Consider the following 144,179-nt stretch of genomic DNA (forward strand, 5'->3'; position numbering starts at 1 on the left):
TAGCCTCTCTGAAGAAAGTTGCATTTAAAAGTATGCCCACTAGCATCTCTGAGGAAAGTTGCATTTAGACGTGTGCCCACTGGCCTCTCTGAGGAATGTTGCATTTAGAAGTGTGCCCAATTAGCCTCCCTGAGAAAAGTTGCATTTAGAAGTGTGCCCAATTAGCCTCCCTGAGAAAAGTTGCATTTAGAAGTGTGCCCACTAGCCTCTCTGAGAAAAGCTGCATCTAGAGGTGTATCCAATAGCCTATGTGTGTATTTAGAAGTTGTGCCCAATAGCCTCTCTGAGGAAAAGTCGAATTTAGAACTGTGCCCAATAGCATCTCTGAAAAAAGTTGCATTTAGAAGTGTGCCCAATAGCCTATCTGAGGACAGTTGCATTTAGAAGTGTGGCCACTAGCCTCTCCATGAATTTAGAAGTGTACCCAATAGCCTTTGTGTGTATTTAAAAGTTGTACCCAATAGTCTCTCTGAGAAAAATTCAAATTTAGAAGTGTGCCCAGTAGCCTCTCTGTAGAGAGTTGCATTTAGAAGTGTGCCCACTAGCCTCTCTGAGAAAAGTTGCATTTAGAAGTGTGCCCAATAGCCTCCATGAGAAAAGTTGCATCTAGAAGTGTATCCAATAGCCTATGTGTGTATTTAGAAGTTGTGCCCAATAGCCTCTCTGGGAAAAGTTGCAGATAGAAGCGTGCCCAATAGCCTCTCTGAGAAAAGTCGAATTTAGAAGTGTGCCCAATAGCCTCTCTGAGAAAAGTTGCCTTTAGAAGTTGTGCCCAATATCCTCTGTGAGAAAAGTCGCATTTAGAAGTGTACCCAATAGCCTACATGTGTATTTAGAAGTTGTGCCCAATAGCCTCTCTCAGAAAAGTTGCATTTAGAAGTGTACCCAATAGCCTACATATGTATTTAGAAGTTGTGCCCAATAGCCTCTCTGAGAAAAAGTTGCATTTAGAAGTTGTGCCCAACAGCCTCTCTGAGAAAAGTTTGCATTTAGAAGTGTACCCAATAGCCTACATGTGTATTTAGAAGTTGTGCCTAATAGCCTCTCTGAGAAAAGTTGCATTTAGAAGTTGTACCCAATAGCCTCTCTGAGAAAAGTTGCATTTAGAAGAGTACCCAATAGCCTACGTGTGTATTTAGAAGTTGTGCTCAATAGCCTCTCTGGGAAAAGTTGCATTTAGAAGTTGTGCCCAATAGCCTCTCTGAGAACAATTGCATTTAGAAGTGTACCCAATAGCCTACATGTGTATTTAGAAGTTGTGCCCAATAGCCTCTCTGAGAAAAGTTGCATTTAGAAGAGTACCCAATAGCCTACGTGTGTATTTAGAAGTTGTGCTCAATAGCCTCTCTAGGAAAAGTTGCATTTAGAAGTTGTGCCCGGTAGTCTCTCTGAGAAAAGTTGCATTTCGAAGTTGTGCCCAATAGCCTCTCTGAGAACAAATGCATTTAGAAGTGTACCCAGTAGCCTACATGTGTATTTAGAAGCTGTGCCCAATAGCCTCTCTGAGTAAAAGTTGCATTTAGAAGCTGTGCCCAATAGCCTCTCTGAGAAAAGTCGAATTTAGAAGTGTGCCCAGTAGCCTCTCTGAGAATAGTTGCATTTAGAAGTGTACCCAATAGCCTACATCTGTATTTAGAAGTTGTGCTCAATAGCCTCTCTGAGAAAAGTTGCATTTAGAAGTTGTGCCCAATAGCCTCTCTGAGAAAAGTTGCATTTAGAAGTTGTGCCCAATAGCCTCTCTGAGAAAAGTTGCATTTAGAAGTTGTGCCCAATAGCCTCTCTGAGAAAAGTTGCATTTAGAAGTGTACCCAATAGCCTACATGTGTATTTAGAAGTTGTGCCCAATGGCCTCTCTGAGAAATAGTTGCATTTAGAAGTTGTGCCCAATAGCCTCTCTGAGAAAAGTTTGCATTTAGAAGTGTACCCAATAGCCTACAAGTGTATTTAGAAGTTGTGCCCAATAGCCTTTCTGAGAAAAGTTGAATTTAGAAGTGTACCCAATAGCCTCTCTGAGAAAAGTTGAATTTAGAAGTGTACCCGATAAACGTTGTGTGTATTTAGAAGTTGTACCCAATAGCCTCTCTGAGAAAAATTCAAACTTAGAAGTGTGCCCAATAGCCTCTCTGAAGAAAGTTGCATTTAAAAGTATGCCCACTAGCATCTCTGAGGAAAGTTGCATTTAGACGTGTGCCCACTGGCCTCTCTGAGGAAAGTTGCATTTAGAAGTGTGCCCAATTAGCCTCCCTGAGAAAAGTTGCATTTAGAAGTGTGCCCAATTAGCCTCCCTGAGAAAAGTTGCATTTAGAAGTGTGCCCACTAGCCTCTCTAAGAAAAGCTGCATATAAAGGTGTTTTCAATAGCCTATGTGTGTATTTAGAAGTTGTGCCCAATAGCCTCTCTGAGGAAAAGTCGAATTTAGAACTGTGCCCAATAGCATCTCTGAAAAAAGTTGCATTTAGAAGTGTGCCCAATAGCCTATCTGAGGAAAGTTACATTTAGAAGTGTGCCCACTAGCCTCTCCATGAATTTAGAAGTGTACCCGATAGCCTATGTGTGTATTTAGAAGTTGTGCCCAAAAGCCTCTCTGGGAAAAGTTGCAGATAGAAGCGTGCCCAATAGCCTCTCTGAGAAAAGTTGCCTTTAGAAGTTGTGCCCAATATTCTCTCTGAGAAAAGTCGCATTTAGAAGTGTACCCAATAGCCTACATGTGTATTTAGAAGTTGTGCCCAATAGCCTCTCTCAGAAAAGTTGCATTTAGAAGTGTACCCAATAGCCTACATATGTATTTAGAAGTTGTGCCCAATAGCCTCTCTGAGAAAAAGTTGCATTTAGAAGTTGTGCCCAACAACCTCTCTGAGAAAGGTTTGCATTTAGAAGTGTACCCAATAGCCTACATGTGTATTTAGAAGTTGTGCCTAATAGCCTCTCTGAGAAAAGTTGCATTTAGAAGTTGTGCCCAATAGCCTCTCTGGGAAAAGTTGCATTTAGAAGAGTACCCAATAGCCTACGTGTGTATTTAGAAGTTGTGCTCAATAGCCTCTCTGGGAAAAGTTGCATTTAGAAGTTGTGCCCGGTAGCCTCTCTGAGAAAAGTTGCATTTAGAAGTTGTGCCCAATAGCCTCTCTGAGAACAATTGCATTTAGAAGTGTACCCAATAGCCTACATGTGTATTTAGAAGTTGTGCCCAATAGCCTCTCTGAGAAAAGTTGCATTTAGAAGAGTACCCAATAGCCTACGTGTGTATTTAGAAGTTGTGCTCAATAGCCTCTCTGGGAAAAGTTGCATTTAGAAGTTGTGCCCGGTAGTCTCTCTGAGAAAAGTTGCATTTCGAAGTTGTGCCCAATAGCCTCTCTGAGAACAATTGCATTTAGAAGTGTACCCAATAGCCTACATGTGTATTTAGAAGCTGTGCCCAATAGCCTCTCTGAGTAAAAGTTGCATTTAGAAGCTGTGCCCAATAGCCTCTCTGAGAAAAGTCGAATTTAGAAGTGTGCCCAGTAGCCTCTCTGAGAATAGTTGCATTTAGAAGTGTACCCAATAGCCTACATCTGTATTTAGAAGTTGTGCTCAATAGCCTCTCTGAGAAAAGTTGCATTTTTAAGTTGTGCTCAATAGCCTCTCTGAGAAAAGTTGCATTTAGAAGTTGTGCCCAATAGCCTCTCTGAGAAAAGTTGCATTTAGAAGTGTACCCAATAGCCTACATGTGTATTTAGAAGCTGTGCCCAATAGCCTCTCTGAGTAAAAGTTGCATTTAGAAGCTGTGCCCAATAGCCTCTCTGAGAAAAGCCGAATTTAGAAGTGTGCCCAGTAGCCTCTCTGAGAATAGTTGCATTTAGAAGTGTACACAATAGCCTACATCTGTATTTAGAAGTTGTGCTCAATAGCCTCTCTGAGAAAAGTTGCATTTAGAAGTTGTGCCCAATAGCCTCTCTGAGAAAAGTTGCATTTAGAAGTTGTGCCCAATAGCCTCTCTGAGAAAAGTTGCATTTAGAAGTTGTGCCCAATAGCCTCTCTGAGAAAAGTTGCATTTAGAAGTGTACTCAATAGCCTACATGTGTATTTAGAAGTTGTGCCCAATGGCCTCTCTGAGAAATAGTTGCATTTAGAAGTTGTGCCCAATAGCCTCTCTGAGAAAAGTTTGCATTTAGGAGTGTACCCAATAGCCTACAAGTGTATTTAGAAGTTGTGCCCAATAGCCTTTCTGAGAAAAGTTGAATTTAGAAGTGTACCCAATAGCCTCTCTGAGAAAAGTTGAATTTAGAAGTGTACCCGATAAACTATGTGTGTATTTAGAAGTTGTACCCAATAGCCTCTCTGAGAAAAATTCAAACTTAGAAGTGTGCCCAATAGCCTCTCTGAAGAAAGTTGCATTTAAAAGTATGCCCACTAGCATCTCTGAGGAAAGTTGCATTTAGACGTGTGCCCACTGGCCTCTCTGAGGAAAGTTGCATTTAGAAGTGTGCCCAATTAGCCTCCCTGAGAAAAGTTGCATTTAGAAGTGTGCCCAATTAGCCTCCCTGAGAAAAGTTGCATTTAGAAGTGTGCCCACTAGCCTCTCTAAGAAAAGCTGCATATAGAGGTGTATCCAATAGCCTATGTGTGTATTTAGAAGTTGTGCCCAATAGCCTCTCTGAGGAAAAGTCGAATTTAGAACTGTGCCCAATAGCATCTCTGAAAAAAGTTGCATTTAGAAGTGTGCCCAATAGCCTATCTGAGGAAAGTTGCATTTAGAAGTGTGCCCACTAGCCTCTCCATGAATTTAGAAGTGTACCCGATAGCCTATGTGTGTATTTAAAAGTTGTACCCAATAGTCTCTCTGAGAAAAATTCAAATTTAGAAGTGTGCCCAGTAGCCTCTCTGTAGAGAGTTGCATTTAGAAGTGTGCCCACTAGCCTCTCTGGAGAAAGTTGCATTTCGAAGTGTGCCCACCAGCCTCTCTGAGAAAAGTTGCATTTAGAAGTGTGCCCAATAGCCTCCATGAGAAAAGTTGCATCTAGAAGTGTATCCAATAGCCTATGTGTGTATTTAGAAGTTGTCCCTAATAGCCTCTCTGAGGAAAAGTCGAATTTAAAAGTGTGCCCAATAGTCCCTCTGAGAAAAGTTGCATTTGAAGTCTATCCAATAGCCTATGTGTGTATTTAGAAGTTGTGCCCAATAGCCTCTCTGGGAAAAGTTGCATTTAGAAGCGTGCCCAATAGCCTCTCTGAGAAAAGTCGAATTTAGAAGTGTGCCCAATAGCCTCTCTGAGAAAAGTTGCTTTTAGATGTGTGCCCAATAGCCTCCCTGCGAAAGTCGAATTAGAAGTGTGCCCTATATCCTAATAGTCTAATATCATCTGTATAATGTAGAATCTAGAACTGTGCCTAATAGTCTAAAATCCCTTTTATACAAAACTGAATTTAGAATTAGACCTAGGACCACCTCCTGTGTACAGTCAAATCTAGAAGTGTACGTAATAGTACCTAATACCCTAATATCATCTCTGTGTACAGTTGAAGCCAGAAGTGCACCTACTAGTCTAATATCATCTCTGTGCAAATTGAACTTGGAAGTGTGCCTAATAGTGTGCTCCCACTGAATTTAGAACTACAATTAGAAAGCCCTCCTAAACTGCACCTAAAGTCCAACTAAAACCATACCTGGGGTGGTGCGACATTCAACTTCTCCTTAAATAGCGTATCGCATTTTCCTGCTTACCAGAAGGATGCTAGCTTACTAGAAGAAAGTCTACCAACAGCGTAACTGTGCTGTAGCTACAACTAAATAGACTACCTAACTTGCATATCCTAGGGTCTAGATACACCTCAAAATGGCCTAATATCTGCAAACTAGTACAACCCTGAAATCAAGACTACTCACAGCCAGGGATATAGCCAAACATATAAAGTCCAATAAACTTAAAGTTTCAATTGAGAACACACCTTATACCTCGTACTAAGCATGAGTTCACCCACTCCAACATAATCTGGTAGAAACGACCACCGTGGACCGCCCTCACTATCCACACCCTAGGAATTTGTGGAACCGCATTTAAATGTATAGCTTCATTCCTCAAAGATAGGTACCAAATAAAGATACTCTCCATCTATACCTCCCAAGCCCGACCAGTCGACACGGGAGTCCCACAAGGAGCATGCCTATCTGCCCTCCTGTTCAATCTCTACTTGATCACCATCCCGCCAATAATTCGTTCACACAACATCCTGTGTTACAACTATGCCGACGACACTCAACTAATCCTAAAACTAATGAACTCAAATCCCAACTCCCGACCTGACCTGGCCTCCTGCCTCCTTGACATAGAACTCTGGATGACCCAAAGCCACCTCTTGTTAAACCCCTCCAAAATGGAAATCATGGTATGTGGCAACTCCAAGCTTCTTCCGCAACCACTACCCTGGCCATCCGCCATGGGCGCTCACCGACCCCCTGCAACTCAGTGAAGAATCTTGGATGCATCCTTGACTATGACCTAACACTCTCGCGGCAAGTCAACGTCTCAAAATCCTGCCACTACCACCTTAAAACCCTTTGGCACATCTTTCCATAGCTTTCCTTTCCTAACAGACTCTCCGCGGTCCAATCAATTGTTATGTCAAGACTGGACTATGCAAACCCCCTATACCTCGGAATCCACGCGTACCAACTGAATAAACTCCAAAGGGCACAAAACGCGGCAGCCAAATTGCTACTTGCACTCGGCCCAAGAGACCACATCTCCCCAGCCCTTAAGACACTGCACTGGTTTCCAGTAGCCTGAAGGGTGACTTTCAAAACCTTATGCATCTCCCATCGAGCACTGCATAAAACCAGACCTCAATATCTTCAAGACAAACTAAAACCCTATCACCCCCCTCGCACCCTAAGATCAAGCTCAGCCGGCCTCCTAGTCACACCTAAGACAAACTCAGTCAGATTAGGCGGATCATTATTCTCTGCCTTGGCCCCCACCCTGTGGAATTCACTCCCACCCCACATCCGCCAAACTGAGGATTTAACATCTTTCCGCACACTGCTGAAAACCTGGCTCTTCCCCTAAAACCAACCGGTAACCCAATTAATCCAAACAGACAAACAGCATCTCAACGACACCAACCCAACAAACTATCTGAGGCGAGAAATTGACAGCTAATAACCCCGAATATAAACTACAAAGATAAACAGAATTAAACAAGTAAAATAGATCGAAACAGTGAAGTGGATAATAAGAAGAAATCATAGGGAAACAGTAAGGAGATGTAAACTGCTGAAATGAACATAATGCATGAGGAGGGAACGAAGTGAATGGCATCGATGAAATTGTTCGAATGGATGAAGCGTGTAGAACAGATAAATGCACTGAGTGAAAGAATGCTGAGTGGACGAACAGATGACTATATTGTAACGCTCACCTGGTTCCCACGGGGGCGCTGATCTAGTCTGGATTACTGCGGCCTCTTCTAGCGTGATACGCAGGACCCGGAACACCGATCAGACAGGACCTACAAATCATGCTTCCTTGGCCCGTAGGAATATCCTTCTGCAGATGAGAAAGGGGATTAACAGTCTGCAGAATGGTGTGCTAGCTCCCCCTTTCCCCCCCTCCGTTCCTCTCTATTCCTCCAAACCCGGTTTAAGCTCACCTTATGGTTTGGAAGGTTGAACTCTCCATCCTGCTTCTGGTTCAGGGGTGCGCGTTTGTCCAGTTACTTCACTGGTTTTCAGAATGGCGCTGGCAAAATCCACTTGACTTTCCTGAGCGATGCGCCGTAAGTATGAAAGTTCAAAGTTCAAGTGAGGCCCGGCGCCGACCCGAAATGTGGAAGAAAAGCCGGTAAGTATTATGGATGTTAATCAGGCTTTCCTTCTGTGTGTCCTTCTGCTAGCCTTTTGTTTCTTCCTCTCTCCCCTAGGTGCAGAGATGTGGCGTCCGATGCTGACAGCCGCGATGGAGCCGGGAGATGTCTCGAGGACAGGACAGGTGAGTGAAGCGTGGCGCTGCAGCGAGCAACACGATGCTTTTAAATTGAAGTCTTCCTTCAGGGATGCTGGCGAGAAGATTCCGGATGCAGGTAAGAAGCTTGAAATAATCCTTGGTTTTCACCTTTCTCTTCTCTTCCTTCCTTGCAGGTCTTCCAGGTTCAAGACGGGCGTGGCTGTAGTCCAGGAGCAGGAGCAGACACGGTGAGCGTTAAGCTGCAGGAAGCAGAACAACGCGAAGCATGAGCTGCTGTCTGGGCGTGGCTTAAATAGCCTCCAAAGAAGTCCCAGGTATGTATCCTTCCCCAACTAGGTATGTATCCTACCCTGGCCACGCCCGAGTGAAAAAATAGTCCCTATGAAAAAATAGTCCCTTTCAGGTCTCAGGGAGGCCTGAAGCGTGCAGCATGGTCTGCATCAGGTAAGTGCACAAAACACCTCCCTTTATGAGCTTGGCATCTATGGCGCCAGGACTGATGTCCAACATGAGCCTGGCGCCTAAGGCGCCAGGACTGAGTCCAAAGAGTCCCTATAAGGGGCCGCTGGGCTTTTACCCGAGGGCATGATGCCTGCTTCCGGGGGTGCTGGGCCTGGCCTGGTGCTCCGGGGTAGGCATCATGACATATATAGATTGAATAAGTGTGTAAATCGAATGAGTATGTAGATCGGATAAGTGTATAGAATGGATGAACATGTTAAGCGGTTGAGTGTGTAGAGTGGTTGAGGGTAAACAGTTGAATGCACTGAGTGGAAGAATGCACGAGCGGAACAACAGATGACTACATAGATTGAATGAGTATGTAAATCGAATTAGTATGTTGATCGGATGAAAGTATAGAATGGAGGAACATGTTAAGCCGATGAGCATGTAGAGTGGTTGGGTGTGTAGAGCGGACGAGCGTGTATGGTGGATGAGTGCATAAATACAGAGAAGCGAATTTAGAACTGATGAATGTACAGAACGTATGAGCATGTAGAGTGGAGGAGGGTGTAGAGTGGAGGAGTGTGTAGAGTGGAGGAGCGTGTAGAGTGGAGGAGTATGTAGAGTGGAGGAGTGTGTAGAGCGGATGAGTATGTAGAGCAGATGAGTATGTAGAGCGGATGAGTATGTAGAACGGATGAGTATGTGGAGCGGATGAGCGTGTAGAGCAGATAGGCGTTTAGAGCGGATGAGCGTGTAGAGCGTGTAGAGCGGATGAGCGTATAGAGCGAATGAGTGTATAGACGGATGAATGTGTAGAGCAGATGTGTGTTTAGAGCGGACGAGTGTATAGAGCGGACGAGTGTATAGACCCGACGAGTGTACAGAGCCGACGAGTGCACTGAGCGGATGAGATTATATAGCGGCTGAGGGTATAGAGCAGATGAGGTTATAGCGCGGATGAGGCTATAGAGCGGATGAGGTTAAGGAACGGCTGAGGTTATAGAGCGGGTGAGCTTATAGAACGGATGAGGTTATAGAGTGGATGAGGCTATAGAGCGGATGAGGTTATAGTGCGGATGAGGTTATAGAGCGGATGAGGTTATAAGAGTGGATGAGGTTATAGAGCGGATGATGTTATAGAGCAGATGAGGTTATAGAACGGATGAGTGTAGAGAAAAAATGAATTTATAGAACAGGATTACTGCATATTAGCGAATGACTCTAAGGGGCTGATGAGTGCATATTAATGTGGAATGCGGGGAAAGCATGAGTGCATAGAGTGGATGATTGCATAGAGCGGATGAGTGTGCGGAGCAGATGAGTGCGGGGAGCGGATGAGTTGAATGCTTGGAAAGCACACGTGCATTGGGCGGATGAGTATGGGGAGCGGATGAGTACTGGGAGCGGATGAGTACCGGGAGCTGATGAGTACGGGGAGCGGATGAGTTCGGGGAACTGATGAGCATGGGGAGCGGTTGAGTGAAGCGAGTGAATGAGTGCGGGGAGTGGATGAGTTGAATGCGTGGAAAGCACGAGTGCATAGAACCGATTAGTACATAGAGCGGATGAGGGCATAGAGTGGAGAAATGAGGAGAACTGATGAGTGCGGGGAGCGGGTGAGTGCAGGGAGCGGGTGAGTGCGGGGAGCGGGTGAGTGTGGGGAGCAGGTGAGTGCGGGGAGCTGATGAGTGCGGGGAGCTGGTGAGTGCGGGGAGCAGGTGCATGCGGGGAGCAGGTGCATGCGGGGCGGGTGATTGCGTAGGGTGGGTGAATGCGAAATACAGGGGCAGTCACGAGTCCATGCGTGGGGCAGACAGGAGTGTATGCGTGGGGCAGACAGGAGCATGTGGGGCAGTCTTGAGTGCGCGGGGTGGACTGGAGTGCATGAGTGCGTCGAGCAGACCAGAGTGTGTAGCGCAGACGGGGACGCATGGAATGAATAAAAGTCCATAGAACGTACTGGAGCGCATAGAACTGTGCGACGTACATAGTATGGTCTGGAATGCAGGGAACACTCGAAAGAGCATATAACCCATCATATCACACCCCACGCTTACTCTTTTCTTTACACCACCACTCAACTAGAACACAGAGATACTTTGACACCATTCGGTATAACTGTTCTCATACCAACATCTCCTGCTCACTCCCCATCACTCTAAGTAAACACTGCTGGTTACACACCACCCAGCCAGGCATTCTCCTAAGGCCTAATACAGCCACAGTTGGTCTGGATAAATCCTGCCAGAGCGAAAACATACCCCTGATCTCAACTACTACACCTACCACTAAGAAGCAGCTATTTCATGAATACCGCACCAGCTGCACACATACCCGGTGCGCACACGCGCCGTTGACTCTCCCTACCCTCTCTACTGACCTGAACTTAGGTTCCCAAGGGAGTTCAACCTACCAGCGCCTTCAGACCATACCAATGGTATATAAGGCGCTATATAAATGCAAAATGATATATGATATGATATGGCATTTGTAACGCGCCTATACACAAGTGTTTCACATAACATAACATAAACTGATTCACATAATCCACACCCTGTTTTGCTCACACATCAAAAGCTCAATGATGACACAGGGCAAGTCCTATATGGCCATACATAACACCCTGATAATTCTTGTCTTGGACTGTGTGCACTGTGATGAATTGGGTTCAGCTCTGCATGAGTACAAGGATCAGTAGGGGTATAATGGCCCACTCAGACCTCACACTTCTGCAAACCAAAACACTATCATAAAGGTAAAACAGGAACAGTTAAGAGCTATACATCCTTTGCCTTTTGTGGTAATGTGGACTGAGGGAAGGCTATGCTCTTAAGCGGAGTGTGAAAGTGAACCAGTAGTGACCCAAACAACAAAGCATCACAGTCCAACATAAAAGGAGTGTTCAATCAAAGTTCTATAAAACATATACACTTTCATCAAACAAACCATCTGCATGTAGCATGAATAAAGCATACTCTACAAAAGCCCACCCCATAGAAAGAACAGAAAAGATGCAACAGACTGGAGAATGTAGCGCTCTGAGCGTAGTTCCAGGGATAGTAAGTAATTCACCATCCACAAAAAGAATATATTGGCTGAAAACAGGAGCTATCATGACCTAACCAGTCTCGAGGGTCCAGGTGGATCAAGCGAAGCAGGACAGTTTGGCGCGGCCGGTTCGGCGCAGGATGATTTGGCACGGCCGGTTCGGCGCAGGAGCGAGTTTGGCGCAGCTGGTTCGGCGCAGGAGCCGGTTCACTGCGGCAGCCCGTGCCGAACTGGCTGCACATAAATGTCCTGCGAGTTCTTCATGCAGGCACCACAGCCACGCAGACTACACAGCTGGGCCTGCAAAGGTGGGGGCTGTGCTGCTCGCACACAGATTTAATCTGCCCTGTGCGCCGCACACCAGTGCACATCGCCTGCTGTTTAGGGAAACATTCAGTGCAGTGCACTGAAAGTGTGAGTTTCAACTTCATCCCACAATATTTTAAAATGAAACCGCTCTAGAACAGTTTCATTTTAAAATAGTGTGGAATGAGGTTGAAACTCGCACTTTCAGTGCACTGCACTGAATGTTTCCCTAAACAGCAGGCGATGTGCACTGGTGTGCGGTGCGCCAAAACATTCCAGCGCCGAAACATCCTGTCGCCGAACTGGCTGCGGCGAATGGGCCCGCGCCGAACCGGCAGCGCCGAAACGGGGTGTACGGGGACCAAGGGGGCATTTCAGAGTCAACAGTCCCTGAATTAAGTTCTTGGTGGGCTTATGCAGTCAGACCTGGTGACAAACGATGATGCAAGTGGATTAAGCTAATTTCTGGCACGTTGGATCATGTGGGCCCAAGCAGCAAGCAGGTGTTGAGTAGGGGCAAAGGTGGGTGCTCTGTGCATTCAAAGGGCAGCTCTCAAGGAAGCAGGTTGGGGGAGGAGAGGACCCATGAATGCTTCACAGATAGCCCAGACTAGTCGGGCTTATGCCGCCCTGAGGGGACAATAATTAACACTCTGGCAATTCGAGTCTGTGTGAGACGGACATTGAAGTAGTGATTTTAGGTATGTTGATGTGTGATCAATGAGGCAGCAGTCAAAGAGCTAGCTGGCTCAAGCCATGGCTGTAACCCCTGGTTAGAGTTGGTGTGTGACTCTCAAGTGATTTGGTTTGTGTCTCTGCATTGAGCAGTCACTTGGGCCTAACAAGTAATGAGCTTTAGCAAGGACAGAATGCAGTTTCAAGCTGGTTCAAATTGCAAGTATGTCCAAAGTGGTGGAGGAGTGCAGCAACCAATGCCGGCATATTCCCTCTTTTTCCAGGTACAGTGAACACAGAGCGACCACACTGGTGATTTAGAACAGGGTGTTTGGCTGATCTGGTCCTCCGGTTTCTGTGAGGCCATCACAGAGGGACTCTGGGATATCATGGTTCAATTCAGAATCTGCTCACCCAGCTCAGGAGATTCTGGTGCCAAGTGGTAGGCCCTTATCCACAGCACAGGTCACTCCCAATATGCCTTGGGAGTGGGAAGGGAACAGATCTTTCTTCTATCTTGGAAGATTCCTTCTTCACCTCAGGCTGAGGGCTTTGGAAGGTACAACTTTTTGAAAGAAAATGCAGTGATATCATCAACGTGAATCTGTGGCCTTTAATGATCTGAGAGGGTCTAAGTGAAGCTACAGAAGAGGTGGGAGACCCGCTCATTTAAAGGCAGAAGTCCTCAAGTGATTGTGTACTAGAGGGTGGAGCAACCTCTCAACGGGCTCATGAGATTCAGACTTCGCCCTCTGGAACCTTAAGTCGAGATAGCTGCACCTTGAGGAGGATGGGTTGCAGGTTTCTCTTACTCCAACACCAATCAATAAGGACAAGTCAATGGTTTGGCAAAGGGAAGTCCATTTAATGACAAGTAGAAAAAACGGGGAAACAAATGGAAATCATCAGAGCTGCGATCAACTGTCTCGCTTCAACGTCCAAATTCTTCATGCAAACAGTCATCATCATTATTGTGTAAAATCCATAAATTTGACATGCACTTCTATTGGTTAGAAAAAGGTAACTTAAGTATAGGTACTATATCTGTATATAGTAACAGAGTGTGGGGATTGGATAACTCTTATCGGGTGGGCATCTATGCCCATCCCTCTACATCACTTGTGATAGACGTCACTAAAAGTACGACGTCTCATTGGTTCTACTAGCTATAGGACCCTAGATTATTTGGTCCATTGTGATTGGGTGGGTTACACGCCATGGCATAAATCTTCACTTTAATTAGCAGCATGCAGAATGGTCGCTCAGGTGCGGGATGGCCCAAGATTCACCCTGCCTCACTTCCATCAATCGCTACCCTCAGGTCCTCCTGTCAATTAGTTGGCTATGGATGGCCTCGAAACTGTAGCTTCTTATTGGGGAAAGTTATGGCATCCTCTGGTTTTGGGTGACATCAGATGTTGGTACCTCTTCGCTCTTGGCTGGTCACGTGTCAGTACACTGCAAAGCTTCTTAATATTACATCTATTTGCGTATTTGATTCTTTGTTCGGCCTCGCCACCTGCCTGGGCCTCCTTATCTCAACCTTCACGAGGCAGGCTTCTATGCTCCTAGGTTTCAAATCTTTCGGAGTTGCTGCTCTCCTCCCTTCCTTGGGTTGACCTCGAATTCCTAGCCATGAGCTGCTTCTTGCTAAGTTTCGATTCCGCTCTTTCGTCCGACTTTGTGCTGGTACATGAATCCTGGCCTGTTAGGCCCCTACCATCCTGGGCTTACTTCTGCTTTCGTAAAAAGGAGTTGCACTGTTATAATGTGCTTCTTGAGGTAGACATATAGTTGGCGCTTGTCGTCCTATCCTCCTACTAAGCATTGCAAGTAGTACAGTTTCCTTCGCTTCTTGCATTCCAAGCCTATTTACAAGCATTTGGCCAGTTACACATTTCCATCCTGCTTTCAATGGTTACATTTCTTTAAAGTTCAGCATTGTTTCTTCTTCTGTGTCCATTATATTATGGTTTGCAACATTTTGTCTTTGTTTTATCTCCTTTTTGGTTGTCATTTCTTTCATCTGACCGTCTGTCCGGGCCATTGTGTCATCGCCATTCGTCTCCAATAAGAGCCCTTTGGGTCTCTTCAGGGACAGTTTGTAAGTGGTCTTCATTTCGCGTCAGCTGCTGGTATGGTTGTCTTAATGGGTACCTTACAGTCCATGGTTGTCTGGTTATTGGCACTTCAATAGGTATACAAGTCCTTCTTATGGGGACTGGACTGAGCCCCAGCGTGGCTCTCTGTTGGTTCATTTGCTCCTTATACGTCACATATCTTGGTGAGTATGCTTCTGGTATCTCGAAATGGATGGCTGGAGTGCAGGCCATATTTGGGACATCCTCTACACACCCCCCTCTGGTCGGTTTATCGACCACTTCTTCTTCCTCCTTTAGATTACTCTTACGTGGTTCTTCTATATCTAATTCTTCATCTTCTGGGTTTGTACATAATGGTGTGAACGTGTGTTTCTTTGGAGTCCATATTTTTATCACTCCTTTCAGGCTTCCTGCTGTTTTTACATGTTCGTCTTTGTTCCAGGTCATAAGCTGACATTGTCCATTTGCACTGCAATAGATCAATTTTCCTTCATAATATCTATGTCTTCTGGGATACACAAATTTTGTTCCTTCTGGCGCAAATTTGCTGGCCTTCACAAAGTTTCTTATTTCTTCATCAGTCAGGTCTCTGGGCTTCCATCCTGGTTTGACATTGATCATGATCTTCATCCCAATGGCTTTCTTCACACTTTACTGGCATTGTGTGATGATTATCCTGATAACACAAAACCCTAGTAGTATCATCAATAGTAAGGCTCCCAGAAACTTGAATTCTTCTGCCATCCATTGTGGGACCCATGAGAATAGTGTTCCAAACCAGCTGTCATCATCTATCTTGTCAGTTTCGTAGATCATCTGGTTCTGTAGGTTTGTCAGCATACTGATGGCTTCTGTTAAGGTTCCATTTTCTTCATCATGGAAAGGTATAAATGTGCAACATGATTCTCTGATTTTTGCTCAAACACCTCCATCCATCGCTGTGATCATGTCAAGTGTATATCTGTTCTGCAGAGTCATCAATCGATTGCTCTTAGCTCCTCTTTAATCACTTTGAATCCTTTTATGGTAGTGGTAATGGTCTGCAATAACCCCCATCTGGTTATCTGCAACCATTTAGTGTTTGCTCCAACTCGGAATCTTGGCATGAGGATTGTTCCGAACACTGATGAGGTGAGGCTATACAGCCTGTGTTCATATGGGATTGCATGAAATGCTTCTTCTGATTTGGCTGAGCAGTAACTTTCTCTCTTCATTCGGGATATCAGTTCTGCAGATTTCCTTTTCCTCAGGTGAGCATCTGCTTTCGGAAAACAGTCAATGTTCAGGTCACTCTTCGGGATCACTAGTGCAAGAACGTGGATGTTCACTATTGTGCATATGCCTCCCCAATTTCTCGGCAGCCTTATGTATGCTTTGGATCCACAAGCCCAGTAATCCATAATTACTGCGGTTCCGTGAGTCATACTTGGAGCTTCAAAGATGCGTCCGTAGTTCTGATTCTCTCCCATCTTCCTCGTGCCATTGTTCCTGAAGCACAATTTGGGCTTTCCAGTGGCACTATCTGCAAGGGTCCTCCTCTGTCTTTGACCCATGCCAGTAATCTTGTGAGTTTCAGCCATAAAGGTTTGCACAACCTCTGTGAGTTCTCTATTCCTTCCTTATAGGCTCCATAGACCATCCATACTCGGCAGATCACCACTCCTTCTTCCCATCCATTTGGTGAAAGCACTGTTCTAAAATCTGCATTTGGCCTCTGTTCTTTACATTTTTCACCTCTGCTGGAGTTTTTTCTTGGACATCTAACTTTGGGTTCACTTCTCATCTGATTGCTGTTCCTTTAACTACAGGCTTCTCGTACCTGATCACATGATTCCTTGAATGGGCTCTATTTCTCGTCTTAATGTCCTGTATATAATCACCTTCATCGGGGTAATTTGCCTTGGTTGCCAATATCAGTGAGGCATCCTTTCCCATAAACTGTCCTCTGGTGTTGCACATGGCTATGTGTGACAAACAGTGTGCTGTCGGGACATCAATTTCTACAGCCACGAAAATCTTGGATTTCCCCATGCTGTACGGTGGAAGTGCACAAATGAAGTATTCTCCTTCTGGTTTCCTTCTTCCAACTTATTTATTGTGCTGGTACCAAATGTTGTTTCCTAGATGTGCTGTGCTGTCTAGGTAGTCATAGTTTAGTTTAGTTTAGTGTATTCATTTGTATTGCGCACCAGACCCGGGGGAATGAGGGCGCAGGAGCAACAAGTTTATTCATTGCTAGGTTACAGGTTACTTATGCATTACAGTTACAGTTACAATGACTTTACAAATTGCATTTACAATGGGCAAAGGAGGCACAAGGTTTGCAGAATTTACAGATAAGGCAGAAAATGTGCAAATTTACAAAAGAGCATATTTTGCAAGATGAGCAGTGTGTGGTGGGCAGGATAGTATTAGTGGTCATTGGTTTTTATCCAGTGGATGTAGTTGCGTCTGAAGTGTGTGTAGGGTTGTGGTGTCCTTAGGGAGGGTGGTAGGGAATTCCAGTGTTGGGCTGCTTTCACCTGGAAGCTGTTGCTACCCATTTTGGTGCGCTTGAATCTAGGAACTGTGAGCAGGTTAGCATTGGAGGTTCTGGTAGGTCTATTAGAGGTGTATTTGTTTATTCTGTCGACTAGGTACCGGAGGGCAGCGTTGTTGAGGCATTTGTGCATTAGTGAGGCTACTTTGAACAAGATTTTGTCTGTAGTGTTGAGCCAATTATGGGTTCTCCTAGAGTTAGAGATGTGTTCTCTTTTAGGGATACTGAGCACTGTCCTAAGAGCGTTGTTTTGTAGCGTCTGTATTTTGTTGGTGACCTGCTTGCTGGCTCCTACTTAAAGGGCATTGCAGTAGTCAAGTTTTGATGATACCAGGGTTCAGGCTAATGTAATGCAGCTCTGGGTGGATAAGAAGGGTTTGGCTGCTATTATCAGTTTACATGTGTAGGCTGTGGAGGAAGCCATAAAGCTAACCTGTTTATGGAAGGAGAGGGAGGAGTCGATGTATACTCCTAAGGTTTTCACTTCTTTGGCTACCTTAATCGAGTTCCCGTCTATGATGAAGTTGGTGTAGTTGTGGTCCAGCTTGGTTAAATTTGAAGTGGAACCAAGGATGATGAGTTTGGTCTTGTCATCATTCAGGCATAGACTGTGAGAAGCCATCCATGCCTGGATGATGAGGTACACCTTGTTCACCAAGGCCAAATCATGGTTGTAATATCCCGTCAACGGGATGAGGATCTGGTATCATCAGTGTATCGTACAGTTCACTGTTATCTTCATGCAGGCTTCTCTTGATTCTTAGTGTCTTCCAGTAGTTCGCTATAACTACATCTCTAAATGCATCTGTGTGGCTTTTCCTTGCTGGGGGATTCTCGGGCATTCTGGTCAATGGAGCAGGTTTCCTTCTCTGCGTCGATGTATTAGGTTTTGCAATTCTACCCTTCTCTTCTTGCATCCTTTTCCTGCCCTCTATAAGTGTCTTTAGTAGCCACCAGCCTGTCACCGGCCCCGTTTATGGCTACATTATGGGCCTGGTACTTGTTCCTTGTGTTGGAACTTGTGTGATTGTCAGTACAATCTCTGCAGGTTTATTTTTCAGGTCCTCATGTAGTTTCTTCACTCTAGCTATGAACGGGAATAAATCATCTATCAACATTTGTGTCCTTGCAGCAAATCCTTTCGTAGCCGCTTCTGTCTTCTCGAGGGCTTTTGCTATGTCTGCATTAGTCGGCCTTCCATTAGATTCCTTTTGGTCTCTCTCCTTGTTTTCTGGGTCTGGGTACCTTTGTGGGACTCATGCGTACATCATCAGGTGGATGCACTGCAATTGGACCGTTTTGTGAACCAATAACAAATGCAGTTCTGATTGTTAATGACAGAAAGGCAATGATAATCACCATGCATATACATATAATCGCGCGGTATGAAAGGTGGTAGCATTTCCTTCCAGGGGAGCGGGGGCCCCCCTCTGCTGGTGGGATCACCAGGTTACTGTTCTGGGCCCCCATTTCAATCAACACAACATGTCAATGTGTATTCTTTTTTCCCCAATTCACTTTTTCTCGAACAGTTTGTATCGTAAAGTGTCTGGTGCTTCACAAGTGTCCCCTCTCTTGTGGGTGATGATTGTCTCTTGATACAGGATTCAGTATCCCTGCTATACTATGGAAAATAGGTTAGACTAACACTTAGATATGTCACTTTTACTATGTATATTCAAAATAGGTAAGTTCCCAGTCCACCTCCCCGAACCTGCTTCAGTCCTGAGGACATGCTGGAACCTGTTCAATGTGAAAAAATAGAAAACATGGAAAAAAATCAAAAGTCTAATCAAAATCAAAAATTAAAAATCAAAAATAACAGGTGAAGTTCTTCTCTCCGTTCCCTCGATCTGTCCCACGGCGGAAGATGAAGTGCTTTGACTCTGTCTCCTGGATCTGTCCCACGGCGGACGGTTTCACTGGAATCTCCTCATGTAGTCTCTCTGAAAGTTGGACAGCTCCACTTGCAGCATGATTCCGTGGAGGAGCGTTCCCATCTGTACAAAGTTAACTGGATCTCTGATGAAAGTGAGGACGTCAACCTCGACAGGTCTCCCCATCATTTTCAGACAGTCAGTGACTAGGCAAAACAGGATGTTGTGTGCCAGTCGGCTGTCCTCGGGTGACAGGGACATTTGTCTTGCTTTGTTGGATTCAAGATTAAAAGCCCTTCTTTTGACGTGCACAGTCCTTGCACTTTCCTGTCGCGTGGATTGCGACCAAGTAGTTCAGCTAAGTCCACAGATGGTTCAAATGTTCAGTGTTTGTTGGATCTCTGATGAATGTAAGAGTGTCTGTGGTTCTCCCGATAAGAGCTGGGCACTCTTCGATTATGCGAAAGAAAAGTGTATAAGTGAGTTAATCTATAATTGCATGTGGTGGAAGTATTTGTGTCCTTATCACTGTATTCTGGCAACACAATGAAGGCTTCCACAATGACAGTGAGCAGTTGCCAAATTACTTTCTTGTTGGGAAGATCTTGGATGAAGTCTGTGACACTCGTGACTCTCCCTACAAGTTATGGATATGTCTCCAGCACTAATTGGAAATAGGACAGCACATCCCTTGTGATATTTCTGCTGGGTAACACCATAAATGCTGCACAGCAACATCTTGCTCTTTGATGAGACAGGATGCTGTGTTTAGCTCTTGGCAAAGTCTTTGATCACAATTTATTTGAGTCTTGTTTTCACCAACGCTTCAGTGTGTTTGATTTACAAGTTTGTGTCAACAAACAAGTTTTGGCTTAGATGCGCAGTTTTCTTCTTCACCCTACAACTGAGATGCATATAGTGTCCGTTATGTCCTTATCCCTTTTTTTACTTAGAGGAAATGTCTGGTTTAAGCCACAACTTGCAAAATAGTTCTTTGTCTTGTCTTTGCTGATCATGCATCCTTCTTCCTCGACATGGATCTCGTCTGCACATGCTGAAGGTCTTCCCCTTTGTCTGTATTTTCTTCACGGTGGGGTACAGCTTGAGGGCTTTCTCCGATGCAGGGCTTAATGTAATCGAGAAAAATCCACGCTGTCCTGCCCTTCAATTTTACTGCTGATGGAGTGCAGTCTTCTATGATGAAAGGACCATTGAATCTCGCCTCGTCCCACCTTTTCCTCAAGTGGTTCTTGATTAGGACTGCGTCTCCAGGGAAAACGAGTGGAATACAAAAACCTTGAGCTGTTTCTGTTGCAGTGTCTTCTGCAATGCTTTGCGCTGTGCTGCACCCTTTTCATCGTTGCTGCAGTTGGTCTGAAATTACAGTAAGGCTGGATGTCATGCAGTTCAGGTACTCTTGTAATTCGGTTTGCAGGACCTCTCGGGTTGGCTGGGCATCACATCTAGCTCTATTTTGTGGGGTAAGTGGGGTATTCATTCTCCTTCCTGTGACTATCTTGTGCGGCATAAGATGATGGTCGGAGCCTGGTTGGTTCCGAAGAGCAAACAATGGCAGTGGAAGGCCGTGCAACCATCCCCTCTTTAGTGGAAGCTTCAACTTGGCTATCCTTTCCTTTAACAAGCCGCTGAGCCTCTAACAAATACCATTACCTTCCGGATGATATGGCAACAAGAACTTGTGCTTTATACCAAACAACAAGCTGGTCTGCTCAAAAAACTGCATTAACAAAATAAGCCCCGTTGTCTGACCTCATCACCTAGCATACCCCCCATCTAGGGAACACTTCCCTCACCAGGAATTTGGCCACACAGGTAGAGTCTGGGTGTGTACATGGTCCTGCTTCTATCCATCTAGAGAATGGACACACCACTACAATTAAGTACCTGTATTCGTTACACACCTGGATCATGTCGATGTAGTCGATATGTAAGGCCTGAAAAGGCCCATTTGGCCGGGGGAAGACTCCTCTCACTACTTTTAATGTGTACCCAGCAGTGAATTGCTGGCAAATTATGCAGTTCACCCTGAAGAATGCAACATGCTCTGCTAAATTCGGTATGAACCAGTCTTCCGCAAGTGTTGCTTCTAAGTTTTCCTTTGTCATATGTATGAGGTAATCTAATTGCTCCAATGCTATTTTTAGTAGGGCTACAGGCATAACTGGTTTACCAGTGCTGTTGTGCTGCCACAATCTGTCAGAGGGGTTTAAAGAACACCCTCAATGTTTCCAAAGGTTCTTTTCATCTTGTGGTGCCTCCCCTTGAAGTTCCAATAGTTGCGTCTGCCCCATATTACTATAGGCTTCTTGTGTGGTTTGTGCTACCATCATCCTTTCATGGGTGCACGCCACTTCCACTTTCATGATTGTCTAATTTTTGGATGCCATACGCTTGGCTTCCGTCTCTGCTGCGTGATTTCCGTGTGACACAAAATCTGTCCTGTGAGTATGGGCAGCACATTTCACGACCGCTATGCCCACTGGGAGCTTTAGTGCCTTAATCAACCTGTCCAATAAGGCTGCGTGCTGCACTGGCATGCCATCTGCTCAGAGGTAGCCCCTTCTTTTCCAGGGCGCTAGGCCTGCATGCACTGTGGATGTCACTTAGGCGGAGTCACTGTACACTGTTACTTCCTGGTCTGCATGATTCTCAATGGCGAGTATCAATGCCAATAACTCTGAAGCCTGTGCTGAGTAATGAGATGGTATTTTTGCACAGACGAGTACTCAAAATTCTCTGTTTGCTATGTGTTTCATCACAGCTACGCTTGTGTATCTGTGTCCGTCTGCTTGGTCAATTCTCGAAGAACTGTCAATGAAAATGATATCTCCTCCTGCTAGGGCATTTTCTTTCACCCTGGGGATTTCATCATAGAATTCTGCATAGTTTGCACAGTCATGTATCGGTTCTCCTTCAGGGACTGGCTCGGCTATGAACGTAGCTAGGTTTACTGTTTTACATCGAACTATTTTGATTGATGGGTTGGATATAATCACCTGATAGGCTGAAGCTCTTTGAGATGTCAACTTACCCTTTTGTTTATCTAAGATGGCAAATAATGAGTGCTCGATGTATAACGTCATGGAACATCCCATTACAATGGTGTTGCTTTCTCTATGGTGAACGCTGCGCAGCTAAGCTTTGTTTGCATGGGAACTGGCCTCTCATCACTGGGTCCAGATTCCCACTGTAATACGCCAGGGGCTTGTACCCCAATGAGGTTCTCTGAGCGTGCACTGCCATCATAACGCAGCCATATGTGTGCGAGAACAGGTATAATTCCTCTGCATAATTAGGAATTCCGAGAACTGGAGACATACAAATCGCTCTTTTATGTTCTGTATACCCCTTTTCCATTGTCTCAGTCCATTCAATCTTTTCCTTTGTCACCCGGACCTTTTTTAGGGCCTGGAGCAAGGGCTTGGTATATGAGCTGTAATCGGAGACCCATGCTATAACATAATTGCACAGGCCTAAAAAGATCTGCATTTGCTTTACCATGAGTGGCTTTGCCGTATTCATGATAGCTTCAGCCCTTTCTGGGGTTACCTTTTTCCCCTCATGCAAAATTAACTGGCCTATATACAGCACTTCCTGTTGACAATATTGTAGTTTTTCCTTGTCCTTATAGCCTTTATCTGCCATTATAGTCAGTAGCTGAACCGAATCGTGCCTGCATTGTTCTTCTGTTGTGCTGCAGATTAGAATGTCATCCACTTAGTGCAAGACAACACTTTCTACTGCAATATTGCTCAGCTCCATCTGGCGGACTCTGTTAAAGATGGACAGGGACTCACAGTACCCCTGTGGCAACCTCATGCTTTTCAGATGCATTTTCTGAATGTGAATGAGATCAGATCTTGTGAATCACGGTGCAACGGGATTGAGAAAAAGGCATTTTTCAAGTCAATCAGCGAGAAATACTTTGCCTCGACTGGTATATTACATAAAATTGTAGATAGATTAGGTACTAGAGGGAACTTGGCTTCAACAATATCGTTTAATGCTCTTAAATCTTGGATTAGACGCCAAGACCCCCCTTTGAATTCTTGACAGGATAAATCACTGTATTACATGGTGACTCTGGCGTCACTAGGATGCCCTGTTCTATCATGGTGGAAATGGTCTTCGCGATCCCTTCATCCACCTCCCTGGACAAGGGATATTTTCTTGCTCTTGGTAAAATTGCTCCTGGTTTCAGCTTAATTTTCACTTCTCCCACCCCCTTCAGGAGGCCTACGTCATAAGGTCCTGTAGTCCATACTGAGACAGGCACTTGGGCCATGTCAACATCAAAGTATTCAGGACGTACCAGTGCCAACATAATTTTCTGAGGCACTTTTCTTTTAATCACTTTTACCCAAAATACGAGACTCACTTCCACCCTTGTCTCCTCTGAGTGTTCTTCAAACAGATCGTCAGCAGTGATGTCAGTCACTCGATACCCTTCTTCAATGGCAATAATCGCACACCATTGTCTGCCTTCGTCATCATAGCCTTCAACTAGTGCTATCCTACCGTGCACTGCTGCAGCATGTATCATCAAGGGAAATATTTTCCCTCCTCTTCATGCATTGGTATTATCGGCCTGAATAGAAATTTGTCAGGGGTTCTAAGTCCAGCCCTTGTCTGCAAGGCCTGGTATTCCTGCCATAAGTACACGCATGCCACATGTGAAAACCTCAGGTTCCAGTGGTATCGCTCTCATGGCTCTGTGTCCTGAATAGGCTCTGATCATATTGCACACATTTGAATAGTGCATTCCCGGAGTAGAGCATACTATGCTATCCTCTGTAAACGAGATGGTCATATTCAATTTTGTAATTAAATCTCGACCCCAAATGTTTACTGGGGTCTGACACGAATACAACAAAGGTATATTCATTTTGCATTCCCCAATGGAGACTGGGAGTGCGTCTGTAAAGGGAACTCGACTGTGAGCTCCTGTAAAACTCTGAGTATCTATAGCCTCGCCGGACAAGGAAAACTTGCCTTCTCGTATGCACGAGCGTGTTGCCCTCGTGTCAACTAAGAAGGATTATTCTTTACCCCCTATGGCGACATTCACTCTAGGTTCCCTATTAGAGTCTGGTGTTCATATATAAGTTTGGACAACTGTACACTTGTGGATTCTCTCCATTCCCAGGGTTGCCTCCCCTTCCAGAGTTTGTGCCCTGAGACATTTGCGGTGGTGCCTGTTGGAATTGCCCTTGCGGCAATTTCGCCATGCTCGGGGGTTGAACCCGCTGCTGCACACCCTGCTGCATGCCTGGTGCTTGCTGCTGCACTGTGTGATTCTGTGCACCGCCCTGTTGGGAGATTGCAGGCGGATTCACAGTGCCTGCTCCCATTTCTTGGCTATTATGCCATGCACTTAGGCTTCTGCATGAGCGCGACAGATACCCCGTCATTCCACACAGCCAGCACACAGGCAGTGGTCGGGCAATTTGTCCATTCGCCATATCTGTGTTGCCCATTTGCATGTTTTGAAAAACTCCTTGATTCCCTTGGAAACCTCCCTGATTACTCTGCCATCCTCTTCTTCTAAATCTCGTATGCACGAGCGTGTTGCCCTCGTGTCAACTAAGAAGGAATATTATTTACCCCCTATGGCAACATTCACCCTATGTTCCCTACTAGGGTCTGGTGTTCATATATAAGTTCGGTCCACTGTACACTTGTGGATTCTCTCCATTCCCAGGGTTGCCTCCCCTTCCAGAGTTTGTGCCCTGAGACATTTGCGGTGGTGCCTGTTGGAATTGCCCTTGCAGCAAGTTCGCCATGCTCGGGGGTTGAACCCGCTGCTGCGCACCCTGCTGCATGCCTGGTGCTTGCTGCTGCACTGTGCGATTATGTGCACCGCCCTGTTGGGAGATTGCAGGCGGATTCACCGTGCCTGCTCCCATTTCTTGGCTATTATGCCATGCACTTAGGCTTCTGCATGAGCGCGACAGATACCCCGTCATTCCACACAGCCAGCACACAGGCAGTGGTCGGGCAATTTGTCCATTCGCCATATCTGTGTTGCCCATTTGCATGTTTTGAAAATCTCCTTGATTCCCTTGGAAACCTCCCTGATTACTATGCCATCCTCTTCCTCTAAATCCCCTTCCCCTAGGGTACAATCATACGTTACCCTGGTTGTTCTGCTGTGGGCTAGTCATCTGTTGTACGTTCTGTTCAGCTGGGCTAGTCAGCATGGCTCCTTCCAGAGCATACTTTGATAATTTCTTTTGCACCAGCTTTGCTTCCTCACCTTTCCGCGTTGCCTCCTTTTTCCGATTCTTTTCTTGCAAAAACCTACAGTAATGTGCAATAGTTAGCTGTGTTTCAGGCCAAGTTTTGGCCTCAACTCCTACCAATTTCTTGAGTTGTTTCTGCACTGGTTCTGGCAATCCTTGGCATAAAATGTGGTACAACAAAGGTATGGATTTTGTCCAAGATTCATGCGTTTCGAGCACCCACAGGTCTTGGAAATTTTGGATATACATTAATCAATCTTTCATTTTGCGAGTCATTATAGCTCCCATACCAGAAGTGTCTGGGTAAAGCACTCGTAGCGCTTTCCATACAGCTGCTCTACAATTTCTGAATGGTGCTCCGTCGTGAGCAGTGTTAATTATGGTAACACCAGGGTACCCAGCCCGTGTCCATACATCGTCTGCTCTCTCACCAAGTATGACAATCAGGAGATCTTTAATGTCCCCTATAGCTAGCGTGATATCCCCTGTCATCTTTTCTGACTCGTGTATCCACTTCCAGACTCCCGATGTCAGCATTGGAAGCTTATTCTTCAGGTTTTCTTGATCCATATGTGGCCATGGAATATATTGCGGTCGTGCTCCCCCCTTTTTCTAGCAGTGGAAATTGGAATGCACAGCCTTCTTTCTCCTTCCCCATAGTTCTTCTGTCTATCGCTGGGGTAACATTCCTGCATCGCCGTCTGCCTGGCAACGTCCTCAACCTGTCCACATAGGCGGGCACCGGCACCCCGCTCGGACCATGGGGTGTTCTTTCGTGTTGGCCAGACTGTGATGTAGATTCAGATGCCCTTGGTGTGGACTTGTTAGCTTCTGACCATCTTACCCCTTTGTCCCTTGGGAGCCGCTTTTCGCGCTGCCTCCCTTCTTCATTTGTCTCGCGCTCTGTTTCCTCTCTGGAGTCGGACATTGATTGTTCCCAATTCATGCAACTTCTTGCGTTATCATCGTTCTTACTGATCTCTAGCCTATCCAGGGACAGTCTCCTGCTCCCACTACTTCGGGTGACATCCTCAGTGTCATACAGCTGAGTGCTTTCCAAGCACTCGTCTTCCCCTTGGGATATTGGTTCTAACCCCATTTCATCATATATTTTAACAATCGTTTCCCCAATGCTTCTGGTGTCAAAGTCATCCTCAGCAACTCACCATTCTGCATACACACCCGCAGACTATGAACTAAACACAACCATACCTCTACTGCATCACTAACCACACGCACTTTACTACACCCGACATGAAAACAAACAGTACACAATCATGTCTCAGCACCATATGACAGCACCATATGTAAATACCCCAATGGTCAGAGACCGGTTTCCCCGAACTAAAGCAGTCAACAGCACATCAAAGCTCTCTTGCTCTTTTCCCTCACAATCGAACTAACATATTGCCCCAACACTCCTTCCAGTGCAGACTTCTCTTTCTTTTCCTGGCCTCCAGCACCAGCAGCTGAATATTTGCATTAAGCTGCTCCAGGTCCATAGGAGTGGTGACGAGTGGCAGCATGTGTGATGCTGGAAATGCATCAGAGGGACAGGGCCTCTGTATCCTTGTCTTTTACTGTTATTATTGTGTGTTCTGTCATGTTTTCCACGCAGGAGTTCATGTGGGACTCCTGGCGGTGCAGCTCCCTCTTTTGGTTTTGGAGAACAGACCCATGGGATACCCTTATGGCACCCAGGGGTGGGGGTACAACCCTGTGCCCCTAGTGTATGTTTTTGGGCACCTGTGTGTGGCCCACAGAGCAGGGTACAGGCTGGTGGCAGCTCCATGCTGAATTGACTGGTGCCCTGAGCGTCTTCCAATTTGGGATGCCCAGGCCCTGTCATTGGAATCAAAAGATTCCTGATGGAGACAAGATGGCCCCTGTGGCCTCTTGCCTTCCATTGCCTGTTACCTTGATCTTCCCGAAGTCCCGGGAAGCCCTGACTCTGTCCCTTCCCCCTGATTGGCTGTTGGGTGGAAGTTCCATATATGCTAGTGTGGAGAAGTTCCGACCAGACTGACTGGAGCCTTTCCAACGACTGGATTTTGTGGGTACGCCCCTGGGTGGGACCTGGGTGAATGAAGTGTGTGACGAATATGCACTTCTTGTTGCGGATGTCCAGTTTCTGGTGTTTGACACAATGACTGAGACAGCCCTGCCTGAAACTGGTATGAATGCATTGTGGAGTGTTGAATGGCTGGGTACTTGTCCCAATACACATAACTTGTTGTGAGTGTCTGGAGAGAAGTGAATGGCCTGAATGCACTATGCACCTGATTGGCTGCCTGCCTGCATGAATGCCCGTCGCAGTGATTGAATTCTTGAGTACGACCCAGCAGAATGAATGGGAGATCAACAGTATATCTGGGGGCCTCTCACTGCTAGGAATCATGTTCAGAAGCTGAAGTCCAAACTACAAAGAGTAACTGGAGTGAAACTGAAGCTTAAGCTTGAAGTCCTGCTGGAAGAGAAGAATTGCTGTTGCCCTTGTTCATCAATCTGAAAGCTGCTGTGTCTCCAAGGACTGACCCACAGATGACCTGGTAAGGTGCCCTCTTCCCGAGCAACGAGGGACCATTGTGCTGATCTTTGGCAAAGATTCCTGGTAGACAGATCTAAGACAGGCTGCCGAGCGGAGATGGGGACTGCTACGGAATCCCAAAGAGAAGTGCCCGGACTGTTGTCCACCACCGACGACGACGACCGACCGAAGCTGACGTGCTCCCGTTGCCTAAGAACTTTCAATTCACAGAAGCGCTCGTCTGCACCGCCAGAGAAGGCCAGGCCGTCGACAAACCAAGGAGCATCCACCAGTGGGTTTCCTGCCACCCAAAGTCCACAGAGACGCCGATGACTCGACGCCCTTGCTGGGACACAGTTCTTCAAACTCTTTGCAGTCCTGAACTATCGACATTGAGGTGCCCTGCATGCCTCATCCTTGCAGGATGTCTACGCTCCGTCACCAACGAGCACTGCTAGGAACGAAGCTGCCACTTCACCGCCGTAGTTCACCCTGTTCATCGCTGGACGTTCGACGACCCATGGTTCCTGCCTTAAAGGGAATGCACTCAAGAAGGGCAGTCGATTTCCCGATGAACAACACCTGGTACTTTGGGGTTGCTGAACTATTGGAAAGACTCTTGTGAACAATATATGGACTGGACTTGTGATATATCTTGACTTTACAGGTTGTCCAGGTGGGGGGATCTCCACACAGAGCTGTGTCTAGGTAGCAGTGCCAGTATTCTGCCTATTGTTCTAAACAACTGCTTTCCTCTTATATCTATTGTTGGTTTCCTTTATGAACTGATTTGTGTGACATTTAACTGTACAGTTGATGCACTTTAATGAGATCTAATAGTAAGAGCAGTGCCACGTAGAACTGTATATTTGCCATTGTAGATAACCGAGTACAAAGTGAGTTATTGTGATATTGAACATAACCATGAACATTAATTAAATAAAGACTGTGTTTTAACTAATACAGTGTGTGGACATTCCTTTGTGGGGGGTTGGGGACTACACTGTACTTAAGAACCAGCCTGCATCACCTCCTGAGAAGCTAGGCCTTGATTGTATTTGGTTTTATTGATTTATAAAGCTGCTCGACCACGTACCAATAATAGAGAATCTTGGCTGGGGTCCTCTGTGCCTCTCCTCTACCATATAGAGGGCAGAAGTACAGACACCCCCCTCCAGTCTTTACAGCATGGTTCTCTTATAAAGTGTTCCTGGGGAAGGTGTGGCCCTTATGTACTGGTCATGTGTGTATTGGGTGCAACTGGGTGGATTTGGGTGTACCTGAGGCATTACTTCCATCACCTGGGTCCATTTACTGGCTGCTCTAAGGTGAGGTTATTTCTGGCTTGATTTTTTGCCGGTATTTCCAGGAATGATCTCCTTGTATAACTGGCAAATCCAGTCTCGCAATACCATTGTGGCAGTATTACTGGCACAGCTTTACAACGATGCCGGCATTTACTTTGACGGAATTACCTGCACTGGTTATTCTGGGTGAAGTTATGTAGGCGCCTGTAATTCCGACAATGTAAATGCTGGCAAACATATACTTTGCTGGATTGGTAAAAGTGCTGGTAGATGGTTTTACTGGCACTTTTACTGTTTTCCAGCAAACATTTGTCATGAGGGCCAAAGACTAAAATAGTTGTTTTTGGTGAGCTATGGAAACATTACAGGTTGCACCTTGATGAGGCTCCAATTAAATAGGTTGATTCCTACTTAAAACTAGTTGAGAGAGACAAACTTAATCTCAAGAGGCGTCTATGGTTTTACTGCCTGTATGGAGGTTATAGACTGGATTCGTTCCCGGAAATATACACGGGCAAGGTCTCTTCCATGATGCTTTATGGCAGTGAAGTGTGTGATTACCAGAATTATAAGCAGCTGGAGACATTCTAGAATATATTCCTGCACAAGTGCTAATGCTGGGACTGAGCTGGGGCTAACAGGCATTGAATTGCTCGTGTACGTTTGGTATTTAACCTATTTTTCAAAAATACCTTTAGGTTTCCTGGTTAACCACGATGTGAAAGAGAGTTTTTGGGAAATTAAATGCTCCCCATGTGGTAAAATATTTAAGAGGTATAATACCGCAAATACATTTAGGTGTGGGCAAGATGGATCCATTTCAAAACTGGTTCACCGACCCAGCTTAAATCTGCTAGTAAAGAATTGATGATTGGTAAGGCCAAAGAACTTGACAGGAGAAATATATCTGCTCTGCCCTGATTAGCAACTTGTGCCGGGCTTCCTGATCTCCCTTTGTTAGTTGGGAACCTCTATGAAATCAAATCAGCATCTAGTCATAGGACCATGCTGCAGACTCATCTAAATTTTCTTCTGCTTAGCAAATGGATGTCATGGAAAGCAGCTTCACCAAAATGTCCGAAATGTACGTATGAGTATATTCCCTTTGAGGACCTGAGGCCTTTTTTCCTAATCTGCCCAAATTATTTAAGACCTTGAATGCTTATGCTCATGCCTATTTATATAAGCTGATTGCATGTAAAAAGCATTGCATTTTATAGTCAATTGTAGAGACTTATAATTCATATATAATCTCACTCAATATGTAACTCTAGCGCTGAAACTTCCAGGTCAATGCTGTCAGTGTCGGAGTCCTTGAATTCACTGGGCTGGCTCACCTGTGGTTTTGTACTGGCAGAATACTCTGGAGGTTTTCCTTGGCATTTGGACCGAGTGTTGTGAAGAAAAGGTCAAGCTTCTTCAGACGCCACCCTGCCTGTAAGAGATTCCAGGCCGGGTGACCTCCCGAGGAACTGTCAATGAAGTCCAGGAAAAACCATCCATTGGAAGGAAAAAACCAGGGTTGTATGTCGCAGTAGTTTGATCCAGGAGTGTGTAGTGATACTCCCAGGACAGAAGGAATTTGAGGTAAGTAGGCAGTAGGCAAGCACAAAGAAGGAGTCCAGTAGAAGGAGAACAGAAGAACGAAGAGGTAGCAGCCATGGTGGCAGCAAGTAGGCAACCGTGGAAGGCTAGAAGAGAAGATCAGAAGGAAATGAACCGCTGAGCAAGGTATACAAATTACCAAGCATTGGGACGCGAAAGAAGGCATCTGTGGAAAACATTAATGGATGCAACTTGTGCTGCCTCTGCCAATCCAGGACAGAGTAGACTGCTTGCATTGTTTAGAGGAAAAATGGTTCCCCTGAATTCGCTGTGCCAACCTCGAGGAGGTCCATAGCGACCAAGGATGATAGGACATGACAGTATGCCTCATCCTAAAACCGGACCCCGCCGGTATGCCTGGGTGTAAGTGATTAAATATTTGCAGAAGAAGAGGTGCATCAATGTTAGAAAAAGGCTCCCAGGAGGATCACCCTTCCACTCTACAAGATAATGGAGATGGCCTCTCCAATAGCAGTAGTCACAAATCCTGTTCCCTTTGTACTCAACCTGTTGGTCATCTGTAATCTGTGGTGGTGGGGTCCTAGGGGTCAGAGAAGATGCAACATAGGGCTTCAGCAAGGAGATGTGGAAAGTGGGATGGATTCTTTTCCAGGTTTGCGGTAGGTGTAAACGGTAAGTAACTGGGCCTCATTATAACTCTGACGGTGGTCATGCCGGTAAAAACAGCATGGATGCAGCCGGAGTTGGGGCTTTGGGGAATTACCGGGGCATTACAGGTCCAGAGGTACCGGAGCCAGGCGCCAGAAAAAGCAGCTCCCCATTCCCATTTGAGTCCCATAGCACTCAATGGGAATGGGGAGGACGGAAGCACTGGCACATTGTGCAACAGTGCCGGTGCTTCTGTCAAAGTCTGCAAGCGGGTGCCGTTCTGCCTGCCAGGTCAAACCTGGTGGGTGGAAAGGCATCCAGCTCGCAGACTTCTAATCTGCTGGTCTGGTAACAAAAGTGCCAGTGAGCCTACGAGCACCATTGTTACCGGACAGGCAGGGTCGTAATGAGGCCCACTGAGTTTATCAGTTTGGCAAAGGTAAAGGGTCCATAATATCTGGGAGAATGTTTGTTAGGACAAAGGTGTTCAGGGATAAGCTTTGAGGAGAGCCACACCAGATCATCAACAGAAAATGTGTGAGAGTCCTTCTGTCACTTGTCATCAAATTGTTTCATCATCTTCCTTGCCTGGAGCAGATGTTCGTTGGCAGTCCTGTGTGTAGAGGTAACATTAGTGATCCATTCTTCAATGGCTGGAACATCTGTGGAACCCATCTGGTTCAGAGAAAAAAACTGAAGGATGAAACCCGTAGATACAAAAGAACGGGCTGGTCTTTAGAGAGGAATGGACAGTGTTGTTATAGGCGAATTCCACAAGGGGAATGAGAGAAACCTGATTGTCGCTAACTTGAGTGGAAAAACATTAAAAGTATTGTTCTAGTGTCTGATTAGTTCTCTCAGTTAAACCATTGCTCTGAGGATGAAAGCCAGATGATTAGGCACTGTGTACGATGAGCAGTCTATAACAGTTGAGACAAGAACTTGGTTAAATATTGACTTCAGTGATCAGAAATGATGGTAGAGGGTAGAAGGTGAAGCCGAAATATTTCCGTCAGGAACACGTTAGCCATTTCTGTCGCTGTGGGAAGTTTAGCTAACAGAACTAACAGAGTGAAGTGAGCCAGGCGAGAAAAAACATCCACAGTCACCTTTATGGTGGTACAACACCTAGAAGGGGGAAGGTCGACTATGAACTCTGTGGTGATCATTTATCATGGTCTGTTGGGTTCTTCAGGCTGATGAAATAAACCAACTGCTTTTTCCTTGGGGTGCTTATATTGGGCACAAACGATGCAGGATCGTATTTAGTCCTTGACGGAACGTGACATAGACAGCCACCAAAACTGTCTGTGTAGGGTGTGCAAAGTGGCTGTAATACCCTGATATCCTGTGGGAAGCTATCATGGCCTATGTGGAGTGCCGTTTCCTGAGTGGTACTGGAAGGGAGAAAGAGAGAGTTTCCTCTGAACAGAAAACCATTTTATTTTTTGCAGGGACGATGCATTGGACTGTGGTAACAGATGCCACTTTGAGGATAGAACTGTGTCCTTGCAGACACTATCCATGAATTGGCAAACGTGACTAAGAAACACAGGCTTTGGCAACATCCGGGGTAAAGAAACAGGCTGATGTTCCTTCAGATCTGGTCGACAGGAAAGAGTGTCAGCAACCAGGTTTTGTTTTCCAGGAATATAAGTAATGTGAAAATTGAACTGAGCTAAACCCATCAGGTTTGTCTATTGTTCTGACATTCCATTGATCGAAGGACCTGCAGGTTGCGATGATCTGTCCGCACCTGGACTGGATGAACTGTTCCTAGGAGAAGATGCAGCCACTCTAGAAAAGCTTGTCTGATAGCCAAAAGTTCCTCCTCGAGGACAGAAAAATGTCTTTCTCTATCAGAGAAGAATCTTGAAAGATAGGCCACATGATTTTCTTTGTTGTCATCTTGATGTTGTTTCAGAGCTGCACCGATAGCAGCATCGGATGCATCAGTTTTACCAAGTAAGGGTTTCTTGGTATCAGGCTGGCATAGAACAGGGGCTTCCGTAAACTTCTTCTTCAGAAGGACAAAGGCACTCTGTTGTTCTATCAACCAAAGAAATTTAACGTTCTTTGTTAAAAGGTGTATAATGGGTTGCACAATAACCAAAAAATTAGGACTTAATTTCCTATAAAAACATGCAAGTCCTAAGAATGACTGGATTTGTTTGACAGATGATGACTTAGGCCAGGAGGTGATAGCAGTTACCTTGCATGGATCCATGAAGATTCCTGACTGACTGATTGACATTTTTCTGGTTTGGCCAGTAGATGGTATTCCCGAAGGTAAGTAAGGATGCTGGTGACTTGTGTGTGATGTTCCTCCAATGTACACAAGTACATCAAGATGTCATTAAGGTATACTATGACACTTTAGAAAAGCATGTTCAAGAAAACTCTGTCCACGATTCTCTGGAAAACAGTAGGGGTGTTCATCAAGCTGAAGTGCATCATGAGATACTCATAGTGCCCAAACGGCATCTGGAAAGCTGTTTTCCACTCATCCCCAGGTTTCATTCGGATGAGATGGTATGCTCCACATAGGTCCAATTTTAAAAACAAGACTGCTCCTCACAGGGCTTCTAGAATATCTGGAATCAACGACAACAGATATTTAGCCTTTTGTGTGACCAGGTTCTGTGAAATTTTGTTTAGGGACAAAGAATAACAAAGCTCTGGCTGGAGATTTAGAGGGATGGATCAGGCCATCTCTGAGCTCAATTGCCTTCAAAGCCCGAGGGGCAGGCTCTCTCTGTCTTCAGTGGTGGCCCTGCCTCCTCGAAGGTGGGGGCCACCCTCGAGTTCGAAGGCGCGCCTGCAAATTCTGCTGCACCATCGGAGCTGGAGCCTTGCCTGAAGTGCAGGCCTGCTCCAAATTTGCTCCTTCTCTGTGCCGCGGGAAGACCTGGTTGTGCTTCTAATAAAGCATGGGCCCCAGCGAACGCCCGAGAACCAGTAACGAAGTCCGGATCACGCTACGAAATTCGATTCTGAAATTATAAATAATATATCCTTTACGCATATCTAGTATGAAGGTATGTTTAAAACCTACGCTGCACACCTTGCCTGAGCAATATTATCCCCTGATGTATCCCAATCAGTACATATGTATACATATCTCAAAAACGCTCCACGGTGAGAAAGTACATTTATCTTGCTGAAAAGCAGGAAAAAGAAGAGGAGGAGTTGAGAGCAGGAGGTGACTTATAGGTGTGGACAGGAAGAACAGTGAACTAGAGAAGAGAAGGGAAATGCAGTTAAGAAAATTAAAATGAGAAGTTAATGGTTCATTTTCAGTTATTTTGGAGAAACTGATGAACAGTAAATTAAAGAAGTTGAAGCATAATGCTCACGTCCGGTCTTGACATAGAATGACCTTTATCTATGTGCATCTTTCCTACTTTATCTATTTCTGTTTTATGTGCCCAGCCTACTTAGATGCCTGCTGATTATGCTGAATGCTGCAACTTGTCACGTGTCTGTAATATGAAGGTTTGCGTTTGATTTATTTATTGTGAATGGTTGTATCGCTTTAAACCTTACTCAAAAGTACAAAAATATAAAACACACATTAAAGAATATCTATAGAAACGAGGGCAGAATAAGAATATTCACTATATCTTATGCAAAGTTTTGAAAATATAGGGATCCAAATGCATATAACCTTCTAATAATAACATGTGATGATATATCTGGTAGAATACAATAATGCACATAATACCTTATTAAAAACATATTACAATTCACTAGAAAGTACTTACAGGAAGAAGTTTCATTCATGGTATTACCATTTTATGAAAATGAAATTAATTCTATATAGGAATTGTAATACCCCCATGGTTAATGAAACTTTGTAAGCACTGGATAATCATAGCCAAAATTCCCACGTTGAGTGCCAGGGCTCTGTGTCAACAAATTTACTGATTATTGTTACGGTTAGGCTATAAAAAATTGGGCACTCTATCAGCAGATGGTCAGGATATTGGGTGTAATCAGTTTGCTTGCAAAACAAACCATAAGTTATTACTGTGTCCTGCTAGAAATGTAGAGAAAGAATCTCTCTGGTTGGAATCAATTTTAATCAAAATCAATGGAATTGTGTTCTCCAAAATGTGTTAGGAAATTTCTGTAAATGACATGAAAGATATCCAATGGGTTTGTCGATTATTGAGAAATCTCAATTTTTATTTTGTAGAATTTGTTACTTTCACCTTTAGATTCATAATTTAGAACTGGACGCAGACCCAGTTTTCCTTCAAGCATAATTTTTTGTAGATTGCAAAAAATTGAGTTTGGGGGAGGGTATACTATACGTTGTAATCTGGAAATTAGCATTTCTTTGTTTGGAGCTGCACCTATATTGAAGCCTACATATTTGAGGTGTGCTGTGTTACTGGCTGAAGTGAAATAGGTCCAGATTTCCAATTAAAACCATAAGGCTTCTGTGTACTTCTTGAGAATTTGATTGTTTTAGTTTAGCAGGAATTAATGATTAGATAATTTTTGTTTGCATAGAGATGAATGGAATTAATTAGATGTGGAAGACCCAACTGCCTCTGGTCAGATAGAATCATGTCATCTGCATACGTTAACCAAATGGTCTTCATGGAATTTAGATGGGGTGGGGTGAAAGATGAACTTGCTAAACATTCCTCCTTATCAGACACATATAGGACGAACAAGCATGGCACCAACACACATCACTGTCGGAGACCTCTGCAAATGGGACAGGCTGCCTTGCTGGTTCATCGAAATATGCAAATAGGTATCAAAATGCAGATGTATAAAATGGCTAGAAGTGCTTTTGGAATATGCCAGTTATTTAACTTTCTCCATAAAAGCAATCTGTTAACAGTATTAAATGCAAATGAAAAATCTATGCGTGCAGCAAAAATAGGTTGTGCATCATTATTCCAAGCTTCTTTCTGAATGCAATCCATAATAAATCCATTTAGCTTCGTAGCCACACCTTTCCTGAATCCAGTTTGAAATATAGTCAAGTGAACCATGGAAGTAGTCTATTGCTCAAAATCCTTCAGGATCAAGGAGGCGATGATGAGGCACAGATTTTACTTTCAACATCCAAGAGTGCAATGGGATGATAATTATCTGTCTCTAATCGATCCCCCTTTTTATAAACCGGAATAATGGTGGATAATATCCAAGATGTGGGGGGTTGTATTAGTGGCAAGGTTTTTTCTAAATAACATATAGAATGTGGCTACCCATATATCCAGTGCATTTGTGAGGATGTAGTCCTCAGGCCATTAGGCCCGGGGCATTCAAAACCAGTGTTTTCTTGATGAAGTGCTCTACATCCCCAAGAGCAAACTCTAGTCCCCAATTAGATGTTACATGGATGGAATTATTGCCTGGCTTTAAAAAGGGAAGCATTGAAAGTGCCTCAACTCTCCTCTGGAATGGGATTACTTTGCAAATTGTCCTGATTCAGACCCCATCTGTTAAATAAAATCCAAAAAGTATGCAAATGATTAGTTATAAAGCCTGGGAGCATTGCTGCACTATGTTTTTGCAGAAGGATATGTTTGTGAACGTTATGCCTATGTTTATATTGTTGTTGCAATAAACGTGATTTCTTGATCTTCTCAACTTTTTTGTAAATGTTTCTGAACCTGCTTCTCAGCTTATGTTCTTGACCCTGCACATCAAATTGATCAATGGTTAGATCCATAGGCATGACAAGTCTTCTGATGCTGGCCTATGTGATTGAGAGCAAAAGCAGTAAAGTGATCTGATGCTAGCTCTCTCGTTATGTGTTCAAGAGTTGTGTTTAATAAAGAAACCAATACTTTGTCAATTCAATGAATTAGGATTTTGTATTTTCAAGGGGATTTTATTTCCTGATACATGAACTTATAATTTGTTTAAATGACTGTCTTATTTATGTCTAGACTTGATTTTGAAATTAGCAATTAGAAGGTCATTATCGCTCAGTTCTGGTTTTTCGATCACAAAACGTTCACATAATTGAAATAATAATGGGAATACAAATATGTAATCAATGCAAGACCCCAATGTGGAATTATGCAAAACATGTCTGCTTGGGATGTCTTCTCTTAGCTATTGCTTGTTGCAGTTTGACTGTCTGAAATACAATCACCTGCAGATATTATATCTCTGTTTTCCTCATCTCCCGTATAATATTCTCGTATTGATAGAACCATTTCTAAAAAGGTTTCAATTATGGAATTGGAGGGGTTCCAAAAATATTTCAAAATTAATACAGTTTTAATGGAATGTATATTCTTAAAATTGACCTTTATTGCTAAAATACCATCAAATGAATTGGAAATATTTCAGCTTTGCCACAAGGTTGCTTTTAATAGCAACAATTAGGATGCCTTATGGTCTGCCACCATTGTACTGTTTTGCCACTTGGTGAAGCACTCTATATCCGCCGAGTACTACTAGAGTTTGCAACCATACATCCTGGAAGAACAGTATGTTGACATTTGTCAGGTCCTTACTTATGCCTAAATTGTAAAAAAAAAAAAGATTACAGTGACCCTTAGAGTTCCATGATAATATAAAGAAGTTGCTTACACAGTCCCATCCCTAGAGACCAGTTCCTGTATCCCCCTGTCAGCACAATTTCTGGGACAATGTGTGTGCCAACCATGATGAGTTTTCCTGTTCATGATTTGAATTAGTTAAGGATGCGTTAGCTCCACAGTACGATGCTCTCAGGATGCCTCTTTTTTTAATAATTCACCATTCCTATTAAGGGAATTAGTTTTCTGATGTGGGAAGGAGTCATAGTGGGGACGTCCTACTATCACGATAAGGTGACAAGTCACAGCACTTTTGGCTAAGTGCTTCTGTTTCCCTCATTATCATTTTAAATAGCAGCTTAGAAGAAATGTGTAATAAAACAATGTTATTGTGCTTGTATGACTCATGCCGTAATAAAGCTTACAGAAGAAGGGTAAAACAATATCGGTTCTGATTGTGTCATAAAAATATACTAGCTCAATGTCCTTCGATGCTACAAGTAATAGGCATGCATTTTAGAACGGTAGTACGATGAAGTATACCATTATTTTTCTCTTGTAGAAGAAATAGTAGATAGGGATGAAGTGGCAATCGTATGTTTCATTGGAAGGATTTGATATGGTTGAAAGAGGGGTTCGTGAGTTAGTGGGCTCGAATGGGTTTGTCTTTCATCATTATGGATTTCTAGCTGCTGGATATATGTACTAGATATTATACCATCTTCCCGTTGTTTCAATGGGACATCATTGAGTTGGTTAGATTGATGGTCTTGGTTGGACTCAAACTTTACTTACTTTGTCAGAGTTTGAAGTTTCAGCCTCAACAACCTTTAGGGATTCTTCAGACTGAATTGGCCGCTCAGGTTCATACATTTTGGAGCACAGTTAGTAATATATCAATGTTATCATATGACTGCAATACTCTGCCAGATTCACGAGCTCCCCTGGAAGTGTCTAATTCCAATTATGCTTCTGTTCATGACCTAATGGCCCTCCGACAGTACTATATTCACTCTGTCCTTATTATAGCAATAAAACTCATCACACCCTTTCTGACCCAGTGCAACACTCCTGCTACTTGTTTCTTTTTTCCACAGCAAACCACGTGGTGGCTCAGCATTCTCAGGTTTCCCACAGATTTGGAACTCTCTGGGGCTCATGTTCCATGAGCCATAAGATAAGGATATGCCATAATAACCTTGGTAAGACTTTAACACCATGCATTAACGTCATGGCAAATGTTAATTCGTTTGTATGACAGAGAGTAGTGGCGGACATTGCGTTTCCAATGTCCCCTTCCTGTCCGCCAGACAAATGCTACAACATTTGTACAAGCATGTATTTTCATGCTGGCGCAAATTCTGGTGATCCCTATGGAATCTGCCGGCTTTACGCGCCAGCAAATGTAGGCAGACGCCATAGGGATCTATTGTAAATGCTGCCTGCAATGTCTACATGCCAGGCAGCGTTTACTTCATTTGCACGGCACCGTGCAAAAGGGGCGGGCAAAAGGAAAGTTACATGCTTGCACGCTGCCTTTTGCCATCACCTTTTGATGTGCAGATGATGACAGTTCGCCGGCCGTGACTCACCTACGTGTAAGTCTACACATTATGGGTCAATGCCGCCGAATTATGGGCTCATGAAAAATGTGCCCCACTCCTTTTGAATTTGTGGACCACTGGATGCAAGTTGAAATTCCACCTTTCCCCCGTAACTTCAAATGCGCTCCTGTGCCAAGATACCCTTTGGCGATTGTTAGTTTTAGAAATTATCTGGAGATAACATAACACCTGTGACTGAAGTTGGGAAGGAAGACGATTACTTTTCCCGCCAAAAGACCCCCTAAATATATTTAGCTGCCATGCACATATCCTGTTCCTACAGAGTCACCGAAGACTCCTCTGATGTATGCCACCTAAACCCCACTTGCGGTTGGATACTAGGGAAACTGGCCCGTAAATCAAAACTGTATGACAGCGGTTGCTTTAAGAGGCAAAACAAACCCTTTTTTGCAAAACCGACACAGCAAGTCTATCACGTCAGCAGGGTAAGGTCGTCATATTCATTGCCAAAGAATGACGTTCTTATAAGACATAGAAACGACAGCACCACGCCAAGACAGTATGCACCTTAGCTTTGCTCTGTACATTTCATAAGTTGTGATGCGCATTATTTGTAACAAAATGTGTGTCAGCCCGTTGTTTGGCATATGTACATTTCTAAGTTTACCTTGTTCTCTCTGTCAAAGTATAAAAATATGTGCACTGCATTTACATTTTGACATCTATAAACAGTTTTAGATAAGTATTGAAATACGGAGATAATAAGCAAGCATTGTTTTATTATGTATTCCGCACTCATACCCTTGTCTTTCATATTATAGCTGCGCACTGCCTAAAATGTTAATCCGATAGCTTTCCTGTCAACGAAATGGTAACATCTGGCACTCCAGCAGCTTTTTACTTGTCAATCACTTTGAACGCTGCGTGTGTTTGATCATTAAATAAGCACAGGCGATTAAAATGAACACCTTGCCTAGCTCGAAAATGTGGACCATTGTTCTGATGTGTAGGACTACTATTATATATTGAATGTATGTGAACATTATATTTTTAGGATTATACCAGCCAGGATAATAAAAGATGATTTGTGTGGTGGAAAGTTCACACAGTCTGCTGCAGAGAACTGCATTTGAGAACAGAAAGCAGCCATCAAGTGATAACAGACCTGGAAATAGGAAAGCGAGCCCAGGAGCACACCTGATTCCTTGGGATCATGCATAATCACACACATCCTACTGTCCCAAGCATCCTGGGTAAACATTAACAAGCAATATGTTTATATGAGGGCTGATACATATATTTTATAGGGAGGACTCGTCACAAATACGACATCGTTAAGAATACCAACCATAAACAACACACCCAGGAAAGTGTCAGGGTGCTAATAAGTGACACTAAGAGTACATGAGGAGGAACAAATTCCCCTATGTTGTCAGTGAAAGAGCGTCTTACATGGTTTTCAGATTATATGGATGGCGAGTTGGCTCGTTGTACTTTACAAATTACAGCTTTTCAGATCTTTGAATACTGGAAAATCTGTGGTCAGAACCCTTAACCATAATTAGATGAAACCAATGCTGTATATACGGGTCTTCCTGTGGTTTAGATAACAGGGTGTGGCAAACAACAGAGATCCGTACACTGCCTTAAAGACATGGGGTAGGACATGGGGAGGACTGGAGGGATAAACCCCCCCACATTTTTAAGTGGGGGGAAACAATGGCATTTATCCCACCCCCCAGTTTACCCCAGTTTGTGTTTAGTTTGTGTCTAGTCTGCAGCCTGCCTGTGCAGTGATGCGTGCAAACTTGTAACTTCAGCAGCGGCATGGTTAATTGTAAACAAGATTCTTATGTGTGCCCACTCCAGCCCACGCCTGCGCATTTGGAGTGTGCCCAGGCCAGGCCGGGGTGCCCCTGCGAGTGCACAGTGCACTGCTGCACAGCCTTCCAGAACGAAGGAGAAGCTAACAGGCAGCGACGCGTGCTCCACAGAGACAACAGTGTGACTAATGATCTTTCCATCCGTTAGGGCAGGTCAGCCGAAGGTAAACTTGGAAAGATAATACATTTAAGCTTCAGACCCGTGCCAGTCACCTCTGTGGCAGAGCAGGCCTCGGAATACTGCTGTGCATATGCCAGCAGCGGGCTGGTCCCTGAGAGCTGCTATCGTCTTGGTGGCTATTGGATTAAGGTTGTGCACCGGAACAGCGTTACCAATCAGATTTGGATGCTGGCAAGGTTTAACGGCAAGACATGACCGTCTCTTCCGCTGCTTCTACCCGACCGCGGGGGTAAAAAGGGCCTAGCACAGGCTTTTGCTCCCTGATTTACAGAACCAACCAAAGACGCGCGTTTTGTGGCTAATCAGATCAGGTGCTGTCCCATTTCTCAGTATTATAAATTAACAGATTCTGAATATACGTTCTCGTGTAAGTGCATGCCAAAGATCATAAAAGACACAGCAGATGTAGTGATTAGGTCGGGGTAAAGGAGATGTTGAGTTGCTCGATTTTAAGTACACATTTGAACCTGGTACACCTACAAAAAAAATGCTGTTGGTAATAATAATGACCAGATAACACGTTGATAGACACAATTTGCATTGTTCCGGTTTGTTTGATGGAACCCCACACCCTCATAACAACAAACATTATCTGTCCTTAGGTGCTTCTGTTAATGCCATCACTTTCAAGTCAAAGTTCATCTCTGTGCTTCAGACTAGCAAAGGTTTTGTACATCCCTGGTTCGTTCTCGTACAAATAATAAACAGGATTTCTTTTCACTGCAATAAGCTCCAGCTTGGGGCAATGTGTAGGAAAGGGTGACATTAAGCATAGATAATGTGAACATTGGTGATGCATCTTTCAGTAAACTAAGCAGCATGAGTGTGTGCTACTTTAGAGGCAGTGCACGGCTAGGTAGATATCCAGAGTTCAGGCTGTCACCACATGTGTTTGTATTCCAAGATTGCACAATGCTTTAGCATGGCATCGATTTTCATGTGTATATCATGCTGGCCGTTATGACAATCCAACTTCCCACTGGCAGGATTGAAACCTTACAACGTTCAAGCACCTCAAACCTGGCTTTGGAGGCTCCAAAGCCAGGTTTGAGATGCTTGAACGTTTTAACATGTAGGTTAAATCAGTATACCTGGACTAATCACCAAGGGACCCACGTACATAGAGAAGGTGGCTTGCACCATCAGAACTATGACTAAGGAAGCCCTTTCTTATGAACACGTTGTCAGCAATAAGGCCTGCATCCCTGTTTTAAATGGGAATGAGGCAAAGGAACACAAACAAAAAAGGAATCAGAACTTAATCTGGCCCTAGGTGTGCTCTCCCCCGCTCTCCAAATGGAGCTGCTCAAGTTCTATATCAATATGTTATATTAATTCCAAAATCATCACTCAGTACTCATTAGTAAAATCATGAAGAGTCTTGTCTTCTGTTTTATTACTGAGGCTTAGGAATCCTTTAACCATTTAGTGCCTATTAGTGTATTATGCCAATGCATTTCGGACTTCATCCGTTATCAAGGCTCTAGGCACTATAGCCATAACTTTACATTATTATACACAAATAATCAAAAATCAACAAAATTAGTCAGCAAACATTTGTCATGTGCATACATTTTTCATGTCCAAAAATCAATATTAGTTGCAATCCATAGTTATATTCACAGGAAATTTGTCCCGAGATATTCAAATCATACCATTGTAATTCATGACAACATATGCACCCGGATTCCAAAGTGTCGGTAATATTTAAATCATATTTGTTCCAAATCACCATCAAATAAATGTAAACACATAACATGTTTGCAGATTTCCCAGTTATTTTCATATCCCAGGATGTGAATCACCACAGATAAAAGATAAAATACAAGTAAGCTTCTTTGACAGACACTTGTATTAAATTATAGGTGCTATTCAATACATGTTATGCACCTGTTTTTGTGGCAGAAATACTTGTCTCCCCTTCTGTGTCACTCTGTTACGCCTCAGTTTAATATTCTCATGGCTAACCTATAAAGAGTCACCATATTCCTGTTTGTGTGCCTCACGTAACTCTTAATGATCCTGCAGTAGTCCCTGCTTACCTTTGTTAACCACACGCTGCTCGTACCATTCCTTGCTGTGAGGAACCCGCGTCCTTGCTAGACGCTGGTTTTCAGTGTTTAGCTCCTGTTGCTAGGTGACCGGCACATGCACGGGTTTGTAAGTGAAAGTTGCTTTCACTTTCTCGCTTTCGCCGCGCGCCGGCGTTGCCGCCAGCTTCATTATATTTAAAGTGACAGCGTTGTTGATCCTTTGTGTCTAAATGTGCTAAATGTGGTAGCAATGTAAACCCAATGTTTGTAACCTGCATGCATATCAGATTATTATAATAGTAGGGAAATGTTGTATGGACATCACGCTTTACAAAAACCGACCGATCCCGTGGATTCCATATGGGGTCTCCCTCCTTTTCTATGTATTGACTTAACTTAATGTGAATATTCCACACATTACATGCTGTTAAGAAACAGTATGAGATGTTAAAGAGAAATTAAACATTCCAAAGCATGAAAATGCACCATCTTATTGCAATTACAGTATATGATATCCAATTATGGGGGGAGTTATGTCAGGAAACGGAGTCTCTGCCTTGGGTCCCGATTGGAAACAAGTTTCAAACGGGAATGTCACCCCATAATGGATACTGCAAGTATAATTCGACCTTACCGCTGAACGATGATAAGATGACCATTTAAATAAAATTAACAAACATCAAGAAAATATCAAAAACATGAACAAAGTATTTAGTCAGTGCTCAAAGTCCATGGAACATTGTCCATTTACTGCTCCTCATTCGTTGCATGCTACAAAAAGCATACATAGTTTATTTCTTCGTTAATTCCGCCAGGTTTCAATGAGTCCAACCTGTCTATTCAATAGGACTCACGTTGATTAAGTCTCTTAGTGATATCCTCATGTTTGTCTCTTGGTTTAACCACTTCCAGGACCTGAATCCTGATTTGGTTGATGTTGTGTTTTTTCTCTTCCCAGTGTCTCGCTACTGCAGAATTCTTGTTGTTTGTACGTAAACTTGACCTGTGTTTATTCCATCTAAGTCAGCCTGATCTTGTTGATTGTCCCACATAATAGATGCCACATGGACATTAAATAACATAAATTATGTTTATTGTATCACATGTTGCGAAACTCCTTATTTAAATCTTTTCTCCTGTACGAGGATGATTGATGATATTCCCCTTAGTGATGAATTTACAGTTGCTACAGTGCAGACATGGGTATGTACCCGTACTCTGTGTTATGGGTTGTTGCATCATAGGACTTGTTTTGACCAGTCTGTCTCTAAAATTCCTGCTCCTCTTATATGCAAAAATGTGGTTGTCCTTGAATAGATGATCCACACTTGAGTCATTCCTCAGTATTTGCCAGTTCTTAAGTAGTGCTGCTTTTATCCGATTGCTCTGTAGAGTGTAGCATGATACAAATACCATAGGATTATCCGATTTTTTTATTTTTATACTTCCTTGCGATTCAGGTGTCTGCGGTGATAGGAGTTATTTAGCTGCCGTGATCTCTGCCTCTTTGTAACCCCTGGCTTCAAACTTCCTTCCCATTATTCGATTTCTTTATCACACATTGTGGGATCGTTGACAATACGTTTCCTTTGTCTCATTTGGCTGTACGGTAGGTTCCTGAGTAGAATCGGCTGGTGAAACCTGAATCGGTGCAGCAAGTTGTTCCGATCTGTTTCTTTGCGATACATGTTTCTCTCATACCTACCTTCATTGACATGTATGGCCACATCTAGAAAGTGAATGTCTGTTAAGGAGCTTTCATAAGTAAATTGTATTCTTGGGTCTATGGTGTTCAGGTACATGAAGAATTTCTGTAGTGTATCAGATGACCCTGTCCATATTCTAAAAATATCATCTATGTACCTTGTCCAAAGTGCTATGTTCTCCTTCCAATTTGCTTGTGATAATATATGATCCTGTTCAAACTTATGCATGAAACAGTTCGCATAAGAGGGGGCCATTGTCGCCCCCATTGATGTTCCTGAGGTTTGGAGAAAACATGTGTTATTATTCTGAAAGTAGGAATTCTCTGCAATAAATTCCAGTAGAACCATAATGAACTTGTTTACTGCTTTCATTTCGCCTTCTTCATTTACAAGAAACTATTCTATTGCTTCCTGCCATATATCGTGAGGGATCGATGTATAAAGGCTCTTAACGTCAATTGTAAACATGATCAAATTGTTTATATAGCCGGTGTTCTTCAGGCAATCCAAAACGTGTGCAGTGTCTTTGGTGTAGGTGCAGGTTTTTTGTACCAGTGGTTGAAGAAAGGAATCTATGTATTGACCAAGAGGCTGTAGTAAGCTATCTATACCTGACACTATGGGTCTGCCAGGTGGCTGCGTAGGATGTTTGTGGACCTTTGGAAGTGTATACAAATTTGGTACTCGTGGATGTCTGTTCAGTAAAAAGGCTTTGGTTTTGACATTAATCCACTCCAATTCCTCTGCCTTGTCTAGCAATCTCTCCAGTTGCTGCATGATGTCTGTGGTCGGATCTCCCTCCAGTCTCGCATAAGTATTGGTGTTACCAAGTTGTCTATTACATTGCCTGTCGTAGTCTGTACTGTCCATAATGACCGGGGCTCCCCCTTTATCTGCTGGTCTAATGGTCATTTTTTCATCTGCAAATAAATCTCTGAGTATGTCCAACTCACTTGGTTTCAAATTACTATATTTTGGACGCTTGTTGGAAATCTTTTTGAGATCAGTGAGAGTTTTTAAAAAAAAAATATCGATGGAAGGCATGTTAACCGGTGGCATAAATCTACTTTTAGTTCTGAATTCCTGTAGTACCTGCACCTTCGGGTCTCTATTCATTGATGGTTCCAGTTCATTAAAGAAGACCTTGAGTGTCAATTTCCTCACCAGTTTAAAAAGATCTATTTTAGTCTCAAACAGTGTGGTACTGTATGTTGGCACAAAACTCAAACATTTTTGTAATACTTCCTTCTACACTCTGCATAACCCACAGAGCAATCCAATCCAAAGCCAAGGAATGGAATTAATACAGGGAACAATCTCCATCTACAAACCAAACCAAACATTAATGTCCAGCATTTGTCTTGAACCAAAACATTACTCAAAGCAGACATTTGGAATATAGGCATTCTCCTGAAACTCTGCAAAACTGCGGTAGTCACGCGAACAACAGGAGACCAACTGAAATTTGGAAAATTGTTAAAAACATATCTCTTTAACTCACTGAGCTAAACAGGAAATATCATTGAAGGGAAACAGCCAACACAACACAAGGGAAACACCAAAAATACCCCAAACCAATGAAAGTGCTCACTGCCACAATACCAATAGAAACTCAGAATAAAAGACACATCCCGGTAGGGAATGAGACTAAGAGAACAGATTGTGAGGGTGTCAAAGAGTTTATAGAGTATTTGGCATCCAGAGAACTCTGCTGCCCTGTGAGCGTTCTGGCAAACATTACAATTACAATCGATTATATGGAAAAAAAGCATCATCAGTGAGGTCAGCTATATGGGTTACAAAATTGTAATATTATTGGTTACAAGGCGACGATGCATAGGGGCCTGTAGGTACTGCTTCATCAGGATTGGCTGCTCCGTTGGCGGGAGGGTGAGTCTCACGTGGTACAGCTGGACTTGTCCAGGTGGGGTGAATGTTGGGTCAGCTGGAGATGCGGTTGAAACTAGCTAAGCTGGCATAGAAACATATTCTTGGCATACAATGAACAATGAGCATCAATATACCTTTGAGTAAATCTTGGAGGCTTACAGGTTGTACATACAAAACTACATAATTTCACAATAGGTCATTCATAAGGTGAAGGATGCCGGGGTCTTACTTTCTGCGATAACCTGTGGACTGGGCTGGTCTGGCACATCTATGCGAAATGTGGGGTGGAGTGACACATGTTAGTTTAGGACAGGATATAACGTGGCAGAGGTCTGAGTTTATTCGGGGCACTCAAGGGGTGGTCAGAACAGTGGGGGCACACTTCTGATACATCAAGAGAATACCTTGAGAGGACACAGGGTTACACAAGCAGTAATTTTCCAACAGCAGGGATGAGGGGTGAGGGAGCAGGTTTGTGGGTGGAGATGGATGAGCTACAAGGCCTGGTTCAGGATGTTTCACACACAGGACAATGATCTTAGAGGAAGAATAATATGATACACAGTATTAATTGTTGCAGTTAGCTTCAGTGCATCCATGAGAAAGGGACTTAGGCCGCACAGAAAAGGTGGGGGCGGTTGGTGCTCTCTGTGCACGGCGCTGCTAAGGGAAGAAGAGACTTCGTAGTGCCGAATTGCGGCCTAGTCCAAAGATGGAGTCGAGGGTACACAAAATGGAGTCCAAGTGTGTCTTGCAATAGTCCCACCTTTGCTCCAGCTAATGCCTCATTCCTTATGGTAGCAGAAGGGCAATGGGGGCGTCCCACACTAGTGCAAGAGCAAGCGTTCATCTTGTGTAGAATGTATGGGGGGACTATTTCGCCCCTTCCTTCCTTACACCGAATAAACCGAAACCTGGATGCCCTGAAGAAATAAGCATTCTAACCCAAACCAGCAGAGAGTAATAAAAACCCTGCCAGTTCAACATAGCCACCAAACAGAAGGGCACAGACTACTAATATCACTATCTAAATCAACTAAAAATATTCGGATATCTTGCAAACTCAGTGTCAAACACTAAAAAACACACGTGAATACCTCCACCGCAGCAGAAACCAAAAACCGTTGCAAAATGCACACACTCATCAACACCAACTAAACACAACACACTACAGAAAACTAAACCATTTACACACAAATGATCTCCCACACAAACCCAGCACTCAGTGAGCAGTTTTTCTGAACTGAAGCTACCAACAACACATATAAGCTTTCTAGTGTTTCCCTCTTGTTCACACTAACTAAGCCTTCTCAGCCATCCTTCCCTTTACAGATCCACCAGACCACCTGAAAACCATGGAAATGGCAGAGATAGGTGGTCAGAATAGCATAGCATAACATAACATAACAATACTGCACACACTGCAACACATTGAAATACGCACACATGTGCCCAAATACGGATCCTTTATTCAGTACTTACATTGGTTCACATGCTGTGGCTTCAGTGGTCTTTTGGTTCAGGTGGGGCAATGACAGTGGCATTCTTTAGCTCTCCAGAAGTGGTTATGTCAGCACATGGATGGCCTTTTTGTTACCTAGCAACCATTGACTATATATAGTGCTAATGCTGTAGTCCTAGCCCAGACCTTGCACTTTTTATTTTTAAGTCAGTCATTTTTGAGTGCTCAGTAGGGTTCCTGTGGATGCACACCAACTAAGCTGTGGGAACTGGGGAGAGCGGGGGGTGGATGGCACTATGCCAGTGTCTGCCTCCGCCTCTATATAAGCTATCCACAAAGGGAGTCATTATTTTTAAATTCAAGCATCCAAAATCTGGAAATAATAGTACACTATATTTACAGTGCTTCAAGTTCTTGGTGGCATTAAACTCTAAACTGAAACAATTCAGATGTATATGTGTGTGATATACATTCAGTCAGTTAACACTATCAAAATAATGTAACAACCATAATGTGTACCTAGTCATAGGCTCAATGAAGACTGCCAATGAAACACAAAATACATAGTTACATTTTGTTGGACTTCATATTTTCTTCACATAACACAAAACAAAACACACCCTGTCTCTGTCAAACAATGTTAAAGATCATATGACAACCCTACCCTAAACCATTCCATCCCGGACTCTCTGACTCCCTTTAGCTTCTCTCCACTCTCCATTACTGAATTGGAAAACATCATTGTAAGCCTTAAACCGTCCAACTGCCAAGGCGACCTCTGCCCAGCGCCCATTATTAAGGAAGCAGCTCATGTCCTAGTGCCATTCATCACTACTCTCATTAATTCTTTCTTTAGCTCCGGGATTGTACCTGACAACCTAAAGGATGTGTGGGTTATCCCTCTTTTAAAAAAATCTACCCTGGACGCTAGCATACCCACAAACTACAGGCCAATTACTATGGTCCCGTTTTTACTAAAAATCCTCGACCGAGCCGCATATTTACAAATTCAAGATTACCTTGAATCTAACAGACTTCTGGGACTTAGGCAATCTGGGTTTCGGCCACGTCATGGCACCGAAACTGCCCTTATAGATCTAAAAACACAGACAAAGATCTAAAAGACAAAGGCAAACTTGCTCTCCTACTCCTCTTGGACCTCTCGGCGGCCTTTGATCTTGTCAATCATGAAATTCTTTGTCACCACCTTAAATCAGCTGCACACTTCTCCGACAAAGCCACAACCTGGATTAGTTCCTTTTTAGACAATAGATCAATGCGCGTCTTCTCTCTGCTAGCAGCCGCCCCGCCTGCACCTGTCTCCTGTGGCGTGCCACAAGGATCTTGTGTCTCACCCACATTGTATAACGTGTTCACTAAACCTCTTTTCGATATCTTGGACTATCTGGGTGTCACTTACACCAATTACGCTGACGACACCCAGATAGTCCAAGATATCCACATCTCAGGCGACTACATTGCTGACTCCCTTGCTATCAATGCCATCTACCAGGTCATCCAAGCATGGATGGCGCAACATGAACTCTGTCTAAATGATGAAAAGACAGAGCTCCTTATTCTTGGTTCACCGCTAAAACTTAACAAACTTGACCCTGCTTTTAAGTCCTTCATCATCGATGGGAATACTATCCTAACCACCAAGGACACAAAAACCCTAGGGATCTACATTGACTCGACTCTATCCTTGGCTAGACAAACCAATTCAGTCTCATCCGCAGCTGCATATACCTGCAAGCTTATCACAGCCAGCTGCCCTTTTCTCTCTTCAGCCAATTGTGTTACCCTGGCTAGGACCCTTGTATTATCCAAGACTGATTACTGTAATGCACTTTATTTGGGCACTAATCGCTGCAACCTAAATAAGCTACAAATTGTCCAAAACAATGCTATTAGAGCTGCCCTCAACATTCCCAGGCGCCAACACATATCTGACACCAGACGCAACATTCACTGGCTCTCAATCCCACACCAAATTTCCCTGAAAACTCTGGCTCACACCCACAAATGCCTTCATAACCAATCCCCCTGCTACCAGGCCAACCGATTTGCCCTCCATAACTCCACTAGACCTCGTAGAATGGCTCAAACCAACTGTCTTGTCGTTCCACGTTTCAATCTCCAAAGATCAGGTGGAACTAGCTTCCCTATATAGCAGCTAAATTATGGAACACGCTTCCAAATGAGCTCAGAGCAGAACCCTCCTTCTTGAGATCCAAACACCTTACCAAAGCTTGGCTGTCTGCCCAAGACATCTAGCACTGGGTTCACTGCTTTACTTGTACATAGCTGTATCCTTGTAAATATAATATGCTTTGTCTTCTCATTGTTATGTTTATACCTGTAAACTATGTAATTATTGCTGTCTGCCGTTTCTTGTTGTAACTCAGTGATGTGCCCGGTTGCCCCTGGGCCTGGTGCGCTATACAAATAAATAAATACAAATAAATAAATACAAATTAAACACATGTTTTGTTATGTCTTTGAGTGTTGAAAGTACAAGTAAAAACCCCAGAACAGATTTGTATGTATGCGTCAATTTTGGATCCAGAAATATTCTACTCAATGTTCACTTAACATGCAGATTACTGCTATGGGAACAAAGGGAACTCGATTGTGACTGTGGATTAATTCTATTAGAATTATGTAAGCACTCATATGCACAACAATAACTAAAGAACATTAAAAGTAATACAGAGTATACTCTGATCACATTCTGGTGCAGAGAAGGCCAAAATAACCTTGACACATAGGCTGCATAAACACGTGTGTAAAAAATTGTATCCTATTAGAACAGGTAAAAGCTATGGGACTAATTTGAAAGAGTTGTTTTGGTTGAATAAAAGAGAAAAGGACAATTACTCCCATGCAACTCCAACCAGTTCCCAAAACGTACTGGCTCTGCAAATCTGCAGTCAGCCACTCCAAGAAAATGTAAGTGTTTGGCGTGTTACTGGCACTTGCGTTTTCTTTGGCCTACTGCAACCACACAGATGAATTGTTAACAGTTGCAGTGACAGTCCATAAGGGGCCAATCACAGTCAGTCATTTAGACGTTTCTTCTCCTTTCTCTAGATGGAAATTTAAAGAACTTGTATTCATTCTGATTCTTTACACTGCTGGCAGCTGATCAAAACTGATGATTAGGAGAATCACAACCACACGTTAGTATAGGCTAACACGGATAATAGAAAGACACCCACTAGCAGGGACATGGGGATGATAAAGGTGCACCTTCAGGACGCCCTATTAGCTTTGCAGGACAAAAGGAACACACAGTCCGTGATATTGGCTCACCAGGAACATGCTCTCTATGGATCCCTGATTTCTGACCCCCCAATTTGGGTACTTCCCCACTCGTGTGGATTTGGTAAAAAAAAAACCTTGGTGTCAAAATCTTGGGTATGTTATCACCATATTTGCAAGTCAGCACAAGATGCAGCACTGGCCAACTTAAACATAAAGTACTAGAATGTGATACCTTTTCTACCATACTCCTTGAGAGGTCCAGGATTGCTTCTGTGGACCTAGGAATTCTGGGCTATTGTAATGTCACGTTAATGGCTCAAACCAAATACTACATCAAGAGCCTTCACATTCCCAGCTAGCAGCTGGTCTGCTTAAATATAAGCATGTTACTCATATTTTACTTCATCTTCATTGGCACACTGTTGAAATGACTATTCTCGGCACTCCAGCTAGAGCTCTTCACTCAGCATATTCAGGCCTCCTCTTTCCAAGAATAAAAAACAACACAGTGGGGGGGGGGGCTTTTTAGTGGTAGCCCCTTCTTTATGGAATGCCTGTCCATCATCCATAAGGATGACAGAAGATTATATAAACTTCTGTAAAGCGCTGAAGACTTTCATTTTTCTGAAAAAGTGTAGGTGTTTTTTTTTTTTGTTGCTTGGTTGCATTTCCCTACATAAAGATACTAAGGATAGTCTGCGTCATAAAGTTCAACTCAAAAGTCCATCTGTGTCCAAAACCTATACTTGCCCTCACAACTTAAGATATACAATATGCAGGGATGTCAGCACCCAAATAGACAGTGTTTAAAATAATGTTATGAGCTTCTTCCGGCTCCTAACTTGTTTTTTAGCTCTCCTTACCCACGTTCAAAACAATTCCACAAAATGATCAAGTTCAACTCAATTTCAAAAGACCTTGGGTTCCCTTCCCCAAGTTGAACATGGTACCTAAAGGCCTCAGGGTTCCCTTCCCCAAGGTCAACACAGTTCCAAAATCTTGGGGTGGATCCCTTCCCCAAGAAGTCCTGGTTTCAAATTGCCAATCAATTAATCTGTATCAGCTTTCAATATGAATTCCAACTTCACCTTTTAACTTTTCAGGCTTTGTAATAATTCACTTCACTTGCTTGTCTCTGTAGTCACGGTAAGACTTGTTAGACAAAACAGATTCACTCTCTTGACTTTCCTTGGTTCACTCTAAGAAGTGGTCCCTCGGTCAAGGCACATTTGTCGGACCACACGGTCCACCCATCAAAGGTCTTGCAACCCATAACCCTTGGCACTTTGTAATGTTCATTGATTCTAATTGGGCTTCCTTGCCAAAACAGGCTTCCTCTCTGCCTCTGTGTCATTAGTCCATATGTACTGCTGTTTCACTTTGACAGTCTCTTGACTCGTGACTTTCACAGAACTCACGTTGTGGTGTTTGTTCTTAGGCACCACCGTGCTGTCACACTATTCAGTAGTGCTTATCATTTGCATTCCACTTGCTTCACAAGCTCTCATTACTGCCTTTCACTTGGCTTATACTTTCATGATGTTCATGATGTTCATACATGCTTTTGACTTGATTCACTAAATGCACATTACTTCTTTTCACTTGTGCAATGTATTTTGCATATCGTTTCTTTAGTTTGGTATTCTATACCTAATTAAGTACTTTGAAGTTTTCTCAGTATTCAATATTGTCCACTCAGTCTCCGGACCGATTCATTACAAGTTTTCACTCTATTGGCATCTTCTTTGCCCACACCAAGCCGATGCAACACCCCAGGATGAGTGTTTCCCCTCCGCCACTCACCGGTGATTGGCTGCTCCTCTGGATGCTTTTGCTTTCCTCTCTGGCTTCTCTCACTCCCCTCTCTCTCTCATCGGGAGCTCCGGAGAGTAGTGCTTGCCTCTTCTGAACCCTCTTTCTGCTGGCAGTGTATCAGAGACATCTGTGTCGCCCAGCTCCAGCGGGGGGCATGCAGCTCATGGATCTTCAGTGCTCTCAACCCTCTTATGGCCAGTACTGGCCCCTGCATCTTTCTTGCTTTCCTGCAGCACTCAGCGTCCTTTTCACTGGCCCCGCTCCACGTCGGATTGCTGCTTACGTCTGCCTAGGTGGGTCTCTCTACGCCCCAGTCTCTGGTTCTGCCCTACATGCACCTGTATCCCCCTTCAATTGGCTGCAGGTGCAAGTCCTTTGCCTGACCATAATTAGTTTTGTCAATGGAACATGCCTGCCATTCTAGTGGTGTTCCACAGTCATCTTCCTAGTACCAAAGTGGTGTGCACAGATGGAAGTATGCATTACTCCTAGTTGCCTCTTCCATGTCCAAGTCTTAAAGAGAAATGAATGTGGGACAGTTGGTGTGTGCAATAGTGGGGAAGACTAGTAATAACCTAAATTGTTAGTGAGAGGGTAGGATGTATTTTTACAATTTCTTGGTTTAACCAGAAGAGGTGATTGTGTGTCTAGCCTGCCCATATAAGAAGTTGTTTTCATTATTGTTATCCTCCCTGTCCCTTTAAACTGATAATTTACCTGAGGGTTACTTTGAAAGGAAGAAAAGGAGGGGGTTTGATAGTCCCCCATAAAGGCTGCAGGGACTGAATATACATTGTGAAATGGAAATGGGGGATAGTGCGTCTTACCTAAGGACATCCCCCAAATCTCCTCCACCAAGGTGATCGTCCCTCCCATATTCACCTCAAGCGCTTGGATCCAAAAGCGATGACCTTTCCCTGGCCACCTGAGCAGAGGATATCAGGGAGAAGGAAGTGAGGACGCCCTCAGGTTTCTCAAAATATGCAGCATGTTGTCTGTTGCTGTTTGGTTCACCCACTGTAACACCAACCGGGAAGGATGGCTCTCTTCTCACTTAAAAGGGAAATAAATGCAGAGGTCGAAGTGGGCGGGAGCGGTCGGGAGCGGTGCTCCCATACTTTTTATTTTTAAGTTTCACTGTTCCTATACTTTTATTTTAAAAAGAAACCGTTCCGGAATGGTTTAGTTTTAAAATAAAAGTGTAGGAAGAAGTTGAAGCTTTAACTTCAGTGCACTGCACTGCACATTCCCATAAATAGCAGGTTTGTTTCTTTGGGGGGTTTGGATTGTGTGTGAGAGGTGGTGCAGGGATGGGGTTTGTGGGAAGCGGGTCAGACCAGCAGAGAACATAGCTACACTACTTCTTTTTGTACACTTCGACCACCGAATAAATGACCTTGCACTTTTAAGTAAGGCATTTTATTTACATATACCGTGTATGTAAAAACACATATCAAGGAAATTATTGACCAAGGAATGACGTCTCATGTGTTATTGCATGTTTAATACTCTTCAATTAAATTGAACACCAGACAAATTGATCCAAAAACACAATTGGCAGCACACAAGCACATCAAAATGTCAGTCCAGAAATTGGCATGTTCTAACATGAAAGGCTGCATCTTGATAGAAAAATTTTAGTCACCAAAAGCCAGACTCTATCATTGATCCATAATAAGATACTTTTTCTAGAATTGCAGTCTATCAGGATTGGGTATCATTGTGCCAGCAAGCCCACATGCTGCGTAGCAATGAAAGGCCTAATTCTACTATGTCACATTTGTAACATACACAGATGCATTTAATTGACCTTATGGGTGAGGTCTGAAACAGGGAGAAAGGTCATCAGGCAGTACACATTTCCAAACTTTAGCCCATTAACATAAGACTGGTCCAGCAGAGTTCTATAAAGAAGCCACAGCATATAACGCATATGGAGATACAATACCTGGGCACTTCTGATACAACTTCCTAAATAACTGGCTCACTTATTTATTTATTTTATTCATTTCAGTACACAAAGCCCTGAGCCATCTAGGTGCTAGTTACAGAAAGTGCATTAAACGAAAGAATCACAATAGGTAAGCATATACATACTGTTACAGCCTCACTTCATGGTACGGAAGGGGGACTGTTTCACGCATGCAGATGGGCATAAGCAAGAACATACATTTGCAGCATAGGCTGCCTGAGTCATAGTAGGTGAGTTCCAGGATATTGTATTCATAGCACAAGGCTGAGTTGATCGAAATAGGTAAGATGCAGGATATTACATTCATAGCAAAAGGCTGAGCTAGTCATAATAGGTAAGATTTAGGACATTACATTCACAGCACAAGGCTGAGCTAGTCATACAAGGTAAGAAGCAGTATACTACATTTGAAGCAAAAGGTTGAGTTAGTCAAGATAGGTAAGATGCAGAATATTGCATTTGCAGCACAAGGCTGAGTTGGCCATAGTAGCTAGTTTGTAGGAAAATGCTTTGCAGTAGAAGATGCACACGTCGTGAAAGATAAACTGCAGGAAAATTCTTTGGCAGCACACTGTTGTGATGGACATGAATTAATTGACACAATGGCAGAGAACCACAGCATTATCAGCTTATGCAGTAATATATTTGGAGCATACAGGCAGACTTGAGGAAATGCAGGGCCATTTAGGGTGGCGTTAGCAGTCCGAGCAATATCACAGTGGCAGAGTGTTGCAAAGTTAGTAACACTGAATGTAATACAGAGACACAGAGTCGTATCAGGAGCAATACACCATTTTAAGTATGCGGGCGAAGAGGATGTCATGCAGGGGCCAATTTTCGTGGCTGCATAAACAACAGGTGAGGAGAGGTGAGCAAGAAAGGCTGCACTTGTGGCGTTAGCTCCTGCCATTGAAGACAATGTAGACAGAGTTAGACTTTGGAGACACAGTCAATATTGGTCCAAGTGGGTGTTTTTAAGTCACGAAGGGTGGAGGCCACATTTCAAAGTGTCACATTGCAAGAATATTGGTGCAGGCCAAGAGTTAGTGAGCATAAACGACCATGCCATAGGACGACATGGGAAATGGAGCAAATAAGGTTGGAGGTGGTGAAGGCAAGTGCCAGAGCAACTTCCCAATATAGGGGAGGCAGGAATGTGGAGGAAGGTGGGAGGGAAGTTACCAGAATATCACAAACTTGTAGGTATGATAGGTGGTGCCCCCACTTGACCAGGTTTCTGCAATGACGTGAGTCAGAATATTGGTACAGGTCAGGAGCACCGTGGAGTGCCTGTGTCGTGGCGGGGGAGGGGAAGACAGAGAGTGCGGGTGAGTATACATAGCACCTCTTACCTGATGTGATCACTTTGTTTATTGGAATGCTGTGTAGTTGTGGGTGTGGGTTGGGAGTGTTAGCAGTAGTCAGAGTAGATAGGTGCCTGGCAGTATTCAATCGGGCCACACTGGCAAGACAAGCAAAGACAGGGAAGGAGGCCTTGTATCCAGGCCTTTGTACAGTGCCCAAAGTCGCCTTCCAGCTTTAGAGACGATACCTCATTTGTTGGAGTGGACCTCTAATCGTAGATGGGGGCTTGCAGGATTGTGCATCCACAGATGGTAGAATGCCTGCAGGGAGATAGGCAACCATGACGGCCATCTTTACCAGAATCCACAGTTCAGTAAAGTAGTTGTAGATGGCAGAGCACCTGCTAGAGCCTTGATGTAGATTGGCTCTGCATGCTGCACGGACGATTCCTAGCCAAAGACGGTAAATACTGTTCAGTAACCAGTTGACAAATAGCACATGCACACCATGATGGCCACAATCAAGGAAACATCATACAACACAGTAGAAATCATTGTATAGGACACCCACATGTAATGTGAGCAGCATGATCACATATTTCAACATACATTCCAGTCGTTTCTGACTGAAGTACCTCATAACATGCACCCATGGAGCTTTTGATATGGCGAGTCCAGTGAAAGCCTTATGTCTCTGACATTTTACCTGTCAAACACTTACTCACACAATCAAAATACTGATTGAAAGTGTGGGCTGCCGCGATGAACTTCCATTCTGAGGCAGGTAGATGGTTCGGGAGAATGCCTTATCCTGCATTGATGGGAAGCACTCGCGTTTCTTTTCACTACTTAAAAATATATATATATTTTTTATAATCACTTCAGATGACTATTTAACATTTCTACCTACACCTCTTAAAAATGTGGGTAAGGTATATGGAGTATTTACCCTCATAATATGCAGTAAATATCACTTTTCCCATACGGTGGTATAGCTAGCTGCCCCGTACCTTCCGATGCTCAGTTACATTGTATCACACGGCGGATAAGGAACCCACTTTTATTTAATAATTATTCAAAAAAGCCTATCACTAGCTGCATCTCCCAAGGAAATACAAATATCCTTAGCTGTGGTGCATTACCCTAGAGTGCGGTGATGTGCTGTAAATCTAGGATAGGGTTAGTAAGAAGAGACTAACTCTACCTATCTCATTCCACAACCAAAACACTCATTACAGTCATATATGTGCACATGGACGATAAGTGTAATACAATGAGTGAGTTTTGCACATGGATCAACAGCTTTCACCCAAAAAACGCAAGGGCTAATTGATCATTTGGTCAGAATATTGGATAAAGGAGGAACTGTTCCAGTATGCAAGAATTTAACCAACAGACATAAAGCCTCACATGCTGCATGCAAATATGTGGATATCCTAAAAAACACATTTGCAAAGGTTGCAACAGAGCTAGGAATATACCTAGAGAAACAACACTCAGAGAAATGGGATGTGACACTGCCTTAGCACATCACAGCTGTCCTTAGTAATTCACCATTGGTGAATAAGAAAAAACAGGAGATCACACAACTGTACTATCCCATGCCCTAGATTTCCTTTGAAGTGACGGAAGAATGTTCAAGCCACATTGGTACATAAATACTAACAAGAAAAAGGAAATCCACAACTATGCTTTTGGTCCACCACCAAAACAAGTGGACATGGCCCTTGTGACTTATGTTATGAAAGTCACTACAAAGGATAATATGTCATCCTTGTAATGTGTTTGGTGTAAGCACATCAAATGTCAGTAGTAATAAAACCTGACTGATTTTAACTATACATCTGAATATCTGTAGGTTGTTGTGGCACATGTGAAATGTTTTTTATCAAGTTATCAAGTTCCATTGAAATATTGCACATACCATTGTTGCCCTGAGGAAGTCCCTTTTATTCATGTCAAGAATTAAGAAGGGATGAAACATGTCAGGCAATTTGTTGACAAGCATTTGATATAACTTATTTATACAGTGTTAATTGTCAAATAAGACAACTAAGCTGAGTGAGAAGAGGCATATCGAAAGACTTTATATTGTTATTATGCAGTGATTGGTGGTGATGATGCAATTATTTGTTACTATTCAGTGATGTTTCCCTTTTTTATATATTTGTTTTGAACCTTTTTAGATGGTTATTATTGAATTAAAGAGGTATACTTTTTAAAATAATTATTGAGCATTATTTCCAGTGACAGTGAAACACTCCTAAGGAACCACACAAGAAGGTGAATGTTTGTATTCTGTATGTGATCAGACCAAACTTAGTACATCGATTGAGATCGATTGGCACACCATTGGGTGCAAAAACACTTCGCAAATTGCAATGCGATTTGAAATGGGAAAGAAAAATGCCCTCATATTGAAAGATCTAACATATAAGACCAAACCATTGCCTAATAACACTCTCACACACATAAATTACCATCGATTCATAATCGATTGTAGAGCCCATCCATTCACAAAATTCGACTTGAATCGAACAAGCATACTAAATATGTGCGAAGAACTTCCATGGCTACAAAATATAAACACAGCAGATATCGATAGAGTTGAGTTCCTGGATGACCAAGACCTCTCCAAATCACAAATTATTATACAATCTAGTGTACTAGCCGACATTATATGGTGGGAGAAAGCTGCGCTACATGAGATAGGTTTCAAACTATATCAAGATTATGATCAATCTAATCTGGATGATAGACAAGAGACATTAAAGAGAAGTCTGAAAATATTTGGTGCCGATTGTGCCAGTCGTTGCGCAATGGGTGGTCCCTGACATCAAGCGTAACAATAGTTAACATTAGAAACTGTTGGTTTGATCTTGTGGAAACCTGCGGTTTTTGCCATTTCATTAATTCCAGAAGTAGTGAGTTGAATAATCATGATATAGTGGTGCTTCAGGAGATGTGCTGATTGAGCCTCCAATGGGATGACTTTGAATTACCATCAATTCCAGCCTTAGCACAATGTAGAGGATGCCCTGTGGTGGGACTAATGGTAGCTACGAGGCAATCAAATTAATGTACACTTAGTATGTACTCCACCTCCACCCCATTCAGACAAGTAGTTAAACTAGTGAAAGATGTACATACAGTGATAATAATTAATAACTATCGGGGGAGATCACATTTGGATCCGGACAGTTTCTTTAATCATGTAGAAGAGGTCCTTAACAACTTGGCTCTAGAAAGGCATATAGACTTATTCTGCTCATGGGTGATTTAATTCTCCACCTAATACTGAAAAGAGGAGGAAGACACAATGCGGAAGAGCAAAGGTGGTGCCACATGATGGAAGAAAGGAAGTTTATAATGTTAAATGGTATGACAGAGGGTGATGTACCGCCAGGTTATACATGGCATAAAGACTCCTTAGGAGCCACCATTGACTATATATTCACCAATTATGCAATCTTGAATCTGATTAAGACTTTAAGAGATTAAATCAAACCTCAATAGTGATCATAGCCAACTGTGCCTGATGTGGGAATGGGAGTTGCCTTGGCCTCGGAAAGTGAAAGTGACTGCTAACAACAGTAGAAATGGAATCTCCTGGTCAGAAAAATCATTAATCGATTTTAAAAACACATTAACAAATGAAAGGGGGAAGTGCTATGTGTCATCAATGCAAAAATATGTATACGTAAAGTCAGCTGTACAAGGCTCCAATTTCAAACATTTTCATGTATTTGATTATGATATAAAATGTAGGAAAGCTGAGCTTAGATGGCACATTTGTCAATTGAAGCATCTACCATTGAATGAGAAGTTATCCAAAACCAAGCATTTAAGATCTGTGTATAAAAACTGGCAACGAGTAAGGAAAGCAATATGCTATCAAAATGATAGCAAGCGTATGATGAGGAAAATGGCCCCTAAGTCATCAGCTGGGCAATGGGGCCTATTAAATGAAGCCACTTATAAAGATCAGGGCCCAGTACAAATAAGTTCAATCCAGGAACAAACATGGTGTGATTATTTTCAAAAAATGTATCAGACCCTACTACCAGACTTTCAGATACTTTTGAATAGTGGAAGCTGGAATCATGAAATTCAGTTTGATCATGACGATCTGCTTTATTACATCTCGCAGTTGAGTACATCGTGCGCCCTGGGGCCCGATGGACTATACAATAGAATGTTGAAGAACCATCCAGAAATCCGGGCTGTAATTCTTAAGAACATCTTTGACAAAGTAATGAAATCAGGTGAAATACCTCAATCGTGGAAGAAGTCCTTATTGATTCCGCTCTTTAAAAATAGAAGCAGATTAGACCCAGGTTCGTATAGGCCCATAGCCTTATTGGATTGCCCGGGGAAGATCTTTGCCTGTCTGGTCCGTCTGGACTTTAATTCCTTGCTGACCGAAAAGAATTTAAGAGACCCACTTCAAACGGTTTCCTCCCAGGTCTGGCAACAGGTATCAACTTATTCACCATAAATGCTATTATTGCTAAACATCATAGTAGGAAGCAACCTCTATATGTAGTGTTTGTCAATTTTAAAATGGCGTTCAACTCTGTGGCAAGAGAATCGTTTTTGAAAAACATATGAAACATAACTGTCCGTGGCATAGTCTAAAATGGTTGATGGACTTTCATGAACAGACTACATTACAGATAAGGCTAAATAGTGATGGTCTACTTTCAGAGTCAGTTCCTACATCGAGGGGGCTGAAGCAAGGTTGTATACTTGCTTCAGCCCTCTTTAACATTTTCTTATTGGATAAAGGATTGGGCTTTGCTAACATTATAACCAATTCCCCTAAACTAGGAAATCAAGTGATAAAATGGTTATTATATGCAGATGACCTTTTGTTAATATCGAAAACTCCCATAGGTTTACAAAGCATGCTTCGGGCCCTAGATAAATACATACTGATCAATAAAATAACAATAAACATAAACAAGACACAAGTAATTCCATTTGGCAATGTGAAACAGCGTAACTTTGTACATTCATGGTTACTGGATAAACAAAGGTTGAAGGTAGTTTCACACCACATTTATCTTGGTGTAAATGTCAACTATCATCCGAAATATTTAGCATATGAACTTAGTATAAATTAGAAATTAAACAGCTTATTATCACAAGAGCAAATCTTAAATGGTACATATTGCAGTTTCTCAATTCAACCATTGGTTATATTTTATAAACAAACAATCTTGGCAACTATACTATATGGGTCTGAGGCTAAGGAATATAGAACAGCTATTCTTGGGAATAGGAAAGAAGGGATAATCTCGAGAGCCTTGTTAAAACTGCCATCCGCAGTACCTATAGCACTGATTGGGAATGAAATAGGACTAATATCCATATGTGCAGCGTACAAATGGAGGCTGTGTATGCTATATAGGAAATGCATGTTAGTTAACCATAATAATGGTTTAGTTACAATGCTGTTGAAATATTTACAGAACCCTGATGATGTTTTTGCAAAACAATGGACAAAAGGTGAAGGAGTTCTTGCATGAGGCAGATATAAATGGAGAACTGTTGCTACAAAACCCTAACAAAGCCAGGGAAAAAGTGTGGCAAAAAGATTGGATACAGACTAGAGAAACATGTAGTAGATATTAGATCTTTGAGAAGGATCCATTTGTATTAAAACGTTTTGGCACTAGCGAATTATACCTTTTGAAGTCGCCTAATCCCCTGCATCACACAGGACTCCTGTGCCTAATATTAAATTTATGGAAGACCAGAGAGGTTTCAGCGAGATGGCCGGGTGAAGATAAAACAAACAATATATGTCGCTTTTGTCATGCCACGGTTGAAACTCTTGAGCATACTATTACTGGATGTGTGGTACTAGAACATCTACAAATCCAATATTTCAGAAGATTGTTTAGCTTTGTGTCTCATGTGGATGCTAAAACATTATGGAAATACATATTTCACATTCATTCAAAATCAATAGGATATGTGACAGTTAATTTTTTTACATGAGTTGAAATTAGAGAATTCATTAATTTGAGATGTGGAAACGAACTGCCTGATTCATGGAATTATTTGCGTGAAAAACGCAGATTTGCGTGCCTTTCTGCCCGAAAATCCCCATACTACAAACAGGGATTTTCGGGCAGAAAGGCACGCAAATCTGCATTTTTCACACAAATAATTCCATGAATCAGGCTGTAAATTGTAACAGGGAATTTGTGAAACAGCCTTAGTTGTAGATCTTGACAATCTTTGATTGAGTTAATTGGAAGAAATGAAATTGAAATTCTAATGTTTTTTATTATGTAAAGTTATTATTTTAAATATTTCTAGCAAAGAACATTTTAAATGTTAAATTTTGTGTAATGTTGAAAGGTTCAGCCGAATCGATTAATAAATAAATACAGGATTTATTAAGTGAAGTGTTCCAGCCAATTTAAATACGCTGGTATGACCAATGCACCTGTAAAAAAAGCACAATTGAACATAAATCCTGTATAAAGAAAACTAACATCACCTATGGTATATCATTTTATCAAATTCAACCATAATGAAAATGATTTTACATGTTCTGTTCGGATAAAGTAAAACACTAATGGCACTAGGAACTGACATAGGTGCCATGTTATTCAAAAGGGAATAACAGTGGAGCTTTAGACTGAAAAGAGAAATTACTGGGCTGGATGAGATTATTGGCTGACACAATTGTGCCATGCTGTAAACTAGTCAAAACATGTGTCCCCCATCACGAGGTCCCAAAAGACACAAGATCAGCCGTCATCTTGGACAGTTTAACCTTGTTAAACTGTAATTTTGAAACCCTGTCGTAGTACTCTAGAAACATTATAATTATATGTGCAGACTGTGTGCTCTTCTTTGCATACTGTGGATTCATGGAGGCTTCATTATATATTTACAAATGGCGTCCTGCACATATGATTTGGTGACTCAAATTCAGTTATGTGACCTGGATGTATGGCACACAATAATGTGTTTGCACGTTCCATGTCAGATGTACAGGTAGGAAGTAGATTTCGAAGGGCAGTTATAGCCGTCATGCCAAAGCGATAACAGACTTGTTGAAAGCTCTTGCACCAAAACAAAAAGGGTAAGAGCATGATAACGGGGATTTTGAGTGGCTATTCAAATTAAATAGAGAGATGGAGACAAAATCTAATAGGGCACTAACGTTGGGTGTTTTCCACCCAAGTTTATTAGAGCATCTGCCTCAAATTGATATGATATGATATGATATGATATGGCATTTATAAGGAACCTATGCACAAGTGTATCAAGCCATGAGAAAGAGAATAAAGAGATAACATAAAAACCTTTGAAATGAGCAAGAAATGAAGTGAGTTAATGATATAAGAGTTTATGAGCACTTAGGATGAAACTCTAGTTTTTCTGGGTGACAACTTAGAGGGGGCATGTTCTTTATGCATCCCATACAGAAAGATGTATAATTATGGATCAATCCGAATTATATGCTAAGCAAAGGAAGCAAATTGTACTCCTGGTCTACCACAATCACTAAGGGAGTATGTACAGCAAATGTAAATAACATCTTTTTTCAGTCCTGAAGAATGCAACTATAAAGCAATTGTTATCTGTTGCTGAAACCAGTCGACCCTAAGAGGGGATATTGTTATATGTTTAGATATCCCACTTTCTTGAGAAGATTAGCAATCTCCTTCTCTTTTCAAATTGAAGGATGTATCCTCTATCAGGAAAAGAGGAGGGGGAGTAATACAGCTAGAAACCATCTCCCTCAGACGTTATGTTTAGTTAATACATTTGCGCATTGAAATTGCTTTTGAACATCTTTTTTTTAGACTGCTCACAGACATGTATGTGACCTTTTTTCTTGTCTTTGAATGTTTCTCTATCTTATTTTCCATGAGTAAAAATATGATAGTAATGTACCAACACAGTGTTTTGGTAGTGGAATTAGATAACTAGAGTTACTCTCCTCTTACTATCCCTTTTCTAGGTAGGCAACATATCACTGCACTCTGGGGTAATGCACCACCTCTAGGGATAATTTGTTTTGTCTTGTGAGAGGCAGCTAGTAACAGGTTTTTATTTTTTTATTTTGAATAATTATTACCTAAAAGTGGATTCCTTGTCCACTATGCGAGAGGGTTGTGAAAACACAGAGCATTTGCACAGTCCACCTGTTTTTGTATTACTGCCACATTCATAATGGAATCCATTGTAAAATGTGTTATCTGTTTCAATCCATCAATATATCAATAGTTAGTTATTATTGATAACATTAATTTCAATAGAATTCATATAGTACAACTACAAACATGTGAATTAAAAAGAGCCAACTACAGATGAAGATATTCATGATAAGTTTGCAAGACATAACACCTAAGTTAATCACAGGAATATACACATGGTACTCTAGATGGAACCCTACACAAATTGAGGGTTGCAACCAAGGTGCTAATGATATGGGCCTTTAGCATCAAATTTAACACCATGCATCTAATATGTTAGAGCATTGCACAGAAAAAGAAAAAATGGCATTCATGTTCACAGGTAGAATCACACATTGGGCATGCTTGGGTCCGATCTACCAGACCAGGATACAGAGAAGGAATTTAAAGTTAAAATGGAAATCTAACAAATAGTTTTCTCTTTCCTAAAGTTTTTGACCAGTCAAGATATGGCTCAAAACCCACGTTTAGCTTGGTCAATAGGCATTTCTTAAATATAATATTATTTTTACATTAACTTAAAAAGTCAAACAAGATACAGTCCAATTAAACATTCTTTACTACTCACAATTTAGTAATATGTTATTCCCACAAGGAATCATACCTAATCCTGTATAGGACTTTCTTTACATGCAGAAACCAAGCCCTGGTTTCATGTGGTTGTTTTGTAGAGTTCCATGCATTACATCTCTATTAACAGTCAAATCCTGACATGTCCATATTTTAATACAGAAAATAACTGATTTGATTTGTACAATATTAACAATGTCAAATTTCAAAAAAAATGTTTTTTTTAGTAACAAGATGGTAAATAGTTTTGTGTAAACAGCTACCAATAATGATTGTGCCTTATAAATATCTAGGAGAGGTTCCACCAAACAGTGCCCACATTTTCTTGAGAAGCTTATATCTTTTTTGCATTTTTTTTATTTAAGTTATTATGGTTGCAACTTACAACCTTTTACACTAACACATACAAACATACATCATATATAAAAGTACACATTTATAATATAAATATGCAATTGCAGAGTATACATATGTCATCACAAAACAAGTATGATCTGTTTAGGCCAACACCATAGATTTAAAATCTAAAATAATAGTATTATCACATATTTTTTTTAAAAAACCACAAAATCCATTCACACTATAGTAGCTTCTAATCTGATTTTGTCCATTTGCCATATAAGAAAAGCTGCTGCTGTGACAACAAATGACTCTGCTAAAAAAAACACACTCCAAACTGGTCAGACCTGTATGTTTTGAACTTGTAATAGCCCTTCTGATAGTTCTCACTCAGTGCAACACACTGAGTAAGCATGTGATGAATAGATGCCACTTGAAGCTTAAATCTATGCCTGATCTGAAGTTGGGAATGCTGGGAATGGCAATCACCTTTAGCATTTAAGCAAACCACATATAGTCAAAGTGATGTTAACGTTTGATGTTAATGCTGTTAACCTCTATAGATACTGAGGGGAGCGTTTACCTATGGCACATGTTTAGCTGTTGAGGTGCACCAGAAGAAAGACTCATGTTCAGTAGTTCATTAAAAATAGAAGAGAGATGTATCTCATCTAGCCTTATAACTATGATTGAAGTTCTCTACGTAACAAAATAAAAACTAAGGGGGTGCTTAACATCCAAAAATGAAGTTATTCAGTCTGAATCCTATCCAGGAAACTGGCCCTACGACTAAACGTCTAACTAAAAAGGGAAATTGGAGGCATTGTACAATAGGCATCTGAATGTTATTTGGCTTGTTCTTGGGTTTCAAAGTTCCTTTTCAGAAAGCAAGATCAGTATATTAATCAAGTTAGGGCTTTCTACTTTCTCCTGTTTACAAAGAAACTGCCTCTTGTTGGGAATATTTCAATTCCATCCAGTACTTCTTTTAACATACAAAAAAACACTTCCACTTTTAAGGATTTGGGTTTTCCCCAAAGTCTTGCTATGATTATACAGGTTATTTGCTTTCAGCCAACTTGTTTTACATAGGGCGGTTCTACACCCTGTCCTGTTAAAGTTCTGTACATTCTGTTGCTTTCTCTGCTTTAATTCAAATTGTCCATATCTCTTCCTCAGTTCCCCTTGCAAAGGGCATTTGCACACTCGGGTTTCTCAGGCTCCCATAAACGTGATAGCTTTCATAGCTGTGGACTATATTGTTTGTACTTTGTAAGGGTAGGTTCTCTGTGGGTTTCTCTGTGGGTTTCTCAGGCTCCTGCAAACATGTTGGCTTTCTCTGTGACTACTTGTTTACATAAGTACGGTCCGTTGTGTGCAGTGCTCAGAGACTCAGGCTCCCTCAAATATTTTGGACTTGGCCTTCGTTACCGGCCTGTTGGCCCACCATTTCTCACTCGTGGTCATGTCAAATAGATTTGACAGGGTTCTTCCAGTCTTTGCTCCCACCTCTAACTTCGGCTCCTTGGTCGGGTGGACCCCCAACTCCCAGGCATTTGGCTTGCTGCTTGATCGCCCCACTTGATGCCACTAGCTACATGACCCAGCGTGGCTCCACTCCTCCTGGACATTAGCGTTACAGTGGCTCACCTGTGCATAGTGTGGTTTCACTTATTCAATGGAAGTTTCCTCTCTTATACATGACACAGGTTAGTTTTGTTAATCAATGGCAGGACCAAAGGGGATGTCCATAATGTGGTGGCAAAATCAGGGGGTGATCTTCCCAGTTGGTTTTGCCAGTCTCGGTACAATAGGTCTAAGTAGGTCCACCATAAGTGCCTTTTAGAAATTATAAGACAACATGTCATGACCATGTACATCCACATTAATATCCCCCATAGACCATAATGGCACATTTTTGAAATGTGGGACCTGTCCTGGAGTTTTGAAAGGGTGGGGATCTGTAAGTGCACCCTTGAAGCACACCTATAATGAGTGAAATAATGATTTGCCATTTCTTTTGAGATGCTAGACTCAGCAGGGTACAAATTGTAATGTTCCCCCATGAACACTCTATGATCAAATTTTGACAGGTAAAAGGTGTGAATTAGTTGGTTAAAATCGAAATAATTTATAAGGATACTGCAAGCAATTCTCAGATGTTAAGGATTTTAATGGAATGGTACATTCCAGACCAGGACTCTTTCTACTGGCCAGGGATGCAACACATAATTAAAACACTTTTACTGTATTTATTCCGAATTCAGTTTGAGAAGGCACCCAACCCATCTCACACACCCCTTTTGCAAATACCTCAGGTCAAAATGGACCATGAACCAGGCCGGTGTATAATAACAGATTATGGGCCTCATTAGGACCCAGGCGGTAAGGGGTTTACGGCGGCGTAAACAGCGCCGACCCTTACCGCCTGATTCCGAGGTCCCTTAGCGCCATGGAGGATTTAACACCTGCTTTTAGCAGGTGTTAAAATCCATGGCGCTAAGGGACCTTGTTGTTAATTACGCCACCGTAATTTACGGTGGCGTAATTAACGCCTTCCCCACTCCCATTATGCCCTATGGGGCAAAAATGGGAATGGGGAAGGGTAAATGGGGATTGGGGACTTAACGCCCCGCCAACCTCGGAATGGGGCGGTAAGTCCGCCAACCACCATGGCGTAAACATAGTTTACGCCATGGTGGTAAAGGTACGACCCAGGCGGTAACTTACCGCCTGGGTCGTAATGAGGCCCTATATGTTTATTTTAATTTTGAATAAAAATCATTCAACATAGGGAAGCAATCACCAGTGTGGTGAGAATTACACTGTAAAATGATAAAATACACTTAGTTTGACCTTGTTACATAAGATATTCAATGCACAATTGAATAAAGGCAAGATTACTTTTTGAGTGGTATTTTCCTATAGCACCACAGTTAAAATGTGCCCCTGCAATGCTCCCTCAAACCCCTGTTAATTGAATTTTGTGTGGGTATAAAGGAGTAGCCAGGAGTCAGGTATGCTAGGCAACAAACAGAATGAAAATCCGACCTTCCAGCTCTGAATGGGAGGCAAAATTGGATTTAAAACCCTTGAAACTCAGCAAAATAGCACTCAGAATTACTAAATATTTGTTTTACAGTTGTGGTGGAATGAATAAGGCAAACATGAGTATGGCTGTATCAAAGAAGTAAGAAAACTAGCAAAATACTAGGCAATGCACTAACAACGGGCATACATTCAGAAAATCAACTTTGGAAGGAAAAACACAGTGCAGCAAAATCACACATGGAGAAATTGCAGTTTACTAATTTCACTGGTTTAAAATAGCAAAACAATTTGGAATTTGGGCTAAACTGGCAAAATCAGAATTCGGTTTTGATGCTAAAGTACAAAAGTACCTCACAGGTAGGATATGATAGTGAAAGGGTAACTCTGAATGGATGAAAGTATGGGTTTTCTTAGAGGAAGAGGACAAATCATTTTTTTAAATGAGAGCAGTTTCTCAGGGAAAATTTGTTTGAAAAGGAAAATTACAAGTTTTACTGAGACTATATTTTAGTGGCTAGACAAGAGGAATGACACCCGCGAAACAGGTTACTTTGCAATTTCAATCCTCTCATGCCGTGTGTCTCTTTAGATGGGAATTTAATTAATGTATTCCAAATAGTGCTAAGGACTTATTCAACAGACTGAAATGATTGAGAAGGAACAGCGCTAACACATGGAGATTACTACAGATTTTCCTAAGAACAGGGTACACAGAAGAATCTGACAATTCTAAGGATTTTGCAAGGGCAAATATAGGATTTCTATGGGATTGGACATAGTACAAGGTGAAAGTGAGAGGCCCCCAAAAATGCAGTTAATTCTCCCAATAAAGTCAATCAGGACACTCCCCGGAGGGAATGAGACCAAGTGCTGGTTATATCAAAAGGCTTTATCTAAAATAGGGCAAGCAGAATCTACTCTGCTCACGCCAAGAAAGCTCTACCGAAAACATGTTACAAATTACTTTTATACAGCTTTATCATCATCAAACAGAGGGAAGGCCTAAGGGGCACATGAACAATTTGGATAGGTCAATAGGGGTGAACACCTATAGGTGCCATAGGGTCGGAGGGCTGTGGTTGGCTCAGGAGAAAAAACATGTAGAAACCACAGCTAAAAATGCGTGAAGATCCTTTTATCTCAAAAGGTCCTAATACTCTTCTTGCAAGGTAACCAGGACATCTCGATAAACTCTATTCTCATGAGGTATTGGGTTTTTCCCTTCCAACCTGTGATCTTGCAGAACCTGATAGAAACCAAGCAAACTACTCACTGAGCTCAGCACAGGATTGTCCATTACCTAGAACCCAGCATTCTTCTCTGCCAAAGAAAATAACTTGCAGCAATTCTCCGGGTGTTCTCTGTTTCCTCTTGCCCCATATGTGCCCGGCATAGGCTGTGCAGCCATTATTTTTGTGACTGCAAAACGCAGTTTTGATGCAAGGCAACGGCACTCAGCAGAGCCAGTGCAGCCATTCTGCTTGTAACTGCTGAAATTGTAGTTTTGTAATGTAGGGGAGTTCTGCCTGGCTGGTAAATGTACCCCACATTTTCCCTCACCCCTGATTTCCAGAGACTTCTTGTTGAGGGAGAGTAGGGCAAAGTGGGGGTCATCGGGCGGTCTTCTTCTTCCATCAGGGAGCGGTAGGCCACAATCCTCCCTTCCTCTTTTGTTGGAGTGTGGAACAACACCCCCTTTCCTTCATTCCCTTTACGGGTCCCTGGGAGGTCCTCATCGGTCTACGGAAGAATGGAAATAGTAATATAATTGGAGATATATAAAAAAAACAGGTTTTAGAATCTTGCACTGACAGTTTTCCTGGAAGGTTTGAAGAGCAAAACAAAACATACAGTTTACATTCATCAGGGTGCTTGAACAATATCAGCAACAAATTACTTAACAATGCAAAGAAAGGATTGAACTTTTACACCATCTTTTCATTACATTGTTAATCCAAAATATTAAAATATTAAAAAACCAAATGCATCGTGCAGCACACAAATGCACGACACAAGGCAGCACATAAAAGACAAACAGCAGGACACCTAGGTGGGGCAGCCTGCAAACAACGCGTTTCGCGCTAAACTGAGCGCTTGATCACGTGAGGGGGAGAGAGTTAGGCAATGATAAATACAAACACCTACATGGAGTCCCTTCACTATGTCAATGGCACCACTTCATACAACACATGAGGGAACAAAGGTGGCCATGTTGGAAAGGAGTGGGTATACATATTAAAGCAGAGAAATGAAAGCACAGTGCCTAAACAAAACCTCTGTTAATGATCAGTCATGCAAAGTAGGACTGACCACGGTATACAGCATAATAGAAACCATAATAGTTTCAATATAAGGTAAAACCCTATACCTATGTAATTAGCTGTATAAGGGCCATACTCGACATATATGCACAGTGCATAAAATAGTAGTATGAAGGCCACACAACATAGATGATGTAATAAACCACACTCAAGATAAAGGGACCAACATTGGAAAACACCCCATGCAGATGTACAAAAAGATGTATATATATATATATATATATATATATATATATATATATATATATATATATATATATATATATATTTTATAACACTGAAGAAAAGTACTCCCTGTTAGATAGATATACCCATGGACCTACCTATTCCCTTCTGCTTTCTCTTTTTCTTGCTTCTTATTCTCCAGGTGTCTCTTCTATTTTACTTTCCTTGAGCCCCTCTATCACTTGCATAGTGTGTCTAGGGTGACAACTTTTTAACTGATTAATGTGAATCCATTTTTATTCTGACAGCTCTCCTTTGGGGATGTGGATTCTGTAGGCGACAGGTGATATTTTGTCCACAATTTCTAAAGGACCATGCCAGAAGAGGAGACATTGGGCCTCATTCCAAGTTGGGCGGTAAGGGATACCGGGCACCGGTAAGGAGACCGGTGCCGGTAATCCTTTACCACCCTACTACAAGGTCCCTTAGCGGTTCCCTCCTTTAATGCCTGGTCTCACCTGGCGTTGTGGACGGTACCCGTTAAGGGACCAGGGTGCAAATAACGGGCTACACATACGCCAGCCCAGTATTTGCACCCTCCCCATTCTCATTGAGGCCTATGGGGGCTCAAATGGGAATGGGGAATGGCATTTTCAATGAGGACTTAGCGGTCCCGCAAAGGTCAGACTACACCGGTAAGTCCCCATTGAACTAGACTGGTGCCGGACCCGTTATTGGTGGCAGTCATGGCGCAAATAGCACCATGACTACCACCAACCTCAGAATGAGGCCCATTTTCTTTCCTTAGTCTGGTTCCTTTGAAAATTGTACAAGTAGACCCTCTGTCCTACTTGGTATTCCTTGTTGGTTGTTTTTAAATCATATTGAGTTTTCATCCCCTCTGCTGATTTTTCCAGATTCGGCTGAGCATACGCAAAAGCATGCTGAAGGTGTTTTCTTGGATTTTCAACATATTTATGAGTTGTGGAGGCATTTATCAGTGTTTGCTCTTGTGTTCTATAGAGCAGATGCTGAGGTAACACCATTTTTGCCCAGTCATTAGCTCAAATGGAAATTTTTGGTCACGGAAGATGGTGTAGATCTGATGGCAATCAGGACAAGCGGTATGTCATGATCTCTGCTTCCAAAAGATCAGGACTTGCCCGACTCCCTTGGAAGCAGACCCATAACCCCGGTTCCGAGTGCCAGCCAGTCCCAATTGGGACCTTTTGGACCCTGTCCTGGCGCCAGTGGCACCAGGCTCATAAAGATGCCCAGTCCCAGCGCTGGAAGCGCCGGGCTCATAATGCTTGGGTGGACTTACCTGCAGCAGACCATGCTGCTTACTTACCTGCCAGTTGAACCCCTGATCCTCTTCTGTTTGGGACTACTTTTCCTGTTGGGTGGGGCAGGAGCCACTCCCTAGGTTCAGAACACTGGAACTCTTCTGGAAAGCAGGAACTCTTTTCTTAGGCGTGGCTGTGGAAGGAGACACCTAAGCACTACAGGAGGCTATTTAAACCACACCCGATGGATGAATCTTGCTTTGTGTTATTCTGCATTCTCTGCAGCAGAACGCTCATCGTGTCTTCTGCTTCTGATCCTGGGCCTAAGGGAACAAAGGCTTACCATCCTGGAATCCAGTCTTCAGCAGCACCTGTAAAGACAAAGAAAGAACAGGTTAGCACTACGGTCTTCAGTGGCAGCGCATCTCTTACCTGGTCCATCGGCTGTCACCAACGCCTTGCGCTGCATTCCGGCATCTGAAAGACAAAGGCTTACCTACTCTTCGCATGCTCCGGAGGTCTTCGCACTGCATTCCGGCATCTGAAAGACAAAAGCTTACCAGCTCTTCGCACGCTCCGGAGGCCTTCGGCGCTGCATCCCGCATCTGAAAGACAAAAGAAGGTGCGTTTAAAGACATTGGGCAACTTTATTACTCACGTGCCATTACTCCTTCCCACACCAAATCCAGTGGGTATTCCAGCACCCTTCAGCTTCTCTAAAGCTCCGAACTTGTACCTGCAAGATAAAAGGGACAGTTAGTGCGCATCGTGAAGCAGGCTACAAGCGCTTACTTACGTGCTTCCATACGCGCTTCTATTCCTCATGCGGGTTCGATCCTCAACTCTCATCAGCCCGCCATCCGCCATCGCCGGAACCCTGCAAAACAAGAGATATCATTACAAAAGACTTTTAAGACATTTGAAGTGCCCAGAACTTACCGTTCGTGCAGTTAACGACGGACAGCAGTCCTCTGAGGTCAAGAGGCCTGCACCCTTATCCAGTGAAGAAACTGGTTACGGCACCCTGCCCCGAGGCAGATGGAGAGCTCGGCGTTCACTTACCTAAGGTGAGGGTGTTAACCTTTGGGGTTCTACAGGAGAAGAGAAAGGGAAGAGGAGAGAGGCACCCAATAACCCCAGTTCATTAATCCCATATTTTCTATCTGCAGACATCTTACTCTTTGAGTCAGACATACAGTGCACAGAGGTCCAGCCCAAAGAGCCAACCGTGTGTTACACATCACCTTTGAAGATACGGCATTCACCCAGTCAAGACCGGCGCCTCTGCGGGAATCAGGTGAGCGTTACAGAACGCAAAGCCTATTGCAAAACTCCCACCCAGGCGCTATGGAAACCTCGGATACCGACCAGCTAGCCCAGTTACTTGGGGAACTAAGAGCAGAAGTGCATGCAGCCCGTCAGGAAACAAATGCTCTAAGAAGGGAACTGATTATTTCCAAGGAGCGAACAGACGATCTCGCTAGACAATTGCTACAGTCACAAGCCGGACAAACTCAGTTACCCGCATCAGGGGCAAATCTTCCTTCAACATCCTCTACGAACCCAGTGCAGATCAACCTACCTGGGAATGTACCTCTGGCTCCGCCCGAACGATTTTCTGGTGACCCAAAGAGGTTTTCAGTATTTATTAATCAGTGCCGGTTGCACTTCTTATGCCGGCCAGCCGCCTTTCCAACTGATCAAGCTAAGGTAGCTTTCGTGCTTTCGTACCTTAGTGGCAATGCGGCAGACTGGTCGATCCCTCTAATTAATCAAGATGATCCGGTTCTCCATGATTTTCGAGCTTTTCAGCTCAGTATGGAAAAACTGTTTGCAAGACATTCACAGGGGCAGGCCTTGGACAATGAGCTCCTTTCATTGCGACAGGGTAATCAAGACCTTTTGGCTTATATTGCGTCTTTCAACAGACTGATAGTGGAAACTCGATGGCCTGAGGACAAAAGGATTACGCTGTTTTATAGAGGTCTACGTGGAGAGCTCAAAGATGTGTTAGCCCAAGTAGTGAATCCCCCGCAAGACTGTTCGGACTATATTGACTTAGTCGTTCAAATTGACCACAGACTGCAGAACAGGAAGGCCGATCGTTCCAAGTTTGATGCTCGAGTATTTTCCAAACCACCAACTCCTACCAAAGGAGTAGACTCCGGGGAACCCATGCACATAGGGGGCCTGAAAGGACCACTAACACAAAAGGAGCGGGAAAGGAGAAAACAGCTGCAATTATGCCTCTATTGCGGAAACTCGGGGCACTTTCTTCGAGACTGTCCTGTGAATCAGCCAAGAAGGCAGTAGGAGCTGCAGTTACCAGGGTCACAAACTCTGAGCAGGGAAACGACCTCACCCGAAAAGAATAGAGGTCCTCTTGCCGAGCGTTAAAACCAGTTCCGTGACCTCGCATTTCGTGATACCTATGGTCCTCATTAGCCCTGAACATCCGGATCGATTACATGCGATTGAAGCTTAAGTCAAGATGGACACCATGAGAAGATCGTGTTCGATGTGATCAAGGCCCCCCAGTTCCAGATTATTCTAGGAATTCCTTGGTTAGAGAAGCACAATCCTCAGATCGATTGGCGAGCAAGAACGGTTCAGTTTCCAGAATGTGTCTCCACTTGTCACCCTCGACCTGGTGTTGCACTGGCAGCAATTTCCTCGGAGGCTCCTCAGTTACCTCCTGAATACCTAGAATTCCAAGATGTTTTCCGGAAGGATCAGGCTAACTCTCTACCTCCTCATAGGTCTTATGACTGCCAGGTAGACCTGATACCTGGATCTACTCCTCCTTGTAGTAGAATTTATGCCCTCACCGAGCCTGAGAATCCTCACCTCCGACAATACCTGGATCAATACCTAGCAAATGGGTTTATTCGTCCTTCCAAGTCGCCTGCTTCCTCAGCTTTGTTCTTCGTTCCAAAAAAAGAAGGGGACCTTAGAACTTGTATAGATTATCGCGCCCTGAACCAGATCACCGTTAAGAATAGATATCCGTTACCTTTGATCCCTGAACTCCTGGACCAAGTCAGAAAAGCATGCATATATACAAAGCTGGATCTTAGAGGAGCCTACCACTTGGTACGAGTAAAAAGAGGGTGATGAATGGAAGACGGCCTTCCGCACCAAGTATGGGCTATTTGAATATCAGGTCATGCCCTTCGGACTTTGCAATGCCCCGGCCGCCTTTCAATATTTTATGAACGATGTCCTCAGAGAGCTCATAGATGTGTGTGTTGTTGTTTACATTGACGACATCCTCGTTTATTCTTCATCAGAAACTGAACATCGGAAACACGTGAAAATGGTCCTCGAGAGATTGCGTCAACACAAACTTTTCGCTAAGTTGGAAAAATGTGTTTTCAACGTGACTGAAGTTGAATTCTTGGGATTCATATTATAACCTAGCGGAGTGCGTATGGATTCAAAGAAGGTCGATGCAATTCTCAAATGGCCATCGCCATCCTCCGTAAAAGGTGTTCAAAGCATGTTAGGCTTCGCTAACTTTTACCGCAGGTTTATCCCTGAATTCTCTCGAATAGTCCAGCCCATCACTGCCTTGTTAAAGAAAAACAAACGTTTTGAATGGTCTACCGAGGCGGAACAAGCTTTCCAGAATTTGAAGACTAGATTTATCTCTGCACCGATCTTAAAACATCCTCGCCCAGAACTCCCCTACATCGTTGAAACTGATGCTTCGAGCCTTGCCATGGGGGCAGTTCTATCACAAAAGGACCCAGTAACCAATCAGTTGCATCCCGTGGCATTTTGGTCCCGCAAATTCTCGCCTCCTGAAATCAATTACACTATTACTGATAAGGAACTTCTAGCTATCAAGTCCGCCTTTAAGGCTTGGCGGCATTATCTTCTGGGGGCCCGACACACCGTTACTGTGATTACAGATCACCGAAACCTGCAATATTTGAAAACCGCAAAAGCTCAATCCTCTAGGCAACTCCGTTGGGCACTATTCTTTGCCGAGTTTGACTTCATAATTACCTATTGACCTGGTACAAAAAACGGTAAAGCTGATGCCCTTTCTCGGATGGGAGTGGAAGAACATTTGATCAATCCTAAACCTGTACCTATCATTCCCGAACAAAGAATTCTAGGTGTAATCGCCACACAATCCATAGAGGAAGTTAAGGATAAAGCCAGGCTACTGGTAACTCCAGCAGACATACAGAATTGGCATCTGCAGAGAAAGGACTTTACGGTGAAGGACAACCTATTATATTTCCAAGAACGGTTATACCTGCCCAGCACAGATTTACAGAAAAAGGTAATCTCTTGTTATCACGATTCTTTAATGGAAGGACATCCCGGTATGACCAAGACCTCGGAAAAGATCAAGCGCTACTTCTGGTGGCCGTCTTGGAAAAAAGATATCAGAGACTTTATAATGTCCTGTGGAGTATGCGCCCAAAACAAGAGTCAAAAGGAAAAACCAGCCGGCCTCTTACGCCCTATTGACATCCCGCCTCGCCCTTGGCATACGCTTTCTATGGACTTCATCACCGATCTACCTCCATGCTCCGGATACAATACGATTCTAGTAATCGTGGAACCTATTCTCCAAGATGGCTCATTTCATTCCACTCAAAGGCTTACCAACAGCAGCAACTCTGGCCCGAGAATTTCTCGAAAACATCGTCCGACTGCACGGTTTTCCTTCAGTTCTAATTTCGGATCGAGGTAGTCAATTTATTTCTCATTTTTGGCGAAGTTGCTGTCGGTCGGCTCAAATTGATGTGAGACTTTCGACCAGCCACCACCCTCAAACCGACGGACAAACCGAGAGGACCAATCAAACTCTGGAACAGTATTTGCGCTGCATGCTACAACAAACTGAAAAAACTTGGAAAGATATCCTTTGGATAGCCGAATATGCCTACAATAACTCTGTCCACTCGGGAACTGGGAAGACCCCGTTTTTTCTTTTATACGGTAGTCACCCTCGAACCTCGGAGTTGGATCCACTCCAAGATCTTGGAACACCAGCAGTAGACCACCTGCATTCTACAATCACCCAAGCCTTTAAGGAAGCTGTTTCTCACCTTCAAAGGGCTAAAGAACAATACAAGAAAGGAGCAGACCAACATCAGAAGGAAGCCCCCCAATATCAAGTAGGAGATCAAGTCTGGTTATCCACCAAATATCTACCTCTAAATGGACCACGCACATTCAACCCAAGATACCTTGGTCCCTATTCCATCACTTCCATAGTAAATCCAGTAGCGGTCAAGTTGGACTTGCCCACTCACATGAAGATACATCCGGTCTTCCACGTCTCTCTATTAAAACCCGTGCAACCTCAAACCCGACTAACTACATCTCCAAAACCTATTCTAGTTGATGGAGAACTCGAGTTTGAAGTCAAAAGCATCCTGGATTCCAAGATCTCCAAATCTAAACTATTTTACCTGATTGACTGGAAAGGCTACGGTCCCCAAGAAAGATCCTGGGAACCTGCAGAATATGTCCACGCGCCTCGTCTAATCAAAAGATTTCATCGAACATGTCCTAACAAGCCCAAACCTCCGGAGAAGCCCGGTTTGGGAGGGGCCTTGAGGGGGGGTGCTGTCATGATCTCTGCTTCCAAAAGATCAGGACTTGCCCGACTCCCTTGGAAGCAGACCCATAACCCCGGTTCCGAGTGCTAGCCAGTCCCAATTGGGACCTTTTGGACCCTGTCCTGGCGCCAGTGGCACCAGGCTCATAAAGATGCCCAGTCCCAGCGCTGGAAGCGCCGGGCTCATAATGCTTGGGTGGACTTACCTGCAGCAGACCATGCTGCTTACTTACCTGCCAGTTGAACCCCTGATCCTCTTCTGTTTGGGACTACTTTTCCTGTTGGGTGGGGCAGGAGCCACTCCCTAGGTTCAGAACACTGGAACTCTTCTGGAAAGCAGGAACTCTTTTCTTAGGCGTGGCTTTGGAAGGAGACACCTAAGCACTACAGGAGGCTATTTAAACCACACCCGATGGATGAATCTTGCTTTGCGTTATTCTGCATTCTCTGCAGCAGAACGCTCATCGTGTCTTCTGCTTCTGATCCTGGGCCTAAGGGAACAAAGGCTTACCATCCTGGAATCCAGTCTTCAGCAGCACCTGTAAAGACAAAGAAAGAACAGGTTAGCACTACGGCTTCAGTGGCAGCGCATCTCTTACCTGGTCCATCGGCTGTCACCAACGCCTCGCGCTGCATTCCGGCATCTGAAAGACAAAGGCTTACCTACTCTTCGCATGCTCCGGAGGTCTTCGCACTGCATTCCAGCATCTGAAAGACAAAAGCTTACCAGCGCTTCGCACGCTCCGGAGGCCTTCGGAACTGCATCCCGCATCTGAAAGACAAAAGAAGGTGCGTTTAAAGACATTGGGCAACTTTATTACTCACGTGCCATTACTCCTTCCCACGCCGAATCCAGTGGGTATTCCAGCACCCTTCAGCTTCTCTAAAGCTCCGAACTTGTACCTGCAAGATAAAAGGGACAGTTAGTGCGCATCGTGAAGCAGGCTACAAGCGCTTACTTACGTGCTTCCAGGCGCTTCTATTCCTCAAGCGGGTTCGATCCTCAACTCTCATCAGCCCGCCATCCGCCATCGCCGGAACCCTGCAAAACAAGAGATATCATTACAAAAGACTTTTAAGACATTTGAAGTGCCCAGAACTTACCGTTCGTGCAGTTAACGACGGACAGCAGTCCTCTGAGGTCAAGAGGCCTGCACCCTTATCCAGTGAAGAAACTGGTTACGGCACCCTGCCCCGAGGCAGATGGAGAGCTCGGCGTTCACTTACCTAAGGTGAGGGTGTTAACCTTTGGGGTTCTACAGGAGAAGAGAAAGGGAAGAGGAGAGAGGCACCCAATAACCCCAGTTCATTAATCCCATATTTTCTATCTGCAGACATCTTACTCTTCGAGTCAGACATACAGTGCACAGAGGTCCAGCCCAAAGAGCCAACTGTGTGTTACACATCACCTTTGAAGATACGGCATTCACCCAGTCAAGACCGGCGCCTCTGCGGGAATCAGGTGAGCGTTACACGGTAATCAGATGTCCCAACTTGGCCCAGAATCTGCCACAAACCTTTTTAGAATGTTTGCAATGGTTTTGTTGTACCTCTCAACTCCCCCAGGATGGGTGTATGCAATATGAAGTTTTCTTTTTACCCCAAGTATCTCCCACATCTTTGTCATCACTATGCTGGTGAAGTGTTTTCCTTGCCCCTCTTACCTGGTGGCAGTCACTAGAACCAGTTGGTGGGGAGGATCACTCCATCAATATTTTGTTTTCTGGATGACAATTCTAGGGTTCGGGAATGGGCGATTTTGCACCAGTGTCCACATCTACACAGTCTAAATGCTGGTCTCTTTGGACCCATTTTTCTTTGGGAGGAGTTCCCCCATCCCTAAAGGAGAAGGTTTTCTTCCCTGAATCCTCCATGGATTCTTCCCCTTCAAACTGGAGGACACTGACTTCCTCCACAAAATGAGTATTTTTGGTTTCTTTGTTTCTCCGATCCACCCTCTGTTCCTGGGTTGCAGATTTTCAGGGGCATGAGATGTTAGTTCCGGTTCCAGGCTGCCCAGGGAATTTTCACAGGTGGGGAAGGAAGCTTCCTCTAGGGCATTACACCCCCTTCCTACGTTCCTCCTCCTCTGGAACCAGTGGGTTGTCAGGGTTCTCTCCCTGTCATTGTTTCGGGGTGCCAGACCCTTGGTTTGAGGAGTTCTGAGCCACCATGTTCATCTGAGGGTTCTGCTGAGCCCTCAACATGCGACTCATATCCTGAGTGAGGTTCTGGACCTGGTGCTCCAGTTGAAACACCCGCTCCGGCTGGTACGGGGTTCTTTGCTCAAACCTAGGTTGTTCTCAGGAAGAAGGGAAATTATCCCTTCTCCCAGAGTACCCAGGGTTCTGGGGATTCCCTTGGTAACCCTTCACCCTTGGCCTCCCCTCTCTCCTGATTGGGTGGCATAGACTCCTGAAAGCAGTGAGAAAAAGGAAGGTTGTCCTGCATGTTGGTGCTTTAAATGTGCCAGGGGAAAAATCTTAACGCAGGATTTGGAGGATTACTGCCCTACTGAAGGAAGTTAGGAGGGAAGTTTCCTGGTGCAGTACTCACCTGGTTGGATACCCCCTCTTGGGCTGGCGGAGTCCACACGTACCCAAAGATAGGTCTATTGCCCTTATATCTAGGACTGATATAATTTGCAGAGTTAGAGGTAATATTGGTGGGGTTACCTACCTGACAACCACCTGTTGCTGATTGATCAGATGGCCTTCTGTGCCTCTGAATTGGCTGGTTTTGAGAAGGTGTATGTTTAGCCCCCCCCCATTTCTAGGTCTAAAATGGGGGCAACCTTCACCTCTGCCACCTTAGCAGCAGCAGGAGTGTTGGTTGGTTTGGGGATTTTTTGGATTTTTGCTTTCTGCAGATTTTTGGACCTCATAGATCCGGGTAGCCTGCTATACTACCCAGTCCAGGGTCCTATTGTCATGAAAATCCTAGACCAGCTGGGTCATTTTGGGAGTGCATGAAAATACGTGGTTATAAATTCTCTACGATTCGTGCGCACTGTCCTGGTAGTTTGTGCAAAGGCGCATTTAAAGCTCCTGCACCAATTCTCTTGGGGCCTGATCCACTCCACACTGCAGATTGTAAGCTACTTTGTGAGCCTCCTCAGGGTTTCTGTGGGTGGAAAAGTGCTTCAAGATGGCCGCCTTATAGGTGGACCAGCTTGAATGGTTCTGGTCTCCCAGCCCCGAAAAGAAGCTGGAGTACTCCGGAGAGAACCTCCATTTGGCATAGTCTATGCAGTTCTGGCTATTTTTGATGTGAAAAGAGTCCATCATCTGTTCATATAGTTCCAGATGCTCCCAGACAGAATATTTAGGATTTTTGTCCTACAGGGTTGTGAAATTTGTAATAGACTTAATCTGCCTAATGGGATCTTTCACTAGAGCTCTCTTTTGTTTATTGGCTGTCTTTTGCCGCTCCACCTGAGTCCATTCGCCCTCAGACTCACAGCTGCTACTGGTTGAGGTCCTCTTGTTATCTTCTCTGTGTTCCCTAATTCTTTGAGCTGGTAAGCAGCTTTCAGAATGGTGGGACCTAGTTTATTCTCCCCTATCGCACACAGGCGAGTAGTCTTTTAACTCTTCTCTGTTTCCAGGATTAGTGGAGGGTTTCCCCCCCGCTGCCCTGATTGGGTGGAGGTTTTTTAAATGCTCTTTTTGTTTTACAAAGTGAACCAAATGGCTCCTTTGGAGATGGTGCTTCTGCAAGTCTAAATCCCTGAGTTTGTCCTCATAGGGGGCTTCCTGGTCAGAGATAGGAGACATAGGGCCTCATTACGACCCAGGCGCTGGACCATGGTGCTATTAACACCATGGTCCATGCCGGTCTCCGCTAAGGGACCTTGTAATCAGGCGCTAATGGTTTAATGGCGCCGACGCTCTTTACGGCGCCGTTAAACCATTAGCGCCAGGGTCGTAATGAGGCCCATAATAATTTTGGATCGATACAGGGATGCCCATCCATCAATCTCTGATGGGCGGTGCCTTGCCTGTTCAATCATGCTAAGCCTATTTAATTCTGACTGCCTCACGGTTTTGGGCTCAAGTGAACCTGTAAATGGGAAGTGAGCAGTGTGTCTTGAGTATACAAGGGGGTCAATGGGTTTGAGGCCCTTAGACAGAGAGCATCACACTGTGATCAGGGGTAGCCATGTCCCTCACTACTTGTTCAGGGTCCCTCAGGTTTTGATTAAATCTAGCATGCTCTTTTTCAAACCGCCCTAGTTGTTCCTTTCAGCCCCTACCTCCTGATAGTAGGCAAAGGTCTGAGCCTTTTGCTCTGCTATCAAGGCTTGACTGGCCTCTATTACCTGCTCTTGAGCTGCCACCTACTCGTGGAGTCCATTGTTCTGCTCACAGAGGGCCTGATTGCCTTTTTGTGCTTCCTGTATGACCTGGGAACACTGAGACAATTTCTGTTGCAGGAGGTAAACCTCCTTTCTCTGCACATTGTGAGCCTCTATGGCCTGCTCTAACTCAAGTTCCATTTGTCTCCCATGCCTCATTCATTTTTCACATTCTTCTTTTATGCCTGTCAGTCTGTGAAGCTCTGACTCCCTTCTCTGCAGATAGGTTTTAAATTTGCACACTTCCTGGTGTAGGGCATCTTTTTCCTGATACAGGGTGCCTACCTGTTCTGTCAGGTCATCCCTTTGTTGCCTTATGGCACCTAACGTCTGGCGCTCTTCATCAAATTCTGATTGAAAGTGGAGTTCTTTAATAATTAATGTATTACTTACCTCTTCCATCTTTTTGATCTGAGTTTGTAATATGGTTATTTGTTCTGAGCATTTTCTCTTATATTACAGTTGTTGATTCAGTTTCTGTTAACCTTTTCCTGACACTCCACTTTTAATGTATCTAATTTGGCCTCCTGGTCGGAATTATTTTGTTGTTGTAGAGCCAAGTTCTTGTTTAACTGTTTGATGTAGTTTCCAAATTCTACCACATAATCTTGGCTCTTTTGCAATTTCTCTGGTACTTGTCTTAGTTCAGTCTGGATTTGGGTTAAGAGCTCAGACTGGTTTTGTGCAAGGGTTCTATTTTCTTCATATTTTTCCTCCATAACTTCCAAGTGGAGATATAGGGAAGCTGTGATTCTGACCATTTTAATCTGCTCCTCTTTAATTTTCGGAGTCATGTACAACTCACTCAAGGCTTGATGTAATATGCCACCATTTTGCCACACATCCATGTTCATGGCAGTGACCTGTTGCATTATTTCTACTAGCCAGGCCTCCTCATCTTGCTGTGCCCATTCCCATCTGACAAATAATGTGTGCAGAAGGTGCTGCCTAGCCATGTTAATCTCTACAGTGGTAATTATAAAGAGTGTTCTTCCTTTATTAATTTATTTATATAAGGGTAAACCTGTATTCTGTTGCTTTTTATCTAGTTTAGGGTTGATTTTACTTTATTTTTTACAACCAGGCCTGATACTTAGGGTCTATGTTTTGGGAAGGTGATTTTACAGTACACAGTTTTCTAACCCCAAAAAGTGTCCCTACCTTTTCTCTATTAGCCTGCTGTGTTAAACTGTCATGGGTGGCAACACTATCTCACTCCCTGCGAACGAGCCCCCACTGTGTTAAGGATTTTAAAGGCACGCACACTCCAGACCAGGACTCTTTCTACTGGCCAGGGATGCAGCAAACAATTAAAACAATTTTACTTTATGTATTACAAACTCAGTTTGAGAAGGCACCCAACCCGTCTCACTCTCCCTTTTACAAATACCTCAGGTCGCAATGGACCATGAACCAGGCTGGTGTGTAATAAAAGTATATTTATTTATTTTCATTTTGAATAACAATCAAATACATTCAACATAGGTCAGCAATCACCAGTGTGGTGATAATTACACTATAAATGATAGAATCCACTTAGTTTGACCTTGTTACATAAAATATATAGTGCACAATTGAATAAAGCAAGATCACTTTTCGGGTGGTATTTTCTGATAGCACCACAGTTCATGTTTCCCCTTGCAACACTCCCTCAAGCTCCTGATAATCTAATGTTTTGTGTGTAGAAAGGAGTCAGGTATTCTAGGCAACAAACAGAAAGAAAATCCAACCTTCCACCTCTGAATGGGAGGCAAAATAGGATTGAAGACCCTTGAAACTCAGCAAAATAGCACTCAGAATTATTAAATATTTGTTTTACAGGTGTGGTTGAATGAATAAGGCAAAAATGAGTATGGCTGTATCAAAGAAGTAAGAAAACTAGCAAACTACTAGGCAATGTACTAACAATGAGTATACAGTTCAGAAAATCAACTTTGGAAGTAAAAATACAGTGCAGCAAAATCATACGTGGAGACATTGGAATTGATTCATTTCACGGGTTTAAAATAGCAACACAGTTTGGAATTCGGGCTAAACAAGTAACATCGGAATTGGGTTTTGATGCTAAAGTATAAAAGCACCTCACAGGTAGGATATGAAAGTGAAAGGGTAACTCTGAATGGATGACAGTTATGGGATTTCTTAAATGAAAATGACAAATTGTTTTTTAAAATGACAGCAGTTGCACAGGGATAATCAGTTTGAAAAGGAAAATGACAAGTTTTACAGAGACTATATTTTAGTCGCTAGAAAAGAGCAATGCCACCCGCGAGACAGGTTAGTTTGCAATTGAAACCCTCTCATGCCGTGTGTCTCTTTAGATGGGAATTTAATTTATTCCAAATAGTGCTGAGGACTTATACAACATACTGAAATGATTGAGAAGGAACAGGGCTAACACATGGAGATAACTGCAGATTTTCCTAAGAACAGGTTACATAGAAGATTCTGACAATTCTAAGGATTTTGCTAGGGCAGTTTTCGGATTTCTATGGGATTGCACATAGTACAAGGTAACAAAGCAAGGGATGCAATTTGTGCTCACTGGGGGAAGGGAAATACTAAAGAAAAGCACTCGAATGGGGTAGCTTGGACAGCGGACCGGGTTTTGGGGCAGCGAGGAAAGATCTGGTCACTGCGCAGGTGGCTCTCCTGGATAGGGACAGCTGGGCCTAGTCTGGACACTCGAGACATCGAGGTGCATCAGCTGGGCAAGTTGGTAGCGGGGCAAAGCCGGTCTAGTACTGGATAATCCCAAAAAAGGTGTTCCACAGCCTTCCCACTTTCTCCCTGTATTATTGGGATTTTTGTAGGGTTTTTCTGGATAAGAGGTTCAGCCTGGGTAAGATCAGCTACCTCTGGCCTGACTTCTGGAATCTGGAATCTTGCAAGGTGAATGGGGAATATTTGGATCTCTGGATGTTGAGTTATGAATGCTAGACTTTTTGAATGTCTGTCTGTCAGCTTTTCCTGAGGGGCTGTCTGTCCATCTGTCCTGAGATTTGAATGTCTCCACCTTTATAGGCCGGATGACAGAGTATTTTTACTATGTGGGCAGAACTAAGCTAGACATACCTCTAAATGGGATAGGTCATCCTATGGAAGTCGCCTCCTCACTGTAAGCAGATTGGACTGAAGGAACTGACTCATTGTTTAGGGTGGTTGTTTTATGATGTACCTTTGTTTCAACAAAGCCATTTTTTGCCAAAAAAGTTTATGGAGCAAAATACTTATTTTTATAGATGTCACCCTTAGAAAATGTAGATAAGCAGATACAACATTTTACGAAGAATATACCATTCAAATCCCAAGACGGTGCAATGCTGTTTAGTCATTCTGGCAATCTTTCACCATTTACATGGAAAATATTTCACCTAAAATTCTACAATTACCTATGTGTATACATATTATCACGGGAATTTTTTCATTAATTATCAAAACTCTACCATTTATGATTTTCTCATGAATGACATTTTACTGGTGTTTGGTTCCCCAACATGCTAGAAAAAGCTACAATGTCTTATTTTTATGGTGCAAAAATGACGTTTAAATGGTCATGATTTCATATTAATGTGTCTTTTGATTACTGAAATAAATGCCATAATCTGAACAGTCTCTGAAATCAACTGGGCTGGCATTGTTTTCCAAATATGGGCAGGATTTCCAACCCCCAGCTAAATGTCAGGCTCGGGTCATCAGTTTGAGTTGAGGGGAGGTGTCACCAGGAATTCACACTTGTGTGCCAGGGCAGTCTATTGTCTCATGCTGTAGCGATGCGGCTCCGTCTGATGATGTTGCTAGATTCCCACCTTGGTCCATTCATAGTTTGTGGGGGAGATTCCTGTCCCAGGAAGGTTTAGTGCCTTTGAATTTCCTGTCCAGCTCACTTTGTTCTGCTGTTTTGAAACACAGACATTTTTTTTTCTTACTTTCTGTCACAGAAGCCAAGTCTTTTTGGGCCTAAATATCCTGTATATTTTAAAGCACAACCCCATCTCCCATCACCTTTGTATGCTAGCACAGGGCCTTATTTTAACATTTCACTTTCAAAAGGCATTTTCTTGTTTAAGAAAAGCACCCTTTTACACGTGGGTTAATTTTTCTTGGACTTTTGCCGTACTGCCTGGAGTGAATTTCTCTTTTCTTTCACAGATTATTCTTGACACATAATGCCTTTCAGGGAGGACCCCAAAGCCATTTTAAATGCAGAACATTTCCTTTGTTTTAGTTGGAAGGTTTAAACTGGTAGCATAGCAGCGCTGCACTAAGCTACTTATGAATTCTTCTTTTTGCAGCAATTCTCGGGATGTTCTCTGTTTCCTCTCACCCCATATGTGCCCGTAAAGACAGAACAGCCATTATTTGTGTGACTGCTAAACCCAGTTTTGATGCAAGGGAATAGCACTCAGCAGAGCCAGCACAGCCATTCTGCTTGTAACTGCTGAAATTGCAGTTTATTAATGTAGGTGAGTTCTGCTGGGCTGGTAAATGTACCCCACACAGCATACTGTGTTCAACTTAACAAATTATTTCTTTTTGGGTAGGGGAAAATCATGGATAGATTCTGTGGAAGTGAGTAACTGTGGTCTGTGTAAGAGATTGTGATAAGAAATGTTGTCTGAAAGGGTTCTCCTGAAAGGTATATCTGATGATGCAATGGTAGCTGTGGGATATTGAGATAGTGGTGTGTGAGTGCAGGGGTTGTGTCTCCTGAGAGTGACAGTTGGTGGGATGGCTGGCTGATATAGGGCTGATATAGTGCTGCACTGGTGGCATCTTTTATGATAACATAATGGATAAGTGTAAAGGAGTGGTCAGACAGGATTTGTTTTTCATTTGTTTATTTCAGAATGAGAAAACACCCCATAAAAGTTCACTCAATAAATGGATGCAATAAGAATACATATATATATATATAAAACAGTAAGAGTTAAAATCCTAAATTCACAATAAAAACCCTCCTCTTAATTTCACAGCCTTGCATACGTACAATCACAATGCACATAAACAGCAGGATTATAACACATCATTACAAATAAGAGAGGAGGTTGATAGCCTGTAAAAGTCATACACCTTAAAATCGGAAGGTTATTTTTCTGCCATATAACGTTGTACAATGTGCAAAAGAACATTAAGTGTGCCACATGTCCAGATATGTTTGTATCACACTTACAGACAGACAGATCTTTGCCTTTACTCCATGTAATGGTTATGATTTTTTTAACACTCTTTATTAGCATTTTCATGATAACAACCCCAACAAGGAACCCATAACCCTCCCTCCGTCTCTCCTCCATCCCCCTAGACCGCCCCACCCTTCCCCTCATTCTTTTAACACTTTGTTTCCAACAGTAACAGCCAGTTCCTGCCCCCCCTTCTCTACCCTCCACCTTCCAGTGAGCAGTATCGCATATCCGGCGTCCATTCAGTCCATTGGTCACAGCATGCAGTCCTACTTCAGTCATTATTTCTCTATAGATTAGGCCGACTACCGCCAGATCCCAAGTCCGTATCTGCCCCCTTAACCTCCGTCCACTCACCCCTTGCCCTCCACCCACTTCCGTTCACGGTGGCCATAGATCGTTATCCTTCGACAAGTCATTCAACAATTGGGACCAGTGGATCGTCACATCCTCTCTCTCCGTCTCAGGTTACATATTTTGCAGAACTGTTAGTTCCGCCAACCCCCACCTCCGCACGTCCTTCCACCATAAATGAATCGCCAGACCCTGTGGGTCTTTCCATGCTATCGCCATTCTGCGCTTAGCCAATATAAGCAAAAACTGGCCCATTCTATTCTGTACTTTGTGCCGTTACCCCCCTGCAAGCTTGCCCTACAAACACATTTCCAGACACGGTTCCAGTCTAGTAGCCAACAGCTCATTCACTCCTTTGAGCACCTCATCCCAGTATTCCGCTATCATCCCACACTCCCATACCCTATGCCAAAATCCTGTCTGTGCCATGCCACACCTAGGACACTCATCCGACAAGTCCCCGCTCATTGCCCGGAGTACCACTGGGGTCACGAATATTCTATGTAAAATATTAAATTGGACCAACTGGAAACAGGCATTCCTTGATGTCTTCCGGACCAATTCCCAGACCCGTGCCCATTCCTCCTCCGATATATGGCGCACCATGTCCCTCTGCCATTTCTCCTAAACCTTCAACTCCCCCCCTGAATTCCCCACCCACAGGGCCTTATAGATCCGCGAAATATGTGCCCTGCCCCCTTCTCAATCTAATAATACACGAAGCAATAGTCACGAGTCCGGCTCTTCTGGAATTCTGCCCATATTTCTGCTAATCTGCGAACCACCGGCCCATATGCTAAGAAGAGCCCCTGTGGTAGACAAAACTTCCAGCACCATTCCTTACAGGTGAGCAGCTTCCCATCTTCAAAAAGGTCCCCCACCTTTTCACATCCCTTCTCCCGAAGCCTCTGTATTCCAACCCTTCCAATGGCCTGCCAAAGCTTCTGATCAGCACCCCATGGGAGACCTTCTTCATACCGCCCTCCAATCCCCTTTCCGCCCACATATTTCTTCTACGTCTCCCTCACCACCTCAAACACTACTGTTCTGTCCTTATCACACAGTGGGTGCCAAAGTAATTCAACCGGCCTGCAGTTTGGTGGCAAATCCCCTATCAATCCCTTGAGGCCCCCCCCAAGTTGATCCCATACCAACATCGATTGCAATTGAGCCGCCACAAAATATTTTTTTATAGTTCGGGAGACCCAGCCCTCCTTCCTCTCTAGTTCTCCGCAATATCTCTAGGGACATCCTCCATCTCCCCATGTCCCACAGTAGCTCCCTAATCTTAACGTCCAGCATCTGAAAGAAAACTCTTTTGGCCACATATGGTATATTGGCAAAAAATAGAGCAACTGTGGTAGAATCACCATTTTGAACAGAGCTACCCTGCCCATCAGAGAGAGGGGCAGTACCTTCCAAAACTGGACGGAGTCCCCTATCCTGAACAGTGCCCTCCCTGTATTGTGTACAAACGTATCATCCATCTCATGGAATACCCGTATCCCCAGATAATGAAACGACTCCACCTCCCACCGTATGCCCAACTCCGGTAATTCCCTCAACGGGCGGTCCCTTAACCCTCCTGACGGAAACAGCACCAACTTTGCCAGATAACACAGAAACCTGACATGAATCGGAAGTTCCGCAGTATCTCCAGCAACAATGGAAGATACACCTTGGGGTCTAACACGTATAGCAACAAGTCATCCGTATAAAGGGATACTATGTGTTTTTGACCCCCCACTTTAATACCAGCCTCCAACATTTCCTGCTGCAAAAATGATGCCAGAGGCTCTAGGCCAAGGCGAATAATATTGCGGAGCTGCACACCCATGCCGCGTCCCCCTCCCCAGCTCCCATGTTGCAGACACCCAGTCGTTCGTCCGCACCATCGCCAATGGCTTCTTATAAAGGAGCGCCAGCCACCTGCAGATGTTCTCCCCAAACCCGAAATCCCGCAACACCCAGAACAGCCATCTCCACTCCGGGGAGTCGAAAGCCTTCATAGCATCAAACGAGGCTATTGCCATGTCACGCCTCTGTGATTTCGCTAGGTCCATAATGCGATGTAAACAAGATATATTACCTGATGTCCCCCAACAAACCCACACTGGTCAGGATGGATCAGGCTCGGTGCCACCCTGGCCAATCTAGCAGCTAGGATCGTTCCCAGGATTTTCCCATCAACATTCAACAGGGAGATAGGGCGATACGTCGCACAATACCTCGGATCCTTACCCTCTTTCATGATCACTGTGATGACTGCCTCCCTCATTGATTCCGGGAGACGCCCATCCCGGAATGCGTCCACATACACCCTCTGGAGTTGTGGCACCAAGAGGTCAGCAAACATCGAATAAAACTCTATTGGAAGCCCGTCACTGCCTGGCGCAGTGCCTCTCTTCATTATGCGGATCGCACATCTGATGTCCCCCTCCTCAATCAGTCCTCTACCTCGACTTCTACCTACCCCCCTCTCTCGTAAATAGCTCCTTGTAAAATGCCACAAAAGTTTCATTAATCTCCTTCTGGGTCCTGACTACCTCCCCCGTATTCGTTTGAAGCTGAGTTATGACCCGATTTGGTTGCCCACTACCAATCAACCAAGCCAATAGCTTACCCGCCTTATCCCCTCCCCATGTAAAGTAACATCCAACTACTGTTTTCAAAACGCGTCAGCTCTGCCAGGGTTCCCTGATAATGCTCCAGCTTCCGCGCCAGTGCTTCCCCACCTCTGCACCCCCGACACCTCCCTCTCCAGTTCAATCACCTGGGCCTCCAATCATTGTAGCTCCTCTAGGAGCCACTTTTGCATCCCCACTGTCATGGATAGGCACTTCCCTCTTATAGTCGCCTTAAAGGCTTCCCACAACACTCCCCTGGAATCCACCAATTCATTTTGAAGTGCCCTCTGATCGCTCTCTAAGTTCGCCAACAAAAGCCCCATCTCGTAGTGCCTCCCTGTGCAAGTGCCACAACCGTCGCAGAGACTGCTCATTAGCCCCAAATAGCGTAGCCACCAAGGGAGAGTGATCCAACAAGGCTCGGCCCAGGTACCTCACCTCCCCAGAATATTGGCAATAATCCCAACCCCCCTACCTCCTGTCCCATCTAACCATTCATCCAGATGACAATTAAAATCTCCGCCCCATATTATCATTCCCCTCTGTATACACCCAACATGCGGAGCACCGAGGGGAAGTATTCCTTCTCATCCACGTTAGGCACGTATGAGTTGACAAAACAGATGACCTTGCCCTCCCATAAACCTTGCACCGTTCTACCCACCTCATCCTTTAGTACCGCCTCCACCTTTAACAGCGTCAACCTCGTCCCCCAGATGAGCACTCCCCTGGCTTGATTCAAATACGTTGTACCGATTACCTGCCCTCGCCAAATTTTCCCCAGCTTCCCCAGCACTTTGGCACTCGCATGTGTATCCTGTATCAGCGCCACTTGCATCCCCTGCCTCTTTAAGAACTCACCCACTCTCTGCCTCTTCTGGTAGCTCCCCAAACCCCGAACATTCCACATTCCAATTTTTAGACTTCCCAGCCTACCCATCTAGGCAATTGGTGTCCTCCTCGGGTTATCCCCTCTCCTCTTCCAGCACCTCTAATACCCATACCCCGTTCCGGCCCCCTCCATCTTCCATGTCTTATTGCTGCTGTGCCATACCTTCCTTCCACTCCCCCTGTCCTGCCCCTCCCCTCTCACGCCTGTCCCCAACCTGGTGCTCTACCCCATAAGTCCCCTGTCCCAGCTTCCCCTCCTCCCATCCCCCACCCATCCCCCAATCCCCCTCCTCCCCCCTCCCCCTCCCCCTTTTCCCCCAACTCCCAATCATAAACCAACCCTCCTGAGCTCCAATCCTCCACTCCTTCCCGCTCCTTAATGGTAGACCCATTGGCTCACCTAACCCCCTGTGCTCCTCTCCCCCAGGGTTAGTAGTCAATAGCGTCATTTAAGCGGAGGGGTTCCATCAGCCCTCCCGTGCCACCCCACCAGCACCATAGCCCCTCATCCCGCTCCCCCTACACTTCCAAGTAGATTGCTTCTGCCGTACCAGTTTATGTGCGCCCCTATTTCACCTTATTCATGGTCCACTGTAACTGGGTGCACATCCTGTCCAGAACCCTCCACCTTGGGATCTGTCTTTTGAGGCCACACGTCCGACCAGTCCCAGACCTCCTTTGGGGATGTAAAGAACCACGCTTTCCTCCGGACAGCACCTTCAACTTTGCCGGGAAGAACAACATATACTTAAAGTTGAGTTCCCGCAGGCGGCCCCTCACTGCATCAAATTACCTTCTTTGATGTTGCACCTCCAGAGTAAAGTATGGAAAAATCCGCGAGCCCCCTATTTCGTAGACCCCCACTCTACGGGCGTCCTGTAGGATGGCATCCCGATCCTGGAAATTCATAATCTTGGCCACCATCACCGTCGGCGGGGGTCCACCAGGGACCCTATGGGCCCTCCCCACCATGAAGAGATTGGATAGTCCCTTGATCCCCGGAACTTTCAGGATCAGGTTCTCCACAAATAACTCTGCAGTCAGACCCTCCTCTCTCTCTGGTATTCCGACTAGGCGGATATTACAGCACTGGAGCGACCCTCCACATCCTCTGCCCTGGCCTCCAACACTCAGGTCGCCCCCACTAGGCCCGCCACTTGATTCTTGGGCTTCTGAATGTCGTCCTCCACCGTTCTAACCCTTTGCTCCACTTCGGTAATCCTCTCACATACTTTGCGGAGGTCCGCCCTCACCAAAGAGACATCCACCCCACCTCCCTGGTGCTTTCCTGGAGAGAGGTTCTAGAGGCCCGTAGCACCTCCATAAGAGAGTCCAGCCTCACTGTGCTCTGCATCCCGCACCAGAGTCTCGCCCCCATTTGCCGGTCCGGGCCACCCTGTCCATGCGCACTATCCTTCAGTTCTGTGTATTTACCCATCCGCTGCTGACTTTTGCCCATGTTGGACGGGGCTTATAGTGCCCACTCCTCAGATACAAGCTTGCCACTTGTGCTTCAAATGTCCATACGATTAGCTTTCCCAATTTCAGTTCTGTACGCTTCGTGCCTAGCCCTGGGTCCACTGGCAGGAAACTACCCCAAGCCGGGCCAATCACTCCAGTTCCCCTAGTCCTATAGGGGGGTCCTCCTCCCCCCAGGTGCCCGGGCCACTACTTAAGGCTCCAGGCAATTCCTCACTTTGGCCCGCCACACTGAAGGCACCCCACAGTCCACTTTCTCCTCCTCCTGCCTTCTGAGCCTCTCCAGACTCCGGAGTGTCAGCAGTCCCCACCCCTGCTTCCCCTTCACAGTTGTCTTCCACCCGTTACCTCTCTACTCAGGTGGGGCTCTTCTCTCGCGGGCCACCAGTCGGTATCTCCTCACAAAGTCTGGACCCAACGACCACTCTCTGCCACTCTGCACACCGGGGTTCTTCCTTACCTGGCCATTCCAGGAGCAGCTCCTCTTGCCGGCCTCCAGGCCCCAGGCTACAATCAATATACCCATGGGGGATGTGGGGAAGGGCGCACCTCACTGCCTTTTCAGCTCCAAAGCTAAGCGGCAGCTCCCACTGCATGCGGTGTCCTCCAGGCACAGCCCCGGCCGGTCTTTGAACTGAGGCCTCGTTACATGCCTCCCTGCCCGGCTCCACTCCCGCTCTGCCTCCAGCAGAGCCGCAGCGCTCTCCCATCAGACCAGGACGCCAGTCTCTACCCCCGGGCAAGGGGGGAACCCGTCCGCCTTTTTGCTCCCAGCGGCCCTCCTCGCCGCTGCCTCTCTCTTCCCGCCTGGATGTGTGACAGGTCTTCAGGTAGGGGGGTTCCGCTCTGCTTGCTGCCGCACTCCCGTACTCCAACACTGTGGCGGCCCCCGCACAAAACCTGCGGCTTCCTCATTCACCTCCAGAGGCTACTATGAGACCTCTCCGTGTCCAAGCGTCCACTGGTCCGCCTTCTTGCCTGTCACTGCGCCACGGGGGCCATCTTGGGCACACTGCTTCCCGCGAGCCACCAGAACATTTCGATAGCGCTCAAAGTTGTTTCTCTAATATTTCAGCTTCATAAAGTGAACCATTCGGTTCCCGGGCATCTCAACTGCACTTGCGATCCCAATTACTCTCACCTCTTGGGGTAACACAGCAGGATTTTGTCAGAATTCACTCAGTGGTACAGGAGCTCGCAGAACCTACATGCTCCTCATTCGGCAGTTGGCATTATTATTAATGCTAAAATGTGTATTTTAAATGTAGCTATCCGAGAATGAGTGCACATTTGTGTGATTCATGATAGATAAGACTCACAACCCAAGTCCACTTAATGGATGCATGCATTCTCACTCTTGTCTTTAACAATCTCAAAACCTTCTCTCTGACTGTTACCATTTTCATAGATGAGGACGTTGAGAGTGATTTCTTCGAGCTGACATTCAATTGGCAGGATTCTCACACCAATCAACCAACACCACCGTTTATGTTAACGTCATTTCTGCCCTCTCCCTGCGTGTTGCTACTAACGCGTCCTAGACCTACTGGCCCTGACATTGTTTGTGATATGCCCAACTTATTACATTTGCTATTTGGCCATGGCCGTTATTGCCGTACTTGTTGCACAGGTATAACCACGATAATCTGCACTCTCCTGGAAGTGTATTCCTACAATTTGTTACCTGCACAATCAATTTGCCACACACAGGGCCTCATTACGGATGGCGCTAAGGGAGTACCAGCACCGGTAAGGGCACCGGTAATCCCTTAGCGCCATACTACGAGGTCCCTCAGCGGGTCCCGTCCTTAACGGGTGGCCAGACCACACGTTAAGGAAGGGACCCGCTGAGGGACTTCAGGGCAAATAATTTGCTCCACCCCATTCCCATTGAGCCCTATGGGGGCTCAAATGGGAGTGGGGAAGGGCCTTGGTGAATTGGCGAATTGGTGAAGGCGGAATCGGTAAAATACCGGTGGCAACCATGGTGCTAATAGCGCCATGGTTACCGCCGTCCGTGTAATGAGGCCCACAGGCCTGCAAATCTCCTCATGGAAACTGAATATGTACCTACACATATTACACCTAACTGTAACTGTGATTCTTGAACCTAAATGAACCTTTAATGCCCGTCTGCACTATGAATCTTAGCCTATATTGTAAATTGTAACTCTTGCATCTAGGTGAACCCTTAGTTTTGAATCTGCATACTTCCCTCTGCATACTGCATCTTAGCATATATAGTACATTTTGAATCTAGGTGAACCATTGACACTGAACTGACACTAGGTGAACTATTGATGTATGCACATTGCATTTTAGCCCATTCAGTAAATTATTAATCTAGGTGAACCAGTGACACTGAACTGATACTAGGTGAACTATTGATGTCTGCACATTGCATTTCAGCCTATTCAGTAAATTTTGAATCTAGGTGAACCTTTGACACTGAACTGATACTAGGTGAACTATTGATGTCTGCACATTGCATTTTAGCCCATTCAGTAAATTTTGATCTAGGTGAACCATTGGCACTGAACTGATACTAGGTGAACTATTGATGTCTGCACATTGCATTTTAGCCTATTTAGGAAATTTTGAATGTAGTTGAACCATTGGCACTGAACTGATACTAGGTGAACTATCGATGTCTGCACACTTCATTTTAGCCTATTCAGTACATTTTGAATCTAGGAGAGCCCTGATACTGAATCTACATACTCCCGTCTGCTGATCACAAATAATTGTCCCATTTGCCAGACTTACGAGACAGTAATACCAAGCATTACCATTGCCTATTATTCCTCTGTTGTGATACCTATCCCTTATGCAAACGTCCTTCCCTGCATTAAGCATCAGCATGCCCCCTTCAGCAACTAACCAGACTTTCTACATGATAATCCTTTCTCTAAGCACTACGCTCCACATCAAGACATGCACCATTCCCGCTAGCAGGACACTGCCCTCTTTGACATCCACTACCTCGCCTAATCTGTCTGCCACATCACCTACAGACATGGCAGATGCCATAAAATACCTCCCTTTCATGCCTCGCCCAACTACGGACAGAAACTTACGCCTTAGAACGAGACTAGCCAAAATATATGAGCCACTCACTAGGTCGCTAAATATCTCCCCAGAACATATGTTTCCTAGCAAACCCTTAGCCCCTTATTGTAGCTGCAAGCTTACAAAAAAAGTTTAACTAAATACAGTAAACTTAAACCTTCACAAACCCCTCTCCAACTACACCAACCATTACGAGTCCCCAGATAAAAGGAGCTCTAATAAACTCCAAATCTCTGGTAGCACACGCTACAGAAATAGCCGATTTGATCCTGAAAAATGATCTAGATTTCCTCGCTATTACTGAGACGTGGCTATACCCTGCTGCCTGCCCCATGATCATGTCTCCATCCTGAGACATGATAGACCTAATTCAAGAGGAGGAGGTATCGCCATTATCTACAAATGCGGCCTTGTCTTGAGAGTAGCTGCCCAGATTTATATCCAGTCGTGCAAATTACTTTCAATCAAAGTCCCTTTAACTAATGCTGAAACCCTGAACATCCATTTGATATACCGCCCTCCATGCCCACCGGGAACCTTTGTGGATGACATTAATTCTATCCTAACCAACAACCTTAAAGGTTCCACGCAAGTACTTCTACTTGGAGACAAGAATATGGGCTTTACTGACCAATCAGACCAGCTTGCCATAAGCACAGCTAACACCCTATCGGAACTTGAATTCACCCAAAGAAGTAATACCACCACCCATAATAAAGGCAGAATACTTGATTCGGTGGCAGACCACAACTGCCAGGCTAACATCTTATCCATCGCACCACTAGCCTGGATGGACCATTACCTTGTGTCCTTTATGCTCTCCACCAATAGACCTCCACCGACTACGGCCAGTAGGGCTCCACCTACACTAACCAGAAATAAAAAGAGTATTAATGTGGATAGACCTATCCCGATGCTACTCCCCACTCTTAACTCACTCCCTGACAACACTGATACTGAGAGATTGGTTGAAGAATACAATAAAATCATGACCACCTCCTTGGACCTGATCACCCCTGCGAAACTAAGACCAAGTAAGCAGAAAACTCATCTGAATAAATGGTTTACACCTTTCTTAAAAAATTTAAGACAACAAAAAAGAAACTGTGAGGCTACATGGACTAAACATCCATCCAGAGCCAATAAGCTCAAACTTACTAAACAATCCTCCCTCTACAAAAAAGAAATATGCCTAGAAAAACAAATATCCTTTGACACACGCATATCTAATGGCAAATCCAACACAAAGGAACTTTTCACACAGAAATGGAGACTCCAATAGCACTACCCAACACATGCACGAAAGACAAAAAATGGTGTGAAGATATCCAAAACGCCTTAGCCAATAAAATAGCCACTTTACAAAATAACATTTCATGCAAAAGAACTGCTTTAAATGATCCCCCTGCTTCTAATACTACTGGTAAGGCTACCATGGATGAATCTACGTGATTGAACTTTACCGGGGTCTCTATCCTTGAAGTGGAAAGAATTATTCTATCCTTTAAACCTTCGAATTGTCAGGGAGACCTATGCCCTGCGCAGCTTTTCAAGGATGCTGCTCGTGACCAATCTCCATTCATCACCAAACTCATTAATGCGTCCGTCACTACTGGCATCATTCCTACTAACCATAAACATTCATGGGTATTCCCACTCTTAAAAAAAATGACCCTTGACCCATCTACACCAACCAAATATAGACTCATTTCTACTGTGCCGTTCCTTTTAAAAATCCTGGATAAGGTAGCGTACACTCAAATTCAAAAACACCTGGAACAAGAACACTTGCTAGGAGCCAGACAATCAGGTTTCAGTCCCCAGCATGGCACAGAAACTGCCCTCATCGATTTGAAGACCCAAATCGATGAGCTCAAAGACAGTGGTAAATCAGCACTACTCCTCTTCCTAGATCTCGCAACTGCTTTCGATCTAGTCGACCGCACTATTCTCTGCAACCATCTAAATACAGCAGCACACTTTTCTGATGACGCTGTTACCTGGATCAGATCCTTCTTAAACGGCAGAACATTGAGGGTCTTCTCACCGCTAGCAGCGGCAGACCCTATACCCATCACCTGCGGTGTGCCCCAGGGTTCATGCATCTCGTCTACTCTCTACAATATTTTCACTGAGCCCCTTTTCGATGATCTGGATCATCTCGGTATCACCTACACTAACTATGCAGATGATACTCAGATCCTCCTCCCACTTTCAGTGGATTATGAAAAGGATTTGGACTTGGTGAACAGAATGTATATTATCATCCAGGCATGGATGGCCACACATGGTCTATGCCTGAATGATGATAAAACTGAACTCATCATCCTGGGCACCCCGTCCAATTTAAAACAACTAGGCTCCTAATACTCATTATTCATAATCGATGGCAACATCATAAAAGTAGTACATGAGGTAAAAACACTTGGCTTTTACCTCAACTCAAACCTCTCATTCACTAAACAGGTCAACTCCCTAGCATCGTCCACAGCCTACACGTGCAAATTGATACACACTGGCAAGCCATTCCTCTGGGATAGCAGTTGAATTACTTTGGCCAGAGCCCTCATCTTGTCACGCCTGGACTATTGTAATGCCTTTTACCTAGGATCATCCAAATCCACCATCAAAAGAATCCAAACTTTACAAAATAATGCTCTTAGAGCGGCCTAGGCATATCCAGAAGAGACCACATTTCAGAGACTTGTCGACAGAATAATTGGCTCCCAACCTACGACAAAGTCCTCCTAAAAACTCTATCTCTTTGACTCACAAATCCCTTAACAGTGCTGCACCTATCTACCTGGCTGACAGATTTCATGAGCACAAGACCAGTAAGACTTGCCAACAGAGATCGACTCTCCATACCAAGCTTTAAAACGATCCACTATTGGAGGCAACAGTTTCCCGGTGAAAGTGGCCAAACTATGGAATATGTTGCCCCCCAGTCTAAGAACAGACCAAACTTACCATAAGTTTAGATCCAATACAATTACATGGCTGAAATCTAATAAACAGCACTCATAACCACCATCCAGTAACTGATCGGCCTCCGCCCTGGTAACCACCATATGACCTAATATGCTCTCTGCTATGACAGTATACTTGTAATCATCCCTGCACCAGACTTTATTTTGTATATACCCTTTTGGGAATAACCCACATTTTCTCCTGATGCATACTATGCCTGTAAATATGCCCTCTTTGTATATACACCTTGTAATTTCTACCTGTATGTAATCTGTATATATCTCTGTGTAACCAAGCTTCGCATATACTTGTAACTGTTGCGTCCTGTTACCCCTGGGTATGTCGCGCATTATAAGTAATAAACAAACAAACAAACAAACACCAGGTTTGTAGCTGTTTTGTTTACGGAAGCGAGCCAATTGATCTTGTCTGATGCTTCACTTTAACTTAGAGCATCCAAAATGGTTTGTTTTAGCACAGCCTGTGGGTGTGTTTTAATTTGAATCCATAACAAGAGATATTTCAGTCTCTAATAGTCTAATATATACGTGACTCCAGGTTCTAAAGTGAACTGAAAATGATGGTGTCCCTTGCTAAACTCCTAATAGTGTACACCGTACCTCATTTTCACAGCACCGAATCATAGTGTAGCCCTAAATGTATGCACCATATGCCAGGCAACACTTGCATTTCTACAAAGGCCAGCTGTAGTAAACTAAATAGGATTGATGGTAGTCCAAACAGAGACCAGCTGAGACCATTTTAATTATATTGTTCAGGTAAGCTTTTTTTATGCATATGCACAGTAGCAAAATAGTGGTATACATTTGCTGCCTGGGCAGAGGGAATGGCCCTCTGCAAGAACAAATGTCTACTCTTATTTGCCTTTTGGGGAATGCGGCATGGCTGAAGCCCATGCCTCATGGATTGTGGAGATTGGCCATGGCTGTAAGCCATGAGCACTGGTCATTGGCCATTTTATGAAGATATTGTGGACACTGAACTATGATACAGGGTAGGTGCAGTGGATAATGGGGCTGGTTTGGTGGGGCTGGGGTCATGGTCAGGCCTCATGCGCTAGGCAATTCAACAATAACTTGCTTTTCCAACATGCACTGCTTTTATTGACACACATCAGCATGTGTTGCAAAAAATATGTTTTTTAAAGGATTACAGTTGTTTCATATATGTTAAAAGAGGAATTAAAAATAACTTATATACAGTAAAGTAACATCATGAAACATTTTCATTCATAAAAACCTATGAAATTCACAGAAAAACTTTTTTAAAGGGACGTTATGGTTATGTTGCACTAATAAAAACCTATACAATTCAGCGGAAAAACTTTGTTAAAGGGACATTATGGTTGCAAGTAAAACCAAGAAATCTCAGAAATTCACCAGTTATGGTAAGCTAAGCAACCATAACTTGCGCTACTACCGTGCACTGCTAAGACCAACACCCAGGGCACCAAATATTAAATACATGTTGGTGAAATGTCCCTACAAGGGGCTGTGTTTACAATTTTGGTGACAGGATGTCAGGGATGATAAGGAGATCTATCATTAACGGCTTAAAGCACACTGATTACATCACAAATGACATTACTGATAATGTCACATGTGCATCACTTACAGCATCCTGATTGACATCACTGGTACAGCAGATCACTTGTGCAAGAAAGAGAGATGCAACATTTAAACAGTGGTTTTCTGCCTTTAAGGGTGGATTCAGCTTGGTTGGAATTTGCATTTAAAAATACTGGTAATTTACAACCATGGTATTCTTAAACATAAGAGTAACACTGTGTTGATTGTGCAATTGTCATGATGAGGTACTCTAGTACCTTTATCACTCTGTTCCAAAAACAGCCCCCTATGCAAAGAAGACATTTGTACACCAATTATGAGTTTACACCTGTCCACCTAAGAATACAACATGCATAACAAGCAGCAGTTTCTGAAGACAACTAACTGTCATTATAACAAATCAAATTGTAGGGCATGTTTTTTTTCCAATTGAACAACCTTAGTATGAGCAGCTTGAGTGCTGTTGGGCCAGTAACCCACCCTCTGAGCATCCTTCCCCTACCCGCTCCTCCCTCAACTAAGCATACGGACAACTTACCTTTAGTTTATGCTACACCACTGCCCATTCCTCCTGAACTCTTTTTCATATACACATGAACATAACAAAATTAACCAATGCTCATAAATCTTTTACTTTCTGAAAAATAAACTTCACCTTTTTAAAATTGTATACTCTTCATTAGTCAAGTCTTATGAATCGAGAAATCATGTGAAACAATGCAAATGTATCTTAGTGACCACTGCCTCTATCCCAAAACTAATAACACTACTCTACCTCCTTTATACCCCTCTCATTCACTCTTCAAATGAATCAAACATAAAACAATCCTAAAGCAACGTTTCAAACTTCTGTATGAATCCCAACTTCCAGAATTGCTCAGCAAAAAACATTGTATCCAGAATTGCCTTTTTTATTGCCTCTAACCCACAACACTACTACACCTTCTTTATACCCCTCAGATCCACACTTCAAACAAATGAAACATTAAATGACCCGGAAATCAACTTTTACAACTTCTGTACAAATTCCGACTTCGAGAATCGCTCAGATGAGAACACTGAATAGAGAAGCGTTCCTTCAGAACAATTGAAACTCGGCCATGAACTCTTCTCAGTGGAGCAAAATATATTCACTAAACAAAGTTAGATAAAACAGTTCTCAATCTCAATACAGAAATGAGGGATGTTAAATCACCTTAATGCAAGCCCCTTACATTTTAATTAATTTAGAACGCATTTTTTAAAATATATATTTTTTTACACCCAAAATTAGCTTGAAATGCTTGTCTTCCCCTAACTACCAACCACACTGATACCACCTGTCAATGTATAAAAGTTATTGAGTATTTACTCTTTGTTTTCCTCATTCTCGGCAAAAAGCTTGAAACCCCCCCAAATAAATGATGTTATCGCCAATCCCCAAACCTTCACCAATCATCCTTCCTTACCCTGCCCACATGGTCCCGGGCCACAAAGCTACCTATTGTACACCCTTTATATCATTTTAGGGCACTTTCCCTTGTCAATTCAGAACTTGATTCTCAAATTGTCTAATGGCCGACTTTCAGAACTGAAAAAGCTTGGCCACAGCAATGCATCATGGTAGACATGACTACCATTTTGGCTATAGTGCACCCTGCTCTGCACCAAGTTAAAAAGAAAAACACTGGACGGATTTGCATCAAAATAAGAAAGGATTTCCTTTGAACCTGACTTCTTTCCTTTTTGGCTCAAATTCGTTAAGTGGTTTGGGTTGTGGGTGTAAGCAAAAACTGCACATTCTCCCATGGAAAAAGTAAAACACACCATTTTTACCCTTATGAACAACACTTTCTAGTCGTAGGGGGTTTGGCTCCTAATATAGGAATGTCAAACACCATGCTGAACCGTTCTATGCCACAAAAGTTATTGAACATAGAATCTTTGCTTTTCCTATAGATGCTAGGTTTCACATTAACTATATGGCGGCTATCACTGCCCTATAATACAGAAGAGGCCATCCACCAGCCATGCTCATGCACTTCAGCTTAAACCCTAATTAACACAGTCAGAGGACTCATGCTGCAAGCACTGATCAACATGATCCTGAGCTGTCAATCACACACTATCATTAACATTCTAACAACGGATGGCTAGGCGGACAGGAAAACATTCAGCAATGCACTACAAGCCACTTGATCCCTGTCATTTCACAAGTGAAGATCATGGGTCACATACAGTTTTGAATATTGTGACTAGGCCTGATTTTGATTGTGTGTTTATTTTTACTTTCTAGGTTCTGGTGCAAGGCTCGGATTACCAGTCAGGTAAAGTCCTGGGGCATAAGTTAGAAGCCTGAGTGTCACTCTGGCTTCTTTCTAACTTATGCTGCAGGGCATTACAAGACCAGCAATGGGCTATATTGCTATTAGTAAGCCGGCAGGTTGTACCGGGTACTAATAGTGTTTTGTTCTCAAATTGAGAAACAGTTTGTTTGCGATTTCTCAACTTGAGGATAAAATACAAAACAAGATAGCCACCATGGATCAGGGAGAAGGACATTACATGTGGCCATTTACGGGAAGGAGATGCGGCGGAAACCATGAGTGTTCCCGGCCCTGGTGAGGAACGGAGGAGCGTAAGGTAAGTAGGGAGGGAGTGGAGGCCAGGTTGTGGGTGGGAAAATGGGGTTGTGAGATGGGAGAAGGAGGGGATGGAGGCAGGGGAGCTCACTTGCCTAATTCCTGGCGAGGGTAGATGGCTGCCTCCAGCTTCGAGGAGTCTCAGAGCAAATGTTTTATTGTGTGATGAAGCCCCCATTCTGAAACTCCAGACTGGCTGGGAGGCCACCACCCCTAACTCGCCCGGTACTAATTCTGAATAACACGACAATGAGAGGAGGTATGCAAGAAAATATTTGTGGGAGTAAATCTTCAAAATGAGCAGATAACACTTACTTAAATCCATGGTAGGTGAATAGCCATTAGTCTTGATTCAGATACGCAACATATTTTGATGTAATGGCCTGGCATATAATAATGTGAATGTGCCCTTTCTCAAACAACTTACAACTGGCTGTGCCACAACTGTACCACAACTGGAAGCAGATGTGGGAGCAGCTGATAAACATGCACACATACATTTGTTGAACATGTCTCTCGTGATAATGCCAATATAATGTATGTTACTGGGTCATTTAAAAGATAACCTCATTTTCTTAATGACCTTCCCATTTTACAGGATGAAATGCTGATTATCTAATTGCATTTTGTAGTATGCACACCATAAAAAAAGACAAAATGCAAACATGAATAGCAAGTACTTATGCACAAGTACCATGTCATTTTTCTAGTCGGGCAGATCCTTAGGTTTTCTTAACTCCATATTTAAATGTGTGCTAGAGAAAGAAAAGATGTTTTGTTGCTTTTGTATCCCTTTCAAAAGAAGTATATTTAGAGCACTTTGAGATAATTTCCAAATCTTTTGTTTTAGGAAAAAGTGTTGCTTAAGTTGCAAGAATCACACTGAGAGAGGATATATAAGAGGGACACAATTACAATATGTTGCCACATTGCACAATGGAACATAATAGATATTTGAAATGTAAAAATACAAAATCAGTAAGATATACAGTACACTCATTAGCACATTCAGATACTGTGGAGGGGATGTGAATAGGCATCTGATTGAAGTAATGAAATCCTAATGAATAATGATGTTCTGCAATGAGGAAGTTTGCATAAACTACCAGCACATTCAAAGGCATCATCCATCAAAAATTGTACAGACGTGAATGAGCTATGCACTTGATATTGAGCATGCAGTGCATTTAGGATACAATGCCGGCAACCATCACATGTTTTAAAAAAACCCATCTATTTGATTCATTTAAGGTGATAGGAAAGTCACTTTCAAAAAGTTTATTTGTGTTTGCTTAAACTTGCTTTTACTGTACAGAGTTCCATACCGTTGAGCTAAAGAAACACAATATTATTGCGCCCAATGCCTGTAGCTTTCGTAATGAAGGAGTAAATGAGCAGAGTGGTCATCATATCCTGACTAAATGGTTCAAATAATATCAAACATACCGTGTCCTTATATCCTGTGTCAAGAGGGCCCATCACCGAAAAGCATCACTCTATTGCAACAGGGGGAAGCTATTAGTACAAGTGCTATTGGACCGGTTTAAGTCCACCTATCACTTATGAATGCGTTGGTTCTCCGCAACCGTTGGTTGAGGGTTGACTTTCTGCTGTCTTCAGGCCCTATACAGGCTAAGAGCATCATACATAATCCAACAAACATTTGATTACATGGGTGCTGTACACGCACATAAGGTGACAGTCTTAAAGGATGCATCTCCTCGAACATTCTGTCACTGCATATTTCATGGTCACATCTATTGGATATAAGGTCATTGCTATGTAATATAGACATGAATTATATGGCAAATAAAGTGAAGGCATTCATAAATATCTAGTCCCTTTCCATAAAAACATGATTCCTATTGTCTCAGGGACATTCCAGAAGTATCTGACAGATTGTGTCATAGATTGACCTGAAACAGGAGTAGAGAGGTTTTTAACATGCAAACCATCGATATTGTATGGGAGGAATGGTCTTCGAGATCCCCCTCCCCTCCATTCCAACCAATTTACAGAGTATGATTCGTTCAGCAGCCACCCATGCGCCTGTGGCAAGGGATGCGGGATGGCTGTGGGACGACCCATGTGGATGAAAAACTCGGCCAGGAGACGGATCCCAGACTCCATTTTGTGCCGCACTCCATTTTTTACATGACAAGCTAGGCCTCATGGGCAAGTTGCCTGCAGGGCTGCACCTCTCCCCTCAAGATTGCGCACAGTGGGCCAGCCATTTCCCTCACCCTCCTCCCCTCTGTGCCTCTGTGGCGGGCCTGTTCTCATGGGAAACTAGGCGCAAACAAGCTACAAGACAAACACTGTATCTTTCGCCTTCCGCAGTCCATCACTGACCTGCAAATGACCAGGAGGAAGCTTGGATTTGAGAAAAACAATTAATCTCCACAAACATGTCCTGTCCCCTTGCAGACCCGCATTTATGACATGTGCATTGAATAACTCCCCAACCTCACTCTCATTTTTGAAGTAACAGATACAGACCCCACGCATGTGTGCCACCCTGTTTCACCTACACTGTTAAGCCATTTGTAAAGGCCATAAATCCCCTCTTGAAGTAGCTGTGTACCAAGGGGCTTATTTTATGAAACAAAACAAGCCCTCTACCTATTTCACTGTGCATAAAGCTACCGGGTATGTGTCTAGGCCCTATACTGCTGGGTGAATCCTATCCTTTGCCAAACACCCACACTGATAGATGATATGCTAATTCACTTATTCGAGATGATGAAAGGCAAATGATCCTGATGCTCAATGATTTGCCATAATTATGTATGTTCAAAGACATGTCCGATGTCTTACATCTCTAAGTGTATAATGCAAGCTGCAAAGCCGCAAGGCTATTGTAAATAGACTAGTTCCATAACATGATACTCATGGTAAATATAAACATGTAACCTATATTATAATCAAAGCTCGCACATTATTAGTTGTACTTGCAATCACACTGACTTAGTTCTACCCCATCCCAAAGATTCACATGCAATTCCGCAAAGTGAACTAGGCTCAGTTCAGGAGGCCACAGAGCCTTCTCTCCCCTCTCCTGCAGCTCCGCACACTTGCCCCTGCCATCCTCCCGCTCTCGCTGGGCTGGTGACTGAAGGCTTTCTTTTCACTGATGCTACAAATGTAACCTCTCACCCTCCCGCTGAGCCTGCATCAAGCATCCACTCTCCCACTAGCCCCCTGACCTAAGATGGTACCATGAACTCGCCTTGCAACCCCAGATTGTGGGCCTCATCACGAGCTGGGCGGTAACGCCAGCGCTAATAGCGCTGGCGTTATCTGACCTACCGCCAAACCCACCGGCGCTATTAGCACCGGATCACGGGTTTGGCGGATTTGGAAATCCCCATCCCCCATTCAGCCCATTCGGGAATGCCCCACTCCCCATTGGGCTCAATGGGGAAAGTTTGCGCTCTTACCGCCAGCGGATTTCCCGCCGGCGGTATGAGTGTGAAATTTTGGTGGTTTTCCCCCCAGTTAAGAGCTGGGGGAAATCAGCCATAGCCCTGATTTGGTGGACCCTTAAATCCTGCGTTAACAGCACTACCGCCGGATTTAAGGATTACCGCCAAACTTGTGATGAGGCCCTATGGCTAAAGAAACACAAGCAAAAAGCCCCACACCCCAATGCCTTTTGAAGCAACATCTGTGTGCCCATCTTCAATGCTCCACCCCAGCTCACCTGAGACCCACGACCTCATGTGTGACATTATACTATCCTTATGATAACAAACACTAAATAATTGTCTGGTGAAATGTAATGGAATGGAATGAGAGATGAATGTGACAAAGTAATCTTGGGAATAGGATAGGCACCTGGATTTATGTATTCTCACTGTTATTGTCCAGGTCAACATGTCTAGTGATATAATTCTTATATTCCAATATGAATAGAGGATTGTAAAAGTATGTGTGGCCAAAAGGGCAAGACCATTATGTAGGATATGTCTTCATGATTTGGACATCTCGATTGACCGTGCACCTCACCCAGATGAGCCCACGTGCACCATGAAGTAACCAACACCATGCCAGCCAATCCGGGAGCAACGCCCCTACAGAATGAATACTGTCCTGTTGCCTCTGCCCAATGGCTGCAACCAATGTATCCCCTTAAGTACAAGTCATAGATGACGTGAGTTTGTAATATAATGTGCATTTTCTGATGTTTTGGCAGAGCGCTCTCGGAGTTTGCAGAGTTCTCTGCTTGCCCTATCTTACTTTTGGATAAAATTTACGTTCTAACTTCACCCGCACTTTGTCCTGGTCTCATTCTCTCCCGGGTTGTATCCATTACTGACTCCTATTTGGGAGTTACCATTGCATTTTTGGGGACGCTCACTCTCAAGTGGTGACCCCGGGACGTGATTTTGTCCCTTCGTTCCTTTTGACAAGAGCCATCCCCGGCCACAGCAGAGACCCAGGGCACGCCCCCTCAAGTGAGATGCCCGCCTACGGCAACCGGTACACCTAGACATGCGCACGCAGTAGGGCGAGAGGGTATGGGTCCCACTTTGCAAAACCCACCTTACTGCTCGCCGGGGGCGGCCATTGAGTGTAGGGCAGAGCCTGGACAGACTGGGGCCGGAGGGTCTCAGATCAAGACGGACACGTGAGTATCAAGTGCAAGTGACATTAAAAGGAGCCAGAGGAGGGATATAAATGTATAAAGTGTTGTGTATGGAGCCAGATGAAATTAAGAGGGACTAGAGGAGGGTAAAGGTTAATACAACAAGGGGAGGGGTCTTGTGGGCTTAATCTTTTCTTTCCTATTCTTTTTTTAGCATATGGCCATTAGGACAACTTAAGGAGATCACAAGGTGAAAGAGGAATACGGGAACCTAGCTCTGTGAGGGGGCGGAAGGCGGCGCCACATAGTGCTATCTCGATTAGTGCTGGGAGTAAAAAGAGATAATAAATATAATAAGTAGGAGTCTCATATCAAGAGAGGCTTGGAGTAGCATCATTTAGACACTCTTCATTCTTCTTTCTTTGGGCAGGGGAGAAATGTAGAGGGGACAGAAACAGAAAAAGAACAGAAATTATTGTGGGGCAAACGGCAGGGGTAAAATGGGACAGGGAGGCAGGATGTATGTTAAATGGTGCATGTGATATGTTTTTTGGTCAATGTCATGTGATTGTCTCATTGTGTTTGTTGCGTATAGTGTACATGGACAAGTCGTGACAGAATAAGTAAGATATTGTTGTTTTACATGCAGCGTCATAGTAAGTGTGACAAATGGGAGAACCATGGAATATTGTGACCCAGAATTGGTATACAGAGGCATGAAGGATTGTAGTATTATTGATTGTATCATCTGTAACGCAAAGCACATAAGGTGGGGGAGAAAGTGTCGGGGACAGAATGGGTGCAGAAACACTGTTAGCCCACATCTGCCAAAGCTTTCCAGGTTACGCAGAGAGAATAACTAAATACCAAGGAAATCCACAACCCGAACTTTGAGATCGATCAACACATTCCTGCTCGAAACACCCAGATTCAAACTCACCGCAGCGGGAGAAACCAGTTTCCCAGTCAAAGCTGCACAATCATGGAATACACTCCCAATAGACCTCCAACGGCCTCTGCCTTACACCAGATTCAGAATCAATGCTCTCAAATGGCTCCGCTCTAATGACCCCTAACCACTCTACCCGACAATACTACACGCAATAGCATTCCTGCAACACACCTATCGTGTACCTGCTCAACTATACCTGTCTACACTCCACTAATGGCAAATGTCTTTACCGTCTTATATTATGTAATTCACACTGTATTTACCTGTATCCACTAATGACAGTGCTTGTATATTTTACTCACTGTATTATACTCTTTACTCACATGTATGTACCAGCCTGCAACAGGCATTGTAACTAAGCTTTGTGACTTCTTGTACTGCTGCGCCCAGCTGCCCGAGGGCTTGGAGTGCATTATCAAATAAATAAACAAACAAACAAACAAACCATGATCAATGGATCACAGAGTTAAAAGGGGAAGGGCTACCTCAGGTATGGACCAAAGGAGGATCATTCGACAGAAATGTCTTAGATATGGTAGTCACATGTTTATATATGAAATATAAAGGCAAAGAGTACCACAATAGAAGAGAGATATTAGACCTGTGGAGGCTTTTTGAGGAAGTACCCCTGATTAAGGGAAAAGAAGTAATAAAAGAACCAAACTCATCTCCCCTGGCAATAGGTAGCAGTGGGAAGGAGGGGGAAGAAAAGGAAGGTCAACCAGAGATTACACAACTATATCCCCTCCTACAAAAACCAGTACCAGCTGAAGGGTACAGTGACCCAGTGTATGTGTCAAAGCCCACGCCCGTGCCCATGCCCCAACCAACAGCACATCCTCCATACGAGTGTCCAAGACAAGGTAGATAGGTGAGTACCCCTGCATAGATATCGAGAAATTCACACAAGATCTTGACTCACGATTAACAATGGCCCGAAATGAATTATCTCGATTGAGAGATATAAGCGAACAAGGGGGGCCTGGCACCTCTGGAACAGAACAGACACAAATGTCACAGTCATTCGACAGGTCCACGGAAGAAGAGTGGAAAAAGGGGGAAATATTGTTCCGGATAAATGATACACCAACAAGAATAATGGAGATAGGTCAAGAAACAAATGAGGGGGGGTGAAAAGAGGGGGTGTATCATCGGATAGGGAGGAAGAATTTTGGTGTGACATAGAAGAGCAAGAACAGGAAGAAAGGAGACTAGGTATTGCAGCAGGTGGGGTACCAGCCAGTATGGAGCAAACTCCCTTGGGGAGGGTGATGGAAGAAGAATGGAATGGAAGGTTGAGAAACAGAATGGACCGAATGGCAGTATTGGGGAAATAGGGGACAAAGGTAAGTACAGGAAAAGTATCCAATGGCAAGATGCAGTTGCCACTAAAACACAGGGGTGGAGGGAGACCAAATGATATACCCTGGTCCCAAAATGGATAAGGCTCATTTACTAAAATACTGCCCCCTCTATCGGGAGGGGCTAGTAAGTGGATATACGCATTTGAGAAAAACACTGCCGGGGTTACACTGGCAATAGGCGATGTAAAAAATGTGTTAGTATCTGCAGTAGGTGACCAAGCTGACAGGGTTTGGGCGAAGGCAGGCTTTCCTGGAATAACGCTAGACTGTGACTACCATGATGGAGCTTCATTTAACACAATAAAAGCAAGAGTATGTGATGCACTAAGAGACACTTTCCCCGACACGCCAAATCTACAATCTGTAATGCAGTGCACAATGGGTGAGGAGGAAGAAGCAATGGCTTTAATTTTACAGGTGCAGGAGATGTGGAAGGCGGAGACGGGTACGAATTGGGACCAATCCACCTCCCTGTTCTATTTCATAATCAAAAGAGTCCTCCCTAAGGAAGTAGAGAAGGCTCTCGATAAAATAGCTGGGATAGAAGCCAAAGGCTGTCCAGAAACACAGAGCATTATAATACATCATTGCTAAAGAATCAAAGAAATAGAAAAGGAGATAGTACAGAAGAGACTAGCAGATGAGGCTACGTTAATTCAGATGAAACGAGTGAAGGTCACAGCAGCTGTAGCCGCACTCCCCACAGACAGAGAACGAGAGAAGGAGGAAGGGTTAATAGCAATCCAAGCCAGAATGGCAGCAAATTGGGCAGGAAATGGACAAGAGCAATGGAATGGAGAGGAACAATATGGAGGGCCACAATAGCAAGCAAGGAGCGCTCACAGAGGAAGAGGTGGGTACAGAGGGTCAAGAGGAGGTGGATACGGGTACGGAGGGTATGGAGGTCAGGGTCCCAAGGGAGACAAGGGAATTGTTGGAACTGTGGGAGGTGGGGCATTTCTCAAGGGAGTGTCAAAGTCACCCCATGAACAATTACCAGAATGAACAACAGTATGGCCACCCCCACCCAGGAAGCCCACATGGGATGCCAATGGGTGGTGTCAGGAGGGAAGAGCAACCCGATAAGAGGTACATAGATGATCATTGAGCACCCCCACAAAATGTACAACAACGGCCATAGTCCGGAGAACATATGGCCCCAGTTCGGAGTAACCCTTTTGCCACAACAGCAAATGGGGCCCCCACACACTTCGGAGGGGCGGCAGTGGTATCAGGCAATGTTTTTGATAATGAGGGAAACACAAGATACTCAGCATAGGACAGCCCACAGAGAGAACTTGTGTGTCCAGTACTATCGACAACCCTCAACGCAGCAGAGGAACCACTGGTGCGGGCGGAGATGGGAAACAAACAATCAATTTTTATGGTAGATACGGGAACAGAAAAATCATACCTACAAGAAGGCAGGTTTCCATTATCTAATTTTAAAATGGAGAAGCAGGGGTTCTCTGGGGCGGTGGTCAAGGTTCCATATACAGAGGAATTGGAGGTAACAGTACCCCTATTGTATTACAAAGAGTCATCCATAAATTTGCTGGGGAGGGATCTCCTTAGCAAGCTCAACATGACAATTTCTTTTACAGAAAGAGGGATAGTTTGTTCTACCCCTGGGATCTGTCCGATGCGAGCAATGCTAGTAGTACACACACGAGCCACAGCACCAGAGGTGCGTGGAATACCGGTTGACCCAGACATGTTCATGCAGGGTCTAAAGACATTAGCTCGAGTTGTACCTGAATTAAAATGACAGGAATGGATAGTGCCAGCAGAATTTGTGTTCCGCCCTGTAGCCCGCCCTGAAATAATGCCAGGAACATTGATGTCCCTAGATTTGCACGGGGTGCAGGTATCCGCACAAAGAATAGCAGTGATTGGAGTAGACATACATGGATGTGAGTGGCGATCTGTGTTGTGCATCAGTGCCAACATAGCACTGCGAGATCTATCCGACGAGGATCTCTTCACTGATTCAGACAGTGATGGAGAAATAGTGATGGAGATGGCAGTCCCTTGTGACATAATGATTCAGAAGAGACAGGTACCCGTACATCTTATGGCAGTGGCGGGCACACCACCTACTTTCTTTAGTAATGACATGCAACTGGTGCCACAAGATCTATGGACAACAGGCCCACATGACTTAGAACTGCTACATGAGGTGACCCCGGTAAAAATAAAACTCAAACTGGGGGCATTGTTGTCCCGGGTAAAACAGTACCCCCTGTCACAGGATTCTGAAGAAGGGATAAAAGAAACCATATACGCCCTACTGCAGCAAGGGATCATAGTACCTTCAAATTCACATTGTAACACTTGTATTTACCCCATCAAAAAGCAAAAGGAGGGGCTTGGAGGATGATACAGGACCTACGCCTGCTCAATTATGTAATACAGAAAGAGTTCCCACTTATCCCGAATCCAGCCTCAATCCTATGCAGCATACCCAAAGATGCATCTTGCTTCACAGTGGTAGATCTGAAGAACACATTCTTCTCAGTGCCACTGGAACCTGAATCACAATATTTGACAAAATTCACCCTGGCAGGGAAAAAGATATGAGCACTGTAGATTGCCCCAGGGATACTGTGAGAGCCCCAGTATATTGAACAGGATCTTACATGAGAGCACCATCATTCAGTACGTAGACATTCTCTTGATTTGTGGACAGAATGAGGATGAGTGTAGACAGGACTCAGTCACATTATTGACAATGCTGGCACACAAAGACTACAAAGTGGACAAAGAAAAATTACAGTACTGCTTAACAGAAGTGTTGTATTTGGGTCAGCTCATATCAAAAGATGGGAAACAAATAATACCTGACAGGGCAGCTGCAGTGCAAGCTGTGGCTGAGCCTAAAACAGTTAAGGAGATGCAGAAAATTCTTGTCATGTGCAACTATTGCCGTGCCTGGATTTCAGAGTATTCAGGATACACAAAACCTTTTCTACAGGGCCTAAAAGAAGCACAGAGGAAGAACGTAGCAATAAAATGGACACTAGAAATCCACACTGCCTTCAGCACACTGAAAGAATTGATATCAACAGAACCCGTCCTAGCAAACCCAGACTACTAGCGCAAATTTTATTTATTTTTGCATTGTGATGGTGTCGGAATAAAAGGTATATAATGCCTCCTATTGCTACTCGAATGTCATTTGCGAGATCTGTGTTACAAGGTACTGACCTTTAATCTATGTATGCCGCCATTTTAGGTCAAACCACCATTTTAGGATTTATGTGAAAAAGTCACCCTGTGAGCTAAAATGGTGGACAATTTCATTGCAAAAATACAACATGGCCGTCTTAACCTCTGTACATCGCTAATGTGTATTCTGCCTGCAGGCTACTTGTTGAGGTCATGAACTGAGACCTCATCCTATGTTGACCTATGTGTAAAAGGATTACTCGCAATCCACGAGTATGTATTATGATAATGTATTTACACATTGGACAAAGAACATCTGTTTTACTATATTGTATTAATGTTTAAGAAGACCTGCAATACGAAACTTAGAATACACATTTAATGCATACGCTTATTGTTACAAGTAATAAAGAACAAACCAGTTAGATGCGATTATTTGAGACTCGGCAACGAACCCTAGAATTGGTGATGTATAAAGTTGAATATTAACCCGAAGAGGGGTTGGAACTTGTGCTCACAAAATGTATAAAAAGCGAATGCATTCTAATGTACAGTCTCTCACTGAACACACTGAACCACGCTGGAGTTTGTTGTGTTGTACTGAGGGCCGATAGCTATCTGACTTTGCACTGTTTTGTAATTGTATTCCATAGAGAATAAAGTACTTTGTATGTTCCTTTGAAACCTGTGTTTGGTGTATTTCCTTTTGGGGTACTCAGCCTCGATATTTTGTTTCTGTTTTCACAATGAACACTCATGACAGCAGTACTGACACAAAAGACATAATTGGGCCACAAGCCTCTGGTGTACTACAGTGGTACACTAGATGCGGTAATGCAGGGACACTTCGCTTGCGAGCAAGGTCTCGCAGCCGTAGTATTCGTCATTGAGAAGAGTGCTACCATTATGATGGGATGCTCTGTGACTTTGTACGTGGAGCATTCACTATTCGCAATACTAGAGAGGTCAAAGAGTACATTGACAACACACAGAGCCACAGCATACGAGATAATACTCTCAAGTGCAAACATACACATAGTTAGGTGTAAGACAGTGAACCCAGCCACATTCCTCACAGAAGCATGCACAGTGGAAGACATGCAAACACATGATTGTGCCACACACAGAGGGGAAGATGACGGTACACCCACAGCCAATGAGGATAGGATGCATTAACTGAAGGAGAGGTATATTTCATAGATGGGTCAGCATCAATAAATTCTGAAACAGGAGAAAAAAAACATGAGGCGATAGTGGTACGATTAGAGGAAGGTGAATTTGAAATAATGCTCCAAAAAAGAATTTCCCGCCCATTTCTCAGCACAAGCAGCAGAATCTGCAGAATCAATGGCACTAATTCAAACACTACATACAGCAAAGGGATGTCCAGTAACAATATACACTGACTCTGCATACATGACCACAACAGTACATGGGGGATTGGCACGCTGGGTGAGAAGAGGAATTTGAAGAGCAGACGGACCCCCAGTGTAACACGCTGAGCTATTAGCAGAACTTATACAAGCCCTAAAAGAGCCAACAGTCGTGGCATTGGTAAAATGCCAGGCCCACACCAACAAGGATGATGTCATCTCATTAGGTAACGCAGCATCGGACGCTGCTGCAAAGGAGGTGTCCTATCTAACCAAGGAGACAAAGGGTGAATACATCTTACAAAATCATGTGGAGGAAGAACAGAGGGAAGGTTTCAACTCAATGACAGTCTCTCAGATATTAAAGTTACAGCAAGAAGCACCAACAGAAGAAAAGGAGCTATTGGAAAAAAAGAGGGTGTAACCAGTCATCCACTGATCTCCTCTGGTGTCAAAATAACACAGGTAAAGTAGTTATGTCCCGGAAACTACTAGAAGTAGCTTTCCAACAGCTTCATTTCCCAGCTCACAATGCCAAACAACACATAGGAGCAGAAATTCAGGAAAACTGGTTCATACCAATTTGCAGGAGCAAATATCCAAGCTAGCAATGGAATGTACTACATGCCAAATATACAACTCAGGGATGACACTAAGAACACTACGAGGAACACCGCCAAAACCAAGTGGGCCATTTAGAGAGTTACACTGACATGGGTGAAAGATGCAATGGTTCCCCATACATGATAGTGGTAGTGTGTCCCTTTTCAAGGTGGGTAGAGGCAGCCGCTTGTGCCCACACAGACGCGAAGTGTGCAGACAAGTTCATGATGCGGGAAGTATTTCCCCGCTGGGGAATATGTGAGGTAATATGCTCCGACAACTAAACACATTTCGTCAATGATCTGTTCAAAGAAGTGACAGCAATGTTAGGAATAATTGTGCACAATTTATCACCCACAATCGAATGGCATTGTTGAGAGAATAAACTGACCCCTAAAAAGCATACTGTCAAAACTATGTTACACAATGAAAAAGAATTGGGTATACTGTTTGCCACTGGCCCTGTTTCAGTTAAGAAACCAACCCAGCAAGGACCACCATTTGTCCCCTCATGAGATAGTGAGAGGCAGACGCATGCACACAGCACACTCCCCACTACAAAGACAAACTGATGCACACATGAGTGCAACAGTACTAGGGGAAGAATTTCATGAGTATTTGACAAAACTCACAAAAACAGCGCGTAAGATTGCAAAACAGCTTGCGCTCCCATTCACACTAGAAGCAGCAAATGACACGGTAACACCAGCCACTGATATCCCTACTGGTCAGCTCATGCCACGGGAGATGGTGTACCTGAGCAGTTTTGTGCGTCAGTGGAATACACCCAGATTTCATGGCCCATATGAAGTGGTGTACTGTACACCCACAGCTGTAAAGGTAAAAGGGTTGGTATATTGGATACATTTGTCTGACGTACGAAAAGCATATGGCAGTGTAGTACAAGATGAAGAAGCAAAAACAAAGAGGTGATGGCTGGAAGGTTCAGAATGAATCTTAACCACTGGCAATGCTCTGGGCAACCCTCCAGACCACCGTTCTTCGCCTGCCAAGCCATTACAGAAGGGGAAAAACCATATGCAAATCAGGCTTGGCCCCACCCCAAAAGGGGCAGTCCAGCCCGAACTGCTAGGCCACATCCCTTCTGCACGAGACCACAAGCATCCCCAAACATGTTTTGCCCATTTTGGGGCTCATCAGTGAGGAGTAGCTTGGGTCTCTAGGCCCAGCAGGCACGGGACCCAGGTCTGGGCATATCTGTCCCACTAGGGGTGACAAAGCAAAAACAAAGAGGTGATGGCTGGAAGGTTTAGAATGAATTTTAACCACTGGCAATGCTCTGGGCAACCCTCCAGACCACCGTTCTTCGCCTGCCAAGCCACTACAGAAGGGGAAAAACCATATGCAAATCAGGCTTGGCCCCACCCCAAAAGGGGCAGTCCAGCCCGAACTGCTAGGCCACATCCCTTCTGCATGAGACCACAAGCATCCCTAAACATGTTTCACCCTTGTTGGGGCTCATCAGTGAGGAGTAGCTTGGGTCTCTAGGCCCAGAAGGCACGGGACCCACGTCTGGGCATACCCGTCCCACTAGGGGTGACAAAGCAAAAACAAAGAGGTGATGGCTGGAAGGTTTAGAATGAATCTTAACCACTGGCAATGCTCTGGGCAACCCTCCAGACCACCGTTCTTCACCTGCCAAGCCATTACAGAAGGGGAAAAACCATGTCTGGGGTTGCTTGGTTTTCTGTGCGAAGGGGACCTGGCCTAGCAGTTTGGGCTGGGCTGCTACCTTCGGTGGCGGCAGCTGCTGACTGATTTGCACATGGCTGGTCCCCTTTTGCAATGGCGCAGACGGGCTAAAAAACGGTGGTGTGGAAGGCTGCCCAGAGCAATTGCCAGTGGTTTAGATTCATTTCAAACCTTCCACCCATCAAATTTGTGGTCAGTTTGTTTCTCCTTGTGAGAGAGGGTATGCCCAGACGTGGGTCCCTTGCTCGCTGCGCCACAGGGAACCAGGCTGCACCTCACTGAGGAGGTCCAACAAGGCCGAAACATGTCTGGGGTTGCTTGGTTTTCTGTGCGAAGGGGACCTGGCCTAGCAGTTTGGGCTGGGCTGCTACCTTCGGTGGCGGCAGCTGCTGACTGATTTGCACATGGCTGGTCCCCTTTTGCAATGGCGCAGACGGGCTAAAAAATGATGGTGTGGAAGGTTGCCCAGAGCAATTGCCAGTGGTTTAGATTCATTTGAAACCTTCCACCCATCACTTTTGTGGTCAGTACAAGATGAAGAGACAGAAAGGATGGAAGAGGTGACATAAACATAAAAAGGAAATTGGACAATTGATGAGTTCCATGGACAAGAAAAATTAACATTAATATATGTTGCAAGTGTCAACAATAAGAGGATTACAATAAAAAGTAATTATTTAAAAATGTTCTCTCTCTCTCTCTCTTACTTATTGTATGTAAGATGTAGAATATAAAGTGAAATGGATGAAAATAATTGACATTAATAAGAACATCACTCTCATGTAACAAGTATGCATATATTTATATGCTTAATGCACCTTTATGTCTCATTCTGTAGGAGAAACCATGGCAACGGAGAAGCCCACAATGTCAACGACAATAGAATAGATAGGAATGGAAATATTAATTTTAATTTGCGAAAGTATAGCTATGAGTGTGGACTCTTCTTTAGTGCTGTAATATTCTTTTCAATGTTGTTTGGTTTAGTTGTATACTGGGCAACATCATTTATATCTATTGATCTAAATGAGGGGGGAAATGGGACAACTTGGTTAAAAGGGACTCACCTCATATGGGACGGCATAAAACTCATCTGGGAACACGGGACACAGAGAACTGGCACACAGCACACAAACAGCATAGCCAGAATAACTATATTAGTACGCCCCACTGCCCCATACAATGACTCTGAGTTTAACGTATATAAAATGAATGACCCAGACCCCTCTGAATTACCCTGGCTATATGATTATACTGATCCAACTGTAGCACTTGCACCTGACACAACTGAACAATATGAAGTATTCCCTAAGAGTGTGGAACGAGACAATGAAAAAACTGTCAAGAGGTTTATTGCCCTGTATAACGAGTGGAAAAGGGGGTAAGGGGGTGGAACACCCTTAACACAGCATGGAGAAGATAAAGCCATAGAACACCTCAGAGGCAATGGGAGACGGAAAAGGGGGGGTGGGATGTAGAAAATATGATGAATATCATGGCCTGGGGTTAAGCACAATAGAAGATCCACAGCACCCACCCCACACCAGTCTAATAAATGGTATGCTGACATGAGTACTACTGCAAAGCAAACAACAAATGAGAGCTGTTATGTGTGCTCTCTTATACCAAATGCCTCGGCTACTACTAAAGTGTTGTTACCACAAGAGTCACCTGTTGCAGCTGCACAGTGTCTCCTTCATCGCGCCCTATGCAGAATAAAAAATATTTTTCAAGCACACATCGTCTCTTTTGAAATGCTGCAAAATGAAAGACCTGTCATTCGAAACCCAAAGAAGTGATATGCCTGGAAGAACATTTTTTAGTGATAAAAGGAACATTATTTTTTAAGACGATTAGATAGCATGCAAAACTGAGGCCCTACGAGCGTTGGTGGATGAAAAACTGCAATGAATCAAAAAAACGTGCGCCACCATATGGACTCAACACATCGCAAAACTCACATGGGTAACAGCCCTTGAAAAGCCATTCAAATTGCAGAAAGAGATATCATATGAACTCTGTTTTCCTGGAGAGGGAAAAGTAAATATGGGCACAAACAAGAACTGTAGCAAACACTCATCATTCCAGACATGAAAAAAGGGACTGCTGCATTAATGGACACTTACTGGGTTTGCAGTAAGCAGGCGTGCCTGCACCTCCTGCAGTCTTGGAGGGGCACGTGCTCTCTGGAAACACTCCATTCCGCCGTGATGGTGATACCTGAAAGCCATATTTGCTCATCAAGGATCCCTATCCGAAGAGAATCGGCAAAGCACAGTCTCCAGAAAAAGAAGGTTGTCAAATTATATATCCAGGGCATCCTCAGAACTCTTGGCTCAAATCCCAGACAGGTTCCAACTGTTTAAATCCGCCTAGACGTTCCTTGCCTCCCTCGTCCCATGCATCCAGGCGCGGGCCAATGAAAAATGGCTCCAGATAACTTGCAGGCAGCTGATTCAACTAGCAAATGACACAGAAGAAGGATTTAACGTGATCAATGTGAAGCTACGGGCCCTGCAGCTGATGACAATGCAGAACAGGTATGTCCTAGACCTGTTGACAGCCATGGATGGAGGTGTTTCCTGAAAAATCGGGAGCGCATGCTGCACATTTGTACCTTCTACAGACGTGGGCAATGGGGCTCTGTCGCACATAATAGCAGTCGTGCACAACCTTGGCGAACGGATGAAAGAGGAAGGAGGGGTACCGTCCAGCACCTGGTTTGATGAAATTTTTTCATGGGTACCTTCTTGCTCGGGATGGCTGTCAAACTATTAATACCCACCATCGTTTTTCTGCTCTTAATGTTTTGTGTGTGTCAATTAGGCCTTAGGTGCTGGGCAGATGCAGTACCTAACAGTGCAATGATGATGGTGACAAAAGGCAGTGCAAAAGGAGTGGTACAGATGACACAAGAGGCACACTAGAAGCAGCAAATGACACAGTAACACCAGCCACTGATAGCCCTACTGGTCAGCTCATGCCACAAGAGATGGTGTACCTGAGCAGTTTTGTACTTCAGTGGAATACACCCAGATTTCATGGCCCATATGAAGTGGTGTACTGTACACCCACAGCTGTAAAGGTAAAAGGCTTGAGATATTGGATACATTTGTCTGACATACGAAAAGCATATGGCAGTGTAGTACAAGATGAAGAGACAGAAAGGATGGAAGAGGTGACATAAACATAAAAAGGAAATTGGACAATTGATGAGTTCCATGGACAAGAAAAAATAACATTAATATATGTTGCAATTGGCAACAATAAGAGGATTGCAATACAAAGTAGATTTAAAAATGTTCTCTCTCTCTCTCTCTCTCTCTCTCTTACTTATTGTATGTAAGATGTAGAATATAAAGTGAAATGGATGAAAATAATTGACATTAATAAGAACATCACTCTCATGTAACACGTATGCATATATTTATTTGCTTAATGCACCTTTATGTCTCATTCTGTAGGAGAAACCATGGCAACGGAGAAGCCAACAAGGTCAACGACAATAGAATAGATAGGAATGGAAATATTAATTTTAATTTGCGAAAGTATAGCTATGAGTGTGGACTCTTCTTTAGTGCTGTAATATTCTTTTCAATGTTGTTTGGTTTAGTAGTATACTGGCAATATCATTTATATCTATTGATCTAAATGAGGGGGGAAATGGGACAACTTGGTTAAAAGGGGACTCACCTCATATGGGACGGCGTAAAACTCATCTGGGAACACGGGACACAGAGAACTGGCACACAGCACACAAACACATAAGTGCAAACAGGGGATGACTCAGTGCCAAAATATACACTGGCTGCATTATACTTTGATGGGTACATTTTAGATAACTTATATCACACAACTATAAAAGAACACTGTGAACTAGCTTGGTACAACGAGGTGTGGGTGGACCCAGAAGGAGATGGTGGATGTAGCCATATGACTTGTACTCCAGATGAGTACGCTAGAGCTGGGCAGAGTCTCAGGACAGTGTGTAGAGCATGGATGTCACGAAAGGGAATGCCCGGATGGGATGAGGCAGTGGCCGAGGAGGAAGAACGTAAAAGGTTAGATGAACTGCAATACTCATTACTTATGAAACAAAAGGGGGGAATGTATGGGAGGAAATGTCTTTGAGATCCCCTTCCCTTGATTCCAACAAACTTGCGGAGTATGATTCATCCAGCAGCTACCCATGCGCCTGTGGCCAGGGATGTGGGATGGCTGCGGGATGACCCATGTGGATGCAAGACTCGGCCGGGAGACGGATCCCAGTCTCCATTTTGTGCCACACTCAGACTCCATTTTTTACATGACAAGTCAGGCCTCATGGGCAGGCTGCCTGCAGGGCTGCACCTCGCCCCTCAAGATTGCACACAGTGGGCCAGCCACTTCCCTCACCCTCCTTCCCTCTGTGCTTCTGTGGCAGGTCTGTTCTCACAGGAAACTAGGCGCAAGCAAGCGACAACACAAACACTGTATCTTTCACCTTCTGCAGTCCATCACTGACCTGCATATGACTGGGAGGAAGCTTGGGTTTGAGAAAAGCAATTAATCTCCACACACATGTCCTGTCCGCTTGCAGACCCCCCATTTATGACATTTGCATTGGATAACCCCTCAACTTTGCACTCCTTTTTGAAGTAACAGAGACACGCCTGTGCCACCCTGTTTCACCCACCACACTGTTAAGTCATCTGTAAAGGCCATAAATCTCCTCTTGAAGCTGTGTACTAAGGGGCTGATCTTATGAAACGAAACAAGCCCTCTACCTATTTCACTGTGCATAAAGCTACCGGGTATGTGTCTAGGCATTATACTGCTGGGTGAGTCCTTTCCTTTGCCAAACACCCACACTGATAGATGATATGCTACTTCATTTATTTGAGATGGTGAGAGGTACATGATCCCGATGCTCAATGATTTTCCAATATTATATATGTTCACAGACATGTCCGATGTCTTACATCTCTAAATGTGTATAATGCAAGTTGCAAAGCCGCAAGGCTATTGTAAATAGACTAGTTCCATAACATGATAATCATGGTAAATATAAACGTGTAACCTGTATTATAATCAAAGCTCGCATTTTATTAGTTGTACTTGCAATCACACTGACCTAGTTCTACCCCATTCCAAAGATTCACATTTAATTCTGCAAAGTGAACAGGACTCAATTCAGCAGGCCAAAGGGCCTTCTCTCCCCTCTCCTGCAGCACCGCGCACTCAGCCCCTGCCATCCTCCCCCTCTAGCTGGGCTGGTGACTGAAGGCTTTCTTTTCACTGATGCTACAAATGTAACCCCTCACCATCCCATTGAGCCCGCATCAAGCATCAACTTTCCCACAGCCCCCTGACCTAAGATCGTACCATGAACTCGCTTTGCAACCCCAGATTATGGCTAAAGAAATACAATCAACAAGCCCCTCACCCCTATGCCTTTTGAAGCAACATCTGTGTGCCCATCTTCAATGCTCCACCCCAGCTTACCTTAGACCCACAACCTCATGTGTTGCATTATACTCTCCTTATGATAACAAACACTAAATAATTGTCTGGTGAGGTTCAATGGAATGGAATGAGTGACGAATGTGACAATGCAATCTTGTGAATCTTGTGAATAGGATTGGCACCTGATTTATGTATTCTTACATGTATTGTCCAGGTCAACATGTCTAGTGATATAATTCCTATATGCCAATATGAATAGAGGATTGTAAAAGTATGTGTGGCCAAAAGGGCAAGACCGTTATGTAGGATATATCTTCATGATTCAGACATCTCGACTGATCCTGCACCTCACCCAGATGAGCCCAGCTGACCCATGTGCACCATGAAGTAACCAACACCATGCCAGCCAATCCGGTAGCACCGCCCCTACAGAATGGATACTGTCCTGTCCCCTCTGCCCAATGGCCGCAACTCAATGTATCCCCTATAGTACACATCATAGTTGGCGTGAGTTTATAATATAATGTGCATTTTCTGATGTGTTGGCAGAGCGCTCTCTGAGTTTGCAGAGTTCTCTGCTTGCCCCATTTTACTTTTGGATAAATTTTACTTTCTAACTTCACCCGCACTTGGTCCTGGTGTGATTCCTTCCCGGGGTGTGTCCATTACTGACTCTCATTGGGGAGTTACTATTGCATTTTTGGTGACGCTCACTTTCAATATTTACATTACCAACACAAATGTAAGGTTCAAAAACACACTACATCATTGTACTTGTATTGGGTGTTTTCTGCTTTCTGCTTCTGCTTTGCCTTGTGCATACTGGTCATTAAATGTTCTGGTCATACACTTCACTGCAAAAACTCAGGACATCCTGAGCAACCACACTTCCCTTTCCCGCTCCCCTCCCCCACCTCCCTGCCACCTATGACATCCCTTCCCCCCTCTGCCGTTCTCCTCTCCTTCTCTCCTATCACATCTGATGAGGTCACTAAAGTTGTTCGCTCTATGAACGTCTCCTGCAAACAGGTCTCCCCCTGTTCTTGCAGAACAATTAAGGGCTATATTGGCTCCCTTGCCACTGCACTTGCTGATTTCTGCAATCGCTCTTTTGCTACTGGGTCTTTCCCCTTTTCCCTCAAGCACTCTTTTGTGCAGCCCCTCCTGAAGAAACCTTCGGCAGACCAGTCTTGCATGGCTAACTACAGACTCATCTCTATCACCTCCTTCCTTGGGAAAATCTTGAAGAGGCTGGTCTTCCCTCAACTGACGCATCATATGGAGCTTGTTGGTTGCCTACACAACCAGGAATCTGAATTCAGAGCATGAACAACTGCTTGCATCTCTTGATTCTAAGTCTCCAGCCGCTCTTATTCTACTTGATCTCTCCTCTGCCTTTGATGGTCAACCACTCCATCCTCATAAAACTGCTCCACAACAACCTATGTATCTTGGAGCGTGCACTGGACTGGCCAACCTGCTTCCTCAATGACTGTCCCTCCCAGGTTATCCTGGGCTCTTTCTCCTCTCCCGCCTCTATCTCCACATTTGGCATCCAGCAGGGATAGAACCTTTTCCCTGGCTCTTTAGCATCTACCTTGCTCCACTTGCACACCTAATTTCTGCCTTCTCGCCTTACTTCCAGTGCTATGCAGATGAGACACAACTCTTCTTTAAACTCCCCTCTGATCCTCTCTTTACTTCCTCCATCCTTCCTGACTGCCAATCTGCCATCCAGTCATGGTGTGCCTCTAATGATCTCTGCCTCAATGCCAACTAGATTGAGATCCTTCCTCTCAGGACTCCTACTCACTATTTCTTTCCCTCACTCTGGCCACCCTCTACGGGTTCTCCTCCTTCTCCTTCATCTGAAGCCAAAAACTTTGGAGTCATCTTTGACTCCTCCCTTTCCTTCCTCCCTCACATCCAGGAACTTTCCAAGAAGACCCACTTGCAACTTTACATCCTCAAAGCAATACTTCCTTTCCTCACTTCTCCCAGAAGCTCAATGTCTCTACAGCTCTGCTATACTCTAGTTTAGGCTGCTGCAATAGCCTCTTCCTTAATCTACCCAATTCCTCTCTACTTCCCCTCCAGCTAATCTAGAAGGGGACTGTAAGATTTATCCTTGGCTTCAAGCCCAGGGCCCACATCTCTCCAATCCTAAAATCTTTCCACTCTCTCATGGTTGCTGCAAGCATCGTATTCAAATCCCTCTGCATCAACCATAAGGCTCTCTCGGGCCCGGCTCCACGCTATCTACATCTGGCGCTTACTAAATACTCTCCCTCCATATCTTTATGTTCCTCTGGCCCCAACTCTCTGTGTGTCAAACTCTTCGCTAAACAGTGAGCTGGTGGCCGATCTCTTTCCTCAGCTGGCTCCCTCCTTCAGAACAGCCTCCCACTTCCTCTTGAGCCAAATTCTGGAAGCTCCTCAAGACTTTCCTTTTCAACTTCCCCTTCCCCCTCTCCCTCCCGTGCTAATCCCTGCAGTCACTGAGATTGGTGACATGGGCCCTTATGTGACCACCTGTGTCCTAGCCTCCCACCCCCACTCGCCTTCAGCCTCCACCCACTCCTAGCACTTGCCTTGTCACCCACTGGCCTATGCTATCACAGGCCTTCACTTATTTATTGGCAGTTGACCACTCCTACCAAGTGATCTCTGCCAGTCACATCACAGCTGCTTGTAACTTACTCCCCTAGCACTTCCCCCTGTGGTCCTCCTAGCACTTACCCCCCCATCCCTTCTCTCTCGCTGCACTTGCACGTTCTGAATGCTCAGAAAGCCTACACCGGTCAAGTGTCACAGCGAGTGGAGCGCTTGCTTTGACATCCGTGCAGAGCCTGCTAACGCAGGTTCGAATCCTGGCGGGGCCAAACTCAGCCTTTCATCCTTCCGAGGTCAATAAATGAGAACCACACACCGTGGGTAATAATAAGCAGCGCTCAGATACCTGAGGGTTCGTAGCGCTTTATAAATACCCAATTATTATTATTATTATAGGAACGCCTCTTTCTTTCATTGTTATATTTGTCTTTCATTGCCATGTTACCTCCCCGTTTCAGTGTGGCCTCGTTGAAACACAATTTTCTTGATGTATAAGTGCCTTACAAATGCACAATAAATGAATAACTAAATACATAAATATCTGTGTCATAACAGTACTGTCAGTAAGAGTTATATTACTGAGCTTTAGAAGTGTCTGAACAGAAACTCTTCAAATCAAACCACTTTGTTTGAGCTTTTTGTACCATTACAACACTGTCAAGGTCTTGATAAATTGATATGGCCAGGTAGATGTGGATAGATGAGTCTAAATGCACCAACAACTGAATTAATACTGTCATGTATACCCACGAGTATATAGTAACCTATCCACTAAGCTTTATAGATGACAATGCAACAGGAGTTTCAAGAAATTGGATACTCTTTTGAAGGAAACAAGTCTAGACACCACAGGGGAAGATGACTAAAGAGGACCAAAAGCTACAGCAACAACAGAAATGTTCATCTAAAAATATTAATATCATAACAGAGAGAATTATAGCAGCTATGACCGGTGCTAGACAGAGCAATCACATGGTATCAGAGGCGACCGAGGATAGCCTCTTTGAACCCCCATTGTGACAACCTGCTGGGAACAACAGCCCATTAAGTATGATAAAATGGACGACCAGAATTTTTAGTTTGTTTACAAAAAAAGTTGAGGGCCAAAAGTACTTGCTATCTGCAGATGTACATGTTTTTAATTTATTATGGATTTGGCTGAATTTAGCAACCTTTCAACACAATGAAGAAGACAATTAATTACAAAGAAACATTAATCATCATCCTCATCTATAAATCAATTAAAAACAGCAAGCAATACCTAAAAAGAAAACTGATAAATACTACTTAAAAATATACACACTTCTTCCCAAATCTATTTCATATATCAACATTTTCTAAAAATCTAATTGTTGCTATAACCAATGGGGTGATTTCTCCACTGAAAATCAGACCCATATCTTCTCTTAAGTCAAACAGGTATTACATTCTCAAAATACTTGTGCAAAAATGCATGTCTTCTTGAAGTCAACTCTGGCCAGGTTGTGATCAAATGTCTGAATGTCTCTAGCTCCTTTGTACAGAACTGGCACAACCTTGTTTCCATTGGGCCCTTAGCTCTAATACCCATTATTTCCTTGTCAGCCATAGATTTAGTCTCAGTTTTAAAAACCCTCTTCTCATTATGCTGATGTTTTCATGTGTCAGGAAACGTGATTGTTGGACAAATACTGGCTAGATGGGTATCACATTCTACAAAGATGTGCAAATATAAATAAGCAGGGTAGACCATACCGAGGCCTACTGGTTGGTATAAAAAAACATATACCGATGGTTAAATATATGACAAGCTTATAAAGTGTCAATATGTTAGCAGCTAAGTTAAAAGTGGAAAAGAAAAATTCAATAGAATATTTGCTGATCATAAATATATACAACCCTCCGGGAAATGTTTAGTCCAAATTGATAGTGGCCACAATAGAAGAAAACTTGGATGAATGGTCCTATGATAATCCGGAAAGTATATATCTAATAGTCAGGGATTTAAACTATCATAAGGACATTGGGGGTCATTCTGAGTTTGGAGGTAAGTAACTGCCCTTACCGGCATGGAGTAAATACTGTGTCCGTGTAGGTCAGAGCCCGCTAATAGAGGGCTATTACGACCACGCGGGCACAAGCTTTACGCCATGCCGGTAACGACATTACTGGCATGCCGCTAAAGTCCCCAAAAAGGCCCTTAGCGCCATCAAGTAAAGCGCATATTGCACTACCGGCATGAAGCAATACGGCATTAGCGGTGACCGCTAATAACGGTGACCATAAAAAAGCAGAACCGGAAGTAGCGTCATCGCACAGGAACGGGAAAGAGCATGGCGGCCATCTTTAAAAACACAATCCATCGCCATCCTCATCAGCCAGGACATGTAGGATATTGCTGTGTGTGAAATCCAATCCACACCAACACCCCAATGTCTAAGGCTGTTAAAAAGGGTGCCTCCCGCCTCCCGCCAGCGCAAGGAGCGCTTTAATGAAGATGAATTGACCATGCTCGCGGAGACCCTGGAAGAACATGCAGATGTGTTTGCCCAGAGCCTCAAGAGGGAGGCCATAATCAGAAAGAAGGAGATCTGGGCAATAGTGGCACAAAAAGTAAGCGCAGTTGGCAACACCCCCCACACAACCAAGGACTGCAGGAAGAGGTGGGATGACTTTCCGCTGCAAGTCTGTCTAAAGAGGCAAGCCATGGCCCGATGCACACACATTCCCAGCATAGTTGTCGTACACAGCACAGACACATGCAGATGCCTGAAGCAAGGCAATGCCATACCTTACACAAACCACACTAAGATGTTAATGGCATAAGTCACACTGCATGCAGCCCACAACAAATATGCATGTCACATAGCATACGTCTTCCCCAACTTGAGTGACCTGCAGTATGCTGCATTACCCACCCATATAGCGAGCAACGTGATCAGCCAAACCCAACTGCCTTTTACCCTCTATTGTGTAGATGAGCAATTATACAAATGTATGCATGATGCTTATCAAACCATCAATCATACTGTCCCTCTCTTCGACCCCCACAGGCTCAGACCATGACAGCGAGGCACAGGACTCACCCCCAGAGCCAACAACACCCAGGAAGAGGTCCCGGGATGGGCTTGTTTTAACTACTGTCTAAATTTATCATGTGTGAATGAATGAATAACAATTCATGAGTGTGTGTGTGTGGTACGAATGATGATCAGTGGGAGAATAATTAACTGAAATATGATTATGTAGTATTACACTGTATAAGCCACTTAACCATCTAGGCCCCCAATGTTCGGACTTACTTGTGGAATTACTTTGCATTAGTTCTGTACAGTGATGTTTGCGTAACCTTTTTATTAGCCCCTTTTGTGTTTGGCCCTATGAGAGGGTATTTATACTGTTTATGCATTTAATTTGTGTAATGCACGTGTGTTTAAATATTAATTCAAATATGCAGATATTTTAGATCCATCAACAATGTTGTCTTCCATCTTTGATGTATTTGATATGGTTTGAGGATGGGGGTTATTTTTCCCGTTACTCCAAGAAAGCGGTCACTTTCAGAGTCACAGGCCCTTTTGTTGTGTAACAAGGGTTCAGCCCTTAATATGAGAGTTTGCTTGTGACTCAATTCCTTCCCTCAAACTCCCTGTGTTTTTTCCTGGGATGAGGCCAACAGGCCTTCGACCTCCAAAGCCCAACAAAAGGCTCGCCATGCACCACAGAGGCAACTACCTCCGGATGCCACGGCATTGGTGCCACCAAGGGCCGTTAAAGATAGAACCCGCAACACCAGTCACACTGGCTCAAGACACAGCTGAAGCAACACACTCAGCAGAGGCCAGTTCAGTCGGGGAGGCAGCAGTCACAGCACCCTGGCTGAGGAGGAGGTGCAGGAAGAGGTGTGGGTGCCCGTGGAGGCCGACCCCTCAGAACTGCCCTGCTCACCAAGTCCTGCACCATCCCCACAGCTCACATTGTTGGACTCCGACCACGCCACCACCCCGGAGCAGTCTGGGGGGGAGTTCAACCAAGGGGCCCTGAGTCCCATAGGGGAGCCGATAGACATTTTACATGACACCCAAGCATCCTCCACCTCCACAGGTGTACAGGCAGGGCAGCAGCGGCAGGAGGAGCTAACTGCCCTGGTGCGATAATTTGTAAGTGTCAATGCCCAAGCAAGGCAGGAGTGGCGAGAAAACATTGCCTCTCTGGGCAAGATCTTTGCTGAAAACACAATTAGACTGTGTGAGGAGGTATCAGCCCTGCGGCAGGTCCATGGCCGCATTGCTAATGCATTGGAGGCGGAGCGTCCGGCCCCCCAAATGGCAGGCGGCCACCCCATCGTCCTCCAGCTCAACACAGAAAAGCCCACTCCGCAGGTCGATGCGCACCCTGCGCCACCCGGACATGCTGCCACCGGTTGCAGGTAGTGGCAGGAAGTAGACTGGCCAGCCTGATGAAGGCAATATACACTTGTTGGGACATGTGTGGGGGAGTTGTTGGGGGAGAGGGGGACGGTGTGTGGGGGAGTTGTGGGTGGAGGGGGTGAGGGTTTGCGGGTAGTTGTGGGGGGAGGGTGGTGAGGGTGGTGGAGGGTTAGTCAGGTTCATTCTCTTTGTAATCTTCAATACACCCGTTGTGTTAAAAAATGTCTTGAGTGGACATTCATCATTGCGCATGTGTCATTTATTCATATACAGTGCATAGTGTACATGTACCCCCACACCCAGTGCCCACCATCCAACGATCATGTCACCCTCTGCAGCCATGTGTGTCAGAAATATTGTGCAATCACTGACTGATGCACAGCACGTCCCTCCTGTGCATCGCAACCGCAATGATGTGCAGCCACATCTTCTTCATCCCCTTCATTATCACTAGGTGGTAGCACCCGACCGGCTAGGGCAGCGAAACCGTGCCTTCAACAGGCCAAAGGTCTGCTCAATGACCACACAGGTACGGGTGTTGGATCAATTGTAGTCCTCCTCATGCCTGTTCTGAGGGTTTCGGACAGGGGTGAGGAGCCACGGCTTCAAGGGATAACCACTGTCACCTGCATACAAGGCAATAAAAGGTATATGTCAGTGGATTCATGATGGACAGCTGGAGTAGTCACACATGCCTGCAGATTAGCGTTGGTCACATGCACATGTCCCTAGTTATATGCATGCCATTTTTAGGCCCTCAATGTGTCCTGTGCCATGGAATAATGGTGTGGGTTGCATCTTCAAGATGATACATGGTGTGCACTGCCATATTTTGGTCATGCATTGTGTACGCATACAGCTGTGTTTGTGTCAAATATGTGATGTGTTGTGTTCTGTATGAATTTCTGACTGGGTGCCTTGGCAATAGGCTCTGCGATATTAGGTTTTCAGTGCTGATTTTTCCCATGGTGACATGCAACATTCCTGTGGTTGTGGCAGCCCTGTGACAGACAGTGGATTCCCTTGGTGGTTCTGTTCAATGTACTCCAATGGATGCTAGTCCTGTGTGGTGATTTGCTGGAGACAGCAACAAAGTGCATATACACTGCATGTTGCTGGATGGTGTTATGGAGGGTGAGGTCTGCTGATGAGTTGTGCACGTGTTGTGGGATGTGGGGTGGTTTACTGTTTGTCATGTTGTGACAGGTGTTGAACTTACTTCATCCCTATGGGATTTGGGTGTCATGTTCTGTTTGGGATGCTTTGAGGCAGTGTTTGGTGATGTGCACATTGTGCTGTCACATCAACATTGTCACCATGGTGGTGTGTGCATCTCTCCCCCATTTCAGTGCCTTGTGCCTGTCATGCAACTTACCAGGCAGCCAGGCACGTCGTCCAGCATGTCGCTCCATGTAGTGTGGTAGCGTGGAGTTCCGCAGGACCATAGAGTCATGAGTGGATCCGGGTTATCGGGCACAACCATGTGTGATGATCTTGCTGACATCGCATACCATCTGCACATTGATGGAGTGGTATTACTTGCGGTTGCGGTACACCACCTCCATAGCATGCGGGAACACCAACTCCACGTGGGTGCAGTCGAGGGCACCTATAAAATTTGGCATGCCTCCCAGTGCATGGAAACCAACTTTTGTATCAAAAATCTCCTCGGGAGTCCATGGTAGGGATATGTAGTCCCTTGTGTTCTTGAGGAGGGCATCCAGCACTTGGTTCAGAATGCGATAAAATAAGGGTTGTGATATGCCATGCATGTGCCCCACTGTGTGCAGGTAGGTGCTTGTGGCAAGGAAGTGGAGCACCGACACTACCTTCAGTAATGGGGGATGGGGGTGCATAGTTCAATGAGGCTGACAATGTCGTTGTGTATCATGTCCACATTGATGGTGTCCCGGTCCAGATGGTACAGGGTGTGGATCTGCTCCGGGGTTAGGTTGAAAGGACTGGTTCTGATGCAAGGGATTGGGGGCTGCCTGTGTGGTACCGCTGGCTGCACTGGTGTGGCATGCTGGGCCTGTCTCACCCTCCTCCTCCTCCTGCGTGTCCTCTGTGGTGCCTGCTGTTGCTGTTGTTGTTGTTGCTGGTGTTGCAATGCAAGCATGGCCTCCAGCTCCAGTATTGCTACTGCTATTGGAATCATCTTGGTGTGGGAAGGGGTGCGGTGTGTGGGTGTGCTCCTTTTGTACTGGCCCAGACTCCATTGCCTTCACCTGGGCTGATTGTGTGCATCTGTGGCAGTTGGGAACACTGCACATAGCATTTTACTGTTGGTTCGAGATGCCGGTATTACCGGCATGCTGGTATCCCCTATTAGCGCTTTCATGATGCCTGTATTTGCTTGTATGCCTGACTTGTGATTTCCTCCCATTAGCGGCATGCCGGTATTGCCGGTATGATGGGCCACGTGCCCGCGCCCATGCCACTATTAGAGGCACCGTTATTAACGGTGCCACTAATAGCGGGGTCTTAGGTCGGAATAGCCCAGAGCGGTAAGCGATGCCGGTAATCCTTTACCGGCATCGTTTTTCCCTTACCTCCAACCTCGGAATGACCCCCACTGACTGGAAGAACTTTTTGGACTCTTCAAAAACAAATACCATGAGCAATATAATCATGCAAAGTTCAACATGATTCTGACAGTTTGCACTTGCACTAATTCTGTATCTATGTTACAATACTGGGTCTAGTGAGGGGAAGGTGAGATCCCTCCTTGTAAAGATCTATAAAGTAACCATAACAACGAAATCAACATTCCTCTTTCGTGCCCCATTAGAAATGCATAAGTGAAATATGGACAAATGCTCCAAATACCTGTTCAATCTTTGTACAAAGTGTTAATTTAATTTACAATAGTAAAATTGTGTATTTGGGAGACAAGTTATCCATTGCTAAGAATACCAATTCATTCAATTGTTAAAGTCAAATACATCAAACAGACATCACTATTGGCGAGAAGGTGTCAATTAAGCTCAGACATTTCCTTCTTTGATGCTCTCTAACATTAACCTAATAGCTCAAGATTTTGAATATTGCATTAGCTTTAGAAATGCATGTAAGGCATGAGTACAAGTCCAGTTGAAAGGGCAGAGCTTCCAAACCCTTAAGAGATGTGTAAACAGTAATCATTTATTTTCTTTTTTGATGTTTGTCTCCTTTTTGTTTTGTTTACACCGTAAACTATATTGATCTAAAATTAGTTTATTTATTAGTGACTTCATGGATTTCATTAAGGAGATATGTCTAGCCTCTGAGGAAGCTCGCTGGAAGGGCCAATAGAATATGCCCTCTCCAAGTGAAACATGTGTTAGGCAAAGGGAATTAGATTGAGGCATCTGTATCAAAATGTTGACATGTGTTTAATGTTATTCATTGGATACCATATGTGAATTGACATGCTCATTGGAATCACTTGCCCAGATACGTTGGGGCAATAAATCGAACAAAACTTTATTTTTTTACTATTGTAAATTAAATAAAAACGCCATACATAGATTGAACATTTATTTGGAGCCTTCGACAATATTTCACTTATGCATTTCCCATGGGGCGCCAAAGAGGAATGGTGATTGTGTTTTTTTGGTACCATTAATATGTATGATATTGACGCAGTGGAAATGGAAGAGAACGGAATGAGTACGAATCAGGATTGGCCCATTTTGCCTACCAAATATGACTTGCTCTATTTGTTCAAATTGGCGGATGAGGAAGCAATCATGGATCAATTAAGTTATTATTCCAAAGAAGAAACACAAATTAATTGTGGAGTTTGATTGATGGGCTACAGCTCTCAAAGACAATGTAGTTATAACATTTTATCCTGTGCTCAGAAATAATGAGAAATGTTGTCATAATCCAGGAAATCATAGTTTCAATATGGTGTTGAACTACATTAAATGGACAGGACTTAATGCTGCACGTTTTAATAACTGTATAATGAATGAATTGTTCTCTGAGAAAGGTATTGCATTTAGGGAGAATAAGCAATCTGAAGAGATGCTAAGGAAAATACTTGGGGTCTTGGCAACAAGTTCTTAAAAGCAAAAGTATAAGAAGGTTGTTAAGGTCAGAGGGAATGATATGGCTGTAATCTCTAAGAACAAATGTTTACAATCGAGATACGGATGTTAAAACAGTCTTCCCTGTCTAGAGATGAAAAAAATAAGTCAATAGCCCTCTTAAAGACAAGGTATGGGAACTGGGTTAGAGTTTACAAAGGGTCAATAGCCACGGCCCAATGGAAGATTACATTTAGAGCCCTGCATAATTCAGACTCTAGAAAGCTGTGGGATTTAATTAAACGTTATAGTAAATTTAAGAGTATACATGATAAATTAATCCCATATCTGAAACCAGGTGGAAGAAATATACATATATGGGAGTCCAGCTGAGTCCTTACAGTCCTTAAAGCAACTGGAGCAGTATGCAGCATTATCACGTTAATGGTGTACCCACTGGAATGTCTATTGTCTGCTAATTAGAGTCCCCAGTGCCTGATAGTGCCACTGAACTGCCGGATACACGCACGAGGTGAGAGGAATACGGGCAGTGGACCGTTTGCACGAGTGTAAGAAGGGCATATTTAAACTGTCTTTAACCTACCGTGTGTGATACTGCGTGCCTTACCTTACCCGTAGTGGTGTACACGCCAGTTCTCCGCGCTGGGAATCATTTTGCTGATTTGCTACTGCACGACACACAATGGCGATCTCTTCGTGAAATAAGCCCAGACTAATGGCCATTTTATGAGGCCTTGTTGCCTGGTACATCTGCAAAGTTAAAACACTAATATTAGCATCACGGAAACCGCTGGTATTTGTGGGTTAAGTGGATTCTACACCGCTTTTAGAATACTGACCCAGCTATAATCCTGAACGTTGTTATCCTTGGAACTAATACATGGGGTTACAAGTATCTCCCCCTGCTATCTGACGCCATTGGGCTGTGAGGTGTGTAGTGGGCCCCCTCTCCCAGGGTATAAAGTAAACAACATTCCAGGAGGATTTTTATCTGATATGGCGATTGGACCTTAATTGACTTTTTTACTCTAGTCGGAAGGCTATATATATATATATATATATATATATATATTATGTAATATATATATATATATACATTTTATTTATTTGCTTTATACAGGTGTGGCAATATGAAATTAAGACATATAAAGAGACGAGGCTTGCAAAATGCTAGCATTGGGAAAGAGAAATGGCCTCTGAGCCCAGGGTTGGCAATCAAAAATAAATGGGAGGGCCTCAGAGGAAAAAATGACAAGAAAGCCAACGTAGTAAATCTCAAGCTCATGGCACAGCAGATGAAGATCTCAGGATATTTTTTAGGAGCTGACACTGGGAAATTAGACACCCTACCTGAAGCACAGCCCACTATTGAAAGTCTAAACATACAGCCCCTGCTACAGCTGTATGGCACAGATAGAAATATTGTGGGGGAGGATCAATCATTGGGATATGAGAGATCTCTTGATAATAGTAGTTCTTTACTCGCACTATGTGCTAATGTTAGAAGAAACTCTATGGGTGTAGGTGGCCAGGCCAGTATTAGTGATATCCAATTTACAAACGTATCTGCAACCCCAATCTCGATTTGCATGCAGAACATTCGGGTGTCGAGACATTGCTTGAGACAGTATGTGTTGAACCTAATAGTGGTAGAACCTCCTTCTCAGATGATAATACTATACTGATATTGATCGAAGCTCTGTCGGAGAAAGTAGAAGCTTTGTTTTCGCTCTGCTCAGTGATGGCAACAGATCAACAGAAACTGTATTCATTAATAACTAAGTTGATCCATCATAGTGGTATGGGTGGGAGGCCTAATTTTGAATCCATTAAACCCTGTAACCCTAGTATGAGCACTATGAAGACAGTTGTAAGTGTTACTGCCCACACACACACACTGAACCCCTGGGGCTTGTCCGTTCATCGTCTGAAGTTACAGATGTGGTTACAATCTCAGATACTCTAAATACTACATGGGGCTGGAAGATTCAGTTAACATAGTAGCTCTATCCGGGGATGATGCAATTGACGCCCTTTGTGCGGAAATATCCCTGATGTGGAAGACTTCCAGTCTGACTATAGGAATTATACCACAGCAGAGTGTTTGTCCCCAGACATCCTTGAAGGATGCACATGAGGTTGGTCCTGGTACAAGCGGGGGGCCACGTATAATCACAAGGATGCAGCAGGATGGATCAGTTAGATCGGTTAAGTTATATGGCCCTATGGATGAATGGGTTCTTTGAAGACACGAATATGGTGATACAAAAAGAACGGCAAAACTTAGTGAGATCCTTGTTAAAGACTCAGGAATATTGATCCAAAAAAGTATCGATAACTAGGCCATTGACTACTAGACAAAGAATATTAATGGAGGTTGTGGGATCGGAGATAAGTTTGGGGTACAACTGGATATTTAAAACACAACCGCAATCGAGTAGTGTGGATCCTGGGGCTCAGATAAAGAGGTTACAGGTCTTCCTATTGGATGAATTGGGTGAGAATTTACACATGCAGATGCCTAATGACCTGGATAAAAATCAGGCACTGTCTATATCCGACCTGTTGGAATTAGGACTCATGCTCAGATTGGACGAAGTAGCTCCCACAGATGCAAGTCCTTTTTTAAACCGGTCTACATTACAGGGTCTTTGGGTTAAACTGCCATGGTTATCATTGATCACCACAAATGATATTGCGCAAGTTATACTACCTAAATATGGTGGCAGCACTAATTTGGTACAGATAAGTATGGCTAATAAGATGGCTATGGCCCTACTGTGTGATAATGCCCATGCACGGTTAAGAGCAGATTTGAATCTGTCGGCCTGTAAAGAGCCGAATGATGGGGGCAACAGTAATATGAATAACCATATGTATAAAGGTGACACTAAGCAGCCTTCAGAGTTACTGATCAGACTGGACAAGATCCACACTTCAGATGAAAACCCCTTTTTGAATAGATCTACGCTTCTTCAAATTTGGGCTAATCTACCTTGGCTCGCATTAATTTCAACCAACAATGTGGCACATATACAGCTACCGAGGGCCGATAGCCCAACAAATTGGGCAATATTGAGGTTTACAAATAAAATTGCAGCCAATATATTGCGTGAAAATACCACAGACCTACTTAATCAAGGTCTCCGGGTAGGGGTGGTTCAAGAAATATGCCAGACTAAGGTAGGGATTGATCAAGGTGCCTATGAACAAGTGCCCTTGGTTAAGGCAGGGGGAACGCACAGAAGTAAACAAGTTTATGCTAAGCCCAGCCTGAGTACCCTTCGGAATGGCTTAAACTATGCAGCACTATCATGGGAAACACTGATGCATTTAAGTAGATATTAGAATAAGAGGAATATTATTTGACCATTGAGGTTAGTGAGCTGGAATACACGGGGCATAGTCATCTGTTGAATAATTCTGGCTCACTTCCCAGGCTTATATCCTATGACATTTTTATGCACCAGGAAACATGGCTAGACTGTCCCCTGGTGATACATAGTTTCCACATACATCAGGTACTGGCCCAAATATTATGCCAGTTATTGTGGAGGGGGGTTGACCTCTTTCCTTCACTATAGAGTCTGTAAAAGAAGCAATTCTCAAATTGATAAACTCAAGAGCCTCTGGTCCTGATGGGCTGGCTAATATTGTTTTAAAGAGGAACCCTGAAAAGTGGGCTGTTTTTTTATGGGTATTATTTGAAAAGGTATGTCAAAACCAGCATATTCCTGATTCATGGCATAATGCTGTTCTCTTACCAGTTTATAAAAAAGGTGACAGGATAAACCCTGAGAATTATATATTACTGTCACTATTAGATGTGATGGGGAAGATATTTTCGTCCTTTATTCTTGAGGCTCTGAACCAGGGATATTGAGGAATCCAAGATCTTACATTTCACCCAAACAGGTTTCCGGGCTGGCTCTGGAACGAGCCACAATCTTAGGACATTAGACTTCCTTATACGTGGCACTCTGGACTCTGGTACCCAGGCACTATTTATCATGTTTATTGACTTTAAAGCCGTGTTTGGTACGCTAGATCAGCCCACACTTTGGAAGAAACTTGTTAAGGCAGGATGCCCTGTCTGGCTCATCAGTGTACTGCAGGGTTTGCACCTATCTGTGTTTACGGAGTTGGTAGAAACCTGTAAAGGTGTTAAACAGGGCTGTACACTGGCACCAACCTTGTATAACTTGTATATGGCTGATGTCCCGGATTGGCTAATAGCACCATGGCTACCTCCAAACTCGTAATGAGGCCCTATGTCTTACCTGATCTACTCCTATAGAGGCAATTTGCAGTGAAATGGGGTTCACCTCCCTGAAGTCTCTAAAGAACATAGCGACAGAAAATATACTACTGAAAATAATAACAAAAAAGAAGGATGAAATATCAATTCACTATAGTTTTATAAAGGCTGTGGTAGGTAGCACCCCACATAAGGTTTTAAAACCCGGGCTGTGTGAAATAGTTGGTTTCTGCAAATAAATTGATTTTGAGATTAGCAATCCTATTAATCTATCTGTGGCTATGAAAGGCCCGCTTGGGAGCATGAAGAATATCCCACGTTTGAACGTTTGTGCAGAATCTATTGACAGGGTGCTATAAATTAGATAAACTCTATAGGAAAGGAAATAAGGACCATATACGAATACATGATCTACAAAATGATCAGTTTACTGGTCTTACATTTATTCAGGTACAAATCTAGTCTTGGATTTTGATGTCTAGTATATCTGGAATCTAGTGATTAAGATCATTGAGTAATCTCGAAATATATGAAGATTTTAATAGTGATGATTATGTGGGAACTTCATCTCTTTTATAACTTAGTATTACTTTTAGAATGTGTATTGCATTAATTAAGACATTGTTGATAATGTCAAGAACTGCATGAATTCGTAAACATTTTACATGATGCTAAATGTGTGTTTTCACGGTTATCACACACAAAATAAAATAAAAAAATGCATGCCTCTTTGTCAAACATAAAAACTCTCAACATGTTTTTAATCCTGCTATGGTAGATCGTGGTTATGCTAGTGTTAACTCATTTTCCTATCATTTCTGTTTTTTCAGAACATTTCACCAATTGTTATCATGTTGGACACATTGCAATGGCTATCAGTGGGTCCAAGTTGGATTACTGTTTTTCTGGAATGCACCACCCACAATTCAAATCTCACTGTTTTTAAATCTACAGAATCAAGTGTGTCCTCTATTGTCAATAACTGTATTTGCTCATAATACGACTATACTTAATAACCTGTCCTCCTTGCAGGTAGAATTAAGAATCAAATTTAATATGACTACCATTACTGATAAAGTGTTTGGTATTTATTATTCTTTAACAATGTGTTAGTGTGGCAGCAGCAATGTAGAACTCTCTGATGTTCTAATGCAAACGTGTTGGTGGTTCCCTGAATAAACCTAAAATGTGTGGGTGACAAATAATTTGCAATTTAAGGTCCTTAAGTTATGAATAGTCTTCAATCTACTATAAGAAATCAATCGAAGTATAGACGTTTCAGGAATCAACTTTACAATAAAATATTTGTTTTAATGTATTCTCTTAGGTTAACATTTAGTGCACAGCACTTTAACACCCATGGGTCTTCAATGCTTTATACATCGTATTAAATTAAGCTGATATAATATGGCCAGTGATGGACAAGTGACAATCTTCGAACAGGAAGCTTTATGGCTTTCCAAATTGGTGGCCCCTAACACTGGAGGATGATGTGATAAAACAGGGGTTGAGACATTTCATTTAAGACTTCAATGAGTCACTGCTCATGACAACATTCATCAAACTGCTCCCCTGCTTTTATCAGGTGCTAAAACAAGTGGGCTCCATTAGAGTTCCATGTTTATTTCCGCCAGGATGAACATGTCAAACTCAAGGAAAAGCAATCAGCAGGTGGAGACGGAATTGAAGGCAAACATTTTAACCCTGTTGCCTGCACCGACTCCACCTGTTAAAATAAAAGAAATCCCAAAGAGCACACAATGGGTGTCAGTTTGAATGAGCCCATAGCATAAAGAAAATAGGGCTCCTGTTCATGAACGCCGTAACGTGAATGCAAGGCGTAAAAGCCTTGAGTAAGTCTTTAACACCTTCCATTCAGGCCAGAGCTCATTTTCAAACATTTGTGTAGCAGAGAGATGGGGCAGAACGAAAATGAGATGCAATGGACTTTTAAATCCTGCAGAACCCTTTTATTATTAAGCCTGCAGAAAGCCTTTCATGCCAGATTTGGATACCAAAATACAGTGCATGTACAATGAGTCATAATAAAAGCCAAAAGCGTGTACATATGAGAAGTGTGAGAATCAACATATAATGCACATTGGGACCTAACAGTCACAAATCACAGAACAATGAGCCTGTGGCATAAATCAGCCCCTAAAGTAATATGTGTAGGAGCATACAATTGAGGCTTCAAGGTGGAAACCAAATTGTAGGACTATTTTTTCATCAATTGTTGTCTCCACTAGGAATGGCTGAAAGATACACAATAAATTTTGTGGAAAACATGGCAATAGCTGAGCAAAATCCATCCACTGCGCTATTTCACCCACATAGAGAAATTGTCAATGTCAGTCATTTCCCCAAAAGAATGTCGTTTTTAGTTTTTTGGGTCATTTTTGATTGAGAAGTATGAACATGTTGGTCAGGATGGGGGTGCAAAATATCTCGGCCTTCTAATTTGCGAAAATATTTACATGCCTCAAGCAAAGCCAATGGAAAAAAAAAGAAAAGTGATAATTCTTGCCATTTTGCACCACCGACAGCGATTGCACTTCCCTTTAGTCTCCATTATGAATTTCTTCAATACACATCTTTGATATATCAGTTATATACAACAGCATTAAAAAAGCACAACCTATACCGACAAGGAGTCCTGTCTTAATTCACCACGACCATGGTGCTATTTGAATCACTTTATTTTGAAGGAAATAATGAATCACAGTATTGATTTGATTATAATGTACACTGCTGTATACATCAGTAAAAAAAGAGTCAGTAGAGTTTTGTTCCACAATTATCAAATGGAGATTAGCAATACAGCGATGTCTACTAAGACAATCACCAACTCCAGTGGCATCTTTTCTGACATAAAATGTGTGTAAAAGGATGGCCTCGTCCGTGATTTTCAGTTTGGGATTAAAACAAAGCGCTTGTGTCCAAGACCAAAAGACTTGGGAGCAGGCGTTCCAACATAATACACTGGCCCTCATTAGGACCCTGGCGGTAAGGGGTTTACGCTAGCGTTAGCTGCGCCAACCCCTTACCGCCAATTCCGAGTTCCCAGAGCGCCATGGTCATTTTTCCGCCCGCTTTTTGCGGGCGTAAAAATCCATGGCGCTATGGGACCTTGGTGTTAATTACGCCACCGTAATTTACGGTGGCGTAATTAACTCCTTCCCCACTCCCATTATACCCTATGGGGCCGAAATGGGAATGGGGAAGGGTAAATGGGTCAATGGGGACTTACCGCCCCGCCGACCTCGGAATGGGGCGGTAAGTCCACCATCCGCCATGGCGTAAACGGACTTTACGCCATGGCGGAAAAGTCCGTCGATGGCGGAAAAAATCCGCCAGGGTCCTAATGAGGGCCACTGTGACCTTCCTTCAGCGGCAGCAACTTTCACTGCTGTGATCAGGGGACTAAGATAATATGCCTTTCTTAATTGAAATTAATGACATTAGACACATGTTTTATGGAAACTAAAGTGTACGATTTTGTAAACCTTAAATGGAAAATGTCTGCTATACCAGGGCTCCTCACTTGTTGTTAGGGTAATTGCATTAGACGTGGAATGAAATCCAAATGACATACGAAGTCGGCCTTTTATGTACCACAGAGACTGCTAATGCATTACATTGATAGCTTTATGGTGTAAAACATTTAAAAAAACCATAAAGGATTATTATGCTAGTGGGCAGTACATTATACTTTGTGTACGATATCCGACATAGCTGAAACTCAAGCTGCCATTTTTCACAAAGTGCACTTGATAAATTATGATGCATGCATTTCCCAACTCATCATGTTTTCACTTGCAGAAGAGAAAGCATTTGAATTTGCTGTATGGTAATGGTTGCACACTTTATATTGCCACCTTTGGTAGAATGCTTCTGCAGCTCTCAGTCTTTTCAGGAAGAGAATCTGATTTCTTAACAAGGAGAACTCAGTCTTCCATCCCTTCCAACAAAGTTAATTGGTTCAGTGGTAAGGCCGGTAGCACAGTAAATCCACGTGTCCACGTGTTTGGATTGTCCAAGGGATAGATGGCCTAGGATGAAATATTTCTGAAGGAGTGGGGGTCACGTCCAGATGGTCATGAGGCCCATCCGAGTCCCTTGGCAAACCCTCCTTCACCATAACGTTGATGAGGACAGATGTTACATTCAGTGTATCCAGATGGGCAATATCTGACTCCCTTACTGGGTGTTTTTCACCAAGTGCAACGTTGACCATGAGCCTTTCAAGAAATGTGTAGGATTCAGTTCATGAAAACTAGAAAACATCATCCCTCACAATTATGTGAAGTCAAATTGAGCCGTGACCACAAATACACCAACTATTACCCAATGTAGTATCAAATTACTCCTAATGCCAAACCAGTGTCAGCTTTACGGTTCATACACTTTATGTGATCAACAGTGCAGTGTGCTAATTTCAATGGGCATACAGAGCTGAAGTATGCATTTAAAAACGATTGAATAAAAATTTAGTTTTCTTGCACAGGGAATCATCTGCAAATTCTTGCATGGTTTGTGATAACATTGTTCATAAATGACAAAGAAAATAAAGAACGCCCACATTAAGATTGAGAGCAATGTCACAATTGCAGGTTTTGAAGATATATCACAAGACAGTTTATCAGAAGCCAAACCACTGAGCCTGATTACAATTTTGCGGTAACCCTCTGGTCTACTGTCAGGTTGCCATCAACTCCATAAAACTGATTCCGCCACCTGATATCCTGGTGCCACCGGGATATCACAAATGGCGGTGGAACAGTAAATCCCCATTCCCATGCAGTCTCGTAGGACTCCATGGGAATGGGGACAATGAAGCACCAGCACTGTTGCCAACGGTGCCAATGCTTCAGTGAGCGGCATGCTGGTAGGGCCTGATTTCATAGCAGGTCAGGTCTGCTTAGGGATCTGCGGCCGCTACCGGCATGCTCCTGGTATAATGCTCTGAAAAGAGTGCCACCGTGTGGGGTACATTTACCAGCCCAGCAGACCTCCCCTGCACCACCAAACTGCATTATCAGCAGTTGCAAGAAGAATGGCTGTGCTGGCTCTGCTGAACACTTATTCCCTTGCATCAAAACTGCATTTTTTGCAGTTACCAAAAATAATGGCTGTGCTGGCTTTGCCGAGCACATATGGGGTGAGATGAAACATAGAACACCCTGAGAATGTCTGCAGTTATTTTCGTCATGTGCACCAAAAAGAAGAATTCACAAGCAGCCTGGCTCAGCACTGCTATGCTGCCAGCTCACAACTTCTAACTGAAAGAGAAAATGTTCTGTGTTTAAAAACACTGTGCACTGATGTTATTTCCATCTTTTCAACATTACACAGTTTGGTTCCAGTAAAACACATCCATGCCCATCTATCTCCAGGATGAACATCATAAAAGGAGGGTCGTTCCTCCCAGAAAGCCATTGTGTGTCAAGTAAAAACTTTAAAAGAGCAGAGAAATTAGTCTCAGGCCGTACGGCAAGCATTTACTCTTACAACAAAGTAACATAGGCACATCTCTCCACAAGAAGCCCTCTCTCTCCCTTTGTTTATGTCAGTTTCAAAGAACCCTTGTTTTGAACAGATTCCTGTGTATTAGAAATTGACCAGAGCTACGGAAATGTTCACAATAAAGATGCGAGGAAAATTGCATTTGCAAATGACCAGGGAATGTAAAATGAACCCGTGTTGCACTGCTCTGCAAAGAAGTGAGTTGCTGTTGTCCAAGCTAAAGGGAAATAATACTGTAACATACCCAGGAAAAAAAAAAAATTATATATGTTGGGAAGAAAAGCTGCCAAAATATAGGTAAATTGTACTATGTGTAGTTTATTTTTACCCACAAAAAGAAATTCAACATCATGGCTAGGCTCAGAAATTGCTGTCAAACCAGTATTTGCAAAGGCAGGCACTTTTAATGTGCTAGCCACATGGGAAAGGAAGTTCCTTTTCCACATGAAAGGCCCAGAGGTGTGTGAAGTGGCAACATCGTCATACCGAGTGGCATTGCTGCAGCCTGGACAAAGAACAGTAATGTCACTAAGATGTGAAATCCTCTGACACCTCTCCTCAGCTTCGTCTGCCTAAGATCAATAGGGGGAATCATAGCAACCTCTAGGCAAAGATAAC

This window comes from Ambystoma mexicanum, chromosome 6q (assembly GCF_040938575.1).
Source record: "Ambystoma mexicanum isolate Mex_15411 chromosome 6q, UKY_AmexF1_1, whole genome shotgun sequence".
Taxonomy (NCBI): domain Eukaryota; kingdom Metazoa; phylum Chordata; class Amphibia; order Caudata; family Ambystomatidae; genus Ambystoma; species Ambystoma mexicanum.